This window comes from Rhinoderma darwinii, chromosome 11 (assembly GCF_050947455.1).
Source record: "Rhinoderma darwinii isolate aRhiDar2 chromosome 11, aRhiDar2.hap1, whole genome shotgun sequence".
NCBI lineage: Eukaryota > Metazoa > Chordata > Amphibia > Anura > Rhinodermatidae > Rhinoderma > Rhinoderma darwinii.
The window spans coordinates 11,812,046-11,940,053 of record NC_134697.1 but is presented as its reverse complement, the minus strand read 5'-3'; the positions used below and the strand labels follow the sequence as shown (position 1 = coordinate 11,940,053).

The 128,008-nt window shown below is 41.5% G+C and overlaps 3 protein-coding genes across 3 annotated transcripts; all 3 read left to right on the top strand.

Annotated features, from left to right (window-relative positions):
- Positions 1-45,425: 45,425 nt before the first annotated feature.
- LOC142663667 (roundabout homolog 2-like) lies at positions 45,426-60,045 on the top strand. The gene is made up of 9 exons (XM_075842419.1): positions 45,426-45,477; positions 45,796-45,966; positions 46,997-47,143; positions 47,981-48,214; positions 49,868-50,209; positions 50,686-50,928; positions 52,428-52,552; positions 54,457-54,530; positions 59,871-60,045. Exons 1-9 carry the CDS (start codon positions 45,426-45,428, stop codon positions 59,902-59,904), a joined length of 1,422 nt encoding a protein of 473 aa, XP_075698534.1. The 3' UTR covers positions 59,905-60,045.
- An 8,074-nt stretch (positions 60,046-68,119) lies between these two features.
- GPR162 (G protein-coupled receptor 162) lies at positions 68,120-105,535 on the top strand. Its single transcript, XM_075842341.1, has 5 exons — positions 68,120-68,235; positions 78,964-80,923; positions 100,864-101,050; positions 104,005-104,189; positions 104,744-105,535. The coding sequence occupies exons 2-5, from the start codon at positions 80,084-80,086 to the stop codon at positions 105,269-105,271; spliced, it is 1,740 nt and encodes a 579-aa protein (XP_075698456.1). The 5' UTR covers positions 68,120-68,235; positions 78,964-80,083; the 3' UTR covers positions 105,272-105,535.
- A 9,784-nt stretch (positions 105,536-115,319) lies between these two features.
- Positions 115,320-119,980, top strand: LOC142663593 (tumor protein p63-regulated gene 1-like protein). The gene is made up of 5 exons (XM_075842340.1): positions 115,320-115,911; positions 117,404-117,495; positions 117,837-118,013; positions 118,148-118,304; positions 119,573-119,980. The coding sequence occupies exons 1-5, from the start codon at positions 115,744-115,746 to the stop codon at positions 119,765-119,767; spliced, it is 789 nt and encodes a 262-aa protein (XP_075698455.1). The 5' UTR covers positions 115,320-115,743; the 3' UTR covers positions 119,768-119,980.
- Positions 119,981-128,008: the final 8,028 nt, after the last annotated feature.

The following is a 128,008-nucleotide window of genomic DNA, read 5'->3' as shown; positions in this document are numbered from 1 at the left end:
CTCTGCAGACTGTTACATTGTATGACTCTGCAGACTGTTACATTGTATGACTCTGCAGACTGTCACATTGTATGACTCTGCAGACTGTTACATTGTATGACTCTGCAGACTGTCACATTGTATGACTCTGCAGACTGTTACATTGTATGACTCTGCAGACTGTTACATTGTATGACTCTGCAGACTGTTACATTGTATGACTCTGCAGACTGTTACATTGTATGACTCTGCAGACTGTTACATTGTATGACTGCAGACTGTTACATTGCATGACTCTGCAGACTGTTACATTGTATGACTCTGCAGACTGTTACATTGTATGACTCTGCAGACTGTTACATTGTATGACTCTGCAGACTGTTACATTGTAAGACTCTGCAGACTTTCACATTGTATGACTGCAGACTGTCACATTGTAAGACTCTGCAGACTGTTACATTGTATGACTCTGCAGACTGTTACATTGTATGACTCTGCAGACTGTTACATTGTATGACTCTGCAGACTGTTACATTGTATGACTCTGCAGACTGTCACATTGTATGACTCTGCAGACTGTTACATTGTATGACTCTGCAGACTGTTACATTGTATGACTCTGCAGACTGTTACATTGTAAGACTCTGCAGACTTTCACATTGTATGACTGCAGACTGTCACATTGTAAGACTCTGCAGACTGTTACATTGTATGACTCTGCAGACTGTTACATTGTATGACTCTGCAGACTGTTACATTGTATGACTCTGCAGACTGTTACATTGTATGACTGCAGACTGTTACATTGCATGACTCTGCAGACTGTTACATTGTATGACTCTGCAGACTGTTACATTGTATGACTCTGCAGACTGTCACATTGTAAGACTCTGCAGACTGTCACATTGTAAGACTCTGCAGACTGTCACATTGTAAGACTCTGCAGACTGTCACATTCCATGACTCTGCAGACTGTCACATTCCATGACTCTGCAGACTGTTACGTCTATTAATCACTACATGAAGCTTCCTGAATTATGTAAACCTGCAGTATATATTTCATTATTCTTTGTGTTTGTAGCCTCCGTCCTGTGTTTTCAATGATTAAATTCATGTATCTTTTTGTCTTTGTTTTTATAATATATTAGAACATAATTAAAGATGTGGAGAATCGGCACTGCTACATTCGGGAGTTGCTCATATGTCAACGTCCTAATAATCTACTATCAGAATCACCCCTGTCATGAGCCGTAGTGATCTGGGAATAGAGTCGGGAAGCAGCGGGAAACACAAATTCCCATCATTGTCTGAAATATCCAGTTTTTACAGGGCAATGATGGGGATATGATTTCTAGTGGACCCCGCTCATAAAAGATGTGCCAAACGCAGAATTACATTGGGCAAGCATTATGAAGGAGGCTTGAGTATAGGCCACGCACCATAATGAAAGCCAAAATGTCTCCATTAATAGTGCCTCCGGAGTACCTCCATAAACAGGGACAGAAGAGTGCCCCCATAAACAATCATGCCAGCAAGGTGCCCTTCTTATAAACATTGTCAGCACAGAAACAAAATAAAAAAGTGCACCCTGTAAACAGTGCATGCAGAGCACCCCCACAAAAACGGTGCATGCAGAGCACCCCCACAAATGGTGCATGCAGAGCACCCCCACAAACAGTACATGCAGAGCACCCCCACAAACAGTGCATGCAGAGCACCCCCACAAACAGTGCATGCAGAGCACCCCCATAAACCATGACAGAAGAGAGTGCCCATAAACAATAGAGCGAGCAAAGGGCTCCGTTTTTATAATGCAGAGCTGCTTCTCTTCTCACATCCATGCAGTTAAAATTCTACAATTCTGTCACTAGAGGGAGCTCACTGCATAGGGATTTATACAGCAACCATTGCACTCAATAATGAATCAGTATGAAGTGAGCTCCCCCTAGTGGTGGCAGAAAAGATTTTTAAAATGTATGTTTTTTTGCCTGAATGCCTCGGAGGGGTATTTACAGTATAAAAAGTATGCCCCTGAATTAAATTGGGATTGTCTAAGAACAAGAGGTGAATGCAGTGACGATGTAGCTGCAGAATGTGAATTTCCTGCACCGACTTTCTCCTCACCGACTACAAACTCGCTGCAGTCCATACTTGCCAACAGTCCCAAATTTACAGACACAATCCCGGCAACGTGAAACGGTGACTCCTGTATTCAATTGTATCTGCGTCCTCAAGACGCAGACAGAATTGAATACTATGGCAGAGAAGGGAGCCTTCTTCCTGCTCTGCCATCCACTAGGCTACAGGCCACATTAGGCCTGCAGCCTCTAAGACGCTGGGGCAGGATCCAGGCATGCAGGCGTGATGAAGTCACTGGATTGCACCACCTACGCAAAGATCCGGTCTTGGCGCCTCATAAGCTGCAGGACTGAGGAGACTATAGCTCCGTTCGGGCACCTGGGCACTATCTACAAAGGGGGTAGTATGTGGCATTATCTACAGGAAGCAGTGTGTGGCAATATCTACAAGGGGCACTGAGTGCGGCTTTATCTACGCTGGTTTTTACGCTACCAGTAGTGATCACCACATATTACCCAGCCCTAGTGATAAAGTGAGACATCATCTGATCGTAAACATCCAGATAACCAGGGACACCGGCCACCATAGTAGCTGTCAGTCAAACTAGTGCAGAAATTTGTGTTTGTTTATTTGTATGCAGAAATTCTGGGAAGAAAGCTACGCCAAACTAGCCACACCCACAAGATAAGCCACACCCTCATAAGACACACCCACCAAAGACGCCACACCCTAAGTGTCCCTGGCAGTCTGCACTTGAATAATAAGCCTCTGATTACAGACTGCTGTACAATCAATCGTCTGTAGTCCTTGAGGAACTGGCATCTGCATGATCTATGAGTTACTGGAGCTGCCTGGCTACTGCCTTGAGACAGCACTGATTCTGACATAACTCAGATCTGCTAATGTATGTACAGACGTAGCAGAGCTGTGTTTCTAATTTGTGGTACATTATGCTATATATTGCTGTGTGTTATATTCAGTGGTGGATTAAGTAGCCCATAGTCCCTGGGCTGTTACTCAAACTTGGTCCCCCTTCTCCATCGCCGCCCTGCCGCGCTGTGACTATTGTTAACACTAACTTTTTGTGCAAGCATTAACAAATGGGTGTTACGATTCCCCTAATCACAGGGCTGTGTCCCTACATACTGACATTATCACACTGTGCAGGGACACGTCCTCCTGACAAGGGGGATGGTAAAACCAATTTGTCTATCAGTCCTGGACTGCACAAAGACTTTTTGTAAAATACAAGGATTTCCTATAATAAACATGTCAGGAGAGGTGACAGATTCTCTATAAATCTAGTGACTCACAGGTGACGACGTTTCAGATTGTAGTAGTTTTTTTCCTCTTTTCTTCTCCATCCGGTCCAGAGCTCATGACGACTTCTTCCGGCCATGACCCATACATTACCAATTGCAGAATTTGTCACTCAGATGTCTTCGGCTCCTCACTTTTCCAACATTTTCGCACCTATAAACGAAAATGAAATTATCATGGTGCCACACACTGTGCCCCTAAATATAACAGCACAAAACACTGTGGCCCTAAATATAATTGTGTCAAACACTGCAAAGTAAAGCACCACATCCGCACAAGCCCCCTGTAGATAGCGCCACGCACAAGCCTATCTATAGACAGCGCGACACAGCCCCCCCTAGATGAGAGCGCCACACAGCCCCGTGTAGATAGTGCCACAAAGTCCCCCTTGTATATAGCGCCTCACAGCCCCCCTTGTATATAGCGCCACACAGCCCCCTTGTATATAGCACCACACAGCCCCCTCTCTTGTATATAGTGCCACACAGTCCCTCTTGTATATAGCGCCAACCCCCCTTATTGTAAATAGTGCCACACAGCCTCCCTTGTATATAGTGCCACACAGACCGCTTGTGTAGAGTGCCACACAGCCTCCCCCTTGTATATAGTGCCACACAGCCCCCTCCCTTGTATATAGTGTTACATAGCAATTCTCACGTGTATATTGCCACATAGCCACCCCCCAATATAAAATATTGTACTTACCTGGCCCCGTTTACCGCAACAAACGGAGCGCTGCACAGCCTCCTGGCGGGACGTTTGAGCAGACCACCGTGATGCAGTGACGTCATCACACCAGCCTGCGCAGGGAGTCGTCCCAGCACCTTATAGGCTGCAGGCCTAACGTGGCCTGCAGCTTATAGTATTCATTTGTATCTGCATCCTGAGGACGCAGATACAAGTTAATGCAGCTGTTGCTAGCACCGGGTCCCCCTCCGGTGCTAGTGATGCCACCGGGCATGAGGGGACCCTGGCTGACCAGCCCATAAATGTTATGGGCCGGGTGGCCATGAGGGTCCTGGGAGCCTTGGGCCCCAGAGGGCACCCGAATCGCCCTTATGACGATCCGCCACTGGTTATATGTGGTTTTCCAAAGGGTTCCAGGACCACTGCATCCTCTTGTGCTGGAGTACAAAAATATACTGCAAGCTATTGATGCACTGTGTTATTCCTAGTACAGGGCCTAAGGGGGCATGACACAGGGATTTAGAGGACACCAAAGAGTGAATCTATGTGTCATGCTCCGCCCCCTCACAGTGTATCAGTTCTGCCCACTGACATACTCAGCTCTACTACAACTGTAAGGGATTTCCTAAGGTTTAATGAAAAGTGCAGCTTCTAAGCGGAGGCCTTATGTACCAAGGTTATTATTTCACCTTCAGCTGTTAGACCTCCAGCCCTCATATTAACTGAAACCACAAATAAAACATCTCTCAAATAGAAAGTGTCTCATCTCATTTTATCCAGAGATGAGTAAAATCTAAAATATCATTTTTACACCAAGTAGGAATATACCGTTACTCTACAGAAGCTTCCTCTATCAGCCTATGCGTAAAGCATAAAGAAATAGTTCAAGAAATCACGTCAATGTGCTCTGCTGAAACGTTCTTATTTATATGTTACTAAAATTTAGACCCCAAGCCGATGTGGGTGACAATACATAACTTTCCTTGTACTGATCCTGAGTTACATCCTGTATTATACTCCAGAGCTGTACTCACTATTCTCCTGGTGGAATCACTGTGTACATACATTACATTACTTATCCTGTACTGATCCTGAGTTACATCCTGCATTATACTCCAGAGCTGCACTCACTATTCTGCTGGTGGAGTCACCTAGTACATACATTACTTATCCTGTACTGATCCTGAGTTACATCCTGTATCATACTCCAGAGCTGCACTCACTATTCTGCTGGTGGAGTCACCTAGTACATACATTACATTACTTATCCTGTACTTATCCTGAGTTACATCCTGTATTATACTCCAGAGCTGCACTCACTATTCTGCTGGTGCAGTCACTGTGTACATACATTACATTACTTATCCTGTACTGATCCTGAGTTACATCCTGTATTATACTCCAGAGCTGTACTCACTATTCTGCTGGTGGAATCACTGTGTACATACATTACATTACTTATCCTGTACTGATCCTGAGTTACAGCCTGTATTATACTCCAGAGCTGCACTCACTATTCTGCTGGTGGAGTCACTGTGTACATACATTACATTACTTATCCTGTACTGATCCTGCGTTACATCCTGTATCATACTCCAGAGCTGCACTCACTATTCTGCTGGTGGAGTCACCTAGTACATACATTACATTACTTATCCTGTACTTATCCTGAGTTACATCCTGTATTATACTCCGGAGCTGCACTCACTATTCTGCTAGTGGAGTCACTGTGTACATACATTACATTACTTATCCCGTACTGATCCTGAGTTACAGCCTGTATTATACTCCAGAGCTGCACTCACTATTCTGCTGGTGGAGTCACTGTGTACATACATTACATTACTTATCCTGTACTGATCCTGAGTTAAATCCTGTATCATATTCCAGAGCTGCACTCACTATTCTGCTGGTGGAGTCACCTAGTACATACATTACATTACTTATCCTGTACTTATCCTGAGTAACATCCTGTATTATACTCCAGAGCTGCACTCACTATTCTGCTAGTGGAGTCACTGTGTACATACATTACATTACTTATCCCGTACTGATCCTGAGTTACAGCCTGTATTATACTCCAGAGCTGCACTCACTATTCTGCTGGTGGAGTCACTGTGTACATACAGTACATTACTTATCCTGTACTGATCCTGAGTTACATCCTGTATCATACTCCAGAGCTGCACTCACTATTCTGCTGGTGGAGTCACCTAGTACATACATTACATTACTTATCCTGTACTTATCCTGAGTTACATCCTGTATTATACTCCAGAGCTGCACTCACTATTCTGCTGGTGGAGTCACTTTGTACATACATTACATTACTTATCCTGTATTGATACGGAGTTACATCCTGTATTATACTCTAGAGCTGCACTCACTATTCTGCTGGTGGAGTCACTGTGTACATACATTATATTACTTATCCTGTACTGATCTGGAGTTATATCTGGTATTATACTCCAGAGCTGCACTCATTATTCTGCTGGTGGAGTCACTGTGTACATACATTACATTACTTATCCTGTACTGATCCTGAGTTACATCCTGTATTATACTCCAGAGCTGCACTCACTATTCTGCTGGTGGAGTCACTGTGTACATACATTATATTACTTATCCTGTACTGATCTGGAGTTATATCTGGTATTATACTCCAGAGCAGCACTCACTATTCTGCTGGTGGTGTCACAGTGTAGATAGATGACATTAATTATCCTGCACTGATCCTGAGTTATATCCTGTATTATACTCCAGAGAGGCACTCGCTGTTCTGCTGGTGGAGTCATGATGGTAATTACATTAGTTAAATGGAATCTGTCACCAGGTTTATGTTACCCTTAATGAGTGCAGCATAAAGTAGTGCTGAAAACCCAGATTTCATTGCTGTATTCCTTACTTGTCAATAATCAGAAGTTTTTATAAAAATATTTTTTTTTCAGTACAGGTCGTACTAATGAGCTGCGTCTGACCCCACCCACCAAACGCTGATTGACAGCTTTCCCCCCACACTGTGCTTAGGGAGAGATAGCTGCCATTCAGCGGCACATGGTCGAGGCTGGCGGTAGGTGGGCAGGACTAGTTGCAGAATATAATTATTGAGGACTACATAGCGCACAATATGTAGTCCTCGATACTCATGAGTTGCGACTAGCTTTGCCCACCCTCAGCGGCCAGTGGGGGGGGGGTGGAGCTGGCGGCAGCAGCTAATAAACATTGGCTGCATGACAAAGTGATATTTATGAAAACTACATTGACAAGTAATACAGTGATGGTATCCGGGTTTCTGGCACTACTTTATAATGACACATTCCTTTTAAATTCATATTACATAGTACGTAGTCCATGTTGGTGAGCTCCTGCGACCCAGTGCAAAATCTGTAACAGGTTCCCCACCCAGTGCCGGTTTTAGACAAAATGTGGCCCTAGGTAAAGTTAAAAGTGGGGCCCCAAATGCTGAATTAGGTCCTGTTTACATCAGCATTTGGTTTCCTTTGATGGGTTCTGTCACACCTTTCCATCAGGGGAACCCATGAACGGAAACCAAACTGAAACCAGCGCAATCCGATTGCATTGCCACTGATTTCAATGGTAATGTTTCCATTGCAAATGGTTTCCGTTTGTCTCCGTTCCGTAAGGTTTCAGTTATTTTGCGGAAACAATAGCGCAGTCGACTGCACTATTGATTCCGTCAAAAAAACTGAAACCTTACTGAAACCATTTGCAACGGAAACATTACCATTGAAATCAATGATAATGCAAATGGAGGCTATGGTTTCCTTTTGCCTTTCCGTTGATGGGTTCCTCTGATGGAAAGGTGTGACAGAACCCATCAACGGAAACCGAATGCTGATGTGAACAGTCAATTCAGAAGGCGATGTGCACAGAAATGCATCGCTGATTTCTAGCGCGTCCAGGAGTGTTGATGCCCCAAAAGCTTATGTAAATATATAAGATATAATATAAATATATAATTATATATATAAATATATAATCTATATAAATATACAGTTATTATATCATAGCACTATACCAGATGAATTATTATCTGCATACTGTTACTGAACACAACTCACTATTACAAGAGCAATATTACCAATAATAACGCAACATAAGCTCAAAATAATATCGCCACACCATAACAACATAGTGACTGAATAATACCCCCATACTGTTACTGAATAATACCCCCACAGCATAACCACATAGTGACTGAATAATACCCCTATACTGTTACTGAATAATACCGCCACACCATAACCACATAGTGACTGAATAATACCCCCGTACTGTTACTGAATAATACCCCCACACCATAACCACATAGTGACTGAATAATACCCCCATACTGTTACTGAATAATACTGCCATGCCATAACCACATAGTGACTGAATAATACCTCCATACTGTTACTGAATAATACCTCCACACCATAACCACATAGTGACTGAATAATACCGCCATACTGTTACTGTATAATAGCACCACACCATAACCACATAGTGACTGACTAATACCCCATACTGTTACTGAATAATACCACCACACCATAACCACATAGTGACTGAATAATACCCCCATACTGTTACTGAATAATACCCCCACAGCATAACCACATAGTGACTGAATAATACCCCTATACTGTTACTGAATAATACCGCCACACCATAACCACATAGTGACTGAATAATACCCCCGTACTGTTACTGAATAATACTGTAATGGCCGGAAGGAGGTGAAGGGAAAGTGAGCCCTAATCTACCCACCGCCCTGTCCCTGCCTACTTGCAACGACCCGCCCTAGGCGACGAGGTACAACTGGGCAGCGGTCCCTACGCTGTCTAAGTGCACAGGAAAACAAACAGGGAACATGCAAGGGAAGGGGCAGTAGCCACGGAACGCCACGAGGAAACGGAGCGGCGAACGGACAGTCAGGACCAGGACGAAGTGAGTACACCCAAGCGGGCAAGGAGACAGAAGTAAGCCAGGGGCAAAGCAAAGCAGGTCAAGCAGAACTGCAGCAAGGCAGAAGCACGGCAGAAGCAGGCTGGAGCAAGCAGCAGTGGGGCCAGGAATCCAAAAGAATTACAAGCACTGAGGGAGAGAACAGGGCAGGTAATAAAGGACAGGGGGCGGAGCTAACTCCGACAGACCAGGCCGCGATAGGCTCTCCCACTCCTGAGCCTGCCACCCTGGTTGGTGGGAGATGGTGTCAGTCGAACAGGTCTGGCCTCAGGTGTGGATTGATTAATCCCAGGAGTATACCTAGATGAAGTACCTGGCAGATCCCTAACAGTACTCCCCCTTTTATGAGGGGCCACCGGACCCTTACTAAGGGGACCCGGTTTAGTGGGGAAGAGAAGGTGGAACCTCCTGATCAATACCCCAGCGTGAACATCACGGGCAGGTACCCAAGTCCTCTCCTCCGGCCCGTATCCTCTCCAATGGACCAGGTACTGGAGGGAGCCCTGGACCATCCTACTGTCCATAATCTTGGCCACCTCGAATTCCACCCCCTCAGGGGTGAGAACGGGAACAGGAGGTATCCTCGAGGGGGACCAGGACGGGGAGCAGCGTTTAAGGAGGGAGGCATGGAAGACGTCATGTATGCGAAATGATGGGGGGAGCTCCAGACGGAAGGATACAGGGTTGAGGACTTCAATGATCTTATAAGGTCCAATAAATCGGGGAGCAAACTTCCTGGACGGGACCTTAAGGCGCAAGTTCCTGGATGATAACCAGACCAAATCCCCGACGACAAACCGGGGGTTAGCAGAACGTCTACTATCCGCCTGAATCTTTTGTGCGCTCTGGGACGCCTCTAGGTTCTTCTGAACCTGGGCCCAGACAGTGCACAGTTCCCGATGAACATCCTCTACCTCAGGATTATTGGAACAACCAGGGGAGACGGAGGAGAATCTTGGGTTAAACCCGAAATTACAGAAAAACGGGGAGACCCCTGACGAGTTACTGACCCGGTTATTCAAGGAAAATTCAGCAAGGGGAAGGAATGAGACCCAATCGAATTGACAGTCAGAGATGAAACACCTTAAATATTGTTCCAGGGATTGGTTGGTCCTTTCCGTTTGGCCATTAGTTTCGGGATGGAAGGCGGAGGAGAAGGACAGATCAATCTCCAACTTTTTACAAAAAGCTCTCCAAAATAAGGAAACAAATTGTACCCCTCTGTCAGAAACGATATTGACTGGGGCCCCATGGAGGCGCAGGATGTGTTTCACAAACAAAGAAGCTAACGTCTTGGCGTTAGGTAGCTTCTTAAGGGGCACAAAGTGGCACATCTTGCTGAAGCGGTCGACTACCACCCACACCACCGACTTGCCCTGAGATGGAGGCAAATCGGTGATAAAATCCATGGAGATATGGGTCCAAGGTCTCTGGGGAATGGGCAAGGAACGTAGTAGGCCCGCAGGTCGGGACCTAGGGGTTTTGGACCTAGCGCAAACCTCACAAGCGGCGACGTAAGCCCTAACGTCTTTAGGCAACCCAGGCCACCAATAGTTTCTGGTAATGAGGTGTTTGGTGCCCAAGATGCCAGGATGACCAGATAGAGCGGAGTCATGGTTTTCCCTGAGTACCCTCAGCCGGTATTGCAGGGGAACAAACAGTTTGTCCCCAGGGACGTTCCCGGGAGCTGCACCCTGATCAGCCGCGATATCAGAAGCTAAATCAGAATCCGTGGCAGAGACGATTATACCAGGGGGTAAAATACAAGCAGGATCCTTCTCAGAAGGAGGATTGGCCATGAAACTACGTGACAGAGCATCAGCCTTAATATTCTTGGACCCAGCCCTATAGGTAACCAAGAAATTAAATCTGGTAAAGAATAGTGCCCACCGAGCTTGTCTAGGATTAAGCCTCCGGGCCGATTCTAGGAAAACCAGATTCTTGCGATCCGTAAGGACCGTTACCTGGTGTCTGGCCCCCTCCAGGAAGTGCCGCCACTCCTCAAAAGCCCATTTAATGGCTAGAAGTTCGCGGTTGCCAATATCATAGTTACTCTCCGTGGGCGAAAACTTCCTAGAGAAGTAAGCACAGGGGCGGAGATGGGTGAGGGAGCTGGTACCCTGGGACAAGACGGCCCCTACTCCCACCTCGGAAGCGTCAACCTCCACAATAAATGGCTCCTCTTGGTTGGGCTGAATCAGCACGGGGGCCGAGATAAAGCACTTCTTGAGGGTCTCAAAGGCCTGGACGGCCTCAGGGGGCCAATGGAGGACATCAGCACCCTTGCGGGTAAGGTCCGTAAGAGGCTTAGCGACGACCGAGAAGTTGGCAATAAATCTCCTGTAATAGTTGGCGAACCCTAAAAAACACTGTAACGCCTTAAGGGAGGCAGGTTGGACCCATTCCGCCACAGCCTGAACCTTGGCAGGGTCCATGCGGAATTCATGAGGAGTGAGGATTTGCCCTAAAAATGGTATCTCCTGTACCCCAAAGACACATTTTTCAGTCTTAGCAAACAGATTATTCTCCCGAAGGACCTGGAGCACCTTCCTGACATGCTCCACGTGGGAGGACCAGTCCTTGGAAAACACATCGGCGAAGTCCTGAACAAACTCAGGAAGCGTGTTTACCTCCTCCCGGGGAGAAATAGAGTTAACAGAAAGACATGACATAAGACATTCATTACCCCATTTGGTGAGATCCCCAGTATTCCAATCAAACGTGGGATTATGCAACTGCAACCAGGGAAGGCCTAAAACCAGATCAGACGATAATCCCTGCATCACCAGTACAGAGCACTGCTCCAAATGCATGGAGCCAACAAGGAGTTCAAAAACAGGAGTATGCTGAGTAAAATAACCATTAGCAAGGGGAGTTGAGTCGATTCCTACTACAGGGATAGGATAAGGTAAATCAATACAAGGCATCTTTAGAGACATAGCAAATTCCGCAGACATGATATTAGCAGATGACCCTGAATCCACGAAAGCACTGCCCGTGGCAGCCCGGCCAGCAAACGAGACCTGAAAGGGAAGCAAAATTTTATTGCGTTTCACATTAACGGGAAATACCTGTGCGCCCAAGTGACCTCCCCGATGATCACTTAGGCGCGGAAGTTTTCCGGCTTCTTATTCTTGCGCCTGGGACAGGTGTTCAGTAGATGCTTGTCGTCCCCACAGTAGAAGCAGAGACCATTCATTCTGCGAAACTCCCTACGTTGTCGAGGGGACATGGAGGCCCCGAGTTGCATAGGTACCTCCGAGTCCTCCGTGGAGGGGCGAGGAAACGAGACCTCGGGGGGGATCGCAGAAAAGTCAGAGGGGAGCACACTGAAGCGTTCTAGCTGACGTTCCCTGAGACGTCGGTCAAGTCGTACTGCTAGGGCCATAACCTGGTCAAGGGAGTCAGACGAGGGGTAGCTAACCAGCAGATCCTTCAGGGCGTCAGATAATCCTAACCTAAACTGGCACCTTAGGGCCGGATCGTTCCACTGAGAAGCTACGCACCACTTCCTAAAATCAGAACAGTATTCCTCAACCGGTCTCCTACCCTGACGTAAGGTCACCAGCTGACTCTCGGCTAAGGCAGTCCTGTCAGTCTCGTCGTAAATGAGTCCGAGGGCAGAGAAAAAACGATCAACAGAGGAAAGTTCAGGGGCGTCAGGAGCCAAGGAGAAGGCCCACTCTTGGGGCCCTTCCTGGAGTCGGGATATGATGATACCCACCCGCTGGTTCTCGGAACCTGAGGAGTGGGGCTTTAGGCGGAAATACAGTCTGCAACTCTCCCGGACGGAGAGAAACGTCTTACGGTCCCCTGAGAACCGGTCAGGTAACTTGAGGTCGGGTTCTAGAGGTGAGGTGAGGGGTACTACTAAAGCAGCGTCACCCTGATTGACCCTTTGGGCCAGGGCCTGGACCTGTAGGGAGAGGCCCTGCATCTGCTGGGCCAGGGTCTCAAGGGGGTCCATGATAGCGTCAGCGTAGGAGAAATGGTAGACTAGGTAAGGGCTTGTAATTATGTAATGGCCGGAAGGAGGTGAAGGGAAAGTGAGCCCTAATCTACCCACCGCCCTGTCCCTGCCTACTTGCAACGACCCGCCCTAGGCGACGAGGTACAACTGGGCGGCGGTCCCTACGCTGTCTAAGTGCACAGGAAAACAAACAGGGAACATGCAAGGGAAGGGGCAGTAGCCACGGAACGCCACGAGGAAACGGAGCGGCGAACGGACAGTCAGGACCAGGACGAAGTGAGTACACCCAAGCGGGCAAGGAGACAGAAGTAAGCCAGGGGCAAAGCAAAGCAGGTCAAGCAGAACTGCAGCAAGGCAGAAGCACGGCAGAAGCAGGCTGGAGCAAGCAGCAGTGGGGCCAGGAATCCAAAAGAATTACAAGCACTGAGGGAGAGAACAGGGCAGGTAATAAAGGACAGGGGGCGGAGCTAACTCCGACAGACCAGGCCGCGATAGGCTCTCCCACTCCTGAGCCTGCCACCCTGGTTGGTGGGAGATGGTGTCAGTCGAACAGGTCTGGCCTCAGGTGTGGATTGATTAATCCCAGGAGTATACCTAGATGAAGTACCTGGCAGATCCCTAACAAATACCCCCACACCATAACCACATAGTGACTGAATAATACCCCCATACTGTTACTGAATAATACTGCCATGCCATAACCACATAGTGACTGAATAATACCTCCATACTGTTACTGAATAATACCTCCACACCATAACCACATAGTGACTGAATAATACCGCCATACTGTTACTGTATAATAGCACCACACCATAACCACATAGTGACTGACTAATACCCCATACTGTTACTGAATAATACCGCCACACCATAACCACATAGTGACTAAATAATACCCCCATACTGTTACTGAATAATACCGCCACACCATAACCACATAGTGACTGAATAATAATCCCATACTGTTACTGAATAATACTGCCACACCATAACCAGATAGTGACTGAATAATACCCCCATACTGTTACTGAATAATGCCGCCACACCATAACCACATAGTGACTGAATAATACCCCCATACTGTTACTGAATAATACCGCCACACCATAACCACATAGTGACTGAATAATAATCCCATACTGTTACTGAATAATGCCGCCACACCATAACCACATAGTGACTGAATAATACCCCCATACTGTTACTGAATAATACCGTCACACCATAACCACATAGTGACTGAATAATAATCCCATACTGTTACTGAATAATACCTCCACACTATAACCACATAGTGACTGAATATTCCCCCATACTGTTACTGAATAATACCCCATACTGTTACTGAATAATACCGCCACACCATAACCACATAGTGACTGAATATTCCCCCATACTGTTACTGAATAATACCCCATACTGTTACTGAATAATACCGCCACACCATAACCACATAGTGACTGAATAATAATCCCATACTGTTACTGAATAATACCACCACATCATAACCACATAGTGACTGAATAATACCCCCATACTGTTACTGAATAATACCGCCACACAATAACCAGATAGTGACTGAATAATACCCCCATACTGTTACTGAATAATGCCGCCACACCATAACCACATAGTGACTGAATAATACCCCCATACTGTTACTGAATAATACCGCCACACCATAACCACATAGTGACTGAATAATAATCCCATACTGTTACTGAATAATGCCGCCACACCATAACCACATAGTGACTGAATAATACCGCCATACTGTTACTGAATAATACCGTCACACCATAACCACATAGTGACTGAATAATAATCCCATACTGTTACTGAATAATACCTCCACACCATAACCACATAGTGACTGAATATTCCCCCATACTGTTACTGAATAATACCCCATACTGTTACTGAATAATACCGCCACACCATAACCACATAGTGACTGAATATTCCCCCATACTGTTACTGAATAATACCCCATACTGTTACTGAATAATACCGCCACACCATAACCACATAGTGACTGAATAATAATCCCATACTGTTACTGAATAATACCACCACATCATAACCACATAGTGACTGAATAATACCCCCATACTGTTACTGAATAATACCGCCACACCATAACCACATAGTGACTGAATAATACCCCCATACTGTTACTGAATAATACAGCCACACCATAACCACATAGTGACTGAATAATAATCCCATACTGTTACTGAATAATACCTCCACACCATAACCATATAGTGACTGAATAATACCCCCATACTGTTACTGAATAATGCTGCCACACCATAACCACATAGTGACTGAATAATACCCCATACTGTTACTGAATAATACCGCCACACCATAACCACATAGTGACTGAATAATAATCCCATACTGTTACTGAATAATACCCCCATACTGTTACTGAATAATACCACCACACCATAACCAGATAGTGACTGAATAACACCCTCATACTGTTACTGAATAATACCACCACACCATAACCACATAGTGACTGAATATTCCCCAATACTGTTACTGAATAACACCCCATACTGTTAATGAATAATACCACCCCCCATAGCCACATAGTGACTGAATAATACCCCCATACTTTTACTGAATAATACCTCTACACCATAACCAGATAGTGACTGAATAATAACCTCATACTGTTACTGAATAATACCGCCACACCATAACCACATAGTGACTGAATAATACCTCCACACCATAACCACATAGTGACTGAATAATAACCTCATACTGTTACTGAATAATACCTCTACACCATAACCACATAGTGACTGAATAATACCCCATACTGTTACTGAATAATGCCCCATACTGTTCCTGAATAATACCACCACATCATGACCACACAGTGACTGAACAATACCCCCATACTGTTACTGATTAATACCACCACATCATAACCACAGTGACTAAATAATACCCCCCATACTGTTACTAAATAATACTGGCACACCATAACCACTTAGTGACTGAATAATACCCCCACACCATAACCACAGTGACTAAATAACACCCCAATACTGTTACTGAATAATACCATCAAACCATAACCACATAGTGACTGAATAATGCCCCCATATTGTTACTGAATAATACCGCCACACCATAACCACATAGTGACTGAATATTACCCCATACTGTTACTGAATAATACCACCACACCATAACCACATAGTGACTGAATAATGACCTCATACTGTTACTGAATAATACCGCCACACCATAACAACATAGAGACTAAATAATGACCTCATACTGTTACTGAATAATACCGCCACACCATAACCAAAGTGACTGAATAATACCCCCATACTGTTACTGAAAAATACCATCACACCATAACCACATAGTGACTGACTAATCCCCCATACTGTTACTGAATAATACGCCACACCATGACCACATAGTGACTGAATAATTACCTCATACAGTTACTGAATAATACCGCCACACCATAACCACATAGTGACTGAATATTACCCCCATACTGTTACTGAATAATACCACCACACCATAACCACAGTGACTAAATAATACCCCCCATACTGTTACTAAATAATACTGGCACACCATAACCACTTAGTGACTGAATAATACCCCACACCATAACCACAGTGACTAAATAACACCCCAATACTGTTACTGAATAATACCATCAAACCATAACCACATAGTGACTGAATAATGCCCCCATATTGTTACTGAATAATACCGCCACACCATAACCACATAGTGACTTAATAATACCCCCATACTGTTACTGAATAATACCACCACACCATAACAACATAGAGACTAAATAATGACCTCATACTGTTACTGAATAATACCGCCACACCATAACCAAAGTGACTGAATAATACCCCCATACTGTTACTGAATAATACCATCACACCATAACCACATAGTGACTGACTAATCTCTCATACTGTTACTGAATAATATGCCACACCATGACCACATAGTGACTGAATAATTACCTCATACAGTTACTGAATAATACCGCCACACCATAACCACATAGTGACTGAATATTACCCCCATACTGTTACTGAATAATACCACCACACCATAACAACATAGTGACTAAATAATTACCTCATACAGTTACTGAATAATACCGCCACACCATAACCACATAGTGACTGAATATTACCCCCATACTGTTACTGAATAATACCACCACACCATAACAACATAGTGACTAAATAATGACCTAATACTGTTACTGAGTAATACCATCACACCATAACCACATAGTGACTGAATAATGCCCCCATACTGTTACTGAATAATACGCCACACCATGACCACATAGTGACTGAATAATCCCCCATACTGTTACTGAATAATACCGCCACACCATAACCACAGTGACTGAATAATACGCCCATACTGTTACTGAATAATACCTCCACACCATAACCACATAGTGACTGAATAATACCCCCATACTGATACTGAATAATACCACCACCCCATAACCACATAGTGACTGAATAATAACCCATGCTGTTACTGAATAATACTCCATACTGTTACTGGGGAAAAAAACCACTATACAAAGACCAATATTACCAGCGGATGGTGACCATATAGTGGTAGATGCCAGTTATACACAGGAGCTCTGCAAATGATATGTGATTACAGCATGTTTATATCTAGTGACTCACAGGTGATGTTTTCTCTGATTAGAGTTATTCACTTTCCCTTTTCTTCTCCATCCGGCTCAGACCACTGTGACGACTTATTCCAGCCACGACTCATCTCTACAGAATTTGACACACAGACATGTTGGTTTCTCACTTTTCCAGCATCCTCCACACCTATACTCCATCCTCTAAACAAACTCTTAATTAATCCACTGTGCCCCAGATGGTAATAATGATCCCTCAGTGCTCGACACAATAAAAGTGCCCCATCAGTAACTGTGCCCCCTTTGTGACCCCACAGTAATAATGTCACCTTTGTGCCCCTTGTAAATGGTGCCACACAGCCCCCCTGTAAATCACGCCACACAGCCCCCCTTGTAAATAGTGCGATATAGCCCCCCTAGTAGATTGTGCCACACAGCACCCCCATTTAGTATAGTGCCACACAGCCCCCCTTGTGTATAGTGACACGCAGCCCCCTTGCGTATAGTGCCACACTGCCCCCCTTGTGTATAGTGCCACACTGCCCCCCTTGTATATAGTGCCACACAGCCCCCCTTGTATACAGTGCCACACAGCCCCCCTTGTATACAGTGCCACACAGCCCCCCTTGTATATAGTGCCACCCCCTCTTGTTTATAGTGCCACACAGCCCCCCCTTGTATATACTGCCACACAGCCCCCCCTTGTATATAGTGCTACACAGCCCCGCTTGTATATAGTGCTACACAGCCCCCTTGTATATAGTGTTACACAGCCCCCCTTGTATTAAGTGCTACACAGCCCCCTTGTATATAGTGCTACACAGCCCGTCCTTGTATATAGTGCTACACAGTCCCCTCTTGTATAAAGTGCCACACAGTCCCCCTTCTATATAGTGTCACACATCCCCCCTGTATATACTGCCATACAGCCTCCCCCTTGTATATAGTGCTACACAGCAATCCCCCTGTATATTGCCACATAGCCCCCCTCAAAAAAAATTGTACTTACCTTACCCCATTCCCGTGACGGACGGAGCACTACAGAGGCTCTGGTCAGAACAGGCACAGGCTCATGGTCATCACGCCGGCCTGCGCAGCGAGTCTTCCCAGTGCCTTATAGGCTGCAGGCCTAACGTGACCAGCAGCCTATAGTGTTCATTTGTATCTGCGTCCTGAGGATGCAGATACAAGTGTGGCTGTCACTAGCACCGGGGCCTTCTCTGGTTCCAGCGACGCCACCGAGCATGAGGGAGCTCGTGCTGCCCGGCCCATAAATGTTATGGGCCGGGCGACGCGGGCTTCCTCTGCCCCGTAGCAGCAGGGGGCCCTAAAAGGCTGGGGGCCATGGGCAATTGCCCAGTTTGCCCCCCACTAACGCCGGCCCTGCCCCCACCTAGAATGTGCCATTTATAATACTGCCATCTTCTTGAGGGGCAGAGAAGCCTTTGGGCGCCTTCAGTCACCAGGGGCCGGGTACGACTGATACTTCTGCACAAACTATATATAGCTGAGCCCCATGTGACCAGTTTTTAAAGACAGACATTAGGACTGGGCTATATTTGGCATTCTTCACAATACTGCTACTGTAGTGAGTAGGATTTTCATAGATTTGAATGCATAAGAAGATGCAGTTTTTCAATTATTGTTATAATCCAACAAACACATGCTAAAAAAAAGTCGAAAATGACATTCCCTACAAAGCTGAACACCTTGTACTTCTACTAATGACCACTGGGGGCTGCAACACTCCTCTGTTGAAAGTTTGTGAATAAAGACTAGGTGGAGTCGAGTTTGGAAGCATTTCTCTTCTAAGACAGTCCAGAAGGCCTAAAAAGTTTTTTTGTGGGGAGTTAACAAATTATAAAAGCAACAAATACAATAAACCTGAACTTTCTCCTGCTATACAAGTCTGTCCCTCAGTGAGGACCCTGCCAGAGACGGCTTACAGTCTATCAGGCTATAAGACGGTAGGTTAGGCCCGTCTGGAGCCATGACGTCATAACGTCATGATGACACTGGGACGCCATGGCACTCCTCGGCTTGTGATCCGCTGCACAGTGTTAGGCCCTTAAAGGGGAACAGCTCAAATCTTCTAGTGCTTGGTTAACAGCTCTGGGGGTGAGTTTCCAGTTGTTCTCTGTCATTTTCATGTGTTTGACCCGGCTTCCATCTTGACTCCACTTAATCTGACTTATCTGTGGAAAGAACCTGACCTAGTCTCCTAATATCGATCACAAGAACTGACGCTGCCCGCCTGCACCCAACCAGGATCTGTTTGACCATGAGACGTTTTATACCCGCCATCTGCAACCTCGCTGTCTGTTGGGGACTATCCTGAGGACCACGATTTGGGAATCTTATGGGCAAAAGGTGAAAAAAGGGAGCAAATGATCATGATAAACCAATTCCCATACATAACCGATCATTGCTCCTTGTAAAAGAAGCAAACAATCGCCGATCAACAAGCTTTCATGTTGATTGCCGCTCGTTTTCACGGCCCATGTCGGACACTGTAACAGGACCTTTAGACTTCACACTCCAGGTTAAACTGCGCCAACTCAATAACGTCTCAGACGCTACACAGGTTCCAACCACACAAACTGTAGACAGGGATCCAGGTACGGTCTTGGATTTATACAGAGCGTGGGGCAGCGAGTGTTGGGGTAGCAAGTATGAGGAATGCAGGAAAAAAATTTGAGATGATGTGAGGAGCAGACAAGAGAACAGGGAAGGTCTTGTGAGGACTGGAGGTAACATTTGGGGAGGTATCGGGAGATTAGGGCAGAGATGAATGTAGACGACAGATAGCAGAGTGAAGATTATGTTGGGGTGGTATCAGAAGATTACAGCAAAGATGTATGGAGGGGACATGGGGGGTCTCTGAAGATTAGGGTAGAGATATATATAGATGGGACTGGTTGTGGACCAGAGATTATGTGTGGGGAGGTATCGAGAGACTAGGGCAGAGATGTATAAAAGGACAGATTGTGGACCGGAGATTAAGCATGTGGAGGTATCAGGAGATTAGATCAGATATCTATGGAGGAGACTGGTTGTGGACAGCCTTGTATCTCGTGGATTGGAAGGGTGTTAGAGAAGAGGCCGTGGAGAACTATACAGTAATCTAGGTGGTATTTGATGAAGGTATGATCAAGAATTAAAAATTAATAAAAATAAAAAAAACATTAAAAAAACCACAAAAGTCCCTTTTTTCAATAAAAAAAGCTTTACAATGTAAAAACCCTAAAGTAAAAAAAAAGTACACCTAAATAGTATTGCTGCGTCCGTATCAAACTGAACTGTAAAAATATCACGTTGTTTGACACGCACGGTGAACACTGAAAAAATATATATACTACAAGAAAAATGAGAAATAAACAGAATTGTGCAAAAGTAGTAAAGCATAAAACAAAAAACAATATAAATTTAGTCATCGCCATAAATGTACTGACCTGCAGAATAATGTTAACATGTCATTTATACGGCACGGTGGACACTGTAAAAGCAAAGCCTATTATTACCTCCCAAAAAAATTCTAAAAACGGTTACGCAATACAACAAAAAATACTACCTGTCCTGCAAAAAATAAGCCAAAAGAACATTAAAAAGTTCTGGGTCTTGGAATGAGTCGATAAAAAACTAAAATAAAAAAAGCAGCGTCCTGAAGGTCAAAATAGGTTAGACCCGATCCGAAGGTTCCTCTGATCCTCCGATCAGTTCCATGATTAGTTTTTGAGCGTGTTGACATGTTGTCATCGGTTATGTACATTTCATTACTTATGTCTCAGCTGTTCTGTGTCTTTCACCAAATGATTCGATGCTGCCCCAGATCAGAAGCTTCCTGTGTGCGGTGGGGGGAGGATACAAGATCTTAACCCAAGGAGAATGCCGAGCACCAGGAGTAGAGACATCTGTGCCCCAGATCCTACAGGTAAGACGTACAAACACTCTGACAGTTACTTTGTATCAACTTTTCTACCTATTCTTTTTGTTTTTGCAAAATTCTGTATTTTTTCTATATTTTTCTATATTGCCCAAATGTCTGTGTGAATAGAATGTACGCCAGTGCCGCTTTTAGCTTTTTATATATTTAATTACTAATTTCCAAAATTTGGAGATCTCTATTTATTCAAGATTTTACATGAAATTTTTGGGATGACGGTGCAACACATACGCAGATTGTTTACATTTTTTTAAATTTATTGAAAAAAATATATATTTGTAAATTTCTCAGGGCGCAGTTTATTTGTGTTTTATTGACCCTTAAACCATTTGCGCTGGAAAAGCGAAATCTAATCAAAGTAAATTTTATTACACAAAAACTGAGGATGCCCAATGACCCCCAATACTATACGTGAGGGAATTAAACTCAAAAGTAATTATTCTACTTTGTGATTCAGTATAAGGGCCATGACTTTGGATGGCCAATCATTAATAGATCCAGAGTCCTTACTAGAGGGAGGTTGTAGTTGCTCCCAGGTCCAGGAGTCTGAGGGGGCCCAAAAGGTCTGTTTGCCCCAAATAAGGAGATCGGTACCATCAATGACGCATGATAGGGGTCCTGATATTGCATTTGGGCACAGGAGCTTCATGTCACGCTGCAATATTAAACCTAGTTATTTGGATAACAGGCCTAAAAACTGGACCTCTCCTTGAGCGATCAAAATTAGTTAAAAGTTGAATGAAAAATTAAACAAAAAATTAAACAAAATTTTTACAAAAATAAAGTTTACCAATAAAGGATGATAGTAAAAATAATAATAAAAGTAGTAAAAACTATAATAATAATAATAATAATAATAAATGCAAAAATTTATACTTTGTATCATAAAAGTGTAATATAGCAATTTATTTTATCAATTTTTTTTATTTTAAAAAAATATATAAAAAATTACAGAATTGACGCTGATCATTATTAATTCAGTACTAAGGCCTGACCATCATGGAAGCTTATATTAGGTGCCAAAAAATTTCTTGACAACTTTTTATAATTATTCACAGGCATAATTATATATTATTCTATAAGTTTATTCACACTTGTTGTATTGCATTATATTTTATTATTATTATTATTATTATTTCATTACCAAGAAACTTTTATCAATTTGAAAAGGTGATTCCATAAATGACGCGTAGGTTCGATTTTGTTTTAGATGAAATATACTTTATAGATTGTGTTGTATACGTGTGGTCGCCGCTGTGGCTGAAAATCAGTCTTGTTTTGGCTACAATATAATATTAGTTCTTTTATATTAATTATTTCATACCGATTATATTATAACTTTAATTTTTTTAATTATAGAAATAAAATAACATAATATACAACATTGAGTATATATTATAAAATGTTGCCACTTTTTCGTTTTACACGGTTAAAGATTTCTCAGGAATCTTTTTTTTTTTTTTATGATACAGCAGAGGACAGGATCTCCAGGGTGTTTTTAACATAGTTCCTGCATTCTGTGCCCGTTTAGAATGATAAATGCGAACATTTTCCCAATTAAGTTAACTTTTAAATAGAATAAAAAAAAGTTATGAGAAATTGAGAATTCCTAATTACTTTGTTTCGACCAAGTCGCAATATACAATTCTCTACGTGAACTTATTTCGACTTGAAGTAGAATTGTATAGGCCACATTTTATTCTATGCGCTCATTTTAAACCTGGCCATAGACATTCAATAATTGTCTATGGACTGTTATCAAAAGGTTAAGATCCGTCTATGGAGATGACAGAAAGGAACACAAAAATACAACAAAAACAAAAAATTTCGGTCTATTTTTTCCCCGCAAATTAGACATCGGCTATGGGCCTGGCAGCTGATTTCCATTGGATCCACCAATAAAAATCTGATCTCTATGATCAGCATTAATCTACACACACACAGGGGGTATCCTGAATCTCTTGGGTCCCAATACAAAATTTATAACGGGGCCCCGCAACTATCATGTGTCATTTATAGCATTGGCATCTTCATATGGGGCCTGAGGGGCCTTTTTGGCCCATTCAGACTCCAGGGCCCAGGTGCAATCGTTATCTCTGCACCCCGAATAACTTTACTCCTGTCAACAGAGCAGATCAGAGAGGAACAGAGAACCGTACTGTATAATATATGACATATGGGTATTGGGACTCCCTTTATTTCATAACAGGAGTTTGTGATATTTTCAAACATAGATTTTTTTTTTTCTTCTTTGCATGATTGAATTTAAAAGTGAAACAAATTATTGTCCGCTTCCTGGTTACCTCCAGAAAACCTCACATTACTTGTCTCTACTCGTCTTTTTTGTGTTCAAATTCATAAAAAAAAAATATAGAATTATTTTTGGAATTTTACATATAGATTTATTTTTGCTTTTCATTTTTTTTTAATTTACTGGCCATAACTTTTGTTCATTTGTATGAATAGGGTGAATTGAAGATAGAGGGTGTTTAGGGTGGAAAGTGTTACGTACATAGTGGGGGAAATTCATTCAGAAACTGTTGGGTTTTCCTCATATATTCTCTTGAGGGTTATAAAAGCAATCAAAATAACAGCAGATGACTATCATAATGATAGAATAAAATGATCTTAAAAAGAGTCTCATTATTTTTTTTTTTAGACTATTGGTGTTATATTTTTAATTTGGGAAAAAGCTAAATATTCTCCTGGTAGCTATAGGCCTGGTATTGGGTAACAAGGAGGGCATTTACCGAGGACCACTTAACTTTAGGGATGGCCCCATGACATATTTGACATCCATTTTTATCTTTTTTTTGCTAGGGAAAAATTAAGCAATTCAACTTTTTGCTAATGTATCAATATGGAGAATGGTAAGTTTGAGGAAAGTTGACCACATTGCGTAATGTAAAGATATACTATTGTATACTAATTCTCTCGGTCTCCTGGTGCACGTGTCACACATATGTCATTTTGGCTATATAAACTGCTGTAATTAATCATGATGTCAGTTCTGAATAGGAATTCAGAGCTCTGTGTACACACAATAAACCTTCTTTAACCGAAAAAAGCCGGGGCGTCCATGTGAGTTCCTACCGGAGATTGAGAAGTTACTTCACTGCCGGGACAGTTTTAGTAAATCAGACTATCATAAAGTACTTCTACATCATATATTTTTAGCTGCTGTAATGCCAAGGTCATGTGCGCACCTGTGCCGTGGGGTAAAAGTCCTCTTCTCTACTCCGTCCTATTTTTGGGACATGAACTTTTTGGCAAGAAGTGTTCTCAAAGAGAAGGTCCAGGGACCGTTCTCTCATCTCCAGGATTGTATAAATAAAGTTTATTGAAGGGAGCGCAGTACATGCTCATACTTTTTAATCTATCATGGGTCGTAATTTTGTTTTGAAACCCCCCCCCCCCCCTCAAGACATGCTCTCCCGGTCCAAAGGACCATACGTTATATATTACAAAAGAGTGAACAGGTCCTGTGTTCGCTTCAATAAACTTTATTTATACATTATTTAACATCCCCTTTAAAATGTAATCGTTTTGTTTCTATTGGTCCCTCGTATGTTAATTATTGGGAATGGTGACCAAATTGCCATATAATATATTTATATTTTCTGCCATGAATAAGAACACTGCTGGTGTTCGAAACGCGTAGGCTCGGGCATCTGCCCGCATCATTAACCACCTTGAGACTGCGTCTCCTCTCTATTTGAAACATTGTTTTTCTACCAATAAAAAGTGGGGACGAAGCATCCCTTTTACCCTGACACCGCGCTGGGTCATTCGCCATATATAATACATGACACAGATTTAATTGGTCTTGCGTTCGCTTCAATAAACTTTATCTATACAATGTTCAGCATCCCCTCTTTGTTCTTTTTCTATCGGTCTTGTCCATTAGTTTTACCTATACAGACGATCCATACATTACTTCGCTTTTATTGTTCCAGACCAAATGGTTTTAACTTATATCTTTTTGAAACTTGGTGCGCGCGCAGGAAATATTATCGGATGGTCATTATTGAGGTATCATTTTGGGTGTGGGTATTTTATAACGTCTTCCTTTGGTAACAATATAAGAGTTGCCAAATCCATACAGATCCTAGAGGAAACTTCCATCCCGGGATATAATGTTCTATAATGATGTTCCAAACAAGAATTGATTTTTTTGTTGTTTTTTTTAAATCAAAATCCCAAATCTTTAAAAATCTCAAATAAAAAGAGCTGTTGATGATAAATATCCTATAAAGTCCAGACTATGGTATTATTTTGTTTCGTAATATACAAATATAAAAATGATAATACAAGTTAAAAAATGGGCAATTTCGCTTTGCGGGTTGTTATATGGACAGACCAATCTTAGTTTTTTTAGGATTTTACAATGCAGGGGGTATAAATGAGACGAGCATGGTCTTATTATATGGTTTCCATAATCGTCCCGGACTGTATTCCCTCAGCTTTATTTACAGCGTAGGGGATGACCCTGTATCTATCTTTTTGAAAGGTCCCCTTTTTTCCTCCGGGGATCTCTTCTGTTTTTGGCACGAGACGTACGGTATTGACTGATAAGGAGGTTTGCGTGAAAGCAACCTTAGGCTTTATGCGCACATCCATGTTGTATGAACCCATAAATAGGCACCCATCTGCCAACATGGGTTAATACTGTACGTTTTTCTCGTGGATTCATCCCCAAAATTTTTTGCCATGTTCCAACGCATGCCAGATTACAGAGGTATACTCCACTAGAAACATTGCTTCTAAGAGTATGGTACCTCACTGAGACATCATATAGCGGTACGCCTGGTGCCTATGGGTCTGTAATATGGACCCGTTATAACCCGTACAGGGTCCAGATTCACGACATTGCCATGTTCTTGCACTATAATTAGCAAATGTCTTTGCAGGAGGTGTAGAGGTAGAAAGCGCACCCGAGCCCTGGAGCCTGAGGGGGCCCAAAGGCCCCTCTTCCACATAAGACACCAGTATTATAAATGGCGCATGGTAGGTGGGGGCTCTTCAGAATCTGCATTGGCACCAAGGGGCCTCAAATTTGACCTCTGCCTTAAGCTTATGCCTAGATTCCTCATGTTTTCCAAAAATAGTTAATCCTAGTTGTACCCCCAATTGGCAGAAAGGAGAAGGGGTCTCTATAATCAGCATTGGCTCCTTACAAACGGCATTGGCTGCATTCACATAATTTTGGTCTGTGTACGATCCAAATGCTTTTGGGTTTTTTTGGGCCAAAAAGTGAAGTCAGATAAAAATAGGAAAACATTTACAAAGATTATGAACTTTGTTTCCATTATTTTTGCCCAGTATATACTAAGTATTAGCATGTCTTATAGGATGTAGTTGATGGGTAAACTTTTGCAGCTGACGTTGTGCCAGTTGATGGTGGAACCGGGGAAGATCTCAAAACCAGGACTTTTCTCATTGATATCAGTTATAGAAAATGTATTGGACCTGCTAAAAACATTCTTCTGCCAATGGGTTCTACTCAGCGATTGATGATAATCTACCCTGTGCTCTTATTGTAGGTGTATAAGAGGGGACGAAATTGTGCAGATCCTAGAAAAAAATCTTTAGGTCATTGATAACGTCCCGAGCCACAACGTCTCATTAAATTGCCCTAGAGGTCTGTCGGTATTAGTTGAGTTGATGCTGCCCCCGGCCTTCTGAATACCCCTATAACAGATTGTGCCCCTTGACCAAATTCCCTTCCTCTTTGTAAGGTCAATTTGATAAGGACTCGATGCTAAATATTATATATTTCATCACAAAACTTTTTATTACGTTTTTCAAATTTGTTATTTTTTTTTTTAAAACTTTTGTCTACATTTTATTATTTTCTGATGACAATCATGTGGAACAGACCAGCATAAATTCTAGTGAAAACAAAGTTTATGGTACTTTTCCAGATGTAGCAGAGCTGAATTTGACATTGACTTTTTTGAGGTCGTTGGTTCATTATGACAAGGCTCTGAGTCAGGTTGGTTTCACACGATCGTAATAGACGGCATTTTAGCCTCTATGTTACGGACCTCGTGTGGTTCTGCAGACCCGAGCTTAGACCGCCATAAGGTCCAATGGTGATCTAGGAACGGCTCAGTAGAACCCGGAGGTCCTGGTGTTCTTGGCTGTAATATGGACACAATAATGAGGTCATATGACATAATACGGCACCCAAAAAAGTCTGTGGGGCCCTACCGTACATCTGTATGCCACTGATTCAGACAGAAAATGTATGGCGTATTATGGATCTACTCTTTGCATTGCTTAAAGGGGAGAATATATCTAATATGGTGCCATGCGGTGGCACACAGAGTGCCTATGGCTCTGTGGTATAGACTCTGAGTGCCTCCGTAAAGCTCCTGTTCTGCTGTGGTCATTCAGAAAGTTTACCTGCAGTCCTATGTAAAATCACTGATAACACATATGATATCATTATGTATCTGATAAACTAAGGTCTACTCCAACTGTATATACAACCACAGCGATACATCTCATAAATAACATATATTTAAAATAAAAACCAATTAACTAGAATCTTCTCATGGTCCCCAGCCACTTCCAGCGTAATTCCTGTTAAACATCCGTAATTGCATTTTAATTCTGGTTGTAAACATTATTTAATACCCTGATGAAAACAGAACATTTGTTTAGTACTCAGAGCGTCGGGCGCATAATCAGCTCTGCTGCAACAAACAATATTCATGAAGCAATTAGCACAGCAGGATCTGATCCGTGTCTCAGAGAGAGCGGACGAGCGGCTGTATTTCTCAGCGCCAAGGTCGTTGTATCTGAACATATCAATTGGTCCAACCAGCGTTCCGATATTCTGGCGCGATGATGGTCATTATAGGGGCATACACGGCAGGAGATCTGCAAGGATCACAATGAATTTCCCCATGGAATACATTTCCATTACTCGGAAGCCTTTTGTTTTAGCAAACGGTGCTTAAAGGGTGTGAATACTTTTGAAATCAACTTTATATTGCTATCATGCAAATAAAACTACTAAATAAAGTGAGAAACAGGTAGGAGATTTTTCAATCGGAACTTTTTGCAAAAATAGATACATCGGAGTATAAAAAAAGAAGTCATTGCAAAAGTTTACACACCCTTCAAAGGGGAATGGGTGCATTCACACGAAGTGACCGCGTGCCCGAAAACTGAATTTAAAAAACGCATTCGTTTTCAGCGATTTCCGTAAAACCGTTGCAAATTACGGTAAAAATGCATGCGTTTTTTCATGTTGTGCTACATGACAAACTCTGCTCTGCTATATCTGTATATTTCAGACATTAAAGCTGAATCCAGGTGTGATTGCAGATAGCCCTAATAGCCCCTTCAGTCCCATGTTACACTTAGGGGGCTTAGATATGGCGAGCGGCTGTATTTCTCAGCGCCAACGTCAATATATTACACAGTACTTATTTACCTGCAGGGTGAGACTAGAACCAAAGAAAAACATAAAATATTTTAAAAAAATTATAATCCAAAATTATCAAAAATATTACAGCTACGTTCGGACCTGCTCCAACGCGTGGGATCAGAGATAACGCCAATCCTGGCCATTTAAACATAACATTTATTTTAATAAAGTTTTCAAGAGTATAAAAAAAAAATACTAGAAGTATAAAAAAAAAAACTTTTCCCATTTTGTTACCTAATATAATGTAAACAATAATAAAATAAAAAAGTTTTGGTATCGCTGTGTCAAGAACGAGCCAAACCACTGCAAAATAATGTTATTTATCCCGCACAATGAACCCCGTTAAAAAACCCAAAAACGAACCCCACCAGAATTGCTGTGGTTTGGTTACTTCGCCTCCCTAAAAACATAAAATAAAAAGTGATCAAAAAGTGGTAAAAAAAAATAATTTGTTTTTGGCCACCATATTCTGACCCATAGCTTTAGTTTTGTAAAAAAAAAAGTAAAAATGTAAAAAAAAAAAATTTGATATTGCCGTAATCGTATTGACCTGCAGAATAACATGTAAAAACAAATGGAGGAATTGTTGTATTTTTTTTTCGTTACACCCCCCAAAATAATCTTTAAAGTTTTTCTCATTTCATTATATGATACAATAAATGGTGCAATTAAAAACATTTACTCGCCCTGCAAAAAAATAATTCACTCATGCGACTAGGTCAATGGAAAAATAAAAAAGTTATGGCTATTAGGGATAGAAAAACAAAAAGTGAAGAACTAGTTGTGACGGAAAAAGGGGTTAAACAGAGAAGGATCCTATTGCATAACAGCAGGCGGAGATCATGGAGATTGTGAAAAATTTATACAAAAAATTTATGCAAAATTGTTTAACTTTTTATTATACAATGAACTCTAATCACTGAACCCAAAGTTCCCCATTACAGGGGTGTAACTAGAAAGTGCTGGATACGGTTATTTCCCTTCCAGGCGCTGCCGCCTACAAGGGCCATGGGTCTGCGGCTTCTACTGAAGAAGTTGCGCCGCTGCCCATTAAGTTTACATAAATTTTTTAAATGTGGCTGTTTCTACAGAACCCAAAGACGTATCAAGGGTTTGTTCAGACGGGTATTTTCTTTTTAGATAATGTATCCCATAAAAAATTTCCATTAATATACGCTCATGGATTTCATACAGAAAAATGGCGGGGCATGTTCCATCGGATGCCGTAGTCTCAGCATTGTTCCTACTGGAGAATATCTACGGTCGTTTTTTTTAATGGCCGTCACACGGCGGCATTAAAATCAATGTATTTCTATGGGGCTATTCACAAAGATATTTTTTAACGGATCTATTGAACGTCCCGTGAAAAAACAGGTCGCGTCCTATTTCTGCCCGTTTTCACGGATCTCTCAATAGGCTCAAGTCTATGAGGGAGCTGTGAAATCGGGTTTCGCACGGATGCAAAAATGGAAATTCTTTACGGCCAATTTGACACCCGTTCATGTGAATAAGTCCTGACACAGGTTGATATCTGATAATAAGCCGACAGTTACTATATCAAAGTCATTTAAATCACAACTAATACAAACAAATCAATCAACTAATGTAGCAGAGCTGAATTTGTCAGTTATGTTTTCTTTATGCACCACGATAACTTACTTATGCTGCCCATAAATATAGAAATTTGACCCTGATCACAATCAATTTCCCCATAGAACAAATGTGGAAAAGTATTCGTTTTGCTACATACGTTTAAAAGGTATGAATACTTTTGCAACCAACCTTTTCATTTATTGCTTCAATGCATTTAAAAAAATTAAAAAAATTACGGGAAAATATTGCAGTAGGATATTTTGCAATTAAGACTATTTGAAAAAATAGAATAAAAAAATATGGTTGCAAAAGTCTACACACCCTCATTAATAATTATTATTATCAGTTATTATAACCTGCATGAGCATCAATAGTTCAAATAATGGAGGACTTGTGAGATCCCCAATTTTATTGCATGACATCCCCCATGATACTGGGTGGGGAGAACATGGGCAAGATTCCCCTCTAAGGCCTCATGCACCCGAGCGTATTGGTATTGCGGTCCGCAAAACCACGGGTCAGTTGGAATGCAAAAAAACCTTAGTTATACATCCGTGTGTCATCCGGACTCACAATTCATCAGTGCTGGTGAATCCGCAAATCCAGACTTGTTTTTGCGGTCCAGATTTGCGGCCCCCGCACCGATCCGTGTAAATCTCGGTTGTGTGCAGTGGGCCATAGAAAAGAATGGGTCCGTAATTTATCCGCAAAGATGCGGATAAATTGTGTATCTAAAATTACGGTCGTGTCCATGAGGCCTAAAGAGGAACAGCATTGTTAGCAAGCAGGGGGAGGGGAATTAGCCCAATAGGCCGAAGGGTCATCAAAACCTGCTGGCCGAAGGAGTCAAAGGAGATGTTTTTTTGGCCCTGAAAAATTGCTACAAATGATCGATTTCTCGGATGACTTCATTGAGAGATTCCCTTTTGCTTTTTTTCTCATGATGAGTTATTATTAATCAGAGGATGTAAGTAGGATCACAGTGAGCCCGGAGGAGATCCCCGCAGACGACACATTTCTAGCTCGTACGTGAGGATCTGTTATGACAAACTGAAGAAGTCACCAAAACACGGTGCCAAACATGCTCATTTTTTTTGTCCTTAAAGGAATATTCCACTTTAAAAAAAAAATTACAAAAAATAGTTTGTTACATCCAGAGCTGCATTCCGAATTCTGCTGGTTTACTGTCCGCAGTGGACTATAGAAGATCAGATGACAATTACGTAGCTAAAGAGTCATTCCCATCTCAGACATTTATGGCATATAGATGGGACCCGCACCTATCTGAAGAACGGGGGTCCCTTACCCGCCACATCGAAACGTAAAATGATGTGGTGCGCATGTGCTCAGCTCTATCTAGTCACTTCTATGGGAATTACGGAAACCACCGGTCGAGTGCGCCACCTTTCCAAATATTCTTTGCCTAGATGTGATGGCTGGTGTTCACCACACCAGGCTAAAGGGGGGGGGGGGGTCAGTGATGTCTGAGATGCAAATACCCCTTTAAAGCTCAGCTGTCAGGTGACATATCTGATTCCAAGGGCAACCAGCAGCTTTGGATGTGAGTGGAGTTCAAGTTGTGGCTTTTATGATGTTGTGCGCAAATTGCAGTAACATACCAATGGTGACGTAAATGTAATAGTTCTGAAAACTTTTTTAATTTTTGGGGAAAGTTTTGTTGCAAGAATGCAATGTGGCGCCGGCAGCCATTTTGGTTGTCACAGTTTTCCCAGAAACAGATATAACAAAGGAATGGATAGATAAAATTGCAACGGAGAAGGATGATAACATGTAAAAAGTTTTTGGGGTGAGGCCTTGTATCTGCCACCTTCACCCCCTCCCCCCCTATGTTGTATGCTGCAATATCAGTTCACTTTACAGTCACCAGCTGCGCTCTCTGCTGACAGATACTGACTTGTATCTGATGCCCTCTTCTGGTAGGTCATGATATCACAGTCCCACTACAAAAGTTCATAATTAAAGGGTAAGGCCAGGATCACACACACAGTTTTGATGCAGATTTTCTGACAGTTTTTGGCTCAGTTTTTTTGCGCCAAATAGAGGAGTGGATACAAAGGAAAGAAAATGCATCAGTCTTTTCTATATATCTTTTAGATCCACTTCTGGCTTTGGCTCAATAAACTGAGCAAAAAACTGCATCAAAACTGTGTATGATCCCAGCCTTACCCTAAAAGACCAAATTTTCTAGGCAACCTTGCAATCTAAAAAAAAAAAGGGTTGTCTAAACCAGATAATCCCTTTAGGGTGAAGGTCTACTGTTGATTATTATTGGCTCCAAAGTCACAAAATATAAAATCCAAAATTTTTGTTATATTTCCTCATTAGATGTTTGTGCCTTTTGACCTATTTTTTGGCTTTTACTATGCGTAATGTAAAAAATAAATTATTGTTACATGGAAACCATCAGCAAGTTGCCATTGACAGATTTAGTTCCATAATACCCATTTTAGCTTATTTTACGACACATATTATGTGTTTCTCTGGTAATGTGACTACTTGGATATAAATGTGTTAATGAGCACTAAGATATTCACATGTTTTACCCCAGGCATTGAGCGAAAAGCTAGAATAAGATCCATAAACAGCTGCTAGTCTGCTTGTTGATGGTTTCTAGACAGCAACCAAGTATTTTCTAATTTCAAATTTAACTGAATAATACATAAAAACATAATAAAAATATTTGACATGTGTGCACTATAGGCCTATGTTGATCAAAGGTGGAGATTTCCCTTTTAAAAATCAAGCCGTCTGTTGACTGAATGGGTGAATCTGTGATACATGGTTGTGCAGAGTCCCCCAGAGCATAAGAGACAGTTTCCAGGGGCTCCCCTGTTTGACCAAGCAGAGGACCCTCTTCTATTACATCCATATGCCCCCATAGGACAGATGTCTAGTTAGTACAAGACTTTGCATGGCAAAAGTGCAGTAAAACCAAAGACCAGCAGGTGGCGCTGCGTATGGACATGCCATGTTATATTACTATTACAGCCTCAGGGTATGTTCACACGCACTAATTACGGACGTAATTCGGGCGTTTTTGCCCCGAATTACGTCAGAAAATAGCGCCTCAATAGCGTTGACAAACATCTGCCCATTGAAAGCAATGGGCAGACGTTTGTCTGTTCACACGAGGCGTATATTTACGCGCCGCTGTCAAATGATGGCGCGTAACTAGACGCCCGCGTCAAAGAAGTGACCTGTCACTTCTTTGGCCGTAATTGGAGCCGTTATTCATTGACTCCAATGAATAGCAGCGCCAATTACGTCCGTAATGGACGCGGCGTTCAAGCGGCTGCACATGCCGTTACGGCTGAAATTACGGGGATGTTTTCAGGCGGAAACATTCCCGTAAATTCAGCCGTTACGGACGCCCTCGTGTGAACATACCCTAATAAGTCATTGTAGATCAGGGCATTGTGCGTGGACCTGGAGACATAGATTGCTGTTGGATTGTATATGAGTTGTGTATATAGTGTGAGATATAGTCCTGTGTGTAGGTGGATGTATAATCACAATGAGCTTCTCTGGGGGGATGTGGTGGGCTCCTGGGAGGTTTGATGTTCACCAGACATGTACTCTGATTTACCAGTCGCTTCCGAATGTCACACGAGTTTCACTCAAACTCCCCCCAATCCTTCCCGAGACCCTCAGCCGCAAAGCCGACAATATATTCTTTATAGTAATACAAGCTGCAGCTCTGATTTATATGAAATTTCCAAAATTACTGGAATATTATAATTACTGTTATATTCCCCTTATCACGCTGAGATATTTATTTAGTGCTTTTTGAAAACAGTAAATTTTTTGTTTTATTTTTAACTACAAAAACACAAAAAACATTGTAAACACAAAATACATAATGGAAGTGCAACTTTCACCAAACTAATCTACCTACCTTATCTATCTATCTATCTATCTATCTATCTATCTATCTATCTACCTATCTACCTATCTACCTACCTATCTACCTATCTACCTATCTATCTATCTATCTATCTATCTATCTATCTATCTATCTATCTATCTATCTATCTATCTATCTATCTATCTATCTATCTACCTATCTACCTATCTACCTACCTATCTACCTATCTACCTATCTACCTATCTACCTATCTATCTATCTATCTACCTATCTACCTATCTATCTATCTATCTATCTATCTATCTATCTATCTATCTATCTATCTATCTATCTACCTATCTACCTATCTACCTATCTACCTATCTATCTATCTATCTATCTATCTATCTATCTATCTATCTATCTATCTATCTATCTATCTATCTATCTATCTCATATCTATCTATCCTATCCAGGGCCGGACTGAGACAAAAAAACAGCCCTGGCCCTAAGCCCCCAGTCACAGCGCACATCGGTCGATTCGGTCCAAAGTGATTTCTGTTGAATGTCAGATTACCGCAGTTTTTATGAGGTGGAGATGTGTTCCGGTGGAGCAGCGAGCTCACAGCTTATGTGCTCAACATTCAGCTTCCCCATAGAGCAACACCTACGGGGGGACAGAACGGGATACTTGATTGAGTGATAAGTATATTGCTGAAATCTGCCTTAATGTTCTGTAAAAGAGAACTGGTTCAGCCGCATAAGTAACTTTCTTATACAGCAACCTCCTCACTACACCACCTCCACCCAGCGAGGTCTCCTCTCAGACAAGGCCACACTTCAGGATTTAAACCATGGTCCACTCAGAAGACACTGCTTAAGCACCAGACCACCAGCTCAGTCTGATCTCTGAGCTTTCTTATTGCCCCCATAAGACCAAATGTAAACGTGACTTCCAGCAGGAATAAGAACATGTCGTCTTTTGAAGAATTTGCTACCAACAGATGAAAGCAGAGGTAGTGCACTGGTAAATATCTCTGCTAATAAACTAGAGGTGCGTGGACCATGTGAGTTCTATCCCCTGGATCTCCAGCCTTAAAAGCAGTTACCCCCCCGAGCCACCATGCTGTCATGTCACAATATGATACAAAGGTTTTCTTGTTGAAGGTCCGATTACCCGTTTTTAAAAGAGGTGAAAAATATGTCCTGGTAAGGCTGCCATGCAGCTAGCTCACAGCTTTTGTGATCCAAGTTGAGTGCAGGAATCACTTCTGTACAATGTAGGTTCCAATCCCCACATTGTTCTCCTGGTAACCTTGGGCAGCTCCCCCTTTCCCAAAGTGCCACCCATGGAGGAATGGATTCTGATACCTGTTTGAGTGATGAGTATATTGCTGAAATCTGTAATAATATACTATATAAATACAGCTGTCTCAAAAGAGACAGCTGCATAATTGACTTTCTTATGCAGCAACAATCTCACTGCACTGCCTCCACACCACTATAAACACCACCCAGCAGATTACCATTTTGGACAATCCACACATCAGGATTTGAACCAAGGGCTGCACAGAAAACACTCACTGTTTAGATACCACTTAATCACCACACCACCAGCTCACATTGATATCTTAGCTTTCTTATTATCCCCATAATACCCAATGCAATCATTACTTCCAGCAGGAATAAGAACATGTCATCTTTGGAAGAGTTTATGGCTGGATCTCAACAGCAGAGGTAGTGTGCTTGTAATGTTCTTTGCTGATAAACTAGAAGTGTCAGGGATGAGTGGGCTCTTTCCCCAGGATCTCCTCCTTGTGTCTCAGTTTTGAAAGTCTTTCACCAGTGCAGGTTCACAAGGCGAGGAATCCTTTTAAAGGAGAAATGTATTGCCCTGTTGAGCGCCAGCCGCTTGCCAAAATTGTTGGAAAAACACCACCAAGCACAAGCAACAAACTTGTATAAGTAAGGAGAATGCCATCTACTACACAAGCTGCATGCAGGATGCTTTGAACCTAGTGACAGGGGGTAACTCCATAGCAAACTCAGACCTAGGCACTTAAGCCCCAAACCACCGCAACATCATACTGCCCCCTCCCCCAATGTGATCTAAAGTTTTTCTTGTTGAAGGTTCAATTACCGTTTTTTAAAAGAGGTGAAAAATGTCTCCTGGTAAGGCTGCTGTGCAGCTAGCTCACAGCTTGCGTGATCCAAGTTGAGCGCAGGAATCACTTCTGTACAATGTGGGCTCCAAGCCCCACATTGTCTTCCTGGTGACCTTGGGCAGCTCCCCCTTTCCCAAAGTGGCACATATGGAGGGATGGATTCTGATACCTGTTTGAGTGATGAATATATTGCTGAAATCTGTAATAATCTACTATATAAATACAGCTGTCTCAAAAAGGCAGCTGCAGAAGCAACTTTCTTATGCAGCAACAATCTCACTGCACTGCCTCCACACCACTATAAACACCTCCCAGCTGAGTACCATTTTGGACAATACACACACCAGGATTTGAACCAGGGGCTGCACAGAAGACACTCACTGTTCAGACACCACTTAATCACCACACCACCAGCTCACATTGTTATCTTAGATTTCTTATTGTCCCCATAAGACCAAATGCAATCATTACTTCCAGCAGGAATAAGAACATGTCATCTTCAGAAGAGTTGGTGGCTGGCTCTCAGCAGCAGAGGCAGCGCACTGGTAATGTTCTTTGCTGATGAATCAAAAGAGTCAGGGACTCTTGTGTCTCAGTTTTGGAAAGTCTTTCACCAGTGCAGGTTGGCAAGTCATCCTTTTAAAGGAGAAATGAATTGCCCTGTTGAGTGTCAGCCTCTTGCCAAAATTGCTGTCACCTTCAAACACAAGCAACAAACTCATATAGGTAAGGAGGCCACAACCTACCACAAAAGCAGCACACAGGATGCTTTGAACCCAAGGAACATGGGCTAACTACATAGCAAACCAGGCCTAGGCACTTAAGCCCCCAAGCCACCACACCAATCTTAAGTTTTATCTTGTTGAAGGTCCGATTTCCCGTTTTTAAAAGAGGTGTCCTTGTAAAGTTGCTGTGCAGCTAGCTCACAGGTTGCACGATCTAATTTGAGCACAGGAATAACTTCTGTACAACATTGTCCTCATGGTGACCTTGGGCTGCCTCCACTTTCCCAAAGTGCCATCTATGAAGTGATGGATTATGATGCCTGTTTGAGTGACGAGTATATTGCTGAAACCTGCTATAATCTACTATATATATATATATATATATATATATATATATATATATGCAGCTGTCTCAAAAGAGACAGCTGCATAAGTTACTTTCTTCATATAGGTAACTTTCTTATGCAGCAACAATCACACTGCACTGCCTCCACACCACTATAAACATCACCCAGCAGAGCTCCCTTTTAGGCAAGGTCACAAATCAGGATTTGAACCAGGGGCATCACATAAGACACTCACTGCTTAGGGTGCACCAGACCACCAGCTCAGGGTTATCGCTGGGTTCTCTTATTGTTCCCATAAGACCAAATGTAATGGTCACTTCCAGCAAGAATAAGAACATGTCATCTTTGGAAGAATTTGCAGCCAGCATTCAAAGAAACCAGAAGTAGTGCACTGGTAAAGGTCTCTGCTAATAAATTAGGAGTGAGGAATGTGTGGGTTCTATCCCTGGGATCTCCTCCTTGAAGGCCTTTCCCCAGTGCAGGTTCACAAGGCGAGGCATCCTTTTAAAAGAGAAATGCATCGCCCTGTTGAGCGCCAGCCGCTTGCCAAAATTGTCGGGAAAATATTGTCACCTTTAAGCACAAGCAGCTCACTCGTATAGGTAAGGAGACCGCCATCTACCACACAAGCAGCATGCAGCAAACCCAGGTACATGGGCTAACACCGTAGTGTTCCTGAACTCAGCACTTTAGCCCCCAGTCACAGCCCCCCAGTCCCAGCGCTCTCATGACACGAGGTGGGCAAAAGTGACTTCTTTTGAAAGCCAGATTACCGCGCTTTTTTTTATGAGGTGAAAAATGTGATCTGGTGGAGCCGTCATCCTGCAGCTTATGTGTTCAGACACAACAGTAAATGCAACCAGCACCTTATTAGTAAAACGCTTCATCGCCGGCAGCTGAGAAAGATATTCGCAGGACTGACGGGCTTTTTTTATAATGTATATTTCCTGTTAAAGAATGGCAGAAGGAGACATCAGGTCTCCACAGGAGCGCTTCTTTAAGGGGTGAAGGAACCTCAATATAAAGCAAGTAGAAAAATAAATGACACAATAAAATTCCAAAGACGTGATATTTTTTTTTCTTTTTAAAGACGATTTCGACAGAGCAAATATAAAGCAAGAACATTTTTATTATTTTTACATGGAAAGAAACCAAAAAAAACAGGAGGAAAGATGATCATTTTAGGCACAACTCCGAGCAGTAAAGCTCATGTAAAGTGTATCTGGTCCTGTCCCCCCCCCATCACCTTCATTTATTAACCCTTCTTCTCCACGCTGTACAGTCGTTTATACTTCTTATTCTTACTAAAGATATTGCACAAATATTATACAAGAGAACGGTGTCAGTGACATCTAGAGAAGACGAGGAGTTCATTAAAGGGGTTTTCCACTGGATAGGTCATCAGTACAGGATCTGTGGGGGTCCGACCCTCCGACCCTGCACAGATCAGCTGATCCGGTGCCTCTGTGCACTGGACTTACATGCCGGAAGCAGTTGGCTCCAGCCACGGAATAGCAGCCGAGATTCTACAGCATGACCGCTATGCTATGTACGGAGCCAACTGCTTCTGGCTCCGTACATTGCATTATGTGCCATAACATCCGATGCCCGCAGGCCACTGGAGCAGTTTAACGGTGCGGGGTCCGGGTGCCGGATGACCAATTCTTACCTAATCAGTGCTTGGAGTATATGACAATTTCTGTGTTTTTGTTTTTTTCCCACCCACTTTTTGAGCCCCTTAGTTCTCACTTTTGCCTTGTGACATGGTCCATCATGCTGGAAATAGCATTGTTCATCACCAAATTGCTTCTGGATGGTTGGGAGAAGTTGCTCCTGGGTGGTTGGGAGAAGTTGCTCCTGGATAGTTGGGAGAAGTTGCTCCTGGATGGTTGGGAGAAGTTGCTCCTGGGTGGTTGGGAGAAGTTACTCCTGGGTGGTTGGGAGAAGTTGCTCCTGGATGGTTGAGAGAAGTTGCTCCTGGGTGATTGGGAGAAGTTGTTCCTGGATGGTTGGGAGAAGTTGCTCCTGGATGGTTGGGAGAAGTTACTCCTGGGTGGTTGGGAGAAGTTACTCCTGGGTGGTTGGGAGAAGTTGCTCCTGGATGGTTGAGAGAAGTTGCTCCTGGGTGGTTGGGAGAAGTTGCTCCTGGGTGGTTGGGAGAAGTTGCTCCTGGGTGGTTGGGAGAAGTTGTTCCTGGATGGTTGGGAGAAGTTGCTACTGGGTGGTTGGGAGAAGTTACTCCTGGGTGGTTGGGAGAAGTTGCTCCTGGGTGGTTGGGAGAAGTTGCTCCTGGGTGGTTGGGAGAAGTTGTTCCTGGATGGTTGGGAGAAGTTGCTACTGGGTGGTTGGGAGAAGTTACTCCTGGGTGGTTGGGAGAAGTTGCTCCTGGGTGGTTCGGAGAAGTTGTTCCTGGATGGTTGGGAGAAGTTGCTCCTGGGTAGTTGGGATAAGTTACTCCTGGGTGGTTGGGAGAAGTTGCTCCTGGATGGTTGAGAGAAGTTGCTCCTGGGTGGTTGGGAGAAGTTGCTCCTGGGTGATTGGGAGAAGTTGCTCCTGGATGGTTGGGAGAAGTTGCTCCTGGATGGTTGGGAGAAGTTGCTCCTGTTGGTTGGGAGAAGTTGCTCCTGGATGGTTGGGAGAAGTTGCTCCTGGGTGGTTGGGAGAACTTGCTCCTGGTGGTTGGGAGAAGTTGCTCCTAGGTGGTTTGGAGAAGTTGCTCCTGGATTGTTGGGAGAAGTTGCTCTTGGATGGTTGGGAGAAGTTGCTCCTGGGTGATTGGGAGAAGTTGCTCCTGGTTGGTTGGGAGAAGTTGCTCCTGGGTGGTTGGGAGAAGTTGCTCCTGGTGGTTGGGAGAACTTGCTCCTAGGTGGTTGGGAGAAGTTGCTCCTAGGTGGTTGGGAGAAGTTGCTCCTGGGTGGTTGGGAGAAGTTGCTCTTGGATGGTTGGGAGAAGTTGCTCCTGGATGGTTCAGAGAAGTTGCTCTTGGATGATGCTTAGATACCATTCTTTATTCATGGTAGTGTTCTTAGGCAAAGTTTTGAGCCCACTCCCTTGGATGAAAAGCAACCCCACACATGAATGGTTTTTAGGATGCTTTACTGTTGGCATGATGAAGAACTCATGGTAGCGCCCGCCCTTTCTTCTCTGGACAATCATTCTTCCAAATGTCCCAAACAGTCTGAAGGGGGATTCATCAGAGAAAATAACTTTACCCCAGTCCTCTGCAGTCCAATCCCGGTACTTCCTGCAGAGGACTGTCCTCAATGATTTTCTTGGAGAGAAGTGGCTTCTTTGCTGCCGTCCTTAACACCAGGCCAGCCTCCATATGCACTGACACCTGCCATTCCTGAGCACGCTCTGCACTGGTGTAGAACCGTTCCCGTAGCTTAATCCTCTTTAGGGGACTGTCCTGGCACTTGCTGGACTTTCTTGGGCGCCCTGAAGCTTCTTCACAGCAATCGAACCGCCCTTCTTGAAGTTATTGATGATCTGATAAATGGTTAAAGGGGTTTTGCCAGCAGGGACATTTATGACATCTCCACATTATATGTCATAAATGTCAGGTGTGGGTCCCAGATGTGGGACCCTCATCTATCTATCTCTAGAACGGGCCCCCCTAAACTCCGTTCTACCGCTCTGTGCTGCGGCTGAATGAGGTGAAGTCAGACCATAAAAAAGGTTATATGGTCTTGAGTTACAAAAACAGCGAGCTATGCTGTTTTCTTTTTCATGGTCGAAAAGCACACGCATTAGCCGCATCACAGATCGGAAAAAACGGGGTTCAGGGTGCCCCGTTCTAGAGATAGACGTGGGTCCCAGACAGTGCCAGACCAGACTGGAACTTAAAATCAGTCCTTGCATTTTTAAGCACACAGGCCCACCGCAGGCAATACGCAGCCGCCAGTGTTGGGCTGGGACCACCTTTCAGATATACAAGACACGGGTTTATTAAGAAATAAATCAAACTAAACTCAGAGTTTATTTATTTATATATATTTTATCCTGGATTTGCCGCTCACAGCACAGGATTGTAAGATAAACATGTAAATGATTGGTCAAACTAACATGGTTTAAAATTATAGGCAAATGACAAACATTGTGTCACAGAATGCCATGATGACAAAATACAATTTTGTGACACCAAAAAAACAATCTGTAATACAAAATTCAATTCTATAACACATTTTGGGACATCATACCATTCTGTGACTCAACATACAGCTGGTGGCACAGAGAAATATTTTTGGCAACTAACATCACTTTGCAACAATTTTTTTTGGGAAAGTTGGGTTTCATTTTATCAACAAAATGTATTCTTTATACTACAAAATATACAAAAACTGTGTCCCACAGAAAGGAAGATGTTCATTAAAGAAGACATTCACCAGGATAACCGTTAGGGTATGTGCACACACACTAATTACGTCCGTAATTGACGGACGTATTTCGGCCGCAAGTACCGGACCGAACACAGTGCAGGGAGCTGGGCTCCTAGCATCATAGTTATGTACGACGCTAGGAGTCCCTGCCTCTCCTTGGAACTGCTGTCCCGTACTGAAAACATGATTACAGTACGGGACAGTTGTCCTGCAGCGAGGCAGGGACTCCTAGCGTCGTATATAACTATGATGATAGGAGCCCGGCTCCCTGCACTGTGTTCGGTCCACTACTTGCGGCCGAAATACGTCCGTCAATTACGGACGTAATTAGTGTGTGTGCACATACCCTTAGAGACAACACAGGAATTGTCACGCAGCTTTGCAGGACCCTAAATAGCAAATCTTCTAACTATGTATCAGCGCAGGAGGAAGAAATGAATTACTACATAACTGGCCAGATTTGCTATTGAGAAGTTTGGGTGACATGTGGGTGTTATAATGGTCGCCATATAAGTTGTCAACCAGATTTCCCAATACAAAAATGTTCTTCTCTCGAGGGTCTTTTCGGTAGGGGTTGAGAAATCAGTCTCGTACACGTCTCTCCCACTCCTTCCTGTTGACAAAGCTGCTTTCATATAAGATCTGAGAAGACTTCTACGTATCCAGGAATGAGACAAGGATCCTTTATAATACGTCTTATCTCGTGAGGATCTTACCCACAGAAGCCGCTCGTCTCTGGGCCTGACCTCAAAAACACTGAGCTCAGGATGTTCTCCCAGGTGTATGACCACAAGGGGAAGGTTCTGTCGAGATACATAGATAGATAGAGAGAGATGGATAGATAGATAGATAGATAGATAGATAGATAGATAGATAGATAGATAGATAGATAGATAGATAGATAGATATGAGATAGATAGGTGATAGATAGATAGATATGAGATAGATAGATACATAGATAGATAGATAGATAGATAGATAGATAGATAGATAGATAGATAGATAGATAGATAGATAGATAGATAGATATGAGACAGATAGATAGATAGATAGATAGATAGATAGATAGATAGATAGATAGATAGATAGATAGATAGATATGAGATAGATAGATAGATAGCTCTACGTCCAGGAGAAGTTGTACTGTGCAGTCATCTATATATACAGAAATATACTAAGAACTCTATCCCTGACTATTGTATTGTAGATTTGATATAGCACGCCACTGCCCGTTACATCTTACCGATTCCAATAAATACTCCCCACGATATGTAACATATATAAAAATCTAACATACAGTATAAAGTGAGAAGTACTGTTCCCAGAGGGGGTCTTGGAGGATCTTTTTCAAGGCAGTACCAGACATCCAATTTTCCAGCCATGCCGACACAGGTTGATACATTTCAGGGCACTTACTCATTGGTTAATTTTTGAACCTGCTCTTCGGGACCGCCCCTGAGGAGCAACAAACCATTTTCCCAAATTAAAGAGGGGGACGCCATATCTCCGATGGACCCAAATAAGTACCATCCAAGATCGGCTCCCTGCAGGCTGCCGCTGCAAGCACTATTGCAAATAACTCACACCACTTGCTAAGGGATGAAAATAAATGGAGGGTGGGCTGCTTTCAGGTCCGGAGTACTGGTGGGAGTGAATTCTCCTCCCTTGCTCCTCACCCCCTATCAATTACCTATTAACCCCTGTCGTGGTCGGCCTTGCCATATGCCCGTTGGAAGTGGTACTGCGCAGCATCTACTTTCCAGCATTTCTTTTCTTATAGTTTGTCAGTTTGTCTTGTATTTTTACTGTACCTGCACCCCCACCCCCTTTTTCCTGTGGTCTCCCCACAGCAGCAGGAAATATACAATGGTTTTTTTATGTATGCATCCTGGGAAATAGGATAATACTAGGTACGGGTTGGGGTGTGTGGCGCCCACAAAACCACTTCAGACCCCTCTACTCCTGTTCAGTCTGTTCAAATCACATCCTCTATGTACGCAAGAAAATAAATCATAGAGCCGGGGTCTCGCCACAGACGACTGCGGGCAGTGTGCAGCGTATTTACTCTGATTTCAGCTCGGCATGGCAACATATATATGATATACAAATACGACCCATGCTCATAGGATCATAGAGTGGGTCATTCAGATTTTCATGGAGTTACAATCTTTCTACCATCTCTTCTACTGCTCTGACTCTGTCAGTCTTTACTTTAGCTCTGGAATTATGTTCATGAACAAGGCGGCTTAGGATGAAGATGCCATAGTTCCTCTCCCAAATTCTGAACCTGGGTTAATTTGTTCTGAAGGACCAAACTTTGTTAGAACTTTTTCTTTATGAGGGGCATCAGTCCCGATGTCGTCCCAATGTGTATGGATACAACTAGATCGCTATTTCTGATGTCACATCCAATTAGAATAAATAACGAGTGGGACTAGCATCTTTGTATTACTTATTCACTTATTTTTATATATCTTGCGCTCCATGGAAACTGTCAACATGTTGGTTTGACGTTGCTGTTTATGGATCTTAACTTGAAGATTTTGTTATTCTAATTAGGTCTTCTGTCAATACCCCGAGTAGTTTGTTTTATTGACCTGATGTTCATTTTCCAAATTGCCATCCACATAGTGCGATCATGAATACTAAAGGGTACATTCACGTGTGGCGTCATAGCGCGTCAGAACGCCACACCATTACGACATCACGAAAAAAAAATTGTGCTCACGGCCTTGAATAGATACAGTTCCCATGCAGAGTTCTTGGAAAAAGGTCCTAGAATTGTTTCTATTCAAAGCTGTAACTACAAAGGCGGCAAAACCGTGCAAATATAGATGCGGCTTTGCTGTGCTGTAGTAGCGTGGCTGTTTTTACACCATTACCGCCACGTGTAAATATACCCGAATAGGAACATTGAGTATTTAAGACACTATTATGAACTCAAAGTGCTAAATAGAGAAACATCATGACAACAGATCTGACAACAGCTGCATGCTGACGGTTTCCATGTACCAAACGAATTATTTTTCTTTACTTTACAAACAAATTGACAAATAAGTAAAAAAAACCTACATAATAAATGCAATGAAGATATATAACATGATGAATTTCTAAACTATATAGCCGATATTACTTACAGGCAGAGTTTTACTTTAGATCTTGATCTTCGAGGCATGTAATAAGTTTGGACTGATCAGTTTTCCACAATGTTTTTAACTTGCAGCAAATGCAACAATTAAGAAAATCTCAAGAAACAAGAGAGCGTCTCGAAATGAAGGAGAAACTGCAAAGGTTCAGCTTTTACCTCCTATTTTTCCAGACAAGTAAGTGATCGACAGACATTAAAGGGACACTCCAATTACTACCAAATTAATTTCAAATCCTGTTACGAGGGTTGTGTCGGAGGCTTCCGGTAATGGAAATTTCATTACAGGACGCAGCGGTGGGAACCCAAGCCCATAGACCCCCACCTGTGTCATCTTCTAACAGGTTTATATAACATATCACAAGACTATTGAGGATGGAACTCCCCTTTAAGAAAAATAGTGGACTAGAGACAACGCTATGTTCATCTTGGAGTCCATTCTGCAGAAAACGGCCCCTATATGTCATATAAGTGACCACTTTACCCTTATTTGAAGGTCTCACGGTGGCGTCCAATGAAAAAATTATAGCGGAGGTCGGGAAGAAAATCGCTTTGCCCTGCGGAATCTCAACAAATGGAGACACCAAAGTAGAAATTCAATGGAACAAAGATGACAGTATGTTTGTGAAATACAACAAATTCGGAAAATCACACAGCAAAACTCCAGGTAAGGTGTCATGTGTTCTTATTGATGGCTCTGGGGTTCCTCCATAATATTATTACAAGGGTTGACTGGTTGACAATGCTCCATCTCCGTTTGCAATTCCACCTACGACCCCCATGATCAGGTGATATTAAGGGGGGAACCACAATGCTTGTTTTTTCTTCAGTGACCCCAGCTAAGATTGGGGGGATCTGACTGATCACGGGGGTCTCGCTGCAATGATTTATCTAATGTTCCGCAAAAGGTATAAGCCGGACCCACACATTATTTGTAGGTCATCAATATAAGATATGTAAGGGGTTGAAGGGACTGTCGGATAGCCAAAAATCACACATGGATGACCTATCCCAATGAATATGCCTGGAAAACCCCTTCAAATACATAGTGGAGCCCAACCAAGGAGGAATAGCACGGGCAGCACATGAACTGCATATGACAAAAACGGGTAAGATTGACCCGTTGGGGTTCAAGGTAAAACCCCTGAAACGAAGTGAATAATTCCAGTGTGAACAGAGCCTAACATTAGTAGTATTTTGTTCATGATTATTTTCTTATTACTTTATATTCTTATTATCATGTTGTATTATTATGGTATTCAAGTTTTACATATTAGTAGTTTATTTATATTATTTTCATGATTTTTATTATTATTCGTCATAACAATATTTATTCAATTATTATAACCTTATTTTTGAATTATTACATTTATATTATTTAATTATTATTATTTTTACTATTAGCCATAATATTATTATTATATTAGTATTATTATCATTATTAATTATTATTTTACTTAATTGTTTTTAATATTATTACTTTTGGTCATAGTACTATTTTATTATTATTACTATTATTATTATATTAGTATTTTAATTGTCAATACTTGTTGTTATATTACGTATAATTGTTTCTAATTTAATTATTACTTTTAATCATAGTAGTATTTTATTCTCATTTATTTGTTATGTTTTATTGCCATATTTTTTTATTTATGGTTTTTATTATTATTTTTGTTATCGTTTTTATGATATAGCTTCTGCAGGCAGCGATCGATTCCATGTCCCATCCCACATCACTAATAACCTGGAGACTACTAATGTAAAACTCACAGACTCCGGTACTTTCACGTGTATAATAGGAGGGGCAACCATGAAAACCCTGCAACTCATTGTCTTTGAAAGTGAGTAATGGCGCAAGTGACTTAATCAGCTTTAAAGGGGCTGTGTCATGAAGACAACCCCTGTCTAAATGCCCCTTTAGGGCATATGATCATCATCGAGGTTGGGTCCTGTCGCTCTGTACCCCCCTCTATGAGCTAAAACATTAAAACAAAAATGTGCTGGGGTGCAGTGAGAATCAAGACACGGCAATCAGCTGATTACCATCGTGATCTCAAACTGAAAGGGGTTGTCTCTAATAAGACAACCCCTTCAATCGGCAAGAGGACTTGGCAGTAAGTGTTTAATTTCCCTGCAGTGCCACCACAGGCGAAATGATGCATTACATGGTGCCCATTGTAATCAATGGACCAACTGTGAAATATATGCTGGGAACTCCAGAAAGACACCCTTTTTAACCTTACCCTGCTCTGTCCCTAACAAAGGACACCCTCAATAAATTTAGAATGCCCTAATGGTATTTGAAAAGGGCTTTTCTGCACCAGACAACCCTTTTAAGCAAAAAATTATAATTTCAATGAACACAGGACGTGGGGCTCTAAAGTGTTAATCTGTTATGCCTCATGCACACGACAGTGTGTGCCGGCCAAGTCCCATCCGTGAACCGTGGAAAGATAGGACATGTCCTATCTTTCCACAGATCGGAAAGTCAGGTCTATTTTCACTGACCCGATTAAAAGTGAAGGGGTCCGTGAAAACTAAAGGGTGACGCTCGGATGCCGTCAAAAATGGCCCGAGTGGCACTCGGTCGTGTGCAACGGAACTTCAGGATCCCAATTGGTCCTTATGATCGGTCTTAAGAATCCTTATCTTCTTATTTAACAATAGTTTTGTTTTAGTCTTGGCAGAACCTTCTGACATCCTCCTCATGTCCGAAAACCTGAAACTGAGCGTTACCTCCTCTCCTTTTATGACTCTTGAAGCATCTTGGTTGAAAGATGGCATCAAAATTAGAGATGGACCGAACCTGGAGGTGAAGAACATAACAATAGAACAAAGTGGGAATTACATCTGCCGTATAAAGATGAAGGATGGAGTTGAAACTAGTTTTTCGAAAACTATCAGTGTGAAAGGTACAACCATATCTCTAATTAAAGTAGTCATTAACATTAGATACACTATATGGCCAAAAATACGTGCACAACCCTGAACAGAGCCCTGACCTCAACCCCATCCAACACCTTTGGGATGAACTAGAACGGATCAGTGTCTGATCTCACAAATGTTCTTCTGGATGAATAGGCAAAAATTCCCACAGGCACCCCAAAATCTTGTGGAAAGCCTCCAGAAGAGTGGAGACTTTTATACCCGCTAAAGGGGCACAATTTCATATTATTGCCCATATTTGGAATAGGATGTCCAACAATAGGTGTGATGGTCAGGGGTCCACATACACTATATGGCCAAAAGTATCTCTGATCAGATAATTTAATCCCCAACCAAAGTAATGTTTATGGGGTCAAATGTGGCTAGAGGAGCTGAGCAGATTGATGTATAGTTTTATAGAAATATATTCCATATAATTGTATTTTATTGATTTAATCCCTTCTCACTCTAGGTTTATGAGTCCAGTGGGCGGGCTCACCCAATGATTGACCGCTATCACAGAAAGGACTGCCAATCACTGAGTAGGACCGCCCACTGGACTCATAAGCCTAGAGGGAACAGGGATTTAAATGAATAAAATTACAAGTTATACTGAATATTGTCACGTTCAGTGGGTATGTGGACCCATTGGGCCGTAGCGGGATAGCAGCTGGCCAAACAGAGTACTAAGTCAATGTCAATAGTCCGAGTAAGGGTACCTGTGGTAGTTCAGACAGTAGCAATGGTTAGGCTCGGATGGGACCTTGGCAGCAGACACCAGGCGTGATGCAGCACAGCAGATGTGGTCGGTGGCACAACACGACTCCAACTCTCTAAGGCTCAGGAACAAGGTACCACGGGATACAGGATACAGGTAGCAGGAAAGGGAACACTGGGAACTGGAAAACACTAAGGGACCGTTTGCAAGGACTGACACGGGGAAACACAACAACGCTCAGGCAATAAGGGAAGGGGCAGGGCCCTTCTTATAGTCCAGTGTGAGTATGGGCTAATTACAGATTTACTTCATGTGCGCGCGCTGGCCCTTTAAGGCTGAGCACGAGCGTGCGCGCGCACCCTACGGGACACAGCAGAATGAAGCGGAAGTGAGCGCTGGCGTCTCCTGAGGAGGAGTTGCGGACCAACGCTCACAGATCCATGGCTGCGGCTGTCGGGAGGTGAGTAATCCCGACGTTCCGTGGCCATGGTTGTTACAAATATTTTCCCATAAAACTATATATCAATCTGTTCCGCTCCTCCGGCTTTATAACATGCTGCCCACAGATTGGTTACTACCACTGGGTGATGCTTACCTGCTAATTATTGTTAGCTGCTTAACTCTATTAGGAAACAGCTACAATAAGTCACTGCAACTTTGTTACAGTGCCTACAGTTCTGAAATATACCTGCCATCTCATCAGAAGCCCAGTCTTCAGAACGGTCCCTCCACCATGCTTTACACTGCAGCTGTACTTGTTCAGTTTAGCTGCCGTGTACGTACAAAGATCTAGTACAAGCTCAGCAGAAAGCCGGTCATAAGAGGTACCTGCTTTTATTGGTTTCTCGCTACCTTGAAATTCAGAATTTCCAGGCACCAGAAGATATCAGATTTGTGATTTTGCTACTTCTTTCATTACCAGGTTTTAGATCATCTCCAGCCATTGTGTACATGTCCGGGAAGAAGCTCATAAACCTCCCCTACTTTTTTAATTTCAAAGTTCGGGAATCTCCTCTGCAGAACGAGGTCAAGGCTGTAGAAGGAAACATCAAGTATTTATCAAAAACTACAAAAACTTTACATACGCTTACAGTCACTTCAGGGGCTGCTTGCTGGCCCGGGAAATGCGAGAAGACTGACCCCGAGGACTTGAGCATTCCCATCTCCAGTCCTAAAAGTGGCCTTTACCAGATGGAGATTGTTTTACAGATCGGCGATAGAGAGAAGAGGCTGCAGAGGAACGTGTGTGTGGCCAATATCACAGGTAAGGCCGACCGCAACGTGAGCGTCATCTGAGCATAAGTACATAATAAGACCATCAATTCAACCCATTAGCTTTATGTTGATCCAGAAGAAGAGTCATCAATAAGGTCTAATAGATGCTGGTGGCAAGTTATTGGTTCCAAAGTCAACTCCAACCAGACCTTTGGGTCACAACCTGGGGCCACCAGGATCCTCTAGTACTCTGGTGGGCCAGTCCGACTCTGGCCACATTAATATTTATATATACAGCCAGTTCTTATGTACAGAATTTGTCTTTAAACACCCTAAATTATAATTAGGATGATGGTTATTCCAACCTGTGGTTTTCCAGCTGTTGCATAACTATAATTCCCAGCATGACTGTCAGGACAAGCTGGAAGTTGTAGTTCCAAAATAAAGAGCCAGAGGTTGGAGACCATTGTTCTCTAGAGACTTTGATTTGGAAGTTCATGTAATGCTATATTTTTCATTTTCCAGTGTCCACGTCCCACAATAGTATAATTAGAGAGTCTAATGTCACTCTCCTGTGTAGTATCAACTGCATAGACAAAGATGGGAGGCTTTGTTGGCATCATGTAAACAGGAGCTACGACATCTGTGGACCACCAGGGCAAGAAAAACTGGTTAAAGAAATTACTATTCTACAGAAAACAAGTGGAAACTGGACATGTGGTGTGTTTATTGAGGAAAAGAGGCTCGCTGGCGTCAACCTGACACTGGGTATGTGATCAGTACTACTAATGGGATATTATAATACGTCAGGCTGAGGTTGGTCAGAGACGTTGGATGAAGGACCATGTCGTATGTGATATTTTTTTTAGAGGATCTCTAAACCTTATTCCAGCAGTTCATCGGTCTAAGCAGAGACGTAACTTACAGTTCCTCGGCCCTAATGGTAAATCTAGAACAGGGCCCCCACCTATAATGTGTCATGTATAACACTGTTTTCTTCATGTGTGGCAAAGTGGTCTTTGGACCCCCCTCAGGTACTGGGGCTTGGGTGCGACACCCCCTATAGCTACGCCTATGGTTGTAAGACAAACTCAAAAACTCTTTGTTCCCATAACTAGGGGTTCACTTTAGCTTTAAAAACTATTATACATTTCTTATTTGCTTAAAGGGAATGTATCAGAATATAATCTATTGTTTAAATCATGCTTTTATGTTAAAAATACTTAAGAATTTTTGGGGATTTTTTTTAATTTTTCATGTTATTATCTATATTATAAAGTTAAAAAAATGATAATTCCAAAATCTTGCAGTTTTCACTCTGGCCACTGAGCCACATAATAGACTGATCCTTCCTGTTCTGTAGAGATCACTTCTTAGCAGTGATCTCATTATCATCACTGACAGGTAACACACAAATATACATATATACACACACACACACACACACACACACACACACACACACACACACACCATTGAAAGTAGGTGATGGACACAGCTCCCCCTCCTCCCCCTCTTTGCACAATGACCTATGCAAAGGTCACAGAGCATGTCTAGAACACTCTCCCGTCTAAGCCAATTGATCAGCTCCAGTCTACAGGTTAATATAGCCTATGTGGTGCTGGTAAAAGCAATTCAGGCAAGATGGCCGCCCCCATAATTAAGTACAGAAAATAGTATAAAAAAATAAAATCTACAATCAGAAAATAAAAACAGATTAAAAACAAAATATATTTCACTATCTGTTTTTTAATTAGTAAAGATAAATATATGGGATACATTCCCTTTAAATCAGTGATACATGTGACTACATGATCAAAACCTTGAACGTTTCATCTTCCTCACCTTCCTATGGTTCCCCTTTTACTGCCTCCAGGTTGATACTGTAAATTCCAAACAGAGAAGGGGGGGGAGATGCAGCTGCAATTTCTCTATATCTCTGAGACTGCACGCTGTGAGAGAGGAATAGGAGCAGACCGAGGGATACATCTGATTAGCTCAGAGCACACAGCACAGCTCTTACATCACACCATGAGAGGCCCGACCACTCAGTGTGTATGGCTAAAGGAAATGTGCATTTTGGAATGGCAAATGGATGGAAAAAAAAATCCAAAACTTTGGCTGAATCACTAATGTAATTTTTTTTAACAATTAAATAGTCCCCAATGGACAGAGATACAGTGCATTCAAAAGAAGTCATTCATAAATATTAACATTTTTATAGGCCCTTTAAGAGACAATAAATATATATCATCCTCTTTTTTCAGAGATACAGCGAGGTTTCCTGGACCTGTCAAACTCTCTCTTCTGGGTGACCGTTGTGGCTGGAGTGATTGTGTTTCTCCTAATTGTAACCATCTTGACAATTACGATTGCCCGGCATCGTAGGGTGGTAAGTAATTAAATACCCTGTTATAACCTCTTTCCTTTATCATGGAGGAATCCTATATAATAAAAAAATACATTACTCACTTATAAGTCAGGGATGTTGGAGAAGATTACATGTGTCAAGGTCTGTAGGAGATTAAAAGTCAAGTGGCGGAAACAGTCAGGCAGGAGGGTGCTAATAGCAAGAGTAGTTAATAAAAGTCCAAGTTTGACAAAAAGATAAGCGACAACAGGTTGTCTCTGCCTCATGCTGCATAGTCAAGAAACAGTTCATGTTTGGTACACAGATAGGCTGCAAAAGGTCGTGGCATGAGGCAGATACATGGTCAGGAAACTATCCAAGTTTGCTACACAAATAAGTGGCAACCGGTTTAAGGCAGAGACATGGTCAGGAACCAATCCAAGCTCAGTACATAGATAAGCAGCAGCCGTTTGTAGAGAGGCAGCAAGGAACAAGACTACAGGCAAGGAAGGACAAGCAAGGGCCAGGCTTAAAAAGGAAGCCAAAAGGGTGAGACTAATCAGGTAATCAAGGCAAGGAATCCAGAGAACTTAACACCATATTCAGCAGCGGAGCTGTCCAGCATCCCTGACGACTCAATGAGAAAAGCTACTGCCTGGGACAGAGGAGTTTCTGGGTTCAAATTTTGGCAGCAATTGGGCAATGGCTAAGGGCGGGTTCACACATGGCGGAATTTCACTTAAATTCCGCTGCGGACACTCCGCAGCGTTAATCCGCAGCGGAGCCGTTTCTCCATTGACTTTCACTTTAATTTAGCAGTGTTCGTTTACACGATGCGTACAATTCCGCTGCGGAGCATAGGCTGCGGAGCGGAATTTGGTGTCCGCAGCATGCTCTGTCTGTTGCGGAGCAGTGGCGGACTGGTTGCGGACTCATGGCGGAATTTCTCCATTGACTTCAATGGAGAGTCAAAATTCCGCAATGAAGTCCGCAGATCTTATGTGTGCTGCGGAGCGTATTGTTTTTACTACCATGACATTTCTTCATTCTGGCTGGACCTATGTATTTCTAGGTCTACAGCCAGACTGAGGAAGTCAATGGGGCTCCCGTAATGACGGGAGCGTTGCTAGGAGACGTCTGTAAATAGTCACTGTCCAGGGTGCTGAAAGAGTTACGCGATCGGCAGTAACTGTTTCTGCACCCGGGACAGTGACTACCGATCTCAATATACATGTATCTGTAAAAAAACATATAAGTTCATACTTACCGAGAACTCCCTGCGTCTGTCTCCAGTCCGGCCTCCCAGGATGACGTTTCAGTGTAAGTGACGGCTGCAGCCAATCACAGGCCAAGCACAGGCTGCAGCGGTCACATGGACTGGAGCGTCATCCAGGGAGGTCGGGCTGGATGCCGAAGGAGGGACGCGTCACCAAGACAACGGCCGGTAAGTATGAATTTCTTTGACTTTCACTAGGGAAAGTGCTGTCCCTTCTCTCTATCCTGCACTGATAGGGAGAAGGGAAGCACTTTTCCTGCAGTCCGCAGCGGCCAGTCCGCATCAATTTTCTGCACATTTTGTGCAGATCCGCAGCCGTAATCCGCAACCCGGATTAGGTGCGGCATTGATGCGGACAGTTGCGGAGGAATTCCGCCATGTGTGGTCATGCCCTAAAGGGTCAGCAGCTGAGGGGTCTAAGAGCTGTCATTTCTAGCAGTGAGGCCCACTGAAGGTACAGATTATTTTCCACACCATTATTAACACTGACTCAAAATTGCCCAATCTCACCCTAATGAACCATTGTATGTAACTGTCTCTAAAGACTAATTCCAAGATTACTTTGATCATAGGGAATATAGACTAATATAGGATTTAATTGCATTAAAGAGGCAGAACCATCCATCATTGAAGTTCATCTCCCGATTGATATTCTTTATTCTCTTTGCAGAGACGAGCAAGGCACAGGGCATGGTTACTCGAAAACTTGCACCAACACAGAAGATGTGAATGTAATTATAAAGGGTAAGTGTAATGTATAATCAATAAAAAATGGTTGAACTCTTGGTCATTAAGTAAACTGACCTACAGCAAATTTCTGTGAAAACATTTCAAACAATTTTTTTTTTTAACTTTGTGGATAAATACTTGGAAAACAACTACAGCATCTTACTCATATGTACAACTATATAATTACCATAATACTGCCCCCTACATACAAAAATATAACTACTATAATACTGCTTCCTATATACGAGAATATAACTACTATAATACTGTCCCTATATACAAGAATATAACTACTATAATACTGCCCCTATATACAAGAATATAACTACTATAATACTGCTTCCTATATACAAGAATATAACTACTATAATACTGCCCCTATATACAAGAATATAACTACCATAATACTGCCCCTATATACAAGAATATAACTACTATAATACTGCCCCTATATACAAGAACAGAACTACTATAATACTGCCTCCTATATACAGGAATATAACTCCTATAATACTGCCTCCTATATACAAGAATATAACTACTATAATACTGCTCCCTATATACAAGAATATAATTACTATAATACTGCCCCCTATATACAAGAACATAACTACTATAATACTGCCCCCTATATACGAGAATATAACTACTATAATACTGCCTCCTATATACGAGAATATAACTACCATAATACTGCCCCTATATACAAGAATATAACTACTATAATACTGCCCCCTATATACAAGAATATAACTACTATAAGACTGCCCCCTACATACAAAAATATAACTACTATAATACGGCCTCCTATATACGAGAATATAACTACTATAATACTGCCCCTATATACAAGAATATAACTACTATAATACTGCTCCTATATACAAGAATATAACTACTATAATACTGGCACTATATACAAGAATATAACTACTATAATACTGCCTCCTATATACAAGAATATAACTACTATAATACTGCCCCCTATATACAAGAATATAACTACTATAATACTGCCCCTATATACAAGAATATAACTACTATAATACTGCTCCTATATACAAGAATATAACTACTATAATACTGGCACTATATACAAGAATATAACTACTATAATACTGCCTCCTATATACGAGAATATAACTACTATAATACTGTCCCCTATATACAAGAATATAACTACTATAATACTGCTCCCTATATACAAGAATATAACTACTATAATACTGCCCCTATATACAAGAATATAACTACTATAATACTACCCCCTACATACAAGAATATAACTACTATAATACTGCCCCTATATACAAGAATATAACTACTGTAATACTGCTCCTATGTACAAGAATATAACTACTATAATACTGCTCCTATATACAAGAATATAACTACTATAATACTGCCCCTATATACAAGAATATAACTACTATAATACTGCCTCCTATACACAAGAATATAACTACTATAATACTGCTCCTATATGCAAGAATATAACTACTATAATACTGCTCCTATATGCAAGAATATAACTACTATAATACTGTCCCCTATATACAAGAATATAACTACTATAATACTGCCCCTATATACAAGAATATAACTACTATAATACTGCCCCCTATATACAACAATATAACTACTATAATACTGCCCCCTATATACAAGAATATAACTACTATAATACTGCCCCTATATACAAGAATATAACTACTATAATACTGCCTCCTATATACAAGAATATAACTACTATAATACTGCCTCCTATATAAAGGAATATAACTACTATAATACTGCTCCTATATACAAGAATATAACTACTATAATACTGACCCCTATATACAAGAATATAACTACTATAATACTCCCACTATATACAAGAATATAACTACTATAATACTGCCCCTATATACAAGAATATAATTACTATAATACTATCCCTATATACAAGAATATAACTACTATAATACTGCTCCTATATACAAGAATATAACTACTATAATACTGCCCCCTATATACAAGAATATAACTACTATAATACTGCCCCCTATATACAAGAATATAACTATTATAATACTGCTCCTATATACAAGAATATAACTACTATAACACTGCTCCTAAATACAAGAATATAACTACTATAATACTGCCCCCTATATACAAGAATATAACTATTATAATACTGCTCCTATATACAAGAATATAACTACTATAATACTGCTCCTATATACAAGAATATAACTACTATAATACTGCCCCTATATACAAGAATATAACTACTATAATACTGCTCCTATATACAATAATATAACTACTATAATACTGCTCCTATATACAAGAATATAACTACTATAATACTGCCCCTATATACAAGAATATAACTACTATAATACTGCTCCTATATACAATAATATAACTACTATAATACTGCCCCCTATATACAAGAATATAACTACTATAATACTGTCCCCTATATACAAGAATATAACTACTATAATACTGCTCCTATATACAAGAATATAACTACTATAATACTGCCTCCTATATACAAGAATATAACTACTATAACACTGCTCCTAAATACAAGAATATAACTACTATAATACTGCTCCTATATACAAGAATATAACTACTATAATACTGCCCCTATATACAAGAATATAACTACTATAATACTGCTCCTATATACAAGAGTATAACTACTATAATACTGCTCCTATATACAAGAATATAACTACTATAATACTGCTCCTATATACAAGAATATAACTACTATAATACTGCTCTATAGACGAGAATATAACGACTATAATACTGCCCTATAGACAAGAATATAACTACTATAATACTGCCCCTATATACAAGAATATAACTACTATAACACTGCTCCTATATACAAGAATATAACTACTATAATACTGTCCCCTATATACAAGAATATAACTACTATAATACTGCCCCCTATATACAAGAATATAACGACTATAATACTGCCCTATAGACAAGAATATAACTACTATAATACTGCCCCTATATACAAGAATATAACTACTATAATACTGCTCCTATATACAAGAATATAACTACTATAATACTGCCCCCTATATACAAGAATATAACTACTATAATACTGCTCCTATATACAAGAATATAACTACTATAATACTGCCCCCTATATACAAGAATATAACTACTATAATACTGCCCCTATATACAAGAATATAACTACTATAATACTGCCCCCTATATACAAGAATATAACTACTATAATACTGCTCCTATATACAAGAATATAACTACTATAATACTGCCCCCTATATACAAGAATATAACTACTATAATACTGCTCCTATATACAAGAAATTAACTACTATAATACTGCCCCTATATACAAGAATATAACTACTATAAGGGCGGGTTCACACGTGGCGGAATTTCACTTAAATTCCGCTGCGGACACTCCGCAGCGTTAATCCGCAGCGGTGCCGTTTGTCCATTGACTTACACTTTAATTTAGCAGTGTTCGTTTAGACGAGGCGTAAAATTCCGCTGCGGAGCATAGGCTGCGGAGCGGAATTTGGTGTCCGCAGCATGCTCTGTCTGTTGCGGAGCAGTGGCGGACTCATGGCGGAATTTCTCCATTGACTTCAATGGAGAGTCAAAATTCCGCAATGAAGTCCGCAGATCTTATGTGTGCTGCGGAGCGTATTGTTTTTACTACCATGAGAATTTCTTCATTCTGGCTGGACCTATGTATTTCTAGGTCTACAGCCAGACTGAGGAAGTCAATGGGGCTCCCGTAATGACGGGAGCGTTGCTAGGAGACGTCTGTAAATAGTCACTGTCCAGGGTGCTGAAAGAGTTAAGCGATCGGCAGTAACTGTTTCTGCACCCGGGACAGTGACTACCGATCTCAATATACATGTATCTGTAAAAAACATATAAGTTCATACTTACCGAGAACTCCCTGCGTCTGTCTCCAGTCCGGCCTCCCAGGATGACGTTTCAGTCTAAGTGACGGCTGCAGCCAATCACAGGCCAAGCACAGGCTGCAGCGGTCACATGGACTGGTGCGTCATCCAGGGAGGTCGGGCTGGATGCCAAAAGAGGGACGCGTCACCAAGACAACGGCCGGTAAGTATGAAATTCTTTTACTTTCCCTAGGGAAAGTGCTGTCCCTTCTCTCTATCCTGCACTGATAGGGAGAAGGGAAGCACTTTTCCCGCAGTCCGCAGCAGCTAGTCCGCATCAATTTTCTGCACATTTTGTGCAGATCCGCAGCAGAATCTGCAACGCAGATTCTGTGCGGCATTGATGCGGACAGTTGCGGAGGAAATCCGCCACGTGTGGTCATGCCCTAATACTGCTCCTATATACAAGAATATAACTACTATAATACTGCCCCTATATACAAGAATATAACTACTATAATACTGCTCCTATATACAAGAATATAACTACTATAATACTGCTCCTATATACAAGAATATAACTACTATAATACTGCCCCCTATATACAAGAATATAACTACTATAATACTGCTCCTATATACAAGAAATTAACTACTATAATACTGCCCCCTATATACAAGAATATAACTACTATAATACTGCTCCTATATACAAGAATATAACTACTATAATACTGCTCCTATATACAAGAATATAACTACTATAATACTGCCCCTATATACAAGAATATAACTACTATAATACTGCTCCTATATACAAGAATATAACTACTATAATACTGCTCCTATATACAAGAATATAACTACTATAATACTGCCCCTATATACAAGAATATAACTACTATAATACTGCCCCTATATACAAGAATATAACTACTATAATACTGGCCCCTATATACAAGAATATAACTACTATAATACTGGCCCCTATATACAAGAATATAACTACTATAATACTGCCCCTATATACAAGAATATAACTACTATAATACTGCCCCTACATACAAGAATATAACTACTATAATACTGCCCCCTATGTACAAGGCTCCCTGCACACGGGACATAAATGCTTCAGATTTATGAAAAAATCTCATCTGCACAGTGTGGAAAAATATTCGCACGGATATCATAATGTGGCAGATTTTCATATCCGCAGCACGCTCATTCTTTTACAGATGTTCACAGCAGATTTCACCCTCTTCAAAGTAAAAGAGATGAAATCCACTGCATATTTGGGTACCATTATACCGCCACCTACAGGCCAGAATGTGAATACTATCAGGCAGGAGATACATTTTTCTCATTTTTACCAGCCACCCGTTTCTCTATATTGTATGTGTAATAGTCATCTGGAGTTTTACCGGTTAAATCTTGTGTTTTGTAGGTTTGCACCTCAGCGGCTCAGACAGAACATCTGATCGGACCTGCAGATATTACACTATCCTGGACCTCTGCTGTACATTGCTGTTTACCATTCACCTGCTGACCTTCCGTCTGGATCTATGCAGTGCGGTTGCGCAATTTTGTCCCATAAAGATTGCTACCACCGCTATGTGTGAAGCCCCCCCCCCCCCCGCTCCCACTTTCCTCATCCCCTCGTGTATAATACTTTTGTTTTTTTTCTGCCTTCTATTTAAATACAGAAATCTCACTTCATGGTGACTCCGTCTCCACTTTCTTTGACACCGCTAGGGTAAGTTCACACACGTAAAAGCACGTAGCGTATCCGCCCTGGTCGCCGCAGGGAATTTTGGCGGAAAAACCGCACCAAATTGAGGTGCTGTTTTTCGTCCGGAATGTCCTCTGCAGAAAACTGCAAGTAAAAAATAAAAAAGTTTAAGGCTTCATGCACACGACCGTGCTCGTAATTACGACTCGTAATTACGAGCACGGCCTCCCGCGGGCAGCCGGCCGCTTTTGCGAGCCGTTCTGTCATTATAAAGTATAGCAGCACGGCCCGTAAAATAGAAAAATAGAACATGTTCTATTTTTTTAACGGCACGGGCACCTTCCCGTGAGAAAACGGGAAGGTACCCGTGGGTAACAGAAGTCTATGAGCCCGTTATTGCGGGTCGTAATTACGACCCGCAATAACGGGTGTTTTTACGGTCGTGTGCATGGGGCCTTAGACTTACCTGCAGCCCGGCCTCCTGGGATCACGTTTTATCCCATGTGACCGCCGCAGCCTGTGATTGGGTGCAGTGGTCACATGGGATGAAACGGCCAGGACGAAGAAACGCAAAATTCTGGGTAAGTATAAGATTTTTTTCTTGTTGCGATTTTTGCGGTGGAATCGCAGCCTTTGCGCCGCAAAAATTGCAACATCGGCTATTTGTTGCAGGTTTTACTTCCCCATTGAATTCAATGGAGAAAACTTGCAACAAAAAAGCAGCGATTACGCAAATACAGTTGACATGCTGCGGAATAAAAAAACGTACCGCAGGTCAATTTCTGAGCGTTTATTCCACTTTGAGTCCAAATGGGGTTGTCGTCTGCTGGATCTGAGGGCCATTATTGAGTCAGAACCTGGGCCCGCTGGAAGGATCCTCTGGTACTCTGGTGGGCTTGTCTGACCCTGGTATTGTACTCAGCCACCATAGGGCCTGACACCTGGGTGACGGGCCAATAAATCCCACAGTATGTTCAAAAGTCTGATTCATTTTTCAAAGAAATCCACAGGGATAGCTCTGTGTGCAGTCTGTGAATGGAAACATTATAAGCCTGAAAACACTTTCTGACATGGTCCTGCTCACACAGCTGCTTTTTGTTACAATGTATAAGTTTAAGTAAGAACTGCCTGGAGTCCAGGGTAAAGGGAGACTTGTGTATAAACAGTACGGCATTCTTTACCAGCAAGACTACTCAATGAGATTGACAATTCTAGAGCATGGAGATGAATAGTAAAAGAACAGTCATAGTACGTACAGCTCAACTGTAACATACAGATGTAGCAGAGCTGAAATGAGCATTTAACTGTTGATTTTAAAAGACCGTGATAACGCAGATAATAAGTTATAGTAGTTATACCTGGAGTCTTATGTAGAACCACAGACCAGACATTGTGATATACTGCTAAGTTGTGCCACGTAACAAACTCAGCTCTACCTCAGCTAGACCCATAGAGGCCAATAGCAGCCACTATAACACACAATCAGCCACCAGGAGCTGCCACCAGCCACCACCTATTGCCACCAGCTGCCAACAGCTTTCACCAGCCTTTGCAACCAGCCAACACTAATCGCCACAACACCAGCCGCCACCACCAGAAGCGATCAGCTACCAACAGCCACCGTTAATTGCCACCAGCCACCCCAAAGTACTTCCAGCCGCCAAGAACTGCCATAGCCACCATCAGATGCCACCAACTTTCACCAACCACCACCAGTTGCCACCACCTGCCATCTTAATTTTGTATTTTTGTGATTTATTTATTTTTTATAGCTATATTTATTTTTTTCTATTATATACATTTATTATTTAGAGTTCATTCATAGTTATTTATTTATCTATTTGTATAATTTATTTTAAATATATATTTTTAAACATAACATTATATCATTAAGGGCTCATGCACACGACCGTAGTGCTGTACACAGCCCGTAATTTGTGGCTCGGACGGCCGCGGAGTGTCACCCGCGGGCAGCCTGCAAGTCGCAGGCCGCGCACATGGCCGTGTGCATTTATTTAATGAGCCACAAAATGCGGCCGTAATAAGACATGTCCTATCTTTCTGCGGTCCAGACTCCCGGGCAATGCACGGACCGTGGAAACCACGGTGATGTGCATGGGCCTATAGGAATGAATAGGACCGCAAGAACATGTACGTGTGCATGAGGCCTTATTTTTTTAGCATTCATTTATTTTTTATACGTGTAAATATTATAAATTAGCTATATCTATTTTTATAATGGAGTAAGCTGTGTTCTCGGGGGTGTGCCCTCTGCTAGGTGGGCGACGTGTCAGTCCTTCCAGAACCGTGGCATTGCCATGGAAACGGGACGCCACGTCTCCTCTGCCTGTAATGCGCGGCCGCCCTGCTTTTCCGATGCAAAGGAGATGTATGGCTGGCTGCAAATTCCCCCAGCGATACCAGCACGACCCCCAGTGATCAGCTCATTGTTAGGCCGGCATCATTTTCAGTAGCGCTTGACTTTTAATTTATGATCTATCTCAGGATATGTCATCATTGTATGACCGTTGGGTGTACCGGGGTCATCTGTGTACTACAGCTCAGGCCCGGTCACTTGAATGGACAGCTAAATCCATAAGTTCATCTCCTCGTTCTGCTGATTGGTGGGAGTCCTGGGGGTCGGACCCCTACAGTCATACAATCCAGCTAGCTAGTCGTTTGCTGAATTTACCTGTAACGTTGCAATGCAATAAATAACCTCAGTCTAGTGCCACCTTGTGGTTGCACTTGCATATTGCATGACTTATGATAACCATAAAAGAGTGGATACATTAGGGGGTCAACGGGGGTTTCATCAATGAATTCTAGTGTTTAGTCACAGCCAATATCACTACATATACTGAGCCGCCTGATCAGCTTCTGTAGTTGGTCGATCATTGCAGGTCAGTATATGCAGGACGCCCCGCCGGGTATTTGAGCATCTATATATTTGCTCAGAAATTGCAGCTCAGCAATCTCTCAAAACGAATCTGTTTCCATTGTCCATATGACATTAAACTGAAGTAACAAGGCAACGTCTGGTCGACTCCACGGCTGGAGTGAAGCTCTCCCCCCTTCCCATGAGCGTCTCGTGTTTAGTTGGCTCAGAGGAGCATGCACTGATCACACAGATTGCCTCTCCGCCGCCTGTCTATAGTATTAACATTCAGCTGAGGTAGTGTTCACAGTTTTATAACAATGGGGGGTTATGATATTCTCCATTAGTTCATGGATAGCTTTTAAAGGGACATTACACTAGGAAGTAATATGTGAGCTCCCTGATTGGCTATTCACATATATAACGCTTTACATGGCTGTGGAAGCACTGTGGCTGCATTATGGGGGCACTGTGGTTAATTATTTTATGACAGCACTATAGGGGGGTTCTGTTATGAGAGAAATGTGACTGTCGCAGTGTGGCTGTGTTATGGGGGCACTGTGGCTGGTGGGCACTGCTATAGGAGCTACAAGGCTGGCCTTTTTATGTGGGTTGTTATTGTATTACCTTGACTTACTGTTTTATAGGGACACTAATTAGTCAGGGGTACTGGCTGATTTTTTGAGTTATATTGTGGATATCCCTGGTTTAGGGGCTGTATGGCTGGCACTATTATGGGGGCACTGTAGTGTGTGAAAAGTTTGCCCTGGCACATGGACATATGCCTATCCTTCTAAAAGTAAGACAACCCATGTTCAAATACCCTATGTGGCATATGAACATCACAGGGTGGGGGGTTGCTAACAAAGAGCGACTTGACCTAGTCGCCTATTACATGACAAGCTATTCGTTTTATTGGCCGGGATGTACAGTACGTCCAGCCACAACTTCCTCCCGATGATAACAGCTCATTAGCAATAGGCTGTCCCATAACATTGTACGGTATGGGACGGGGTCCCCCCTTCTCCCCAGAGATATGCTGCTGTCTCTTGAAATGTACAGATTTACGTTCGTGTTAACATTTTCTGTCCTACAGGTTCAAGTCAGGAGTTAGATAAATGCTTTGTTTTATATACAGTATTATGTATATATTTTGATTACTATGCTGCCACCTAGTGGCCAGGCTGCATTATTATGTGTTATGTGCACAGGACCTGTGGTCACATGTCCTGAGCTGTGAAGCCAGCAGAGCTCACTGCTATCTAATACTGTACAGACAGTGGTGGCTTATTGTGCCTATTGCAGGTACTGTTGTGCCGGTGGGCACAAGTTGGTCCTGAAGCCAGAGAGAACCCATGTATGTAGCATCTGGAGGGCAGGAGCCTTCATGCAAGTAGTGACGATGGGTGGGAGTTGCCTGGGGCCTTCCTATGATTGAGTGGCTGAGAGCGTGAGTGGAAGTTGACTGCGATAGCGAACATGATCGCTGTAGGCAAAGAAAGAGAAAGGGCCTGGATTTAAAGTGGACGTGCCCCTGTACCAGGGAGGAGCCCAAGACCAAAGGCTTGAGATTGCCGCCATTTTGCTGAAACATTAAAGTGACTGTGCCTCCCTGTAGAGAAGTATTTGACCCCTTTGTGGCCGGGTCTGTTGCATCAATCCTGGGTCTCGTGTCATCATTTCCGACTAAAACCTCCAAAGCCTTCCGGCTCGGCATTCAAGGACATCACAACAATCCTTATGTCCTACTAGGAACCTCTATCTATAGCCAGAGCGGAGAGCTGGAGGACTTGGCACAACTGTGTATCACGTGGTCGCCCAGTTATTTCAATGGGCACCTTGTGATACTACATTTTGTTAGACACCAGCTCTTTCTCCCATGATTCTCAGTCCCTGTGATCGGCTCATCACTGGGGCACTATATTAGAAGAGGAACCTGTCCTGACGGAACAACCCCGTTAAGTTTAACCTTTAGATCTGGTGTCCCTTTAAGGCGCCGTTTTATCACGTCTGCATGCTCCGGTCCACAGACCCGTGCAGGTTTTCTCAGGTTGTTCTTAGACCGGAGGATCTGCCATGTTTTATTTATGTATGTTTCAGTTCTTCCCTATGAGGCCGGAGTGTCCTTGACCTGATTTATGGCGCTGTGAAGGAACGCAGTGGAGCCTTGTCTGAGAGAATGTGACAACTTTATGGCGCGATACACACAGGACCTCGTATATGAGACGTAAGTGGAGTCAAAACGGAGCAGACGGCCATAGCGACCAATCAGATCACAAAGCTCGAATAACATTACGTGATGGGGTATATAGCGCTGTGCTTGAAAGCTGTATATACTGTATACATTTTACAAAGCACAGATACGGAGGCACTTCTTACCTGAATGTTTATACCTGAAATACAATGGCCACACTATATACCTACTCAGTGCTCGAATAATACTGCAATACAATGCCCAAATAATAATGCCATACCTTATCCAAATCATACTACCATGTAGTGCCCACATAGCACCGCCATATGCCGCCCACAGTCATCGTGCCATACAATGGCTATACAAGACACCTATGTATAGTCCACGTAATACTGTGCATATACATCCCATATTCTACCATCATAGTAAGTGGTGTCATTTGAATCTCCTGTCCTTATGGGGCATAGGGGCTGTTGGGCCCCACAGGCAGCAGGGCCTCTTCACCCCTCGTACTTGGTGGTCTAGGGTAGTGAAGTTGCTACTGGGAGTCCCATCCATGTGGGGCACTGGGCATCTGCCCATTTTACCACTTCCTAAAACCAGTCCTGCACACAGGAAAGGCTTAGATACCTCAGATAAGCAGACAGTATCACACATGGTAAGCTTAGATACAACATGTTAGCTGATAGTTTCACACAAAGTAGGATTAGAGACACCAAATCAGCAGGCAGTATCACACATGGCAGGCTCAGATACACTAGGTGAGCACACAGTATCATACATGATAGGCTTAGATACACTGGTTTATCAGACAGTATCACACATGATGGACTTAGATGCAGCAGCACAGCAGACAGTATCACATATGATAGGCTTAGATACACTAGGTCACCAGACAATAGCAAACATGATAGGCTTAGATACATAGACTTCAAGTCAAAAGCTCTGCAGATAGTATCACACAAGATAGGCTTAGATAGACTGCTCAGAAAACAGTATCAAACATGATAGACTTAGATACACTAGGCCTACATACATGACAAAGAAAATAGGCTTGGATACATTAGGTTAGCAGCACAGTATCACTCAGGATAGGCTTAGATACACTAGATTAGGGACATGTACCATCAAATTATAAAACAAAACCCTTGTAATGAAGATTTGATTCCTTTGCTACTATGTGACTCGCTGCAGTCTGCGCAGATCTCCCAAATCCCAGCATTTCCTCCCAGCCTCCTGCAATCTCCTGTAATCTTTTCCCTAACAGCTGTACGAGGACTACAATCCCTGCTCTCCCTGCCAACTGCAGGCACATGTCACTAGAACTCCCATCATTCCCACCCACTCCTGTCACAACTACCAATCCTTGTATGTAGATCTATTGTGGAACCACAACTCCCAGCAGTCTCTGCCATGCTCAGGCAATTACTGTGGCTTTCTGGAGGGGACTACAACTCCTAACATGCTCTGCTCCTCGACCACTTGCAACCTTTGGCTCTCCATCTGTTGTGGAACTACAAGTCTCAGCAAATCTCAGAAACGTTAGTCTTCTCAGCACGCTGTCCCGCAGAGCTTACAATCTATTGACTATTGGGTGGATGGCAGCGGGGCGCCAACAATCCACTATGCCCTGGCCGGGGTATTTAGAGACAGGGCTAGGGCAGCAAACTAAATCTTTGCCCTGGGTGCAGGAAAGTCTACACCAGCACTCACATCCCCATCCTCAAGGAACTACTGTTGGACTACAACTCTCAGCAATCTAAGCAAAGCTTGGGCAATCTATTTATTGCGGAACTACAAGTCCCAGCATATCTTATTGACATCTTCTGATATCTGGATTTCTCATGTTGCCTATTAAGGTATGAGAACAAGAGCGATCATCTGCAATTCACATCACCCCCCCCCACCCCCTGAATTTAGGAAACACCCCCAAATCCTTATCAATGGGTGACTGGGCAGGAAGTTGAATGTCATTGCATTGCATCACTGTGATTGTGACTGATGATGTCATCAGTGGTGTGTTCAGGAGAGCAGGGGTGGGCGGGCTGAGCGGTGGTGAGGGGGGGGGGCGGTGGGATATTCAGCATCCCTGTGAGTGATGATGAGAGTCGCCACCGCCGTGATAGGACACACAGAGCCAGATACAGCTTATGAAAAGCTTGTTCTCCTAAATCACTGTGTAATCCTGTGAGGGGAAATTAATTCACTACACAATCCCCCCCCCCTTTTACAGGCTTATCCCCCCCCCCTACATAGTCTCCCCTCCCCCATCTTATTCACCCCCTCAGCCCTGGACATCTGCATATCACTACACTGAGCTGCTGCATCCCAGACATGAAGTATTGGGGGTTAAAGGCTTATGCAGACCCCCCAGCTCATGTAAAGTCTCCTACGCTCTCGTAATCCCCTCTGTTTCCATCTGCTGCTGTCTCTCTATAATTGCTGTCTATTCCATCATGTGTCACATTTTATGAGTGATCGACATCAAGGCGGCTTAATACTCCCACCATCATTTCTCTTCCTCCGCCACATCGATAGTGAATGGGGAGGGGGGTTTATTCAGGACCCCCTTTGTCTCAATGTTTCATATTCTAAGTGTCTCGGAACTCTCAGGTCTCCCGCTGCTACTTTGTATCCATATCTCATAGATAATCCTCTAATTCTTCCCCCCTCACCCTACAAGACCCCTATGATTGTAAAACAGTAATATGGTGTATTTATAAACTCTGATATATTCCAATAAAGGGATCCTGCTCACAAGAGCTTACAATCTAAAGCCTCGGAGTGACTTGCGCCTCCTCTTTGGTTCTTCGTCTTTCTTTCTCCGCCCTGTTGCTGTCCCTCCGCCCTCTCTTCTGTACCCTGTGTTCATATACAGCTGGCTGCTGCTCGCATCCCCCTCGGGGTGTGTATGTGTGTGCGCGTGTGTGTGCGAGCGTGCTATGTAATGACACACTCAGTGAGACGCGCAGAGATACTTCTGTCTCCATGGCAGCACTAACTAGAAGGTAAGCCTCTATCCCTCTGCTTGGGGCATCTGCCCGTTACCTCCGTGCCCCTTATCCGTCACCCCTCGTCCGCTCACATCAGCACCCCTCTTCCTCATCATCACCGATTCCCTGTATTCTTCAAACTCTCGCCTCCATTAAATATATTTCGATTTAGAAAAAAAAAAGGCTATTCCTGTAGAAATATCATCCTATAATATGCAAGGTATCCCTAATAATCGACATGATGTGATACCCCCCATAATCCGTCTGGCATATGCTTGTCCATCGCTGCCATCCCTCCTATCATCTCATTGTGTCTTCTCATTATTCCGTATCACTTGTCCTCGGCTCTCAGTGACTCCCAACATCTGCTTTATTCCTCCGCGCTCCTTTCATCCCCATCGTTTCATCTCTTTATTCCGCGCCGTGTCCCTGATTCTCCTTAATTTCAGGTTTCTCGGTTACCACATAATTCGTCCTATAATTGATATTCCGCCGTCACTCCTTCTCTTCCTGTAATTCCATATTTCTCCATCACTCCCTCCTTTTTTGTCATTGCTTCTATTTCCCTACACTCCCTACAATTCCACTTTCCTGTCAGTCCCGATCACCCCCTCACCAGTATATTCCCAAATCCTATATGATCCTAATATATAATCCTAATCCCTGCTCCCTAATTTGGTATTTTACTATGACTATCGCAGCCACATACAGATTATGTCACTATAATCCATGTCTCCCTATCACCCCCTCTTCTCCATATCAATCAATGTTTCCCCACTTCTTCCCATAATCCTCGTTAGCAGCCATACCCCATGGTCATCTTTTTGTTCTTTATTCCGCTCCATTTAATCCTGTAATTCCATATTCCGCTGTACATCCCAAGTTTTATATGTTATGTATTCTTGTACCTGTTGCATTTGTGAATTTACCCTTTAGAGTAATTTTACCTTATATACCGGCTGTTACCTTATATAACCAGTTACCCTATGTAACCTTAGGGCCAACCACAATATAGGACCACAGCCTCTTATATGATCACTGTCACTGGGTTTAATCTAAAGTTGTCACCCGAATGTCACCACCTAGCTTACACTATAATTTATTTATATGGGCCCCCTCCCCCGATACATCATTCATCATACAGTATATAATTGCCGCCCCATAGAATAACCTTATGTCATGTAACATCCGTCATTCGACTAGGACCCGACACTGTGTAAGGACTGACGTTCTTCTGCGATTCCCCCTGCGTCAACCTACTATAACTCTACACAACCTGTCACCTGCTATATACATATATATATATATATATATACAGTGGAGGAAATAAGTATTTGATCCCTTGCTGATTTTGTAAGTTTGCCCACTGTCAAAGACATGAACAGTCTAGAATTTTTAGGCTAGGTTAATTTTACCAGTGAGAGATAGATTATATATAAAAAAAAAAAAAAAAAATAACATTGTCAAAATGATATATATTTATTTGCATTGTGCACAGAGAAATAAGTATTTGATCCCCGACCAACCATTAAGAGTTCAGCCTCCTCCAGACCAGTTACTGCTCCAAATCAACTTGGTGCCTGCATTATAGACAGATCTTACATGGTCACCTGTATAAAAGACTCCTGTCCACAGACTCAATGATCAGTCTGACTCTAACCTCTACAACATGGGCAAGACCAAAGAGCTTTCTAAGGATGTCAGGGACAAGATCATAGACCTGCACAAGGCTGGAATGGGCTACAAAACCATAAGTAAGACGCTGGGTGAGAAGGAGACAACTGTTGGTGCAATAGTAAGAAAATGGAAGACATACAAAATGACTGTCAATCGACATCGATCTGGGGCTCCATGCAAAATCTCACCTCGTGGGGTATCCTTGATCCTGAGGAAGGTGAGAGCTCAGCCGAAAACTACACGGGGGGAACTTGTTAATGATCTCAAGGCAGCTGGGACCACAGTCACCAAGAAAACCATTGGTAACACATTACGCCGTAATGGATTAAAATCCTGCAGTGCCCGCAAGGTCCCCCTGCTCAAGAAGGCACATGTACAGGCCCGTCTGAAGTTTGCAAATGAACATCTGGATGATTCTGAGAGTGATTGGGAGAAGGTGCTGTGGTCAGATGAGACTAAAATTGAGCTCTTTGGCATTAACTCAACTCGCCGTGTTTGGAGGAAGAGAAATGCTGCCTATGACCCAAAGATCACCGTCCCCACTGTCAAGCATGGAGGTGGAAACATTATGTTTTGGGGGTGTTTCTCTGCTAAGGGCACAGGACTACTTCACCGCATCAATGGGAGAATGGATGGAGCCATGTACCGTCAAATCCTGAGTGACAACCTCCTTCCCTCCACCAGGACATTAAAAATGGCTTGTGGCTGGGTCTTCCAGCACGACAATGACCCGAAACATACAGCCAAGGCAACAAAGGGGTGGCTCAAAAAGAAGCACATTAAGGTCATGGAGTGGCCTAGCCAGTCTCCAGACCTTCATCCCATCGAAAACTTATGGAGGGAGCTGAAGATCCGAGTTGCCAAGCGACAGCCTCGAAATCTTAATGATTTACAGATGATCTGCAAAGAGGAGTGGGCCAAAATTCCATCTAACATGTGTGCAAACCTCATCATCAACTACAAAAAACGTCTGACTGCTGTGCTTGCCAACAAGGGTTTTGCCACCAAGTATTAAGTCTTGTTTGCCAAAGGGATCAAATACTTATTTCTCTGTGCACAATGCAAATAAATATATATAATTTTGACAATGTGATTTTCTTTTTTTTTTTTTTATATAATCTATCTCACACTGGTAAAATTAACCTAGCCTAAAAATTCTAGACTGTTCATGTCTTTGACAGTGGGCAAACTTACAAAATCAGCAAGGGATCAAATACTTATTTCCTTCACTGTATATATATAAACTCTACCACCCTCCTGTAACCCTTACAGTTTGTAAATGCCACTCCCTTACTATAACCCTAAAGCATATGACCTCAGTCCCCCGATGATAACCTTACTATATATAACTGCCATAAAAACTCTATAAACCTACTATAACCCTATAGTATGTAGCCCCCAATCCCTTACTATAACCCTAAATCACATAACCTCTGTCACCCTACTGCAACCCTACATTATGTATCCACCATTATCTTACTATAGCCTTAAAGCATATAACCTCAGTTATCCGATTATAGTCATACTATATATAACTGCTATATTAATTCTGCCACCCTCCTGCAACCCTAGAACTGCATATTGCATGTAAACTCTGCCACCCTCCTGCAACCCTTACAGTTTATAACTTCCATTCCTCTCCTATAACTCTAAAACATGTAACCTCAGTCACTCAAATGCAACCTTATAATATATAACTATGTAAACCTTCTCTAATCCTAGAGTTTGTAGTCACCATTCCTTTATTATAACCCTAAATCATATAACCTCTGTCACCCTACTGCCACCCTACAGTAGGTAACCACCATTATTTTACTATAAACTTAAAGTATGTAACCTCAGTCACCCGATTATAGTCCAACAATATATGGCTGTCATATTAATGCTGCCACCCTCCTGCAACCCTAGAATGTATAACTGCTTATTCAATGTAAACTCTGCACCCTCCTGCAACCTCAATAGTTTGTAACTTACATTCCCCTACTATAACCTTGCAGAATGTAACCTCTGCCCCGTTCTTAATACAACCCTATAATATATTACAATTCATAGCCATATGACATTTGCCCCCCTACTGCAACCCTAGACTTTGTTACCACCATCGCCCTACTATAGCGCATGTGAACTCGGGCTTCCTACTATAACTCTGCAGCATCTCTTCAACCCTACAGACTGTTAATGCCATCACGCTATATTTCTACTGTATCTAGCCACTGTCATCCTACTGTAACTCTATGGCATCTAGCATGTTATTTTCATCAGGGTGTTACCATTATTCTGTATGTAACCTTCATCACCCTATTATAACCCTAAAATATATAATTGCTGTTCCTTGCTTTAACCGTACAGGATTGGACCTGTCTCCCCTTATAATGTATAACTGTATAGTATGAGATCTCCATCACCATTACTAAAAACCTTCAGTATGTAACCACCATCATCTATTATAACGCTACAGCAAATAAATTCTGCCACCCTAAAACCATAAAACCTTGTGACCTTACAGAATCCATACTGATATCAGCCTGTTATAACCTGCTATAACCCTACTGTATGTAGCGACATCACCTTCTATAAGTTTACACCATCACCCTACTGAAACCTTCCATATGTTAGGGTATGTTCACACGCTGAGTCAAAAACATCTGAAAATGCGGAGCTGTTTTCAAGGGAAAACAGCTCCTGATTTTCAGACGTTTTTTAAGCCACTCGCGTTTTTCGGGATGTTTTTTTACGTTTTTTTTTTGGAGCTGTTTTCAATAGAATCTATGAAAAACGGCTCCAAAAACGTCCCAAGAAGTGTCTTGCACTTCTTTTTCGTGGCCGTTTTTTTTAAAAACGGCCGCGTAAAAAAACGGCCCATCGGGACTGAACGCCGTTTTTCCCATTGAAATCAATGGGCAGATGTTTGGAGGCGTTCTGCTTCCGATTTTTCGGACGTTTACAGCACAAAAAACGGACGAAAATAGGCCGTGTGAACATACCCTAACCTTACAACATGTAACTTCTGTCACCTGCTATACCTGTAGAACATTGAACATCTACCACCTACTATAACCCTGCAATATATAAGCACATCATTCACTATACAGCATGTAACCCTTGTCAACTATTTTAAGGCGTACAATTTTTAACCTCCATGATCTATCATAACTTTAAAATATAAAACACTATTAACGCTTACACATGCAACCTATTATAACAGTACAACAAACAATGCTTGCCACCTACTATAAACTCTATAACTTGTATCATTGGCCACCTGATATAACCATAACACATGTAACCTATTAAAAAAAACATACATAATCATAACATACTATAATAGTATTATAAACTCTATAACTTGTAACCGCTGTCATCTGCTATAATTGTACAACATGTAAACCCTGCCCTGTCACCTACTATAACTGTACAACATGTAACCCCTGTCACCTACTATAACTTTACATGTAACCTCCGTCATCTGCTTTAATTGTACAACATGTAACACCTGTCACCTACTATAACTGTACAACTGTACAACTTGTAACCTCTGTCACCTTCTATAACTATATACATGAAACCTCTGCCACCTACTATAACTGTACAACGTGCAACCCTGTCACCTACTATAACTGTACAACTGTACAACTTGTAACCTCTGTCACCTTCTATAACTATATACATGAAACCTCTGCCACCTACTATAACTGTACAACGTGCAACCCTGTCACCTACTATAACTCTACAACATATAACCTCTGTCACCTACTATAACTCTACAACTTGTAACCTCTGTCACCTACTATAACTCTACAACATATAACCTCTGTCACCTACTATATCTATAAAACGTGTAACCTCTGTCACCTACTATATCTATAAAACCTGTAACCTCTGTCACTTACTATAACTGTATACATGTAACCCCTGTCACCTACTATAACTGTACAACTTGTAACCTCTGTCACCTACTATAACTGTATACATGTAACCCCTGTCACCTACTATAACTGTACAACTTGTAACCTCTGTCACCTGCTATAACTGTACAACTTGTAACCTGTCACCTTCTATAACTATATACATGAAACCTCTGTCGCCTACTATAACTGTACAACTTGTAACCTCTGTCATCTACTATAACTGTACAATTTATAACCCGTCACCTACTATAACTCTACAACATATAACCTCTGTCACCTATTATAACTGTACAACTTGTAACCTCTGTCACCTACTATAACTGTACAACTTGTAACCTCTGTCACCTGCTATAACTCTACAACATATAACCTCTGTCATCTATTGTAACTGTACAACTTGTAACCTCTGTCACCTACTATAACTCTACAACATATAACCTCTGTCACCTACTATATCTATAAAACGTGTAACCTGTCACCTACTATGTCTATAAAACCTGTAACCTGTGTCAGCTACTATAACTGTATACATGTAACCCCTGTCACCTACTATAACTGTACAACTTGTAACCTCTGTCACCTACTATAACTGTATACATGTAACCCCTGTCACCTACTATAACTGTACAACTTGTAATCTCTGTCACCTGCTATAACTTTACATCATACAACCCAGTCACATACTATAATTGTACAACTTGTAACCTCAGTCACACTATTTGACTTCTACAGGATTTAGCCATTACTCCACTAACTACCAAATCAATCTACAATCATCCTATGTAAAAAATGTGAAACCTCAATCTCCTTGGTAATTTTGACCATCAATTATCTTAATCACTAGAACCCTATGATCCCTCTCTAACGACCCCGTCGCTTTATCAGTCTTCCTTATATACCTAGCCTCTGCAGGTTACACAGTGTTAGCCACAAGGTTTCTCCAAATACCATTGCACAGTTCTACACTCTTCTACCCGTCACCCTGTCGCCATCTTTCTACTTCTATCCTTCCTCATGCCGTCTGTTTGCTTATGTCATTCAACTCGTGCCCATGAGCCACAATTACCAATCTATGTGACTGAATGTGCTCTGAATTCTAAATAGAATTAGCTGTACTCAAAAACATTACATCCGTCCATACTTTTAGATATCTTTCACTTATCAGACATATCGGCTGAGTGTATGACCATCTTTAAACTGCCACTAACCTTTATCTAATTTATGGCTGACGTAACATAAAACTACGGGTATAAATGGGCTACCGTCCTTACCATGGGGTGATACTTAAAACGGGCATTTCCATTGCAGAGAAAATTATGTTCCATCACAACTGTGCCACAGACTTATTTCAAATTTTGGAAATCTGCATAACTATCATACCCTGCACAGGGGCCGACTTAGTGGTCAAGCAATCAGGCAGTGCCCAATGCCCCAGCAGATGAGAATGCCATAGATTTTTAATTCTTTACATGCTAGATGATTGGGTTCCTTAGGCCCCATGCACACAACCGTAAAAAACTTCTGTAATAGCGGACCATAATTATGGACCGCAATTACAGACCCATTCACTTCTATTGTCCACAGACACATGCCCGTATATTTACAAGAAGGTGTCCGTGCCATAGAAACCTTCCGCAAAAGATAGGACATGTCCTATATTTTGGTTTTTACGGACCATGCTCCCATACTTTATAATGGGAGCACGGCCCACAAATGCGGACGACTGTCCGTGGTCGGCCGTGCCCGTAATTACGGACCGTGATTATGGGAACGGTTGTGTGCATGGGGCCTAAGCTAGTGGGCCAACTGAAATATTTTGATGTCTGATCATCTCACATGAATTGATAGTCTAGTCCCAGCCCTGGGGCCCATGGTAATCTCTTTCGACCTCAGCTTTATCTCACATTACTCTACATAACCTTACTTTATCGTCACTTTGTACAACTAGTTGTATCTCCTACTGAACTATGCTGATATCTATCATTAGTAAATATATCCAACAGACAGTTCCAGTTTTTAAGATAAAATATAGTATTACAGCATTCTTCAGGAAACTTGTTGAGTTTCAGATTGAAAAATCTAAGCCAATAACAAAAAAAGTTTATGTTGATTATAACCATAAAGTTGTATTAGGTTATAAATAGATAGGGTGTATATAAAAGATAGATAGGGTGTAGGTTGTGCAGATAATAGGCTAACATGAACTGCAAAGTATAGTTTCTTGAATGGAGTGCAGATAAATATTCCAGGACTGAAAGCAGCCTACTGACATTGGGCACACACAGAAACTATATTTCATTTAGTTAGTGTAGTATATCAGCATGGGTTGATCCGAATATCCATTTTGGCCTCTTAAAGAGGATCTGTCACTAGTTTAGTCATGTCCAATCTCCTAGCTAATCTGATAGGCGCTGTCACACTGATAATACTAGTGAAAATTGTGTTCGAAAACATTTATTATTTTAAAAGTTTTGAGCTTTTTCTAAATATGCAAATTAGGCTATACTAGACAAGTGGGTGTCACCACCAGCGATTCTCTGGGGGTGGAGCCTCCTCACAGCATCTGACGCTGTCCTATCAGCATGAAGCTGCTTCACACAGTGTGGGAGACTGAGGCTGGAGGGAAGGGGGAATAACTTAAAACAGCCATATCTTGGACTATGGACCACCTAGAACAGCGGTTATGGTGGCATATGAAAGAGGAGGTTCTAATCATTCATATCACACTATCGCAGTTCTAGCTGTGAAACAACCAGAGATATCACCAGTTGGAAACACACTCGGGTATAGAAGCTGTATACTATATGATCACGCTGTGCTCCTGGGCAGGGAAGGGGGAAAAGCTGTATGATGATTGGACAGCGTTATACAGAAAACATTACACCACTCAAAGAGAAAAGAAAGAGTCACCTCCCATTTGGCAAGTATAGCAAAATTAGCATATTTAGAAAATGCACATAAATATTTTTGAAAAAAAATCACAATGTAATTATCAGCATCTTAGCGCCTATTAGATTAGTTAGGGGGTAGGGAATTAATAAACTAGTGACAGATCTTTAAGTTTACAGCTCGTTCTACCCTACGATCCCATAGCTAGGTCATCTATTGCTGTCCAGCTGGGTTAGACTATTATACAAGTACAGGCTAATATCGACCATCAGCAATTACGATAATGATGATTTATAGTCATCATATCTGTATAACTCAATATTTGCAGTAGAAAATATCCATAAAAGGCTCCTTGGCATCTGCGGTCCTGCCAAGGAGGATAAATGATTGATGCAAAGTGTGCTCATTGAGCAGTGCCAGACTCATTCATACAAATGCAAAACCACAGGGCACGAATTCATACATTTTCAACAGGGTTAAGCCAAATAGACACCGGATTGGTTTGACAGTCCATAAAAAACGAATTATTTGACAGGCCTTACTAAAGCGAATATCTCTGTACGTGCCAACAGGCACTGAGCAATTTGCTCCCTGCTTTGGATATATTGCAGGTGAGCTCAGTGTAGGCGTGAAAAATACCCAAATCTTTTTGAATATTTTTTACATTCAGTTAATGTGGACAGGTGAATGGCATAAAGCTGAGGAGTTGCTTGAACATATCTTAATGGATATCTCCAGGCAGTTGCTCTCATGACATGATTATTTATAGTTACAAGTGAGCTGCCGATCATGGTCACCCGCAATACAGTAGTAACCGGGAAACGCCAATGCCTCACCGAACCAGTTCTACTCCTGATGGTGTCAAGCCCCGCCCACAAACACTTTCTCTGTTACGAAACCGCTCCCCTGAGTGTCATGTGACCATGAGAAATATCAATGTCTATGTCCGTATAGTACAGAGTAAAACATTTCCTCCCACGTCCACCTTCAAGGGATCTTAAAGAGAAAATTCAGTCAAAATTATCTTCTGTCATAGATACATTTGAGAAGATCTCATTGGTGAAGTCTCAGACCACAAATGATTTGCAGAAAAAAATGGCTCTATAGAGGGATCACACACCTTTGGCATGAGACTTCTGTTACTGCAAATCTGAAACAAAAATATCTGAGCAGTGCCAAAGGGGCTCGAATATCTCCATAAAGCCCTCTCACTCTGGATATCAGTGGTGGTCCATGATCACAGACCTCGCCAATGTTATCTTCTCACATGTATCTATGACCTAGCAGAAGATCCTTTCGCTGGATTTCCATAGCCATTAAATTGCTATTGGTAGATACTGTCCTTTCAAAAAGATTTTCTGATAATCGAATGTATATAGAAGTTGTCAGGCACCCTCGAACATAATATTGAGGGAAAACATAGATCGGCATTGTTGGACAATTGTCCTGGATTTCTGTTTTTCCCCCATCATGGGTATCTGGCAGCCACTCATCTTTCCATTTCCATAAACATTAATTTTGACATTTGGTCAATTGTGCATCTTAATGGAATGACTGGTAGTTTTAATTGGCTGGTGAAAGATCTTTTGGGTGGAAATCATCCCGCGTCTATAGGCAGCTACCCATATACATTTAATTTTCAACAACAGATCTTGTCATTTTTGGATCGGTCAATGGATGATCTAATGGGTATGGGATTCATCAGATCCTGCCGGTCAGTGGCGTACTGCGATACCCTGATATTTTGAGCATTCACCCTCCATCTTTACAGAACATCTTAATGTTTGCTGTTACGATTACACAGGGCACATCTTCAATAAGATCTAATTGGTTATTTGTGATCAACCGTTAAGAAGTAGACCCTTGTAGCAAGTGATTCGTGAGCTTCAAATGAGCTTGTCTTCTGCTGGTCCTTTAGGGCCTGTTATTATGTCAGAGCCTGGGCTCACCTGAACACCCTCTGGTACTCTGGTGGGCGAGTCCAACCCAGCTGACGGCCATACTGGAACAAACTAGGTTTAGCCCCCAAAACAACAACCTACCCAATCCAGTGGCACCGGAAAAGACTGGCAGCCAAAATGTCACCCCATGATTTCAATCCTTCCCAGATCGCAGCTTATTGGTACTTCATTATCTGATCACATCTTTATTACTTGTACCCGTTACTATATAATTTTTTAATATAAAAGGTACACCATCATTTGTGTTTGAAGGAGAGAGAGACAGACTGACGCGCACTGTCATGTTATTTTCTTCTGTCTTCCCTCAGGAGACGTTCTTCGGGGATTCCACGTCAAGCATCAGAAGTGGTATGAGCTCTCTAACAGAGAGTGACTGCAATTATCACAAGACTGTGTGTAATTCCCAAGACGCTACCAGGGATCAGTGGAGAAAAAGGAGGCGCGCGTGCGCAGTGAAAGAGACAGCAAATATTCGGCAAGAGATAGCAAGGAAACGGAGTTGGCTTACGGAAATCAGCAAATTTCAAAAAGACTCCTAGACAAGACTGACTGTTTCTTCACGGCATGAAGAGTTGATTGCTCAAAAGATGGAGAATATAGGATAGACATAGGGTCGGCATGGGCAAAGACTAAACATAAGTTAGAGGTAGATACATTGCTATACGTGTGCACTCTAGTGGTGGACAGGAGAGACCTTAAAAAATACTAAAGGGACTTGGAGACTCTTTGTAAAGCGTGTGGTAGGGTGAATGGTGGGAAATGGTTTTTGGAAGAAGGATTCCAGACAAGGGTAAATGATCAAAGATTGAAGAGACCAAGAGTAAAGCAAGTAGAGACAACGCAATGGTAGAGACTTGTTTAAGAGCATAAGGAGAAGAACAAGGAAGGAGTCCGGAAAGAAGGACCAGTTAAGAGTTGAGGAGAAGACAACTTGGCAGAGGAGCATTTTAGGAAGAAGACCAACCAATGGTTATGTTAACATTTTAAAGTGGGGACAGAGGGAACGGTTAGCAACAAGGTTGGCAGTGACGGCAAAAGCAAAAAGCGTCGAGGGATAAGGTGGGTACAGTGAGTGGCTGAGAGGGCTTTAAAGATAGACCAAGTGGACTATAGAAAAGGCAGGGGAGTAAAAGGGTATAAGGTGTTTAAAGGAGAGATGTGGCAAATATTGGCAGACGGTGGGAGCAGATTTGGCAACTAAGAGAGTCACTTGGCTGGTTGAAGTTGTTAAGATTTTGAAGGTAGAATTTTTGCAAAGCAGTAAATGAGCTTTAGGTGGCAAGGAGAAGAATAATAGTGGTAGATTTGGGCATCTGAGAGATTCAGTCTACGAAGAAAAGTGAAAAGATAAAACGAAAACTGGAAGCAACAAAGAAAAATAACTCAAGAAGGAATTGACAACACAATATCAGAACCTTTACCCAAAAAATGCCACGGGCCTCTGATCAGGATGAGGCCGATGAGCTATATCAAAACAACTCTGTTTCGTGGTTGGCATGTGGTGCCCTCTCATTACTTGCAAATGCCTGGAGTATCCTGAGTTTAGCCAGCCGAGGTGGAAGCGGGCAGCGCCCTCGCCCTCTGGAACTGCTCCTTTGTTTGCTGGCAGGAACACACTTACTCATGGCTGCTGTGCCCCTATCATTGTTTTCGGTGGTGCAGCTCAGAAGAAGACATTCTCCGGGTTATGAATGGAATGAGGGTTTGTGCAAGGTGTTTGTATCCACGTATTATACACTAGCACTGTCCACGTGCTTGACCGTGGCCTGCCTCTCTTATCATCGAATGTGGATGGTGCGCTGGCCTGTTAGTTACAGGTTGGGTGGTGCACGAAGACAGGCACTGCAAGGCGCTCTTGGAATTTGGGCAGCTTCTTTTGTGCTGTCCACGTTGCCATCCATTGGGTGGCATGACAATGCCCGCAGATTCTACACACGTGGTTGCCACTTCCTGGCTAGTCGGATTGGCTTGGGCTTTGGGCTGTGTTTCCAGCTATTGTTGTTAGGTGGGGTGGGCACGGGTCTTGGATGTTTAGGAGTGACTTTATACCATGCTTGTTGCTGTCCTGCATCTGGGAACAGAGGAGGGACCGGGGAAGCTGGTGCAGAAGGGATGCTGGAAGTACCCGCCATCGTAGTACAGGATGCTCAGGGAAAAAGACGCTCGTCATTGGATGGGTCAGAATCACCAAGGACGGCAGCGCAAGTCACCGGACTGGTTGGGGGCATTGTCCTGCTGTATGATGCACTGACTGGGCTACCCATATTGGTGAGATGGGGAAATTGGGTTCATATTTTTATATTCGCCAGCCTTATTGCTCTCAATGTTGTAGATTGTCTTTGTTTTTGTAAATTAATTAACATTACATGTAAATTGCTTGTAGATAGCGAAGTAATTCAAAGTAAGTATTGAGTGCTCAGTGCCAGTAGGTGGCGGATCAGCAGTATTATAACTAATGTTAATAACTTTGAGTAATTCACTCTTGTTCAGTGATGTAGAATTAGGGAATGTGAAATATGCAGCTGTTACTTAGCCCCTTAAAGCGGTTGCTTCTTTTTCACTGTGTAATGAAAGTGAGATATATTGCTGTCATTGAATAGAAACAATCTTGTTTGCAGTTAAATGTTAAAAATCCACCCTGACCTAGTCCTGGTCAGATAGTTGTTTGTTAGGCTGGGTTCACAACAGTTTTCCTTTTTTATGTTTTTCTCTTCCGTCAAAGGGATATAAAAGCGAAAAATTGCGCCCGACAGAATCCATTGGCTTTACTGGATCCATTGGGTTTTCGTCAGAGTGTCTGACGTTTTACCGGAATAACTGTGCAGCATGCTGCGCTATTTCTCTAGGCATTTTTGACCTTACCTCAGAATGCAAACAATGAATGTTTCCCTTCATTGAAAGCAAGCAGAGATCTTGAAAATGGTGAGAAGTTGAAACACAAAATATACTAGAAAGATGCATATCTTTTCATTTTACAACGATTAAGCTTTATTTACATAAGACTGAACTTGTCGACTGACGTCTCATGTACATGGCAGAAGGGTGTTCGGCAGCATGCAGAGTCTTTGCCGTTCGGTGCTTTATTGGGTGCCGTACGTTGGAGATAATCTCCTCTAGACCCCTAGAAACCATAATATAGCTGTGTGCATGATGCCAGAGGCTCAAAACCGCAACGTCTGAATACAGACTTAACCTCTACTTGGAAAAAAAATTCTAAATAAAAAAAATTATAAAAATAAAATATTTTTCCCAAAAATAAGTATTGAGCTTCATGAACCAAACAGTTCCAATATCGTGGATTTTCGGATCCATTTTTTCTCTGCAGCTGAAGTGATGTCATTTTTTTTAGTGAAATTTTTGATGTGTAAGCAAGCATCTAATTGGTTAATTCCCCCCCCCCCCCCTAGTTTTTATACAGGACCCCCATACAATTTCCAGGTCTATGGCTTGATATCATCATCTCTCCTGTCTGTCTACCGCCTTACTTGTATTTTTTCCTGGTAAACACCTACTCATTTCTCTTACACAATCTGCTTTTATGTTCCTTATCTCCTGTGTTCCCACTCACGTCTTCTCTCTCATGCGCCGCTCTCGGCACCTCCACTCTTTATTCCTCCAGTAATGAGCTTCCAACTTGTACACAATCCAATCATTTACTGTCCAAATCTTTCCTTCCTAATTGACACTTCTAGTTTTAATTATCTTGTATCGCACTGAGATGTGAGTGCCAGTATTTCAGTATTCGGCGCTGAACCAAGCCTAGGGCACCATAGGGAGGGGGGTGCACAAATTATAGATTCAAAAAGAAATTCTTTGTATAAACATTAGCAGACAGATCAATTCTCCCGGTTTTACCGGTAGTCACCCTATTTTCAGTCCCCTCACCCAGTCACTCGGTGATTTATAGTTTTCACACGGTCACGCGGTGATGTATAGTTTTCACCCGGTCACGCGGTGATGTATAGTTTTCACCCGGTCACTCGGTGATGTATAGTTTTCACCCGGTCACGCGGTGATGTATAGTTTTCACCCGGTCACGCGGTGATGTATAGTTTTCACCCGGTCACTCGGTGATGTATAGTTTTCACCCGGTCACGCGGTGATGTATAGTTTTCACCCGGTCACGCGATGATGTATAGTTTTCACCCGGTCACGCGGTGATGTATAGTTTTCACCCGGTCACGCGATGATGTATAGTTTTCACCCGGTCACGCGGTGATGTATAGTTTTCACCCGGTCACGCGGTGATGTATAGTTTTCACCCGGCCATTCAGTGATGTATAGTTTTCACCCGGTCACAGCGTCAGAACCCCATATTTTGTGTGTCTGACCTAGGGTCTGAATTAAGTTAGGGGACAGGGGTATGATATATAGTATCTGGAGTCTGAATATATGAACTGGTCTGATAATAATTTAGGGGTCCGGTCTAATATAAAGATAGTGGCTCTATATAGCCACGTACTTTTATATAAGCCACTCCCAAATTTACCACGACCCACTGCTCTGGAATATCCCTGTGACGGGCTCTCCTAGGTTGATATCTCTGCAAATGTAGGCTTGGTCCAAGCGGCTGATAATATTGTAGGTGCCAGGATACATGAAGCGTTGGTGAGTGAACGTATACCTCCCGACCGTCCCACAGACAAACCTAACAAGGGTGGAGGGCAAATACGACTTAAAGTGGTTGTTTCTGGGATGTTTTGTGGGCGTTCCTAGTCAGATCTGGGCAGGGCCTTAAAATGTCTCGCTAATGGGGATTGAAATATTGGGAGGTATGGGGAAAGGCGCCTGTCACACAAAAATAGACTTTGATTGTATGACCTGCAGGACAATGTGGACCCCATTACAGGTATATGACAGCGTGGCCAGCAGGGCCCGCATTGGGAATTGCACATTTGGGATGGGATGGGAAATTGGATCACAATATATTTCATATGTCCCACAAGTCATAGTGCACGCATTTGCCATAAATTTTTTTTTTATTGGGATTGGCATAAAGACTTTCCTGAGATTGTAGGGTGCCGTAGAGTTAAATGATTACATTCTCTCTGCCTGCCTCTACCACTAGAGGGAGCTCACTGCATACAGATTTATCATTGACTTTAATGGGAGCTGTATAAATCCGTCTTGATTACGAGGCAGAATTGAATCATGTAATATTATAGACATGTGACGGAAAGAAGGAGATGTAAAGTTCTATAAAAAAATGGAGTTTCAATATCTATAAAGATTTATTAGGATGTTAAGCAATACAGCATTGTGGACATTTGTGGACCATCATTGGGGACCTTTTAAGATGAAAAAAATAAAATAGTGTAAAAAGGTGGGCTTTCAATTTAAGGTTAGGGCCACACAATGATAGGAATTCACCATTGGAAACAGACTACAACTTCATGCTAGTGTAGTGGCATACCTTAAGTTTGAAGCTAGGTATGTCGCTGCTATGGTGCCAGGCACAAAACGATGCAACCCATAGATTCTGAAATCATGGGCATTGCTGCATGACTTGTGTCCAGAGTTAAATTACAATTAATGTAGGCCCCCAGGGAAAGCATAAACCAATTCTTAATTTTTGCAACGGAGGAGAATGATGAGTTGTACAGCCATTAAATAATTGTGCATTATAGTGACTCTCCACCTCCATTCTTTTACGATTGAATGTGTTTCAAATCCCATAATGTAGACGTTGAGTCAAATGCTGAAATTCTGACGTTATGCAGCCACCACTAGGGGGAGCTTAACTGCATATTGTGTTACTATTGAGTTCAATGCATGCACAGTAAGCTGCTAAGCTCCCCCTAGTGGTGACTGCAGGCAGCTATAATTTTATTTTATAACTCTGCAGGGGAGCCCTAGATCCTAAAGCTCCTGTCACTATAAAGAAATATTAAGTAATCAATTTAGAGTAAAAAAAAAAATAGAAATAAAATCATGGCATTTAAAGGTGGACATTTACTGTAAGACATCTAATGAATGTCACTGACATGAGAAGATGTCCTAAGTAGGGTCCCTGTGTCCACAGAACAAAGGGGCCACTGTACTAATTTGTCTTCTGATTTCAGATTTCCGAAACTATAGTTGGAATCTTCCTTTCACTGCAATGGGAACACATCCGCATTATTGCAGTGAACGGGACTTAGTATATATGTGTGCCATATAGGAGGAGAAAATATTCTAACGTGCCTGCTGAGTTGCGCCAAATTTATCATGCACCATTTTGATAAATTTGGTCATTTGCATACATTAGTTCTGGCCCGGCAGTGGCGCTTTAGGGGTTACTTTTACGTCTTACTTTGTGGCAACACTCATGAGCTCGTCCCTCCCCTCTCCTCGCCCGCACCACCACTATAATTTTCTCTATCTTTACCTCTTCACACCTGATCTCCTCTCCTCCTCAGTTACGAGTAATTTTTTTCAGTTTTGCGTTGTTTTTTGCAGCTATATACGTCATCGAGACAAACCGCGCCATTTTGTAGAAACGAACACCGTTCTTCGTTAAAAAATCTAGACAAAAATTACTCATGTAAAAAAAAACAAAAAACTGGAAGATACCCCCTGTCCTGTCAGGGTGTATTCACAAGGGGCGATTTTGCCGCGGTTTTTGCTGTACGGCAAAAAAACTGCATAGAGAAAACGCATGTGTTTTTTGCAGCGGTTTCCAGGCAAAACCGCACCATGTGAATACACCCTCAGTCTGCCCTGGATGTCTCCGTTCTCCTCACAACCGCGTTAATTATTTTAACAATTAACGTAATAATCTGTTTCTCTTAATTAGCAGTTTGGCGGCAGCGGCTGCTGTGAACTGGTTAACCCCACGTGTGCCGCTGGCTTCCAGCACTTCAGTTATTAAGCGTCAGCTCGTCCATTACAAACAATACCGTACAGATACGTGACCTCAGGGACCCTCCCGGGACTTGTAGTATAATTACAGCTGGAGAGTAGCAGGATTGCTCTATGACGTGCGGCGCTGACATGTGACAACGAGGTCAGCTCAACGCCAGATTATTACCGTGCAGGACAGAACGCAGATTAATGTCTGGACATAAAGCCGCTGTATCATGTCCGCAACACAATATTGGAGGGTTTTTCTGTAAATAAAGCGTAATGATTGTAGAATGAAAAGTTCTGCTGCTTTCTAATATATTTTGTGCACCAATTCTTCACAATTTTCAAGATTTCTGTTTGTTGTCAGTGAATGTTAGCAGTCACTTTACCAGGCAAGTCAGGGTCGGGTAACCCCCTTTCTAGACATAGGTGCAGGTCCCAAAGCTGAAACTCGCATCTATCAGACATATAGGGTATATCTTGGACCCTCTCCCAGAATCCTCTAATAGGGTATTTGAAAATGGGTTTTCTATACGAGACACCCCCATTAAAACCGATATTTGTTAAACTATTTCAAGCGGTTGTACCAGAATCGACAATCATCACTTAACCACAGGATCGGTGATAATTGATCGCTAGGGGCCCCAACGATGGCAAGAATAGGGGTCCTGAACCTCCATTACTACTCACTGTACTCCCCGCAGTGAGAAGGAGATTGAATGGAACGGCGGTCGAGCATGTGTTCGCTCCATTTAATGTCTGAGGCTGACGGGAAACAGTCGAACGCTGTACTTGGATGTTTCCGTTGGTCCCACAGACTTTGAATGGAGCAGCAGCGCGCATGCTGAATGTCTTCCAGGGGGGTGCAGTGAGAAGAAATGAAGGTCCAGGACCCCTGTTTTTGGGGGTCCCAGTGATCAGAGAATTATCACCTATCCTGTGGATAATTGTCAATTCTGGTACAACACCTTTAAACCGAAACTTATGTTGTTCCTCTTCCTTATTTATAGGTACATTTTGTTCGGAAATATTTTTGTTTTGCGCTTCGTTGAGCGTACAATGTTTATTGATTTCCTGGTGTGAATCACTTTATAATAATTGAAGGAAACGGTTCTACGGGCGACGCAGTCATTGATTACCAATAATGAAGGGTATTCAGAATAGACGATAAGAAAACAGAGCATACTCAATAAAATGTAAAAAGTCCCCAAATTGTCCTCTTTAGTAAAGTTGTTATAATTCTAATCAGCCATTTATTCATTTTATCTATTTCTGGGACACGCTCATATATGGCCCCTATTACTGCCATCACAGGGGGTATCACTCCGCTATGCAAGACTTCAGAATGGCAAATCTTCTACGTTATGCACAGTGCCAGCCTTTTATGGGATGATGCCCTGTACCCTATTTTCAGTTGCTGCCCCTCCATATAATGTTGTGTCATACAGTGTACAAATAACCATACCAAACAATGGCATACAGTATGGTTCCCAAGTAATACTGGCATACATTGACCAAATAACGCTTCAATAGAGTTGCATATAAAACCATGCTATACAGTTCTACCACTATCATAAACTGCAAAAGTAATTCAGTGCACAGTGCCCAAGTAGCAGTGCCACACAATGCCTTAGCAAATAGCACCATACAGTGCTGAAATAATACCGCCATACAGTGTTGAAATAATACCAACATACAGTGCTGAAATAATACCGCCATACAGTGCTGAAATAATATCGCCATACAGTGCTGAAAGAATACTGCCATCCAGTGATCAAATAATACCACCATACAGTGCTCAAATAATACCACCATACAGTGCTCAAATAATACCACTATACAGTGCTCAAATAATACCACCATACAGTGCTCAAATAATACCACTATACAGTGCTCAAATAATACTGCCATACAGTGCTGAAGTAATACCACAATACAGTGCTCAAATAACACCGCCATACAGTGCTGAAGTAACACCACCATACACTGCCGAAGTAACACCACCATACACTGCCCAAATACTACAACCATACAGTGCCCAAATACTACAACCATACAGTGCCCAAATACTACAACCATACAGTGCTCAAATAATACCATCGTACAATACTGAAATAATACCATCATACAGTGCTGAAATAATACCACCATACAGTGCTCAAATAACATTGCCATACATAAAGTAATCTAATAATAACAATTCTCCAGTTATATACAAGAGATAAAAAAACGAAAAACATTTTTAAAAAAGTTACTCATTTTGACAGTGAGATAGCTCTAACTAGTGCGATGACATTATAAGTGCATCAACCAGAGGACTTACCCAGAGGCAAACGTAGCGATATGTGGGGATACAATCCACATTGTCCCTGGGGGTCAGTGGTGCTTTCAGTGTTATCCAGAGGACAGAGAGGTAGGGGGAGGGTAATATTTCCAAGGTCCTCTAGACCAGGGCAGTGTTAGATGAAGTAACTTGGTGTTTGATGGAAACTGGGGTTTTGCAATATGCTTTATTGTCTAGTGGGAATGAGGGGTTGGTAATATCCCCTGTAGTATGCTTGGGGGGGGGGGTAAATTGAAGTACAACTCCATGATGTCCAGTGGGGAGGGGGTCGGTAATATACACTGGTGTCCAGTAAGACAGGGGTTGTAATACTCCCTGGGGTCTGTTTGGGAGGGGCAATTTAGGGATTATTCTCTCTCATACAGTAGGCAGGGAGTTTAGGTAATGTTCCCTGGTGTCCAGTGGGAAGGGGGTGGATATATTCTCTGAGACATGGTTGGATGGGTTGTTCACCCTGGGCTGTAGTGGGTAGGGAGTTTAGGTAATGTTCCCTGGTGTCCAGTGGGAAGGGGGTTGGATATATTCTCTGAGACGTGGTTGGATGGGGTGTTCACCCTGGGCTGTAGTGGGTAGCGAGTTTAGGTAATGTTCCCTGTTGTCCAGTGGGAAGGGGGTTGGATATATTCTCTGAGACATGGTTGGATGGGGTGTTCACCCTGGGCTGTAGTGGGTAGGGAGTTTAGGTAATGTTCCCTGGTGTCCAGTGGGAAGGGGGTTGGATATATTCTCTGAGACGTGGTTGGATGGGGTGTTCACCCTGGGCTGTAGTGGGTAGAGAGTTTAAGTAATATTTCCTGGTGTCCAGTGGGAAGGGAGTTGGATATATTCTCTGAGACATGGTTGGATGGGGTGTTCACCCTGGGCTGTAGTGGGTAGAGAGTTTAGGTAATATTTCCTGGTGTCCAGTGGGAAGGGGGTTGGATATATTCTCTGAGACGTGTTTGGATGGGGTGTTCACCCTGGGCTGTAGTAGGTAGCGAGTTTAGGTAATGTTCCCTGGTGTCCAGTGGGAAGGGGGTTGGATATATTCTCTGAGACATGGTTGGATGGGGTGTTCACCCTGGGCTGTAGTGGGTAAGGAGTTTAGGTAATATTTCCTGGTGTTCAGTGGAGTAGGAACCTTTTTTTTTTATATGACGTGGAAAGTAAGGGATTGGTAATATTCCCTGGTGTTTGGAGATGGCAAGTTAAGTAATATTCCCTGGCAATTGTTGGGGAGGGGGGATTTATTATATTCCTTGGTGTCCATTTAGGTGGGGAGGGGTATTATTATATGCTGTGGTGTAAATTGACCAGCTTAGATAGGTTACAGGGGGTCTGTTGGGGTCCATATTTTATATTTTGCCTGTGATTTATCTCTGTCAATGCCTAGAAAATAGATTTGTAATGTAGTTGCTATAGAGATCATTGATCACTATGGTAAGTACATTGTATGTGACCACTGTTGTGCTCTTCGCACCAGAAATAGACATTGTTGCATCCAGGTGCACAGGGCACTTAAATGTAAAGCTGATGGCAGCGTCGCTCGTATAACAGGCGTTCCCGCTGCGTTCTCCGCGCTGTAAATTCAACTAAGCGCACATTAGGTAAAATCCTGTGTGAGTTCTTGCTTGCTTTGAATTGCTCCTCTCTTGGTAACTTGTTTGGATAATTGCAGCAATATATAGTAATTGTATCAATGTAACATCTTGTACTGACCCAAAGCGGAGCGGAAAATAAAGCAACATTGTTACTATATGTAAGAAAATATGATTCACAGGCATAAATCAACATCACCTATCATCCAAATATCATCCATTAGTAGGTAGAACTCGAGATTCTCCATCAACCTTAATGAGCAACTTTAACCATTTCCCGCCGCAGCCATTTTTCGGATTTTCACTCATATTTTCCCCTCTCCACCTTCCAAAAGCCATAACGCTTTTATTTTTCCATCAATATTGGCGTATGAGGGCTTGTTTATTGCGGGACGAGTTGTAGATTTTTCCAGCACCTTTTTTTGTACCGTATAATGTAGTGGGAAACGAGAAAAAATATATATGTGGGGTGGAATAGGAAAAAAACAGCAATTCCTCAACCTTTTGTGTGGTTTTGTTTTTACGGCGTTCACCGTACGGTAAAAACGGCATGTTAACATTATTCTGCGGGTCAATACGATTACAGCGATACTAAATTTATATAGTTTTCTTTCTTTTTTACTACTTTTACAAGAAAAGACTGATTGTTAAAAATAAAATTTGCGTTTTGTCGCCAAATTCTGAGAGCCATAAAGTTTTTATTTTTCTGTCGATTTAGCCATGTGAGGGCTTATTTTTTTCGGGGCGAGCTGCAGTTTGTATTGGTACCATTTTGGGGTACGTGACAGTTTTTGATAACTTTTTATTCAATTTTTGTGTGGGAGAAGAAGGGACCAAAAAACAGCAATTCGAATGTTTTTAATTTTTTATTTTTTCCGGCGTTCACCGTGCGGACTAAATAATGATATATTGTAATAGCTCAGACTTTTACGGACGCGTCGATACCAGTTATGTTAGCTTTTTATTTTTTTTACATTGTGCTTGAGGGAAAATGGGAAAAGGAGGGTTTTTTTAGCTTTTAATTTGTATTTTTTTTTTTATTTGTTAAAAAAACTTTATTTTACTGCTTTTTATGTGTCCCCCTAGGGGACATTAACCAGCGATCGTTAGATCGCTTGCACGATATACTGCAACACTAAGGTCGCCCCCCTGTTTTTAGTAATTTAAATGGCGGGATCCCGCTCGTTACCCGGAAGTGTCGGCTGTAACAGAGCTGACACACTCACCCTATCGAGCGGTCTCAGCCTGTGAGCCCGCTCCATACTCCCCCACCCGGCGTGCGGTGTGTATATACGTCGGATGTCGGGAAGGGGATAATCATATAAGAGTAATTCCATTACTGCTCAGGTATAAAAAACAATAAAAAATCCATAGGGGCAGTATTATAGTAGTTATATTCTTGTATATAGCGGGCAGTATTATAGTAGTTATATTCTTGTATATAGGAGCAGTATTATAGTAGCTATATTCTTGTATATAGGAGCAGTATTATAGTAGTTATATTCTTGTATATAGGAGGCGGTATTATAGTAGTTATATTCTTGTACATAGGGGGCAGTATTATAGTAGTTATATTCTTGTATATAGGAGCAGTATTATAGTAGTTATATTCTTGTATATAGGGGCAGTATTATAGTAGTTATATTCTTGTATATAGGAGCAGTATTATAGTAGTTATATTCTTGTATATAGGAGCAGTATTATAGTAGTTATATTCTTGTATATAGGAGCAGTATTATAGTACTTATATTCTTGTATATAGGGGGCAGTATTATAGTAGTTATATTCTTGTACATTAGGGGGCAGTATTATAGTAGTTATGTTCTTGTATATAGGGGGTAGTATTATAGTAGTTATATTCTTGTATATAGGATCAGTATTATAGTAGTTATATTCTTGTATATAGGGGGCAGTATTATAGTAGTTATATTCTTGTATATAGGATCAGTATTATAGTAGTTATATTCTTGTATATAGGAGCAGTATTATAGTAGTTATATTCCTGTATATAGGAGCAGTATTATAGTAGTTATATTCTTGTATATAGGGAGCAGTATTATAGTAGTTATATTCTTGTATATAGGGGGCAGTATTATAGTAGTTATATTCTTGTATATAGGGGGCAGTATTATAGTAGTTATATTCTTGTATATAGGGGGCAGTATTATAGTAGTTATATTCTTGTATATAGGGAGCAGTATTATAGTAGCTATATTCTTGTATATAGGAGCAGTATTATAGTAGTTATATTCTTGTATATAGGAGGCGGTATTATAGTAGTTATATTCTTGTACATAGGGGGCAGTATTATAGTAGTTATATTCTTGTATATAGGAGCAGTATTATAGTAGTTATATTCTTGTATATAGGGGCAGTATTATAGTAGTTATATTCTTGTATATAGGAGCAGTATTATAGTAGTTATATTCTTGTATATAGGAGCAGTATTATAGTAGTTATATTCTTGTATATAGGGGCAGTATTATAGTAGTTATATTCTTGTATATAGGGGCAGTATTATAGTAGTTATATTCTTGTATATAGGACAGTATTATAGTAGTTATATTCTTGTATATAGGAGCAGTATTATAGTAATTATATTCTTGTATATAGGGGGCAGTATTATAGTAGTTATATTCTTGTACATTAGGGGGCAGTATTATAGTAGTTATATTCTTGTATATAGGGGGTAGTATTATAGTAGTTATATTCTTGTATATAGGGGCAGTATTATAGTAGTTATATTCTTGTATATAGGGGGCAGTATTATAGTAGGTATATTCTTGTATATAGGGGCAGTATTATAGTAGTTATATTCTTGTATATAGGAGCAGTATTATAGTAGTTATATTCTTGTACATAGGGGCAGTATTATAGTAGTTATATTCTTGTATATAGGGAGCAGTATTATAGTAGCTATATTCTTGTATATAGGAGCAGTATTATAGTAGTTATATTCTTGTATATAGGAGGCGGTATTATAGTAGTTATATTCTTGTACATAGGGGGCAGTATTATAGTAGTTATATTCTTGTATATAGGAGCAGTATTATAGTAGTTATATTCTTGTATATAGGGGCAGTATTATAGTACTTATATTCTTGTATATAGGGGGCAGTATTATAGTAGTTATATTCTTGTACATTAGGGGGCAGTATTATAGTAGTTATATTCTTGTATATAGAGGGTAGTATTATAGTAGATATATTATTGTATATAGGGGCAGTATTATAGTAGGTATATTCTTGTATATAGGGGCAGTATTATAGTAGTTATATTATTGTATATAGGAGAAGTATTAGGCTGGGTTCACACGTGGAGGAATTTCACTTAAATTCCGCTGCGGACACTCCGCAGCGTTAATCCGCAGCGGAGCCGTTTGTCCATTGACTTCCACTTTAATTTAGCAGTGTTCGTTTAGACGATGCGTAAAATTCCGCTGCGGAGCATAGGCTGCGGAGCGGAATTTGGTGTCCGCAGCATGTTCTGTCTGTTGCGGAGCAGTGGCGGACTCATGGCGGAATTTCTATATTGACTTCAATGGAGATTCTAATTTCCGCAATGAAGTCCGCAGCTGTCATGCACATGTTATGTGTGCTGCGGATCCGTCTTGCTTTTTTAACTTGACATTTCTTCATTCTGGCTGGACCTATGTATTTCTAGGTCTACAGCCAGACTGAGGAAGTCAATGGGGCTCCCGTAATGACGGGAGCGTTGCTAGGAGACGTCAGTAAATAGTCACTGTCCAGGGTGCTGAAAGAGTTAAGCGATCGGCAGTAACTGTTTCTGCACCCGGGACAGTGACTACCGATCCCAATATACATGTATCTGTAAAAAAAAATGAAGTTCATACTTACCGAGAACTCCCTGCTTCTGTCTCCAGTCCGGCCTCCCAGGATGACGTTTCAGTCTAAGTGACGGCTGCAGCCAATCACAGGCTAATAACAGGCTGCAGCGGTCACATGGACTGCCGCGTCATCCAGGGAGATCGGGCTGGATGCCGAAGGAGGGACGCGTCACCAAGACAACGGGCGGTAAGTATGAATTTCTTTGACTTTCACAAGGGAAAGTGCTGTCCCTTCTCTCTATCCTGCACTGATAGGGAGAAGGGAAGTACTTTTACCGCAGACCGCAGCAGCTAGTCCGCATCAATTTACTGCACATTTTGTGTAGATCCGCAGCAGAATCTGCAACGCAGATTCTGTGCGGCATTGATGCGGACAGTTGCGGAGGAAATCCGCCACGTGTGGTCATGCCCTTATAGTAGTTACATTCTTGTATATAGGAGCAGTATTATAGTAGGTATATTCTTGTATATAGGAGCAGTATTATAGTAGTTATAGTCTTGTATATAGGGAGCAGTATTATAGTAGTTATATTCTTGTGTATAGGAGGCAGTATTATAGTAGTTACATTCTTGTATATAGGAGGCGGTATTATAGTAGTTATATTCTTGTACATAGGGGGCAGTATTATAGTAGTTATATTCTTGTATATAGGGGGTAGTATTATAGTAGTTATATTCTTGTATATAGGAGCAGTATTATAGTAATTATATTCTTGTATATAGGGACAGTATTATAGTACTTATATTCTTGTATATAGGGGTCAGTATTATAGTAGTTATATTCTTGTACATTAGGGGGCAGTATTATAGTAGTTATATTCTTGTATATAGGGGGTAGTATTATAGTAGTTATATTCTTGTATATAGGGGCAGTATTATAGTAGTTATATTCTTGTATATAGGGGGCAGTATTATAGTAGGTATATTCTTGTATATAGGGGCAGTATTATAGTAGTTATATTCTTGTATATAGGAGCAGTATTATAGTAGTTATATTCTTGTACATAGGGGCAGTATTATAGTAGTTATATTATTGTATATAGTGCAGTATTATAGTAGTTATATTCTTGTATATAGGGGCAGTATTATAGTAGTTATATTCTTGTATATAGGGGGCAGTATTATAGTAGTTATATTCTTGTATATAGGAGCAGTATTATAGTAGTTATATTCTTGTATATAGGGGCAGTATTATAGTAGTTATATTCTTGTATATAGGAGGCAGTATTATAGTAGTTATATTCCTGTATATAGGAGGCAGTATTATAGTAGTTACATTCTTGTATATAGGAGCAGTATTATAGTAGGTATATTCTTATATATAGGAGCAGTATTATAGTAGTTATAGTCTTGTATATAGGAGGCAGTATTATAGTAGTTACATTCTTGTATATAGGAGCAGGGAAAGTGCTGTCCCTTCTCTCTATCCTGCACTGATAGGGAGAAGGGAAGTACTTTTACCGCAGACCGCAGCAGCTAGTCCGCATCAATTTACTGCACATTTTGTGTAGATCCGCAGCAGAATCTGCAACGCAGATTCTGTGCGGCATTGATGCGGACAGTTGCGGAGGAAATCCGCCACGTGTGGTCATGCCCTTATAGTAGTTACATTCTTGTATATAGGAGCAGTATTATAGTAGGTATATTCTTGTATATAGGAGCAGTATTATAGTAGTTATAGTCTTGTATATAGGGAGCAGTATTATAGTAGTTATATTCTTGTGTATAGGAGGCAGTATTATAGTAGTTACATTCTTGTATATAGGAGGCGGTATTATAGTAGTTATATTCTTGTACATAGGGGGCAGTATTATAGTAGTTATATTCTTGTATATAGGGGGTAGTATTATAGTAGTTATATTCTTGTATATAGGAGCAGTATTATAGTAATTATATTCTTGTATATAGGGACAGTATTATAGTACTTATATTCTTGTATATAGGGGTCAGTATTATAGTAGTTATATTCTTGTACATTAGGGGGCAGTATTATAGTAGTTATATTCTTGTATATAGGGGGTAGTATTATAGTAGTTATATTCTTGTATATAGGGGCAGTATTATAGTAGTTATATTCTTGTATATAGGGGGCAGTATTATAGTAGGTATATTCTTGTATATAGGGGCAGTATTATAGTAGTTATATTCTTGTATATAGGAGCAGTATTATAGTAGTTATATTCTTGTACATAGGGGCAGTATTATAGTAGTTATATTATTGTATATAGTGCAGTATTATAGTAGTTATATTCTTGTATATAGGGGCAGTATTATAGTAGTTATATTCTTGTATATAGGGGGCAGTATTATAGTAGTTATATTCTTGTATATAGGAGCAGTATTATAGTAGTTATATTCTTGTATATAGGGGCAGTATTATAGTAGTTATATTCTTGTATATAGGAGGCAGTATTATAGTAGTTATATTCCTGTATATAGGAGGCAGTATTATAGTAGTTACATTCTTGTATATAGGAGCAGTATTATAGTAGGTATATTCTTATATATAGGAGCAGTATTATAGTAGTTATAGTCTTGTATATAGGAGGCAGTATTATAGTAGTTACATTCTTGTATATAGGAGCAGTATTATAGTAGGTATATTCTTGTATATAGGAGGCAGTATTAGAGTAGTTATATTCTTGTATATAGGGAGCAGTATTATAGTAGTTATATTCTTGTATATAGGAGCAGTATTATAGTAGTTATAGTGTTGTATATAGGGAGCAGTATTATAGTAGTTATATTCTTGTATATAGGGGGCAGTATTATAGTAGGTATATTCTTGTATATAGGAGGCAGTATTAGGATGGGTTCACACGTGGCGGAATTTCACTTAAATTCCGCTGCGGACACTCCGCAGCGTTAATCCGTAGCGGAGCCGTTTGTCCATTGACTTCCACTTTAATTTAGCAGTGTTCGTTTAGACGATGCGTAAAATTCCGCTGCGGAGCATAGGCTGCGGAGCGGAATTTGGTGTCCGCAGCATGCTCTGTCTGTTGCGGAGCAGTGGAGGACTCATGGCGGAATTTCTCCATTGACTTCAATGGAGATTCTAATTTCCGCAATGAAGTCCGCAGCTGTCATGCACATGTTATGTGTGCTGCGGATGCGTCTTGCTTTTTTAACTTGACATTTCTTCATTCTGGCTGGACCTATGTATTTCTAGGTCTACAGCCAGACTGAGGAAGTCAATGGGGCTCCCGTAATGACGGGAGCGTTGCTAGGAGACGTCAGTAAATAGTCACTGTCCAGGGTGCTGAAAGAGTTAAGCGATCGGCAGTAACTGTTTCTGCACCCAGGACAGTGACTACCAATCCCAATATACAGCTATCTGTAAAAAAAAATGAAGTTCATACTTACCGAGAACTCCCTGCTTCTGTCTCCAGTCCGGCCTCCCAGGATGACGTTTCAGTCTAAGTGACGGCTGCAGCCAATCACAGGCCAATAACAGGCTGCAGCGGTCACATGGACTGCCGCGTCATCCAGGGAGGTCGGGCTGGATGCCGAAGGAGGGACGCGTCACCAAGACAACGGCCGGTAAGTATGAATTTCTTTGACTTTCACAAGGGAAAGTGCTGTCCCTTCTCTCTATCCTGCACTGATAGGGAGAAGGGAAGTACTTTTACCGCAGTCCGCAGCAGCTAGTCCGCATCAATTTACTGCACATTTTGTGCAGATCCGCAGCAGAATCTGCAACGCAGATTCTGTGCGGCATTGATGCGGACAGTTGCGGAGGAAATCCGCCACGTGTGGTCATGCCCTTATAGTAGTTACATTCTTGTATATAGGAGCAGTATTATAGTAGTTATATTCTGGTATATAGGAGGCAGTATTATTATAGTTATATACTTGTATATAGGGGCAGTATTATAGTAGTTATATTCTTGTATATAGGGGCAGTATTATAGTAGTTATATTCTTGTATATAGGAGCAGTATTATAGTAGTTATATTCTTGTATATAGGAGGCAGTATTAGGGCATGACCACACATGGCGGAATTCCTCCGCAACTGTCCGCATCAATGCCGCACAGAATCTGCGTTGCAGATTCTGCAGCGGATCTGCACAAAATGTGCAGAAAATTGATGCGGACTGGCCGCTGCGGACTGCAGGAAAAGTGCTTCTCTTCTCCCTATTCAGTGCAGGATAGAGAGAAGGGACAGCACTTTCCCTAGTGAAAGTCAAAGAAATTCATACTTACCGCCCGTTGTCTTGGTGACGCGTCCCTCTTTCGGCATCCGGCCCGACCTCCCTGGATGACGCTCCAGTCCATGTGACCGCTGCAGCCTGTGCTTGGCCTGTGATTGGCTGCAGCCGTCACTTACACTGAAACGTCATCCTGGGAGGCCGGACTGGAGACAGACGCAGGGAGTTCTCGGTAAGTATGAACTTATATTTTTTTTTACAGATACATGTATATTGAGATCGGTAGTCACTGTCCCGGGTGCAGAAACAGTTACTGCCGATCGCGTAACTCTTTCAGCACCCTGGACAGTGACTATTTACAGACGTCTCCTAGCAACGCTCCCGTCATTACGGGAGCCCCATTGACTTCCTCAGTCTGGCTGTAGACCTAGAAATACATAGGTCCAGCCAGAATGAAGAAATGTCATGGTAGTAAAAACAATACGCTCCGCAGCACACATAAGATCTGCGGACTTCATTGCGGAATTTTGACTCTCCATTGAAGTCAATGGAGAAATTCCGCCATGAGTCCGCAACCAGTCCGCCACTGCTCCGCAACAGACAGAGCATGCTGCGGACACCAAATTCCGCTCCGCAGCCTATGCTCCGCAGCGGAATTGTACGCATCGTGTAAACGAACACTGCTAAATTAAAGTGAAAGTCAATGGAGAAACGGCTCCGCTGCGGATTAACGCTGCGGAGTGTCCGCAGCGGAATTTAAGTGAAATTCCGCTATGTGTGAACCCGCCCTTAGAGTAGTTATATTCTTGTATATAGGAGCAGTATTATAGTAGTTATATTCTTGTACATAGGGGCAGTATTATAGTAGTTATATTCTTGTATATAGGAGGCAGTATTATAGTAGTTATATTCTTGTATATAGGAGCAGTATTATAGTAGTTATATTCTTGTTTATAGGGGCAGTATTATAGTAGTTATATTCTTGTATATAGGAGCAGTATTATAGTAGTTATATTCTTGTATATAGGAGCAGTATTATAGTAGTTATATTCTTGTATATAGGGGCAGTATTATAGTAGTTATATTCTTGTATATAGGGGCAGTATTATAGTAGTTATATTCTTGTACATAGGGGCAGTATTATAGTAGTTATATTCTTGTATATAGGAGCAGTATTATAGTAGTTATATTCTTGTATATAGGGGCAGTATTATAGTAGTTATATTCTTGTATATAGGGGCAGTATTATAGTAGTTATATTCTTGTATATAGGAGGCAGTATTATAGTAGTTATATTCTTGTATATAGGGGGCAGTATTATAGTAGTTATATTCTTGTATATAGGGGGCAGTATTATGGTAGTTATATTCTTGTATATAGGAGGCAGTATTATAGTAGTTATATTCTTGTGTATAGGAGCAGTATTATAGTAGTTATATTCTTGTACATAGGGGGTAGTATTATAGTAGTTATATTCTTGTATATAGGAGCAGTATTATAGTAGTTATATTCTTGTATATAGGGGGCAGTATTATAGTAGTTATATTCTTGTATATAGGGGGCAGTATTATAGTAGTTATTGTAAAGGATCTGCCAGGCACAGCTTCGGGGTTAACTCCCAGAACTAATCAGTCAGGCTTAAATAGACCGAGGGCGGGAGCTAGCTGAGTCTGGCCAGGTTAGGATAGGCTCTCCCACTCCTAAGCCTGCCAGCCTGAATGGTGGGAGCAGGAGTCAGTCTCAGGGATGTATTCTCAGGTGCTGACTGATTAGTTCTGGGAGTTAACCCCGAAGCTGTGCCTGGCAGATCCTTTACAGTTATATTCTTGTATATAGGAGCAGGATTATAGTAGTTATATTCTTGTATATAGGGGCAGTATTAAAGTAGTTATATTCTTGTATATAGGAGCAGTATTATAGTAGTTATATTCTTGTATATAGGAGCTGTATTATAGTAGTTATAGTCTTGTATATAGGGAGCAGTATTATAGTAGTTATATTCTTGTATATAGGGGGCAGTATTATAGTAGGTATATTCTTGTATATAGGAGGCAGTATTATAGTAGTTACATTCTTGTATATAGGAGCAGTATTATAGTAGGTATATTCTTGTATATAGGAGGAGGTATTAGAGTATTTAGATTCTTGTATATAGGAGCAGTATTATAGTAGTTATATTCTTGTACATAGGGGCAGTATTATAGTAGTTATATTCTTGTATATAGGAGGCAGTATTATAGTAGTTATATTCTTGTATATAGGGGGCAGTATTAGAGTAGTTATATTCTTGTATATAGGGGCAGTATTATAGTAGTTATATTCTTGTATATAGGGGGCAGTATTATAGTAGTTATATTCTTGTATATAGGGGGCAGTATTATAGTAATTATATTCTTGTATATAGGAGCAGTATTATAGTAGTTATATTCTTGTGTATAGGAGCAGTATTATAGTAGTTATATTCTTGTACATAGGGGGTAGTATTATAGTAGTTATGTTCTTGTATATAGGAGCAGTATTATAGTAGTTATATTCTTGTATATAGGGGGCAGTATTATAGTAAATATATTCTCGTATATAGGAACAGTATTATAGTAGTTATATTCTTGTATATAGGGGCAGTATTAAAGTAGTTATATTCTCGTATATAGGAGCAGTATTATAGTAGTTATATTCTTGTATATAGGAGCAGTATTATAGTAGTTATATTCTTGTATATAGGGGGCAGTATTATAGTAGTTATATTCTTGTATATAGGGGGCAGTATTATAGTAGTTATATTCTTGTATATAGGGGGCAGTATTATAGTAGTTATATTCTTGTATATAGGGGGCAGTATTGTAGTAGTTATTTTCTTGTACATAGGGGGCAGTATTACAGTAGTTATATTCTTGTACATAGGGGCAGTATTATAGTTTATCTTCTAGTTTATATTGGCAGCAGTATTTACTATTGACTGTATCATTAACTATGATAATACCAACTGTGCCTGGAGTTGCCCTTTAAAACTTTAAAAAAAGGAAAGTATGTGTCGTCCCTTGATAGAATTTCCAGAACTTTGCTTTTAATGGTGAGGCACATTAATATGAATATTTATTTTCTTTGAAAGCGCTTTGGACATGGATGATATCGGCTGTGTGCTTATTGTTTACTTCTTTTATGCACTAAATAATTTATGAGACTTTTTTCCATTACCACAGACGGGGAAACGAAGAATCGAACAGTAAAGTGTAATTTCATTGAGTACATTTAGTTGTTGCTAATCTTATAGAGTGAGTTACTGGTATTATTGCTCTGTTGACAGATTACAAGTATAAAGAGTGACATCATTAGGTCATAGGGCAAAATTGTGCATTACTAAATAAAATATTTCCCGCTTCATACATTTACTTTAATTTTACAAAATTTGTTTTATTATCCATAATGGAGGTTTTTATGTTTTTCTTGATGTTTTCATGTGTTGCAGGTGGTGAGTTTTGTAAGTCTTCGTTATGACAGCGCCCCACCATGGATGGTTCTGTGTGTGCTATGGTGTTCAATGGCACAGACCCTTCTCCTTCCATCATTTATCTGGTCCTGCGCCCGGTATCGTGCTGACCTACGCACCGTATGGGAACACTGTGCCTCCATGCTGTCTGACAGTGGGGATGAAGGTAAGATGGTGATCACATTCCAGTGGTAGTCCATTTAATGGTCATAAATTGTCCGGGTTTTGAAAAAAAAAAGTGTGTGCAGAAACAGCGCCACTCTTTTCCATAGGCTTTGTCTGGTATTGCAGCTTATCCCACTGAAGTTAAAAAAAACAAAGGACACTATTGACCTATAATGTGGTCTGTTGGGGTTTCGGTACAGTTTCCGTGATTTTCACAGCAAGAAAAGGGCTACATGCGGCACTATTTTTGCTGTCAATAGTGTTGGAGCCCCCACTTGAGACTGCTGAAACTGATGTGAATAGAGTCTTAGGCTGCACAGCTTTGCAGCAACAACGTGTCTAAGGAGTTTGACAGTAACATGTCTCTTTTTTTGATCAGTTTATGAAGGAGAAGTGATTGGATAATTGAGCGGGCTAGCCGCAGGGAAAGCAAATATCCAGCCATTGCCCTCCGGGTCCATCAGCCGGCATACAGGCTGGAAGTGATAACCATTTGTAATACTAATTTTTTATGCTTTCAGACATTAAATGGAACCAGGGACCCAAGTTACTTCTCTAAACCCTGTGTTCATACATTACGTTATTTTCTCAATTCTGCAGGCTTCAGAGTTTAAGGCTGGGTTCACACGTGGCGGAATTTCACTTAAATTCCGCTGCGGACACTCCGCAGCGTTAATCCGCAGCGGAGCCGTTTGTCCATTGACTTACACTTTAATTTAGCAGTGTTCGATTAGACGATGCGTAAAATTCCGCTGCAGAGCATAGGCTGCGGAGCGGAATTTGGTGTCCGCAGCATGCTCTGTCTGTTGCGGAGCAGTGGCGGACTCATGGCGGAATTTCTCCATTGACTTCAATGGAGATTCTAAGTTCCGCAATGAAGTCCGCAGCTGTCATGCACATGTTATGTGTGCTGCGGATGCGTCTTGCTTTTTTGCCATGACATTTCTTCATTCTGGCTGGACCTATGTATTTCTAGGTCTACAGCCAGACTGAGGAAGTCAATGGGGCTCCCGTAATGACGGGAGCGTTGCTAGGAGACGTCTGTAAATAGTCACTGTCCAGGGTGCTGAAAGAGTTAAGCGATCGGCAGTAACTGTTTCTGCACCCGGGACAGTGACTACCGATCCCAATATACAGCAACCTGTAAAAAAATATAAGTTCATACTTACCGAGAACTCCCTGCTTCTGTCTCCAGTCCGGCCTCCCAGGATGACGTTTCAGTCTAAGTGACGGCTGCAGCCAATCACAGGCCAAGCACAGGCTGCAGCGGTCACATGGACTGGCGCGTCATCCAGGGAGGTCGGGCTGGATGCCGAAAGAGGGACGCGTCACCAAGACAACGGCCGGTAAGTATGAGATTCGTTTACTTTCACTAGGGAAAGTGCTGTCCCTTCTCTCTATCCTGCACTGATAGGGAGAAGGGAAGCTCTTTTCCCGCAGTCCGCAGCAGCTAGTCCGCATCAATTTTCTGCACATTTTGGGCAGATCCGCAGCCGTAATCCGCAACCCGGATTAGGTGCGGCATTGATGCGGACAGTTGCGGAGGAAATCTGCCACGTGTGGCCATGCCCTAAATCTTCCAGCATTCCATAGATATTCAGTGTCTACAAAGAGCTTGATGTGACATAGGAATAATTAACTGCCCCCTGCATTCTAGGAGCTCAGATAACCTGTTAGGGGTGTGTCTATCAACACCAAATAACAACAAACAGAATAGTGAGTGCAGCTCTGGAGTATAATACTGGCTGTAATTTAGAATCAGTACAGGATAAGTAATGTAATGTATGAGCACAGTGACTCCACCAGCAGAATAGTGAGTGCAGCTCTGGAGTATAATACAGGATGTAACTCAGGATCGGTACAGGATAAGTAATGTAATGTATGTACACAGTGACTCCACTAGCAGAATAGTGAGTGCAGCTCTGGAGTATAATACAGGATATAACTCAGGATCAGTACAGGATAAGTAATGTAATGTATGTACACAGTGACTCCACCAGCAGAATAGTGAGTGCAGCTCTGGAGTATAATACAGGATGTAACTCAGGATCAGTACAGGATAAGTAATGTATGTACACAGTGACTCCACCAGCAGAATAGAGAGTGCAGCTCTGAAGTATATTACAGGATATAACTCAGGATCAGTACAGGATAATAATGTAATGTATGTACACAGTGACTCCACCAGCAGAATAGTGAGTGCAGCTCTGGAGTATAATACAGGATGTAACTCAGGGTCAGTACAGGATAATAATGTAATCTATGTACACAGTGACTCCACCAGCAGAATAGTGAGTACAGCTCTGGAGTATAATACAGGATATAACTCAGGATCAGTACAAGATATGTAATGTAATGTATGTACACAGTGACTCCACCAGCAGAATAGCGAGTATAGCTCCGGAGTATAATACAGCATGTAACTCAGGATCAGTACAAGATATGTAATGTAATGTATGTACACAGTGACTCCACCAGCAGAATAGCGAGTATAGCTCCGGAGTATAATACAGGATGTAACTCAGGATCAGTACAAGATAAGTAATGTAATGTATGTACACAGTGACTCCACCAGCAGAATAGTGAGTGCAGCTCTGAAGTATAATACAGGATGTAACTCAGGATCAGTACAGGATAAGTAATGTAATGTATGTACACAGTGACTCCACCAGCAGAATAGTGAGTGCAGCTCTGAAGTATAATAAAGGATGTAAGTCAGGATCAGTCCAAGATAAGTAATGGGATGTATTTACAAAGTGACTCAACTTTTCATGTCGATCATAAATATATATAAAATGTAAAACGCTGTTCAAAGTCGGAATAACACTTTCAGAGATAAAAAGTTGACACAAATGTTGCAGTGTAAATGTTAAAGATGAACTACATTGGATAAACAATCTCTTATTATGGACTTTTATTGACTGGTAATTGTGATTCTGTTTATTTGACTTACAGACAGCGGACGGGATGACTTTACAGATGGCCGTCTGTGTGAAGTTCGCTTTGACTCCAATGGTGCTGCCATAAAAAGACCCCCACATTACTTGGGTGGAGACATGCGAGATGGAAAATTTATGCCTGTAAGACATGTACTTTTGCCCACAGATCGGAGCCAGTACCTACAAGTGCATCGACACCAGGTGAGGAATTCTGCATACTCGTAAACTGGTAGGAGCAAGCAATCAGATTCCAGATTGCATTTCGAAGGGGCCCTCTTTAAAATAAAATAATTAATCTGATAGGCTGCAAGAGCATACTTACCAAAGAGACAGCCAAAATGGATGCTATGCGGCCCAAGGAGCGGGAGGCCCCAACCCTGGTTGCTCTGATCCCCTTTGATATTGGATGGCACATGAACATGTGCAGGTCTCCTCTCTACAGAAGAACAGCATAGTCAGCAAACAAGGGCATAGGGAATTGGCCCATTGGGTCAAAGAAGGGTGAAACAAACAACAGGCCCTTTGGTCCTTGGTGGCAAAACCAGGAACCATAATAGGGGGATCAGACAGCCCTTTACAGAAGAACTGCATTTTTCGCAAACAAAGGGGGAGGAAAATTGGCCCAAGGGTCATTGAGTAGTTTCCAGTGAACGGATTGACTAGGTTATCACGAGTTCTAACTTGTCTGACACACTGGATTCCTTTTTGTTATAGCTGATATCGCAACTTTGACTATTTTTTTTCTCTCCGCTCAGGTTTCGCTCTCCCGAAGGATGTCCCATGATGAAATGGACCTATTCCCTCCTCGATCCTCACCACTTTTGCTCAGGTGGTCTTCCTCGGATGATATACGAGGTGGGCCGGGATCTGTGCGGGGAGGCAGCCCTTCCACCCCTAGACGAGGTCATGACATACAACCTTGGGGTCGCCACCAGCTTCCAGCTCAAGGGGAAACAGATGAAGGTTTCAGCACCCTGCACCACTTCTTACAAGGAGGAATGAGGGGGCCTTCATTAATGGGAAGCAGTTTACACAACTCCTTCTTTCGAGATGAGATCACAGCCTTCATCGATGATACTCCCTGTCCTTCACCTCTTGGGACCCCCCACCGAGTCCGCACAACCCCAAGACCCTCTCCACACCAAAGGAAGGGACTAGAGGGTGCAGTGTCTTTGGCAAGCATGGGAGAAAGACGTCTATCCCTTTGTAGCCCGCCACTTGTCATAACTGAAACCCGAAGGTCGTCTTTGTCTGAAAGGGGGTGCAAAGTCGGTGCTTCATAAAGGAGCGTGTACAGGGTCTTTCACATTTACCTCCTTTACATCAGTCACCCCTGAACTGAAGAAGGGGCTGCACATGGACCCTCCCTTTCAATATGTTCTCAGGCAAATCTGCTGTTTGTGAGAGGGCAAAGAGCTTCAGAGGGGCACACAGTTGACACTGCTTCTATCCCTCAGGCCTCCTATGATACCACTTTGCCCCCCCATAAACACACTACAAATACACTGGAAATATGAGCCAAAAGATGACAAAACAAATAAATTGTGATTTGATTACAAATTTGGTCTGTTGCAATCATGACAAAAAGGTTACACAATGATACAATGGTGCACACAGTTATATTCTTGTATATAGGGGCAGTATTATAGTAGTTATATTCTTGTATATAGGAGCAGTATTATATTAGTTATATTCTTGTATATAGGGGCAGTATTTTAGTAGTTATATTCTTGTATATAGGGGCAGTATTATAGTAGTTATATTCTTGTATATAGGGGCAGTATTATAGTAGTTATATTCTTGTATATAGGGGCAGTATTATAGTAGTTATATTCTTGTACATAGGGGGCAGTATGATAGTAGTTATATTCTTATATATAGGGGGGCAGTATTATAGTAGTTATATTCTTGTATATAGGAGCAGTATTATAGTAGTTATATTCTTGTATATAGGGGCAGTATTATAGTAGCTATATTCTTGTATATAGGGGCAGTATTATAGTAGTTATATTCTTGTATATAGGAGCAGTATTATAGTAGTTATATTCTTGTATATAGGAGCAGTATTATAGTAGTTATATTCTTGTATATAGGGGCAGTATTATAGTAGTTATATTCTTGTATATAGGGGCAGTATTATAGTAGTTATATTCTTGTATATAGGAGCAATATTATAGTAGTTAAATTCTTGTATATAGGGGCAGTATTATAGTAGTTATATTGTTGTATATAGGAGCAGTATTATAGTAGTTATATTCTTGTATATAGGGGCAGTATTATAGTAGTTATATTCTTGTATATAGGGGGCAGTATTATAGTAGTTATATTCTTGTATATAGGGGACAGTATTATGGTAGTTATATTCTTGTATATAGGGGCAGTATTATAGTAGTTATATTCTTGTATATAGGGGCAGTATTATAGTAGTTATATTCTTGTATATAGGGGACAGTATTATAGTAGTTATATTCTTGTATATAGGGGCAGTATTATAGTAGTTATATTCTTGTATATAGGGGGCAGTATTATAGTAGTTGTATTCTTGTATATAGGAGCAGTATTATAGTAGTTATATTCTTGTATATAGGGGGCAGTATTATAGTAATTATATTCTTGCATATAGGGGGCAGTATTATAGTAGTTATATTCTTGTACATAGGGGGCAGTATTATAGTAGTTATATTGTTGTATATAGGAGACAGTATTATAGCAGTTATATTCTTGTATATAGGGGCAGTATTATAGTAGTTATATTCTTGTATATAGGGGCAGTATTATAGTAGTTATATTCTTGTATATAGGAGCAATATTATAGTAGTTATAATCTTGTATATAGGGGGCAATATTATAGTAGTTATATTCTTGTATATAGGGGCAGTATTATAGTAGTTCTATTCTTGTATATAGGAGTAGTATTATAGTATTTATATTCTTGTATATAGGGGTAGTATTATAGTCGTTATATTCTTGTATATAGGAGGCAGTATAAGGGCGGGTTCACACGTGGCGGAATTTCACTGAAATTCCGCTGCGGACACTCCGCAGCGTTAATCTGCAGCGGTGCCGTTTGTCCATTGACTTACACTTTAATTTAGCAGTGTTCGTTTAGACTAGGCGTAAAATTCCGCTGCGGAGCATAGGCTGCGTAGCGGAATTTGGTGTCCGCAGCATGCTCTGTCTGTTGCGGAGCAGTGGCGGACTCATGGCGGAATTTCTCCATTGACTTCAATGGAGAGTCAAAATTCCGCAATGAAGTCCGCAGATCTTATGTGTGCTGCGGAGCGTATTCGTTTTACTACCATGACATTTCTTCATTCTGGCTGGACCTATGTATTTCTAGGTCTACAGCCAGACTGAGGAAGTCAATGGGGCTCCCGTAATGACGGGAGCGTTGCTAGGAGACGTCTGTAAATAGTCACTGTCCAGGGTGCTGAAAGAGTTAAGCGATCGGCAGTAACTGTTTCTGCACCCGGGACAGTGACTACCGATCTCAATATACATGTATCTGTAAAAAAATAGATAAGTTCATACTTACCGAGAACTCCCTGCGTCTGTCTCCAGTCCGGCCTCCCAGGATGACGTTTCACTCTAAGTGACGGCTGCAGCCAATCACAGGCCAAGCACAGGCTGCAGCGGTCACATGGACTGGCGCGTCATCCAGGGAGGTCGGGCTGGATGCCGAAAGAGGGACGCGTCACCAAGACAACGGGCGGTAAGTATGAATTTCTTTGACTTTCACAAGGGAAAGTGCTGTCCCTTCTCTCTATCCTGCACTGATAGGGAGAAGGGAAGTACTTTTCCCGCAGTCCGCAGCAGCCAGTCCGCATCAATTTACTGCACATTTTGTGCAGATCCGCAGCAGAATCTGCAACGCAGATTCTGTGCGGCATTGATGCGGACAGTTGCGGAGGAAATCCGCCACGTGTGGTCATGCCCTTATAGTAGTTATATTCTTGTATATAGGAGTAGTATAATAGTATTTATATTCTTGTATATAGGGGCAGTATTATAGTAGTTATATTCATGTATATAGGGGGCAGTATTATAGTAGTTATATTCTTGTATATAGGGGCAGTATTATAGTAGTTAGAGTCTTGTATATAGGGGCAGTATAATAGTAGTTATATTTTTGTATATAGGAGCAGTATTATAGTAGTTATATTCCTGTATATAGGGGCAGTATTATAGTAGTTATATTCTTGTATATAGGAGCAGTATTATAGTAGTTATATTTTTGTACATAGGAACAGTATTATAGTAGTTATATTCTTATATATAGGGGGCAGTATTATAGCAGTTATATTCTAGTATATAGGGGGCAGTATTATAATAGTTATATTTTTGTAAATAGGAGGCAGTATTAGAGTAGTTATTTTCTTGTACATAGAAGTATTATAGTAGTTATATTCTTGTATATAGGGGGTAGTTTTATAGTAGTTATATTCTTGTATATATGGGCAGTATTATAGTAGTAATATTCTTGTATATAAGGGGCAGTATTATAGTAGTTATATTCTTGTATATAGGGGGCAGTATTATAGTAGTTATATTCTTGTATATAGGAGTAGTATTATAGTAGTTATATTATTGTATATAGGGGCAGTATTATAGTAGTTATATTCTTGTATATAGGGTCAGTATTACAGTAGTTATATTCTAGTATATAGGAGGCAGTATTATAGTAGTTATATTCTTGTATATAGGGGCAGTATTATAGTAGTTATATTATTGTATATAGGAGGCAGTATTATAGTAGTTATATTCTTGTATATAGGGGCAGTATTATAGTAGTTATATTCTTGTATATAGGGAGGAGTATTATAGTAGTTATATTCTTGTACATTGGGGGCAGTATTATAGTAGTTATATTCTTGTATATAGGGGGCAGTATTATAGTAGTTATATTCTTGTATATAGGGACAGTATTATAGTAGTTATATTCTTGTATATAGGGGGCAGTATTATAGTAGTTATAGTCTTGTATATAGGGGGCAGTATTATAGTAGTTATATTCTTGTATATAGGGGGCAGTATTATAGTAGTTATATTCTTGTATATACTTGGCAGTATTATAGTAGTTATATTCTTGTATATAGGGACAGTATTATAGTAGTTATATTCTTGTATATAGGGGGCAGTATTATAGTAGTTATATTCTTGTACATTGGGGGCAGTATTATAGTAGTTATATTCTTGTATATAGGGGGCAGTATTATAGTAGTTATATTCTTGTATATAGGGACAGTATTATAGTAGTTATATTCTTGTATATAGGGGGCAGTATTATAGTAGTTATAGTCTTGTATATAGGGGGCAGTATTATATTAGTTATATTCTTGTATATAGGGGCAGTATTATAGTAGTTATATTCTTGTATATAGGAGCAGTATTATAGTAGTTATATTCTTGTATATAGGGGGCAGTATTATAGTAGTTATATTCTTGTATATAGGGGCAGTATTATAGTAGTTATAGTCTTGTATATAGGGGGCAGTATTATAGTAGCTATATTCTTGTATATAGGGGGCAGTATTATAGTAGTTATATTCTTGTATATAGGGGGCAGTAGTATAGTAGTTATATTCTTGTATATAGGGGCAGTATAATAGTAGTTATATTTTTGTATATAGGGGCAGTATTATAGTAGTTATATTCTTGTATATATGGGGCAGTATTATAGTAGTTATATTCTTGTATATAGGGGGCAGTATTATAGTAGTTATATTCTTGTATATAGGGAGCAGTATTATAGTAGTTATATTCTTGAATATAGGGGCAGTATTATAGTAGTTATATTCTTGTATATAGGGGGCAGTATTATAGTAGTTATAGTCTTGTATATAGGGGGCAGTATTATAGTAGCTATATTCTTGTATATAGGGGGCAGTATTATAGTAGTTATATTCTTGTATATAGGGGCAGTATTATAGTAGTTATATTCTTGTATATAGGAGCAGTATTATAGTAGTTATATTCTTGTATATAGGGCAGTATTATAGTAGTTATATTCTTGTATATAGGGAGCAGTATTATAGTAGTTATATTCTTGAATATAGGGGCAGTATTATAGTAGTTATATTCTTGTATATAGGGGGCAGTATTATAGTAGTTATATTCTTGTATATAGGGGGCAGTATTATAGTAGTTATATTCTTGTATATAGGGGTAGTATTATAGTAGTTATATTCTTGTATATAGGGGTAGTATTATAGTAGTTATATTCTTGTATATAGCAGCAGTATTATAGTAGTTATATTATTGTATATAGGAGCAGTATTATAGTAGTTATATTCTTGTATATAGGAACAGTATTATAGTAGTTATATTCTTGTATATAGGGGCAGTATTATAGTAGTTATATTCTTGTATATAGCAGCAGTATTATAGTAGTTATATTCTTGTATATAGGGGCAGTATTATATTAGTTATATTCTTGTATATAGGGGGCAGTATTATAGTACTTGTATTCTTGTACATAGGTGGCAGTATTATAGTAGTTATAATATTGTATATAGGGGGCAGCCCAAATTTTGGACCTAAAGACAGAGTGGTGGACACTAACTTTAGTAATGGTGCAGTACATTTGGTGGAGCTCTAGAGAGAAAGAGGCCCAATCTGAGATTAGCTATGGACCTTATACACCCCAGTCCCCCAATAATAGTCCATCATCAGCAGAACCCTTCAATCAGAATCTCAGGTTTATAGGTGTCTTAACTACATTTATGGAATATTATGATGATTCCTAAGTAATATATAACTTGTCTGTAGTCATATCCACAATGTGTTATTACCCGCTCTTGTACTGGCACATCTAAATATCTCCATGATGCCACAGTTGGACAGTTGTCCTTTAACTTGTATCTCTTAAAATCTGCTACACAAATATGTTCAGAATTGGCGTCCTCCATGTATCTATTGTTTGGATCTTGGCCCTGGCAGCAGAAACTGGACATCAGATGGCGTCTGTCTAGAGTAATTGGGGTTCAATGGACTAATTATCTTCGTCATTAATTTGTATATTCTGAATGATCAAATATCATTATTTACAAAGATGAGAAGAAAAAGTTCTGGAGCTGTATAGGTGCTTCAAAACAGCTGATTGGCGGGGGTCCCGGGAGTCGGACCCCGACCTATCATCTCCAGCAGACAGTTATATTAAACTTACCCTCCTCTTTGGCCGCAGCAGATGTCCTGACTCCATCCAGGGTCGGGATATTTTGCGCAGCGCATAGCTTTGTGACGTCATGCGCTGCGCACAGTTCTGCGATATCAGGACCTCAGCTGCGCTCCGGAAAGAGGAGGGTAAGTACTGTCAGTTACTGTAGTAACAGGGGCCCGTGTATTTTATTACATATGCCCCAGTTACTATAGTAACTTTTCATTGATGTGGTGCGGGGGGCCGCGGGTCCCACTAGCTTTGAGGCCCGGTCGCTATTGTGACCGCTGCGACCCCTATAGTTATGCCACTGGCATCGGGCATCTGGTGACATGTCAAAACTAAACTAGAGGTTGGCAATCAAATATTAGCAACTATGGAGAACTTTTTCAAAGCTGATCTGTCACATCTCCTGACTTGTCTGTTTTAGTAAATACTTGTATACCCCATAAAATCCCAATTCTGGAGCATCTTTTATTAGAACCCTGCGTTGTGCCATTCCTCTGTTATTCCACCTAGAAATGTATGAATAAATTAACAATGGGTGTTACCATTCCTCTTGTCAAAGGGGTGTGTCCCTACGCAGTCTCACTCTGTCAGCACTGATTGGACATTGCAAGCAGGGCCGGTCCTTAGGGGTGTGTGACCTGTGCCAGTGCACAGGGCACATCACCCCAGCAGGTGGAAGGGGGGCGCTGCACTGGCTCCCTTCCCCTGCTTGTTTCAGCAGCGCCAGGGGCCCGGCGACTCCACAGCTGCCTTTCCGCCCGGGAGTTTCTTCTGTCAGTGGCGTCGCTACTACTGTAGCAGCCATAGCGGCTGCTAGCGGCAACATCGGGCATGAGGGCGCCCGTGCCGCCCGACCCCCATGGCTCGCTCGCAGCGGCTGTGGCTGCTACAGCTGTAGCGACGCCACATTCAATAGTATCTCTGTCCTTAGGACGTAGCTATTATTGAATACTATAGCAGAGCAGGGAGGTATCTCTGCTATCTACTAGCACCACTGTAGCTCCCTGAAGGAGCGGAATCGCCGGCCACATGTGGATTCCGCTACTGGACGGAGCGCTTGATGTCTCTGTCCATATATGGACAGTGACATCAGCGGCAACTCCTGAAGCGGAATCCCCGTCCACAGCATTGCCGACGCTGTGACCGGGGATTCCACTCCAGGAGAAGCCCCTGACGTCACTGTCCATAAATGGAAAGAGACGTCAGGGGCCTCTCCTGGACTGTGGAATTCCCGACGCTGTGACAGGGGATTCCACTTCAGGAGATGCCCCTAATGTCACTGTCCATATATGGACAGAGACATCAAGCGCTCCGTCCAGTAGTGTAATCCCCAGGCACTGGGGGATCCCGCTCCTTCAGAAAGCTACAGTGGCGCAATCTAAAGGAAGGGGGTTTGCTATCTACAAGGGGGCTGTGTGGCACTACCTACAAGGGGGCTGTGTGACTATGTACTAGGCTACAGGATCACGCTGGCCTATGCAGGGATCCCGTCGTTGGCATTGTGGAGCAGCTCAGTTTGTCGTAGGAATGGGGCCTAGGTGAGTACAATTTTTTTGTTTGGGGGCACTGTCTACAAGGGGGAGATGGGGGCTGTATGGCACTGTCTACATGGGGGAGGTGGGGGGCTGTATGGCACTTTCTACATGGGGGAGGTGGGGGGCTGTATGGCACTGTCTACATGGGGGAGGTGGGGGATTATGGCACTGTCTACAGGGCGGAGGTGGGGGATTATGGTACTGTCTACAGGGATGCTGTATGACACAATCTAAAGGAGGGCACTATCTACAAGCGGTGGGGGGCTGTGTGTGGCAGCCAGGAGAGGGTGCGTTATACTGTGTGGACGCCACTAAGCGGACATTATACTGTGTAAGGGCACTGCAGGGGGCAATATACTGTGTGTGGTACTTAGGGGCACCCCCCTGTGTAGGTAACACCCAGTTGTCAATTTAGTAATACATTTCTAGTAGGAATAACAGAGGAACGGAACAATGCAGAGTTCTAAGAAAAGATGCTCCAGAATTATTATTATTATATGGGGAAAATAAGTATTTACTAAAACAGACATGCCAAGAGAACTGCCAGGTCCCCTTTAAATGGAATTTCTATACATATAGGTACAACAGGGCATTGCTTATTGATGGCCTCACCGCCAGCACTCCACCTCCAGGGTTACTCCATGGAAAAAAAGTGCTGCTCACTACGACAATATTGAAGGGGTTTTCCTTCCCACATTCCAAAAGACATAACTTTTTTATTTTTCCGTCGATAAGGCCATATGAGGGCTTGATTTTTGCAGAACAAGTTGCAGTTTTTCATGGTACAATTTATTGCACTATATAATGTACTAGGAACTTGGGGAAAAAAATCTTTGTGGGGTGGAACAGGAAAAACAACAGAGATTCCTCAATTTTTGGGTGGTTTCGTTTTTAAGGCGTTCACCGTGCAGTAAAAACAACATGTTAACTTTATTCTACGGGTCAATACAATTACGGCGATACCAAATATATATCGTTTTTTTTATGTGTTATTACTTTTACAAGGAACAAACGAATTGTTCAAAATAAAATTTGTTTTGTGTGGCCACATTCTGAGGGCCATAACTGTTTTATTTTTCTATCGATTGAGCGGTATGAGGGCTTATTTTTTGCAAGGCGAGCTGTAGTTTCTTTTGGTACCATTTTGGGGTACATGAGACATTTTGATGACTTTTCGAGGCTTAATAGATGTACACAGATGGCGGACCTGAGGGCGTCAGAGAGGTCCGCCCCTCTCATTCTAACGGCTTATATGCCGCGGACTGCTGCATCTAAGGGGTTAAAGGAGCGAGATCTTGCTGATCACACTGAAGATACAGCCGACACGCTCGCTCTATGGAGCGGGCTCAGTCTGTGAGCCGGCTCGATACTCCCCTAACCCGACCTCCACTGTATATATCGGGAAGGAGTTATTGGAGTCAAATTGTAGCCAACTTTCATAAAGATAAAATATTTGCCACAAAGAAACATTATTTCATTACCAAAAAATATTACACCATCATATACAAATGTATGTCATAAAAATCGGGGGGGGGATGCATTCTGTGTCACAAAATTGAATATTTATAGCCCATACCTTATGTTCACCTTCTGTGCCGCGCCTGTGTCTACAGAGAATACGTTAAAGGCTATGTAAACCTTTGAAAGCGATTTTTTTTTTTTATTAAATAAGAAGGTCAGTGTGTTTGGTGCAACTTTATAATTTGTTTTTATTAAAAATGATTCTTACATTTTGAGATACAGCTGCTTTGTATCCTGTATACAGAGCAGCTGTATCGTGCGCTGAGACCCGAATCCGTCAGGTCTGCAGGACTGACGGGTTCAGTGTCAGCAGGTCCTGCCTGTATCAAGCTGTTACCGATCACATCTAAGTTCATAACTTACATGTGATGGATAAGGGCACGTTCACACGTGGCAGAATTTTTCCGCTGCAAATGTTGGTGCAGATTTGGGGCAAGGAATCTGCACCAACATTTGCATATTTGACCGGTAATTCAGACGTTGCAGATATCACAGCGGACGCGCCACAGATTTCAGTTTTTGCATTGCAAATGCTGAAATCCGCAGTGAAATTCCGCTGCTTCTCCGCAACGTCATGAGCTGGTGCGGAGGGGAAATTCTGCACCGCAGCCTGATTTCCACACAGTTATTTTCCGCAACGTCTGAACTAAGTTTCCTAAAAATGTCTAGAAACAAATGTAAAAAACGGCTGCTGAAGAATTCCACTGCGGACTGTCCACAGCAATTCCGCCACGTGTGAATGTGCCCTAACAAGTGGATCCTGCGTATCAGAGACACAGGACTCGCTGACACTGAACCCGTCAGTCCCGCTTCAGGTCTCAGCACACGATACAGTTGTTCTGTATACAGGATACAAAGCAGCTCTATCTCAAAAGGTAAAAATAATTTTTAATAAAAACTAATTATAAAGTTGCACCAAACACACTGATTGACCTTTTAATTGAAAAAAATAATCACTGTCGAAGGTTTACATAGCCATTAAAGCATTGTATATTCTACTCCTTATACAAGCCAGTGAGGAATTTGTGGGCTGGGAGACAAAATAACAGTAATTTCCGCACCAAGGAGACCAGTACTGGGTGAACTGGTTTCGTTTCTTAGAGATATTTCCTGCTTCCTGCAAAACTAATACAAGCAAGACAAAGAGACAGACAGCTGCGAGACAAAGTAAGAGAGGGCAAGAGACGGCATTCACATTGAAGAGACAGACAACTGGAGTGCGGAACAAAAGTCTGCAACAAGAACAGTCAGAAAACAGATAAAGAGACAGCAAGAGACACTACAAGGGAAGGCAGCGAACAACAAAGAGACTGACCGCAACAGCGACAAGTCAAAGGACAAGAAACAAAAAGTGACAGCAAGAAACTGTAAAAGAGGAAAAGAGACAGTCAGCGAGAAACAGAGACTAAAGCAAAGACCCTGAGAAAGACTATAAGAAAAGAGAGTGAATGTGAGGTTATAATAGAACAAAACCTACAAAAGGAGACCACCGAGACCGTGTTTGGGAAATATTACAACTCTGGTTATTGTAGGAATGAGTACAGAGGGGACCAACGAGACCCCATCACCTGCTGTCAACATGGACCCCGAAATCCCCAGGCTCCCCATGTACACCATGGAGCCCCGAGCATCCTTCACCCCACAGTATATTAATCCAGAAATAAAGCAGAAGTCCCCGAATGAGGACTACTTCATATTCAGGGTAACTGTGACTCTCATCATTCTGCCACTTCTCAGTTTCTTGTCTTATGTTTAGGACTTCGAGCTTAGCAATGACGTGTTGTGATTGTCTGGGATCATCTCCATCTTGTCCTTCTCTTCTACTTTTTCCTCGCAACTCTTCCACCATTATCGTCTTTTTCCAATGGGCTGGATCTTCTCATAATTTGTCTATGTGGTTCAGGTGTGCTTCAAGTGGAGGAATAAGCTGGTAAGAATATATTCACATATAGACAGAGATAGACATCATAGGGTCCTTGTGCAGGACCAGTATACGGGACCCTTGTTCTTGGGTCTATCCGAGGAGATGATTATGAGGGCCACCCCTGATCTATACTGAACATGTTTAGGTCCATTCGGAATCTTTGTTATCATTGCAAACACCAGACACATTATAAATAAGATTAAAAAGGTTATTTGTGATCCATCACATTAGAAATGGACCCTGGTGTCAAGTGATTGGCCGCAGAGTCACCTCCATATGGGGTTGTCTTCTGCTGGACCTTCAGGGTCAATTATTGTGAATAAGCCTGGGCACATCCGTGGGTCCAGTGGTGCTCTCCTGGGCCAATTTTACTCTGGTCATGGGAATTATTAGCACTAGGGTGCACTATTATTTTCTTGTTCATATGGTGCCGGCCCCCCCCCCCCTCACCTTGCCTATAGGGCTCCTGTGCAGCTATACAGTTTGTATATCCACCCTCTTAGATAGATACAACGGAGCTGAGTTTATCGAGTTGCCGATGTTTAATCATCATGACACCATGCTCTGTGGTTATGCCTACTGAATTATATATTAAAGGCTAATTACCTTTGTAACTTTCTAATTACTTTTTATAAAAAAAATATTTTTTACTTTGTGAGATACAGCTGCTTTGTATCCTGTATATAGAGCATCTGTATCTAGCGCTGAAACCTGAATCCGTCAGGTAAGAAGGCACTGACAGGTTCAGTGCCAGCGGGTCCTGCGTGTCTCTGACAGTTGATAACTTAGATGTGATCGATAACAGGTGGATCCCTACTGGCACTGAACCCGTCAGTCCCGCAGTCCTGACAGATTCAGGTCTCAACGCTAGATACAGCTGCTCTATGTACAGGATACAAAGCAGCTGTATCTCACAAAGTAAAAATAATTTTTAATAAAAAGTAATTACAGAGTTGCTTCAAACACACTGATACACATTTTTATTTTATTTTTTAAAAAAGTTTTCAAAGGTGTACATAGCCTTTAACTTGACGAGGCACACAAAAAAAAACCACCGTTTCACCTCTGCTACATCTGTAGCTCCTCAGACATTTTGATTGGCTTTGAAACACGTATGCTGGAAAGTTCTGCGCACAATAACATGCGCCTTCTCTCTTACTATCGAACAACTATCCTGCAACGTATTATCCTACAACTGTCCTTCCTTCTCCACCTTTTCTTCTCCCTCCTTGTACGTTCTAAATGTGACTCCATTTTTTTTACCCTATAGCCAACAGCCGTCCAGCAAGCTGTACAAGACATCCAAAGCCGTTTATCTCCAGAAGACGATGGAAACATGAGGAGCTCCTGGATCCTGGCACAGTAATGTTTCATTTGCCCATTTAGATTACTTCCTAATATCTACATTACGTTGGCCATAGATGCCCCAATAATGCGCCCCCCCCCCAAGACGGACCATGACATTGGACCCATCATTGAACTGTGTCAAACAATGGAAACCTGTTCAGAACATGTTCTGCAATTTCTCAAAAATGTACCGTTCCCCATCGCTACATCTCCTCATAATGTCCTATATGGGACAACACAACGCTTGGTGTATCAGATAGATGTTCGGCTTTACTCCCCTTGATTGCTTTCTCTTCTTCCTCCTGGTGTGTTCCTTCACTTATCACTTCGTTGTCTTCATGTTATATCTCACGCAGGATGAGTCACTGGGGCACGGAGTGTGAAGTTATTGCTTTTCTCTGCGACCGATCACTACTGATCTGTTACTATGACATTGTGGATCTTGGAAGATCTCGCGTGTTTCGTATCCCTCTGAATTACATCGACACAGTGATATGGGGACCTCTGTCGTATCCCACCCTGGCTCTTAATAAGTAAGTGTTTTGAAGACCCCAACAAAGCAAAGAAATGGTAAAACTGTGATATCTAATAGGACTTTGAGGTCTACTTGGTCTTCTTGTATCAAAGTTCTGGAGATACTAACCCTTTACTCCTTTGTGTTCTCCAGACGAGAGGGAAATGCCATGCAGATAAAGTGGGACAAGCTCCGGGGACCTCCTTCACTCCTATCATGGTGGAATCCCTGGACGGAAGATCTGTCATACATCAATCTTATCCAACACCCAGGAAACCCGACCGAAAAAAACTTGAGAGACATGTGTCAGGTGAGGGGGAAGCTTTTAGGGCATGACACACAGGGCAAGTGCCCAGGGCCCCCATAACCTTAATATACCATTGACCTCTTCACTGCCCTAGAACGCCAGGGAATGTAAAATAACCCTTTCTCTGTCTTAGACCACCAGGGAATTTAGATTTAACCCTTTTATTACCCTAGACCACCAGGGACTTTAAAATTATGAGAAAAACGGTCTAAAAATAGAGAGCGATTGAGCCCTAATTTGCTTTTTGCCCAGGGCCCAAGGGTCTGTGAACTTCAGTCTTTTAGACAGGCCCAGTACAAGCAAAATGTCTTTTCATGTCCATCATATTTCTTACACCTCTAATATCTTCTTCATTTTAGGGATGAGGAGGAGGATACAGGCCAAGAGTTAGATAGAGGAAGTATCATAAGCCAGAGCAGCACAGAGTATTTCAGGAGGAGAGTGAAGTGGGGGCAGTGACCTGGGTGACTACTGGGTGTTACCAGTTTGGAATGTGTCCCTACATATTCTAACACTGTCCAATCAGTGCTGACAGAGTGAGACTGTGTAGGGACACACGCCTTTGACAAGGGGGAATAGTAACACCCAATTCATTCATACATTTCCAGGAGGAACAACAGAGGAACAGCGCAATGCAGAGTTCTAAGAAAACATGCTTCAGAATTCACTAAAAATAGACACGTCAGGAGTGCTGACAAGTTCACTTCAATTTAGGGACCTGGTCTTGGGTCTGAATTAGTTTTGGGGTCTGATCTGGGGTCTGAAATTAATTTGGGGTTTGGTCGGGGTATAAATTTATTTTTATGTCTGGTCTGGAGACTGAATAAATTTAGGGGTCTGTTTTAATTTTGGTCTAGGGTGGGATGCCTCCACATCCTGCATTTTCTACTTATGTGGCTGATAGTGTGTGTAGTACCATTGTCCCCCTGATCATTTGTCAGGCCATGCTGGGAGTTGTACTTTCTCAGAAATTTAGTTTTTTTTTAACGCGACCCGACCAGCATGTGTACCCTCACCCTAACTTTCACATGGATCTAGTAAGTGCTTGGGGGGGAAAGTTAAGCAATCAAATATTTGCTCTGGAGCCCAGCACTTTCTTGTTACCCACCTGGTGCAGCAGAAGGGTTCCCCCAGCAGCACAGATTATTTCAGGAACTAGAAATAGAGATATGTCCAATGGAGACAATGGGAGGTTGTAAATAATAGAAGGAGCAGGATACGGAGCACAGAAGGAATATGAAGTAGAGAATCATGTTGTTCTGATCTTTCAGCTGGAGAACTTCATGGAACAACTGGTGGAGATGGTGAAGACGGCGCATGAAAGCAGCCCCCTCCCTGGTCGAGCCAATGGTCTGCTGGTTCTCCACAAGCCTGTGACTATAGATACATCCCTCGGACTCGTCTCTTTATTCAACCACAAGGCCCAGTTGGGTTACGCCAAGCCTCGATGGGGATTTGGATTCTGAGCAATGAACTTGCCCCTTCCATGAAGTAGCAAAGGAGATAAATATCCTGCAAACACAATTGTAGTAACGGGATAGACATGGATTACTTGAATTTTCGGTGATTTTTTCCCCCCACTTTGACCCGACCCACCCTCGAGAAGCCGCCTACTTCTCGATTATATCATATCTGTTTGGCATGTAGAAAAGACGGAGTTTATAATAAATGTCATAACACCTGGAGCTATCTGGAGGGATACATTGTGTCATGAAAAGGTCTGCAACTTTCTGAAATACTTTGTGTTACAATTCCACACCATTTTCACAATCTCTGCTTGTTGACAGTGAATGGTACCATTGTTGTTTACATTCAGATCCTGATACTCATGGGTTTGATACAATGTAGATAAGAGCTATCAACTAGTCTCTAAAGGGGTTGTCTGATTTGGAAAAGTGGAGAGCTGCTAAAAGGATCATGTGGACCCAATAAGTTTGTGTGCTATATGGATAACACTTTTATTGCAATGGGAACGGTGTAGTACTTCATTTCTCCTGTGGCTGTGCTGCAGGGGGAATGAACACTTGCTGCCAGGTTTCTCTCACTGATCACAGCTGATCGCTAGGGATTACAGGGTTACTTAGCTTATCTCTTGGTGGACCCTTCTAACAAAAAAATATTGCTCAAAGTCGAGAACCCCTTTAAGGCACAAAGCTACCACGAAAATGTAGGTTTGGCCGTGTAACTCTACTTTTACACAATGTTTTATGTGAGTTCTAAAGCTGGTCATACACATTAGAGAGAAGTCGGCTGAACCTGCAGATTTTGGATGTCTAATGTGTATGAGGGTGTTCCAACTCACCCCTGATGGCAGATCTAGGGGGAAATAAAAAGAATATTGCCCAATCTATAGGGTGTCTGGTAAAATAAATGGCAAATGTTAGGTGGGGGCCCTGTTGCAGATTTAGCATTGGGGCCCAGATATAGATTTTGCATGGTGGCCCACCTCATTTCCATATGCCCTCTGGAGGACTGGTGTGACCATGTACTTACTGATTGCCCATTCAAGTGTGGGTGCCAGCAGCTTCTCCCACAATATCCGCTGATTAGTGGTGGGTTTTGATTTGAGGAGAAATCATCCTGACGGGAAAACCCTTGAAGTTGTAACAGCCAATAGTCTTTCCGTAGACAAGGTGACAACAATTATGTGACCAATGGAAATCTGTTCCGTTGGTTAACATATTTATCAAACATGCTAAGAAGGTGTATGAGACGAGAAAAACATGACTGCCTTCTTCCAGAAAGAGCGCCACTCTAGTCCATGGGCTGTGTGTGGTATTGCAGCTCTGCCAGATTGAAGTGAATACTGTAGTACAAGCCTATGGTGTGGAACTATTTTGGAAAAAAAGCCGCCGTGGTTTTTTAATGTCATACAACCCCTCAAATCACTATTCAATGGTCATAAACATTGGAGCAAAGTATCTCAGATGTTTTATTCTAAAGTCCAGAACGCGGCAGTTTATATCTACTGAAAAGTGGCACAGATCAGGGTGCGGGGGTTGGGTATATTGCTTTGTCTGTAGGCAATGTTGTGCACAGCGGCAATAATCTGCAGTCCCGATTTTCACACCACAGTCAGGGAATTGCTCTGCAGAATATCAGCGATGCACAGAAAGAGGCGGCCATACACCGAACAATAACGGATAATGATACAACGAGAAAACACCAGGCAGCCAGGGGTGTAATAATAGCGAGTGCAGAGGTAGCAGTCATTCCCGGGCACTGGTGTCCAAGGGGGCCCAAAGACCCCTCTGCCACAAAAGAAGACAGCAGTATTATAAATGGCACATGGTTGGTAGGGGCCCTGCATCCCGCTGTGAAGCTATCTGCGGGAACAGGGGACCGGGCACCCTCATTCTCAGGATCGACTGGGGAGTCTTCTCAATATGCCCTAAATGTCTGTTGTGGGAAGACCCCTTTAAGACCAGGATCACACACACACAGTTGTGATGCAGTTTTTGACCAAACATTTTGAGCCACAGCCAGAAGTGGATCCAAATGGAAAGAAAGATATAAAGAAAAGACTGAAGCATCGACTTACTTTTGTGTCCACTCCTGTGTTTGGCTCAAAAAACGGAGCCAAAAACTGCATCAAAACTGTGTGTGATCGATCGTGGCCTAAGACACAATGGGGCAGATTTATTAATGTTGGCTTAGAGTCTAAAGCTGGAGGCGCTGCGCTAAAGATGCGCCAAACCTATCAATGAGGCGCGCTAGGTTTATAGATTCTGCACACATTCGACTGCTTTCCCTTTTTTACGCCACCTCTTGGGTTGTATAATTTAGACCAGTATTTTGCGCCACAGCAGTGATAAATCTGGTGCATATCACGACGGCTCAACAAATCCATGCCCATATTATAAGTATACGACCCATACATGTCAGAATTTTTTTTTTTTTTTTTTTAAGCAACGAAAATAAAATGTGCCAAAAATATGGCGCATTATCAGCCAGAAACGAGACGCAATAGCATCAATAAATGTCCCCCATTATGATAGGGGGTTTCTATGCTGTAGCTAGTTTGCTACATTGTATACAGCAGTCTCCCCATATTTGTTACATTGTATACAGCAGTCTCCCCATATTTGTTACATTGTATACAGCAGTCTCCTCATATTTGTTACATTGTATACAGCAGTCTCCCCATATTTGTTACATTGTATACAGCAGTCTCCCCATATTTGTTACATTGTATACAGCAGTCTCTCCATATTTGTTACATTGTATACAGCAGTCTCCCCATATTTGTTACATTGTATACAGCAGTCTCTCCATATTTGTTACATTGTATACAGCAGTCTCCTCATATTTGTTACATTGTATACAGCAGTCTCCTCATATTTGTTACATTGTATACAGCAGTCTCCCCATATTTGTTACATTGCATACAGCAGTCTCCTCATATTTGTTACATTGTATACAGCAGTCTCCTCATATTTGTTACATTGTATACAGCAGTCTCCTCATATTTGTTACATTGTATACAGCAGTCTCCTCATATTTGTTACATTGTATACAGCAGTCTCCTCATATTTGTTACATTGTATAAAGCAGTCTCCTCATATTTGTTACATTGTATACAGCAGTCTCCTCATATTTGTTACATTGTATACAGCAGTCTCCCCATATTTGTTACATTGTATACAGCAGTCTCCCCATATTTGTTACATTGCATACAGCAGTCTCCTCATATTTGTTACATTGTATACAGCAGTCTCCCCATATTTGTTACATTGTATACAGCAGTCTCCTCATATTTGTTACATTGTATACAGCAGTCTCCTCATATTTGTTACATTGTATACAGCAGTCTCCCCATATTTGTTACATTGTATACAGCAGTCTCCTCATATTTGTTACATTGTATACAGCAGTCTCCTCATATTTGTTACATTGTATACAGCAGTCTCCTCATATTTGTTACATTGTATACAGCAGTCTCCTTATATTTGTTACATTGTATACAGCAGTCTCCCCATATTTGTTACATTGTATACAGCAGTCTCCCCATATTTGTTACATTGTATACAGCAGTCTCCTCATATTTGTTACATTGTATACAGCAGTCTCCCCATATTTGTTACATTGTATACAGCAGTCTCCTCATATTTGTTACATTGTATACAGCAGTCTCCCCATATTTGTTACATTGTATACAGCAGTCTCCTCATATTTGTTACATTGTATACAGCAGTCTCCCCATATTTTTTACATTGTATACAGCAGTCTCCTCATATTTGTTACATTGTATACAGCAGTCTCCCCATATTTGTTACATTGTATACAGCAGTCTCCTCATATTTGTTACATTGTATACAGCAGTCTCCTCATATTTGTTACATTGTATACAGCAGTCTCCCCATATTTGTTACATTGTATACAGCAGTCTCTCCATATTTGTTACATTGTATACAGCAGTCTCCTCATATTTGTTACATTGTATACAGCAGTCTCCTCATATTTGTTACATTGTATGCAGCAGTCTCCACACATATTTGTTACATTGTATACAGCAGTCTCCCCATATTTGTTACATTGTATGCAGCAGTCTCCCCATATTTGTTACATTGTATACAGCAGTCTCCTCATATTTGTTACATTGTATACAGCAGTCTCCTCATATTTGTTACATTGTATACAGCAGTCTCCCCATATTTGTTACATTGTATACAGCAGTCTCCCCATATTTGTTACATTGTATACAGCAGTCTCCCCATATTTGTTACATTGTATACAGCAGTCTCCTCATATTTGTTACATTGTATACAGCAGTCTCCCCATATTTGTTACATTGTATACAGCAGTCTCCCCATATTTGTTACATTGTATACAGCAGTCTCCCCATATTTGTTACATTGTATACAGCAGTCTCCCCATATTTGTTACATTGTATACAGCAGTCTCCCCATATTTGTTACATTGTATACAGCAGTCTCTCCATATTTGTTACATTGTATACAGCAGTCTCCTCATATTTGTTACATTGTATACAGCAGTCTCCTCATATTTGTTACATTGTATGCAGCAGTCTCCACACATATTTGTTACATTGTATACAGCAGTCTCCCCATATTTGTTACATTGTATGCAGCAGTCTCCCCATATTTGTTACATTGTATACAGCAGTCTCCTCATATTTGTTACATTGTATACAGCAGTCTCCTCATATTTGTTACATTGTATACAGCAGTCTCCCCATATTTGTTACATTGTATACAGCAGTCTCCCCATATTTGTTACATTGTATACAGCAGTCTCCCCATATTTGTTACATTGTATACAGCAGTCTCCTCATATTTGTTACATTGTATACAGCAGTCTCCCCATATTTGTTACATTGTATACAGCAGTCTCCCCATATTTTTTACATTGTATACAGCAGTCTCCCCATATTTGTTACATTGTATACAGCAGTCTCCCCATATTTGTTACATTGTATACAGCAGTCTCCTCATATTTGTTACATTGTATACAGCAGTCTCCCCATATTTGTTACATTGTATACAGCAGTCTCCTCATATTTGTTACATTGTATACAGCAGTCTCCCCATATTTGTTACATTGTATACAGCAGTCTCCTCATATTTGTTACATTGTATACAGCAGTCTCCTCATATTTGTTACATTGTATACAGCAGTCTCCCCATATTTGTTACATTGTATACAGCAGTCTCCCCATATTTGTTACATTGTATACAGCAGTCTCCTCATATTTGTTACATTGTATACAGCAGTCTCCCCATATTTGTTACATTGTATACAGCAGTCTCCTCATATTTGTTACATTGTATACAGCAGTCTCCCCATATTTGTTACATTGTATACAGCAGTCTCCTCATATTTGTTACATTGTATACAGCAGTCTCCCCATATTTGTTACATTGTATACAGCAGTCTCCTCATATTTGTTACATTGTATGCAGCAGTCTCCTCATATTTGTTACATTGTATACAGCAGTCTCCTCATATTTGTTACATTGTATACAGCAGTCTCCTCATATTTGTTACATTGTATACAGCAGTCTCCCCATATTTGTTACATTGTATACAGCAGTCTCTCCATATTTGTTACATTGTATACAGCAGTCTCCTCATATTTGTTACATTGTATACAGCAGTCTCCTCATATTTGTTACATTGTATACAGCAGTCTCCTCATATTTGTTACATTGTATACAGCAGTCTCCCCATATTTGTTACATTGTATACAGCAGTCTCCTCATATTTGTTACATTGTATACAGCAGTCTCCTCATATTTCTTACATTGTATACAGCAGTCTCCCCATATTTGTTACATTGTATACAGCAGTCTCCCCATATTTCTTACATTGTATACAGCAGTCTCCCCATATTTCTTACATTGTATACAGCAGTCTCCCCATATTTCTTACATTGTATACAGCAGTCTCCTCATATTTGTTACATTGTATACAGCAGTCTCCCCATATTTGTTACATTGTATACAGCAGTCTCCTCATATTTGTTACATTGTATACAGCAGTCTCCTCATATTTGTTACATTGTATACAGCAGTCTCCCCATATTTGTTAGATTGTATACAGCAGTCTCCCCATATTTGTTACATTGTATACAGCAGTCTCCCCATATTTGTTACATTGTATACAGCAGTCTCCCCATATTTGTTACATTGTATACAGCAGTCTCCTCATATTTGTTACATTGTATACAGCAGTCTCCTCATATTTGTTACATTGTATACAGCAGTCTCCCCATATTTGTTACATTGTATACAGCAGTCTCCCCATATTTGTTACATTGCATACAGCAGTCTCCTCATATTTGTTACATTGTATACAGCAGTCTCCTCATATTTGTTACATTGTATACAGCAGTCTCCTCACATATTTGTTACATTGTATACCGCAGTCTCCTCATATTTGTTACATTGTATACAGCAGTCTCCACATATTTGTTACATTGTATACAGCAGTCTCCTCATATTTGTTACATTGTATACAGCAGTCTCCTCATATTTGTTACATTGTGTACAGCAGTCTCCCCATATTTGTTACATTGTGTACAGCAGTCTCCCCATATTTGTTACATTGTATACCGCAGTCTCCTCATATTTGTTACATTGTATACAGCAGTCTCCTCATATTTGTTACATTGTATACAGCAGTCTCCACATATTTGTTACATTGTATACAGCAGTCTCCACATATTTGTTACATTGTATACAGCAGTCTCCCCATATTTGTTACATTGTATACAGCAGTCTCCTCATATTTGTTACATTGTATACAGCAGTCTCCTCATATTTGTTACATTGTATACAGCAGTCTCCACATATTTGTTACATTGTATACAGCAGTCTCCACATATTTGTTACATTGTATACAGCAGTCTCCCCATATTTGTTACATTGTATACAGCAGTCTCCTCATATTTGTTACATTGTATACAGCAGTCTCCTCATATTTGTTACATTGTATACAGCAGTCTCCACATATTTGTTACATTGTATACAGCAGTCTCCTCATATTTGTTACATTGTATACAGCAGTCTCCTCATATTTGTTACATTGTATACAGCAGTCTCCCCATATTTGTTACATTGTATACAGCAGTCTCTCCATATTTGTTACATTGTATACAGCAGTCTCCTCATATTTGTTACATTGTATACAGCAGTCTCCTCATATTTGTTACATTGTATACAGCAGTCTCCTCATATTTGTTACATTGTATACAGCAGTCTCCCCATATTTGTTACATTGTATACAGCAGTCTCCTCATATTTGTTACATTGTATACAGCAGTCTCCTCATATTTCTTACATTGTATACAGCAGTCTCCCCATATTTGTTACATTGTATACAGCAGTCTCCCCATATTTCTTACATTGTATACAGCAGTCTCCCCATATTTCTTACATTGTATACAGCAGTCTCCCCATATTTCTTACATTGTATACAGCAGTCTCCTCATATTTGTTACATTGTATACAGCAGTCTCCCCATATTTGTTACATTGTATACAGCAGTCTCCTCATATTTGTTACATTGTATACAGCAGTCTCCTCATATTTGTTACATTGTATACAGCAGTCTCCCCATATTTGTTAGATTGTATACAGCAGTCTCCCCATATTTGTTACATTGTATACAGCAGTCTCCCCATATTTGTTACATTGTATACAGCAGTCTCCCCATATTTGTTACATTGTATACAGCAGTCTCCTCATATTTGTTACATTGTATACAGCAGTCTCCTCATATTTGTTACATTGTATACAGCAGTCTCCCCATATTTGTTACATTGTATACAGCAGTCTCCCCATATTTGTTACATTGCATACAGCAGTCTCCTCATATTTGTTACATTGTATACAGCAGTCTCCTCATATTTGTTACATTGTATACAGCAGTCTCCTCACATATTTGTTACATTGTATACCGCAGTCTCCTCATATTTGTTACATTGTATACAGCAGTCTCCACATATTTGTTACATTGTATACAGCAGTCTCCTCATATTTGTTACATTGTATACAGCAGTCTCCTCATATTTGTTACATTGTGTACAGCAGTCTCCCCATATTTGTTACATTGTGTACAGCAGTCTCCCCATATTTGTTACATTGTATACCGCAGTCTCCTCATATTTGTTACATTGTATACAGCAGTCTCCTCATATTTGTTACATTGTATACAGCAGTCTCCACATATTTGTTACATTGTAT

Excerpts from the sequence above, each read along its gene's own strand:
- LOC142663593 (XM_075842340.1), top strand. The coding sequence starts at position 115,744 with ATGAGTACAGAGGGGACCAACGAGACCCCATCACCTGCTGTCAACATG. Across the intron at positions 117,496-117,836 it reads AGCTCCTGGATCCTGGCACA|GATGAGTCACTGGGGCACGG; the intron begins GTAATGTTTCAT and ends TATCTCACGCAG. Across the intron at positions 118,305-119,572 it reads ACTTGAGAGACATGTGTCAG|CTGGAGAACTTCATGGAACA; the intron begins GTGAGGGGGAAG and ends CTGATCTTTCAG.
- LOC142663667 (XM_075842419.1), top strand. The coding sequence starts at position 45,426 with ATGAAGGAGAAACTGCAAAGGTTCAGCTTTTACCTCCTATTTTTCCAG. Across the intron at positions 47,144-47,980 it reads GCAACTCATTGTCTTTGAAA|TCTTGGCAGAACCTTCTGAC; the intron begins GTGAGTAATGGC and ends GTTTTGTTTTAG. Across the intron at positions 50,929-52,427 it reads TGGCGTCAACCTGACACTGG|AGATACAGCGAGGTTTCCTG; the intron begins GTATGTGATCAG and ends CTCTTTTTTCAG.
- GPR162 (XM_075842341.1), top strand. The coding sequence starts at position 80,084 with ATGCCACGGGCCTCTGATCAGGATGAGGCCGATGAGCTATATCAAAAC. Across the intron at positions 101,051-104,004 it reads GTCTGACAGTGGGGATGAAG|ACAGCGGACGGGATGACTTT; the intron begins GTAAGATGGTGA and ends TTTGACTTACAG. Across the intron at positions 104,190-104,743 it reads TACAAGTGCATCGACACCAG|GTTTCGCTCTCCCGAAGGAT; the intron begins GTGAGGAATTCT and ends CTCTCCGCTCAG.